Consider the following 103,968-nt stretch of genomic DNA (forward strand, 5'->3'; position numbering starts at 1 on the left):
GATAAAACACCCCTTTATTTTTCACGGCTTTACGTCATTCACAACAGACTGTTATATCAAGATGATATCCAAGTACAGTATAGATGTGTAATTTTGCGGGGCTTATATTTTGCGGTTGTCCCAGGCGGAGTAAGTTCGCAAGTATTAAATTTCGCGGGACTGCCCCTTGTTTACATTCCGCAGTAAATAAGCTCTCCTATATATTTATGTGTATGTATAATATAATTCATATTTTTTTTTATTTTCGCGCTATATTTATTATATATTTTGAATATAGCAAAATTAAATTACCCACGAATATTACAAACTATTCAGTACAATGGGGCATTCAAGTGTATCGCATTCAAGGCGTAAGGATTGCTCTTGTTCTTCCCATTTATATTTGAACGTATGGCGTGGGCAAACATATTATGAATCTTGTCATCCTATGGCATTAACAAAAACAATGATTCTAGAAGGTTTTATATCATTTTATATCTAAGCAGCCATATAAATTGCATCTAAAATGACAAGCCTTGGTAACAATCCTTGGTCATCGGACATTTATTACCCTGCTCTTCGTGGAATGAAGGAAGTGAAATGTGGGGTTTCCAGAAATGTTAATTTCCCGCAGGGGTCGGTAGAGAATACCCTTAGAGACCATTGCTTGTTTCCTTGGTTGTTCATATAACCCAAATTAATCGATAATGCACTTGCCTAATTAATTAATTACGTAACTAAATTACTAAACTAAGATTGCAGATTGTCACAAAACAGCTAAAAATGATTATTTATTTTAACGAAAAAGGAAAGTTTTAACCATGAACTAAATATAAAAATATTTAAACAGTTAGTATACCGCCAAAAAGTTATTTTTTTGGTGGAAAAAAAAACTTTTTTTGAACAAGTGACATTCTGAATGTCTTCCATATTCAGTCCATTTAGCGTTAAGACAGCTTTATTACTTACCCTTACCCTGCCAAAAGATCAAAACTTTACCATTTGTGCATAGTGTTTGGTTTTGGCTTTGATGTGTGCCACCCCAGTGGCTTATTGAAGGATAGTAAACATTTAACTTCCTATTAACAGCCAGGGTCATTTGAGGACGTGCCAGGTTTCAGAGGTGGAGGTGGAGGAGGAAAGCCGTAGTACCTGGAGAAAAACCACCGGCCTACGGTCAGTACCAGCCAAGTGCCCTACGTGGGTTTTGAACTCAGAAGTGGAGAGCTAGTGATAAAGTGTCGGGACAAATTAACTACTCAGGCCAAGGAAGTCCCTTGGACATAACAAACCTTCTATTACACTCCAAACCTAAATGTAAATATGTGCATTTTTAAAAATGGTATAACAACCCACAGCATATATACAAGTAATGCCGACATGTGTAGGCCATATCCTTAAATGACCATCGCTGTTTGGTATAATTAGGACGTTTAATACGATATAGCGGTAGTCTATAACCGATAATGACTAAGCAAATATTTCACCAGTATACCCCACCTACTCCAATCTAATTATTCTTCGAGTAAATAGCTTTCCTGACCATGCTTTGAAATATTATATCAAAGCGCTCCGTCCTATTTATAAAATTGCGTTTGACGGAGACTTTAAACACCTAATGCAGTACCGTTCTCACAGTGAGAGATAGGGGTGTAGGTGCGGGTTGTTAAGTTGTCTTTAGGAGAGATATTAAAACCAAGAAATCTGCTAAAAACAAAACTTCCCCAGCACAATTGGTTGCTTGATGTTTTGAAAGCAGATGTCAATAACTTCACCAATGATCCTTGAGATTGGCATGTGTATTTCAAGAATGATCAGAAACGAAAGAAGCCGCAACCTGATAATCAAAACGTTTGTGTTGATGACGATTCGTGGTGGAACAATTCATTATTATCCATAGAAGATATATCTTATTACCAGTATTTCCACGCCAAATACACAGTATTATGGAAGTTTCAATCAAAACTCGATCTTTTCGCCCAGGTGCACAAAACGCCAACGCATCTTTTGCTTTCACGACAATCTGTGATGTCCTTGTTCCTCACGTCACGACAATCTGTGATGTCCTTGTTCCTCACGTCACGACAATCTGTGATGTCCTTGTTCCTCACGTCACGACAATCTGTGATGTCCTTGTTCCTCACGTCACGACAATCTGCGATGTCCTTGTTCCACACGTATTTGCTCACATTATCTCCTCAGGAAAGATTTTGCCCATAACGTTGAACTTCGCACTGATGAAATAGAAATGTCGAATGCCCAGCTACCTTCGACTTCAAAGGAAATCATATGCTATCAAAGCAGGAGTCTTACTTTACTTTGAATTTCTTCTCTCTGGATAATGCGGATTGTAAACCCTGGACAGGCTGGAGAAGAACACAGTTTCTAGAAATGATTTCACATTGTTCGTCCTCTATTGACACTTGTATTTACACTCCGAACCACGAGGATGCACTACTGTTGTTCTGGATAAAGTGAAAACATTTCATTCCAGAAAAAAACTCTGGAGCACAACAGTGTTCGAAACATTTTTGAGCAAGCGTGCGGCTGTCATACTGAACGGTATATATATTTATTCCTTAGAGCTCCAGAAAATATCTTACTGCAGCCAAAAGAAGCTGAACTATTTGAGGTTCATGACCATAGTCCTGTCTGCATATTCTGGACAAAGTACTCAGGCAATATGTCTTCACGTGAAAAGCGGTAAAAAAGTGAATTTCACGTGAAAAATTTCCTGGATGCGATAATGATGTGCAGATTACAAACGCCATCATTGATAGTCTCCCTGGCAGGAGAAAGGTGACAATGTCGTTGTTAATCGAGGGTTTAGGGATCTTTTGGTAGATTTGGAATCACTTTGACAGCAAAGATGTCGTCTTTTCCTAAAACCTGGGCAGACTCAACATGACGTCCTACAAGCTAACCTTGATAGATCCTTAACTAAATTCAGATTAACAGGTGAGGAAAATCACGGACGATTCAGGCAATGGCTGTATTTCAAAACACAACTGCCTCCAACTATTTCATTGATGTCTTCGAGACACTCGTTAGAATAGAAACAGTCTGTGTCGATGGAATCCGATGGCCTGATGTGATTATGTTATAACAGACAGAGACGCAAAGGATGGGGCGCTGGCTGACAAAATGAAAGCGCGCCTTAGTGCTGAGTCTTATTCTTACCAGAAGGGTCAAGTCACTATTTGTCGAACTAGATGTGACTGCGGATAATTGTTCCTTTCCAGATTAGTAGGTTTAATGTAAAACCAACATCAATTTATAAGTTAGCATTCTTGTCAGAAATTTGATTCATTAGTTGCAAGAACATTCAATATTTTATGGTTATCGGGGAACATGACGGCCATTTTGAAAGTGGAAATATTAAATCACCAAAGCTTCATCAATTGAATTAATTCTAAACATCAATATGCTCAAATATCAACATTTTATTTCAGTTCACTTCACAATATTTCAATGAATAACAGATTTCCTATGCACTTTTTGTTTGTTTTAAAATTTACCTAGCCATAATCAATTTTCCTCCCAAGTTCTTATTACTATTTATTGGTTATTTATTCAATACTGTTTGGAGATGATTTTTAGCAAATAATTACGAATGGACTGCAATAGGAAGTTGAATTTTTGACCTTCAGGACATTTCTCTATATGTAAAAAGAGCATGTTCTTATTCAAAATCGATCACATTTGTATCTCCTGTTCCTTATGTATTCAAAATTGTAACTTCTTGCTTTACATATAACAACAGAACAAAAGATGATAATGTAGCATTTCCCCTAAAAACTACCTACCTATTTTTTTTCTTTTTTTTTTTTGGCACAAAAAGGACGCTGTATTCATTCATATCAGACCATGTTCTCCGAAGTTTCGCTGCATATAAAAACCAAACATATCATGTTGCTTTTCAATTACACTTTAATTCCCTTGGCGCTTTAGATCAAATATTCGGTTTGGGTTATTTTTCTTCTACAGCTTCGAAGCTAGACACCAATTAATGAAAAAACTAATTGGGAGAGTTTTATAAGCCAATTAAAAGCCAATGCAACAAGAATTATTTCCAAATAAACCCAAGTAATAATAATCATAGTTTTCAGCTCGCACACCGGAAATCAATAAACATATAACCACAACTCAAATCAGATTAAGCTTTTATTTGTCAGCTTTTTCTAACTCAAAATCAAACGGTTGTTTTATCTAAATGCGTTTCATCTGAAAGGAAGCATTGGTAAATTAAATTATATTCAGATTGTTCGTGACATTTATGATATTTTCATATTCCTATTCAATTATACTTTTCTCCACAAAAGTCACTTCCCAAAAATATCGATATATAGGATGTTAAAGCTATAAAAAGATATAAATATTTTTGTTTTTAACGAAATTGATAGAAACGAAATTTGAAAATCTCAAGCTGAGAATTCACACATTCACCAGCCGAAAATAAATGGTACATACATTTAAACATCAAATAACATTACAAATTTTAAGGTGATACATTAACTTACTATGCTCTATAAACAACAAATTAATATATTAGAAACTCTTATATCGTTAAAAGATAGTAAAGGACAAAAATGATATAAAACCGATATACTTGGTACAATGTGCAGTACAAAGCTGAACTGGCCTTCCAGTGTATTGCACAATAGAAATTGCGATTAATAATAGTATACATAGTGTAGAGTAAATAGTGAGTACACATTAATAAGTGGTATCATACAATTTCAGGAGCATCAGTAACAAAAGTATCTTGAATCCCGAAAACAAAACAATACTAACATAGAACATCACTAAACAAGTCACCAAAACCACCTAAGATTCGTCCTCATTCTACTAACTACAGGCTATGACAGAAAAAAATGAGAATACTGCCACTCAGAAACCTCGTGTAGTACAAAACAATATGCAATGCCCTTTATAAAATATTGCGACAGGCTACCAGGAAATGGTAACTGGTAAGCATGGCGTTGTCTTAACCTGAATGTTGACATATTGACGTAATTGGAACTTGACTGAATCTACAGAAAAGCTGAGTATTTGATCTGGTCATGACGTGGCAAGACACGGTTGTCCTTAAATTGACCGAGTAAGACAGCATACGACATGGACAAACGTAAGGAAAAATTTTCGTTTTTTTTTAGTTACTAGGTACGTACACGTATTGGCAAGTGGTATTGGAATAAGCTTTAATATGAATCAAACCTATAAAGATGGGGGCATTAAGGGAGACTAATTAAGTGTAATAATTTGATGTATCAACTAGGAATTGGTAAATGTCTAATCGATACGGCACGGTTTCATAATGGATTGTTGGCATATAATGTTGGTTTGGTAGTCGTTTGTATATAGTTCAATAAAATTTTGTAATCATTATTTATCAAATACTTAATTAACCGGCCGGTTTTGATTTATTATATTGATTTTCACTTCGGATGTCGCTTAATACAGCAGTTCCCGCTATATCACATGTTACAGAAAACTTCTCTTGGTGTACTGAATACCAGAATTGGACTGTCGAGCAATCAAGACTAACATTTTATCATTATATACAATGAAATAACGTGCAGTTTACCATTGCACTTTTCGTCATTCCTTTACATGGCAATATATTGAACATATCTAACTACAGTAGAGTATGGCAAAGTTAGAACATTTTGCATGATCTTAAATCTCTGGCAGTAAAATTATAAAAACAACAGCTGAAATGCAAAAATATTTTGTCCTTATTTATTGAAACAACATTAACATTGAATATGATGTCACGAACCCTTTCGGTACCAGCACCCAACTAGACATATCCCTTATAACTATCACAACAACATCCTTTCTTCGATGTCTTATATCAGAATTTAACAAATATCCACCCATTCAGAGAGGCCATTAGCCAGTTTTAATGATATAAACAATGAGATTTTCAAAATTTGCTAACATCGTTATACTAATCTCATATCTATGAAGAACATGTGTTCAAACCCGTTCATGTGACATCTTATTGTTCTAATGAAAATTTTAAAAACTAAATATTTCTTAACGAGTACTAATTGTAACGGACATCGTTATATATGTCCCACAAACGGCCCCGCATTCGTAAATAACGAAGTTGATATCGCAAGTGTATTAAGTGTCAAACTACACCTATATATCATTTCATCAAATCGCTCAATATCTAAACTTCGACCAATGGCCTTTAAGTTGTTTTTTTTGAAAAACATGTCGGAAACCTCGTAAGCGGAGGAAGAAGAAACTGAGCAAAAACAATATGTTGGGGACTTAATTATAGGAAATCAGGCACGTTCTAAATATCTCTCTTAAACAAGACGTTTAAGTCCTTCTATGTACAACTAGAATGTGGTGAGCATTTGTCATGTAGTATAAAAGTTGTTACTGCCTTATAAAGTACGGAAGAGTATGTATACAAGAGGTACCCTATCAACCTTAAACGAGCTGCTCAAATATATAACAAGGAAAGGTTCAATATACTTACCCATTAGTCATAATAAAAATAATTTCATCAAACTAAATGCTTTAATGTTTGGTATGGTTGCTTAAAAGCCATTTCTTCATTTTTAGAGACAAAATTTAACGGACATAGAAGGCACATTTGTCATATCATTCTCCACTACTATGTTTAGAGACAGATTAAGATTTGATGGAACATATTTCCATTAATTACATCATATCGGACATAACCGAAATATTCCTCGTATTACTTGTTCCATTATTTTGTATCACAACGTAGCTAACAGCTTAAAATGTTGAATAATTACAAACAAACAACATCATATTTGCCATTTCTGATACATAAATTGTATCGATCACCAAAGCTTCATCAATTGAATTAATTCTAAACATCGATATGCTCAAACCTCAAATACTTTCAAATAAGCATCTGTAGAAAAAGTACTTAAATGCTCTGTTATAGTGAGTAATGGCGGGAACTCTTGGGATGAAAAACTGTCCTTGAGAAAAATGAAAAAATTACTGCCTTCATGGAAAATACTGATGAGAGAAGAAATGTCTTAGAGGAAAACTGTAATAAGTGAAAATCTTAAAGAGTTTACGAAGTCTTTGAGGACAGAGTTTATCAGTTTGTCCTTAAAATAATTTTGATAATTGTATAGGAACACACAAAATTTCTTTATGTTGTTTCTTTAACAATATATAAAATAATAAAGCAAGAAAATTCATTATTACCATGATAGTCAGTACATGTATATAATTGTATAATGTGATAAAAATAAATGAAAACTACAACAAAATCATTAAATCAAATAAGGTAAAAAGCTAAGCAACCAACAGATCATATCGCTGAAAGACAACTTTTCCATAATTATGCGACGAAACATCATTCCGTCCTTTGTTAAAGAAACGACATGCTTTATCTTTGATCAGCATAGCGACACTATTTCCTAAAACTATAAATCAATCTAAATATTTCACATTTGATCAATAAAATACAAAAAGACACATTCTTATTGTCAATTTGAAAATAAAAGACAACGAATCTAAAGAAAACAAAGGAAAAAAAAATATAAAAAAAAGACTTTTGAAACAATTAATAACAAAGAATAAATGATATGTCGTTTCTCTTATCTGTTTTTATTACTTTTTGTATAGAACAATTTTAGTTGCTACCAAAAACGTTAAAACTTTTTTTTGTAAATATATATAATACATTTGTATATTAATATTTCATATACAATGTATTCAAAAACGGGGTTAAATAAAGCTTTGTTCAACATATGGTTAACATACTGCTATAATATTCCTAGAAGACAAGAAGAACACTTTTAGCAGTAGTAACATTTAACAATAACATATAAACCCTAAGGGCAGTAAGGAAGTGGCTTAAACACTTAAATGGACGTCTCTCTGGTTTCTAGTTTGAGCAAATCTCCCAGCTTCTTCTGTTGGCTTGATGAGGCAGCAATTCTCTGAAGAGGAAAAAAAATCAAATAAATAAATAGAATACTTTCAATGTTTGATGTTATTCATTCAAGATGGGGTTAATTTAAACAGAAATGCAATATTGCTGATGTAGTCAATTTGATGCAATTATTTGAGATTTTATACGATTTCAATTTCTGATCCTCTAGAGATTCTCCAGATCATGGCCCTTCAGCTTGTTTGTCTGTCAACAGGAGAGAGTAAAAAAATCTTAAAGTGATTTGTTCATACAGAAATGTCAAAGTTACTATGGATTATATGAAACAAAATGCTTCCTCTTAACACAATGTTGTACTGAATTACTGGAATTCTACGACTTTATTGTATCTGAAATTTAACCATGCTTATATTTTTGTTATGATTCTTCAATATTCGCCTTGGTTAATGGAGCGTTTTGTTGTATCGAATATCTGTTATACTGAAAATGAATGGTAATTTCTAGGATCAAGGTGGATAATGTATGTACATCTTAACCTATATACTAATAATATTATCGAACCAATATTGGAATGCTTTGACACCTGCACACACTGTATCCACATGCAAATTCAGAAGTGGTTGCACAGGATCACAAGAAAAGAGTACCTACAATGCCATAAGTATGACAGACTATACCAGCTATATATCACTGCAATAAAAAAGGATGCCCTTGCAGATTTTTTCTTTTTGTCTTTAAAACAGTTTAGTTACAACATAACAAAATCTGAGCAACCATAAATTCATCAATATCAAAAGGTCAATTTTATATGGTGGCTTATAATTATGATCAAGTGTTTTATACATCTGCTATACAAACACGCCACAAATAGTCTGTAAATCGTCAAATAATAATAAAAAAATAAAACATGGGTGAAACAAAGGTCATTGAAAATAGGATATACACAGGATGTAAAGCTGATCAACATCACATTTGGAATCTCTACAGGAGGTGTGTTTTATGGGTAAAGAACAGTGACAGGAAGTGTCATATACCGGTAGAGAACTGTGACAGGAATTGACATTTACAGGTAGAGAACTGTGACAGGAAGTGGCATGTACAGGTAGAAAACAGTAACAGGAAGTGACATGTACAGGTAATGAACTGTGACAGGAAGTGACATGTACAGGTACAAACAGTGACAGGAAGTGACATGTACAGGTAATGAACTGTGACAGGATGTGACATATACTGGTAGAAAACAGTATCAGGAAGTGACAAGTACAGGTAGAAATCAGTATCAGGAAGTGACAAGTACAGGTAGAGAATTGTGACAGGAAGTGACATATACAGGTACAAACAGTGACAGGAAGTGACATGTACAGGTAGAGAACAGTAACAGGAAGTGACATGTACAGGTAATGAACTGTGACAGGATGTGACATATACCGGTAGAGAACTGTGACAGAATGTGACATGTACAGGTAGAGAACTGTGACAGGAAGTGACATGTACAGGTAAAGAACTGTGACAGGAAGTGACATGTACAGGTAGAGAACTGTGACAGGAAGTGACATGTACAGGTAGAGAACCAAGAATTTGATCAAATGATGGGAGATGAGGGATAACAACTGCAGTGATAGGCAGAAAATATCAGTCTCTAAAAAAATCTTTTTCGATTATATCGTAAAGGAATAATATGAAGAAGTTTGAAAACATTTCCTGATGTTCTGTACCTTTGAAGAACCCTTTCTAATGCCTTTTGAACTATTGTTAGTTTTAAATTAGACCTCATAAATATAGTGAATTGGGGAATCTGGAATCTGTTCACTTAAAACTTTTTACTGGGATCACAATTCATGCTTCAATAGGATTATTTCTTGTCAATTTTAAGATATTTACAAATATATATACATGTTGGAATGATAAAAGGCAAACCAGTTGTGACACAATCAGACATGCGAAGATGTGTGTAAACAATCGAGCTTGAAATTGATTCATACAGTTTCCTTCAGAACATTAAACATGAGGCCCAAAGAGCCTGCATTGCAAACCTAGATAGTTCAGTAATCATGAAAAAACATTTAAATTATATAACAATTGATTTCCTACTTTTTTTGTGGTGTTTCTCCAAACAATGGTTTAAACCAAATTAGATTTAATCCTGTCATTCTCCAGGATCTTATTTTTTTATATTTATTTATTTATTTCAATATTTCCCCTAATGGGCCCCTTCTCTCTGTCCTCAAACATTTGATCATCTTTGCCCAATAATGATCCAGGCCAAATTTCATCAAAATCCATTCAGTTGTTCAGAACTGTTGGCAATTTAAATGATTAATCTTAAATTCCTCTATTGGGTCTGCCTCTGCAGACCAAAGGAGACCCATCCTCGTATGGACAAAGATCAAGTTATTTCGGTCTAACAACCTGATTCCAGTACATATAAAAAGCATACATGTGAACTCCTAACTTGTGTGGATTAGCCCTCTGATTAGTTGCAGAAACATGAGAAGTCAAAAACATATTTTTGCTTGATTCAGACAATATAGAAAACTTTTCATGTTACGAAAAAAACTCTTTTCTGTAGAAACTTAAGATACTCCATATATACACGTTGAATGAACATTTACTGAGAGCACTGATCTCTGCTTCATTTAATCAACTGCTGCTTGATAATTTGAAACTTGATCATTTTTCTTAGTTTATGAACCTCATTAGGCCTAACATCTGTGGCTTCGTCCTTCTCAGCCTGTGTTTCAGAAAATCGTTTAACGGCAATATCCGCCAGGTAGTTTTTAAGGCACTCCCAATCAAACTCTTAAACATCAATTAGCATGACAGTGAATACTATTTTTAATAAAGAGATCATTTTTAATTAGAGACTGGATTTTTTGCCTCAGAGTGTGTATGATGCTGATGGTACATGGACATGATGAACAGTTGGAGACTAGCAATGATTGTCATACAGGTTTTCCAATCACCTTACCTGACTGTCAACACAAATACTATGAGCATTGTGTCATGACCGTGATCTCTAGAAAATTAAAAGTTGATGTAAAATTGTGTTTTTCATAGAATGATAAAAGCAGAAAGAAACATATTTTTTTGATAATTAAGACAAGTCTGTTGCATCCTTCAAACTCTTCGGTATATCTTATGGAAAACACAAACGAAGATGAAATTTCAAGAAATAAAAAGGCAGAACAAAAAATAGTGTTTGTTTCCTGTTACTCTGACAACCTCATATTTGTGCCTACCCTTCACAACCTTATACATGTGCCTACCCTTCACAACCTTAAATATGTGAATACCCAAAATGACCTTATATTAGTGTATACACTAAATGATATTTTATGTGTGCCTACCCTAAATGACCTTATCATTGTGCCTACCCAAAATGACCTTATATTTGTGTCTACCCTAAATGACCTTATCATTGTGCCTACCCTAAATGACCTTATATTTGTGCCTACCCAATATGACCTTTTACTTATAAAATATAAAACCCTTGAAGTAATATACAAAATATACAAAATACTCACAAGAGGCAAATGGGCCTGATCAGTCACCTGAGTTCTGAAGTACATGTATACCGACACATAATGCTTTGCTTTTAAACACATTTGACCCTTGTGACCTTGAAAGTAGATAAAGGTCATTTCATTTGTTTTTTACCCATATTTGTGCCTACCCTAAATGACCTTATATTTGTGCCTACCCAAAATGACCTTATATTTGTGCCTACCCTAAATGACCTTATATTTGTGCCTACCATAAATGACCTTATACTTATAACAAGTGCAATCAATTATTGCGAAAGCTCACACTATGCACTCATTTTTTATGTTTGTATAAGCATGTCATTTTGAAATTGTACGTCACATGATATCCCTCCAAGACCTCAAATGGATGTATAAACCAAAGTAGAAGGGTGTGGACTTGCGAGCTTTCCAAAAAGTTACCCCAAGATCTTCTTAAAGTGAGTTTTGGTGCCAAAAAAATTAAGTCCACAAAGTCCACAACATCACTTCTAAACCAAATTAGAAATGGGTGAGGTGTACACTTTTGGACTTACAAGCTTTCCAAAAACTTATACCAAAAACTTAAAAGTGGGGTGGGACGACGACGCCGATGCGGATGCCGGGGGTACAGCATTAGCTCACGGTTACTTGTAACAGGTGAGCTAAAAAATAAACCCTTGAAGGAGTATAGAAGAATATTCAAAATATATTCACAAGAGGCCAATGGGCCTGATCAGTTACCCGAGTTCTGAAGTATACCGTCACATGATGTTTTGCTTTTTAACACATTTGACTCCTGTGACCTTGAAAGTAGATAAAGGTTTATTCATTTTGAACATACAGCCAAACCTGTCATATGTGACCTTCCAAGGGAGTCAATAAAAATGGTCACATATGACAGGTGGTCTCTTAATCCAGGTTCAAAGAAAATGACCCGAAAAGGAAAGTTCATTATTATTCTGCCACATACAAATGTATATAAAACATATCAACTACAAGTATCAGTACAAATATGAAAAGGAATTTCTTCATTCTTCAATTAAGATCGTGAATATAATCAAATCTGTAAGAGACCTCTCGAGGAAAATAAAAAAAAAAAAAAAAAATCACTATTAACTTCATAAAATAAAATGCCTCTACTAATGAACAATATATGTACCTTGTTGCCATTCATCCCAGCATGCTACTGGCCCAATATCGTTGCCCTAGGCCTCGTGGTTATTGAGAATAAATTGAAAATGTAAATCGTTTATGGACACTAACATACTACAACTGACAAAAGACCATAAGAATAGGTCAATTTAGACTTAGAAACCTACCAACTCTGAATTTTAACATATGTAACAGGAAACAACCAATTTCTTTGTTTGGCCTTTGGCCTTATAAAATAATGAATGTAAATGAATTAAGAAAATCAGTCAGTAAGGCAGAGTTGTAAATTAAAATAAAAAGAAGAAAAGTAAAGATGAAATAGTAATAGAAATTACAGTTATATATGGGTTGGGTATGAAGTTGATTGCAAAATGTGTCAAGGTCGCAAATGAAGTTCCAGTTCTTATTTTCCCCAACACAGATGAAATGTTCTCTCGATTAATTAATGTGATCAAAAGTGTGTAAGGCAGTGGGGTCACCTCATTCCTGGTGACATTTCAAAAATTACTTCTTATAGATTATATCTCTGGGGAAATTGAGTCTCTAGAAAAACTTTTTAATATGACAATAAATGAAATGGTTATGAGCTGTATGTACTCATAACTGTCAAGTCACTTTGGCAAAACACCTTCACAACATTTATATCTAAGCTAAGATTTTTTTTATTGAAATCTATTGTATCAGCTTATCTATTGTTTTTCTTTTTTTTTAACATAAAATTCCTCATACCACAGTTTCATCAATGTCCCTTAGGATAATATTTTCGATGGGAAAGCACTGAAGTATTTAAGGAAAGATCTTTAACTATTCTTGTTTTTCTTAAAATAAAGTAATGTTTCCTAATGGAAAATCATAAGAAAATGAATTTCCAAAAGTTGAGTAATGTTGTTGAAACTGAGGCCTAATTAATGTAATAAGATGTTTATAAAAGTACTGTGAAAATGAATAATTTAGTTTTTGGTTTTATACTTGTATAACGTCCTATTAACAGCCAGGGACATTTAAGGACGTGCCAGGTTTTCGGAGGTGGAGGAAAGCCGGAGTACCCAGAGAAAAAAACACCGGCCTATGGTCATTACCAAGAAACTACACTGGCACATAGGTTTCGAACTCACAACCCAGAGGTGGAGGGCTAGCGATATAGTGTTGGGACACCTTAACCACTCAGCCACCAAGGCCCCCGGAAATGAAAATGAATGAAGTATCAAAATAAAAGGTTTCCAATGAGTACAGGTTTTCTAAACTGGAGATGTTTAGTTTCCAAGCTATGACGCCTGGACATGTATGTGTACTGTACAATGCTACTGTTATTAATGAAAGCAAGGTTAGAGCTTTGATGAGTTAAAAGATACCATTCAAAACATAAAAAAAATTATAACATATTGAAACAGAATAAACAAAAAACAAAAACACACAAAAAGGAAATGAATTGAATAGAATCAACAAACAAGACCAAAATATCAAAGCTCCTAAAAGGAACTAAACAAAAATATTAATTGTTCAAAATAAACAAACACATCTTAACACACTTGAAATATAACACGTAACTAAATTCAAACAGATTAACCTCCGAATGATAAATTATCATTACCCAAGATACCAGCTGAGAAAGCAATATACAGAAACTATAATTAGCACAACCAAAATTTAGCAGAAAGCTTTCAGTACAAAAATACTAATTAGAAAATAAAATTAGAACTTATCTTAATTAATTTGTTCCTTAGCTTATTACTTTGCACCTACTCCTCCACCTACTCCGCTAAGGTTTTGTCTCGTTTTATTCTATGATAATGAGAACGTCCTTGATAACTTATTGATGATGTCATAACTGATTGTTTAGCATAATCACATGACCTTCACTGTCATTCCTGACTTCATCAAGTAACATGTGCCCTAATGTCAGCCAGAAAAGCCGGTTGAAACCAGTTGGCAACCACATGTAGGTGGTAGTGTAATAGATACACCACTTGGAATCCTGGCTTCTTCAGTGAAACCGAGGAACTACAGGTTTCATTTCCATCCATCTTGTACATATGTACATAAACATAAAAGTTTATCAGCGCTCTAGGGGCTTCATTCCTTGAGGGATTTTGATCTAACTTAACATGATAAAGGACCATAATATCTAAAAAAAAAGTTCGAGATTCAGGGTTTTTGGGGTCAAAGTCACTGTTACTATTTTTAGTGGGCCTGTATGTTTGTTCATTTCATTTATTTATATCGTGAGGTCACCGTATGCCAATGATACCCGCCTCAAACCTAGTAGATGAGTAACATAATATGAACTTTTTGGACATTGGTTCTAGGGGATTTTTGTTCCAGTACAAAAATCAAAAGTATCTGAGCAAAATTTAATGGGTTATGAGCAAAATTTAATGTTTTCCTTTCTGACCCAGGGTTGGCAATGATTATTTTTTTTCTTACCCGAGACAGGGATATCCGCAGTTTTACCGGGGTGAGATTTATATAATCTTTCACCCCTTTTGGGGTGAGATAGGGGGATCTCAACCCGAGGGGAGAGATTGTTAAATTCCCAAACACGAGGCTGGCCGAGTGTTTGGGAACTTAACAATCTCCCCCCGAGGGTTGAGATCCCCCTATCTCACCCCAATAAGGGATGAATGATTATTTTTCTCTTACCCTGTTTTCCAATCGTAGTGTGAACCAAATCCAAACGTATGTAAACAAAAACACGTGGACGGCGGAGGACTGTTGTAATAAGGCTGCAGTAGACGCTTTACACCTTATGATGTTGATTTCATACAAAATATAGTTCCGATTAACTTGTCAAAAAGAACATCAAACACTCAGTTAAGTGCGTTAGTTAATAATTATTTCATTTTTTTTGTGAATAATACTGATATTTATCATTCAAACGTTCCTGGTCAGGTCATAGTGACGTCACCCTATCGAGAACAAGAGCATGTTCAATGAGCATGTGTAGCTTGGTTGAAAAAGAAAATCTCACCCCGGTAAAACTGCGGATATCCCTGTCCAGGGTGAGAGAATTTCTTATCTCACCCTGGGAAAAGACAAGCTACACATGCTCTTCTCAAGTTCTCAACAATTGTATTTCCTCATGTCAACAATACCATGATGTCACCCTTGACCTCGGGGGTAAGATAATTAAGCTGCCGAACACTCAGCAAGCCTCATGTTTGGCAACTTAAGAATCTTCCCCTCGGGTTGAGATGCCCCTGTCTCACTTCCATGGGGGTGAATGATTATTTTTCTCTTACCCTGGTTACTGAAATTAAATTGTGACCCTTGAACATTCCAGAATCGTCTTAGACAGGAACTCTGACCCCTGTGGAATGTGTTTTCTGACTAGGACATGTATGTATGTAACACATGAATGCTTCAGCTATAGAACAATGTGTCACATGTAGAAGGAGGTCAAAATCAACCTTTGACCCTAGAACCATAATCAAAGACCATAGGAATGTGACCAGGTGTAGAACTTGTTAGGCTATGATACTATGGCGTAACTATGAATTGTTCATTCATTCATTTAGATTGGCAGGGGATGCGACAGGACTCTTTTTCTTGACAGAACACAATGGATAGAATGGACCATGATTAGTAACATGTATATGCTCCCCAATAAAATTTCAGGGGCACAAAAATATGATGCCAACACAGATTTTTAGGTTACTAGGGACCAAACTCATCTGAGCAATTAAATCTAGTTTTACTTCATCCTTTCTTTTGTAGGCTGTTTGTGATCTAGTTTTAATATTAAGAAGGTTAGCAGAAAAACAGTCACTTACATCAGCATGAAGGGCTTGTTTGGTCTGGAACGACATTTTCTCCAGTTCAATTTCCACCCACTTTGGTGTGTCTGGGATACAGTAAGCCACTGCTCCCTTCAGGGCTAGGATGACATGCTACAAAAAAATAAATAAATAATCAAAACCGATTCTTGACCGCTAGGGACTGAATCCCAAGAGCCTGGTTAACTAATTTCTATGTACCTTAAACAAGAAAATAACTGACAACAAATACCACTAAAATACCAGCTTGAATATTGTATAGATATTGAATTTACTATTAGTTCACATTCATTCAATATAGAGCAAAAAAAAAATCTATTTTGGGTTAGATGACCTCACAGCTGTACTGTATTCACCTACCAGAGTACAGTCAGTAAGCTTAAGATATGTATTTACATCCAAATCCAGAGGCCAAGTTTATAAACTTTGATCTTGCCTGAATATTTTTTAGCACTGAACTGCAATAAATATGAGTGGGCCTGTTACCAGTTATGGGCATACATATTGCTGAAGATATACTGGTAAGTGGAGATATTGGTGCAAATTTTGCTCACCTCCACAGCGACGAAGATGATGACGATGTTTACAGCGCTGATGTCAGATGGAAGAAGCTTCTTCACCTCGGGATCCATTCCTATCAGGGCACAGTTGGTGATGACAGCGATGATACTGATGATCTCAAAGGCTACCTGTCACAAAGAATATTCAAAACAGTGAGAGTTACAAACCCAGAAACAGTTGTACGGAATATTTGGTATTATGTCATAATTCAATGTTCTTGGTCAAATGTGACCTTTGACTCTTTAATCTAAATCCTTTAACCATGACCACCAACTTATAGCCAAGCGAAGAAATTGTTGTCATAATATATCTTGAAACATTTTGTGACATTTACAGTTTAAGTCATGCTTATTGCTTTACCAATGAAGCAGAACTAAAGTTAGACTGGTGAATGACATCCTGATATTCCAACATCAGAAAAGCCCCTATGTCTGTACAAACCTGCCAAGCTCCGATATTTGATGCTGACTCGGCAAACGGTCTCTGGAATACTCGACACATCTTGAAAGCATCGGACCTGATCTCGGTCACGTTGTTGAGTAGTGCCCAGAAAGCAGCCAGAGGAAACGCAGAGGAAAACAAGAAGACATAGCCGAACTGGAGGAACATTTCCAGGTAATCGTCCATTGTACCCTAAAATAGATAAACGCCCCTGGTTTATAAGATTCTGTAGCATTGTAGGCTATTATTAACATCATATAGTCAGGTTATTTGTGATAACCATAAATTACTGTGAACATGCTTATTTTGTGTGTGCTAAAATCTTAGTGCATAACCAAACTAAAACAGATTAGCGCAATGATGAATAAATGCATCTGCAATACAACAGAGAACAATGCACAGAAACTATATTTAGCTCAATAATAATTTAGGGGAATACATTTTTATGAATGGTAGAATCTAGGCTGTTTTGTTTGACTTCTGACCTTTTAATCTTATGCTGTACACATCCATTTGTTCTATATGACCTCTGACCTTCCACTTTGCCTTGTCCACATTCATGGCAGATTTTGAATTGTTCTTTATGACCTCTGACCTTTCCACTTAATCTCATACTCATTCGATAGTAGATTTTGAATTGTTCTTTATGACCTCTGACCTTTCCACTTAATCTCATACTCATTCGATAGTAGATTTTGAATTGTTCTTTATGACCTCTGACCTTTCCACTTAATCTCATACTCATTCGATAGTAGATTTTGAATTGTTCTTCATGACCTCTGACCTTTCCACTTCACTTCATACTCATTCAATAGTAGATTTTGAATTGTTCTTTATGACCTCTGACCTTTCCACTTTACCTCGTACTCATTCAATAGTAGATTCTAGATTATTCTTTATCACCTCTGACCTTTCCACTTTACCTCATACACATTCAATGGTAGATTCTAGATTATTCTTTATGACCTCTTGACCTTTCCACTTTACCTCATTCTCATTCAATGGTAGATTTTGAATTGTTCTTTATGACCTCTGACCTTTCCACTTAATCTCATACTCATTTTATAGTAGATTTTGAATTGTTCTTTATGACCTCTGACCTTTCCACTTTACTTCATACTCATTCAATAGTAGATTTTGAATTGTTCTTTATGACCTCTGACCTTTCCACCTTACCTCATACTCATCCATGGTAGATTCCAGGTTGACCTGTTTCTGTACGATCTGGTCCAGCTCCCCGTTGAAATATTCCACCTTCTGTATGGCGGCTTCCTTTTTCATCACTTTGTCTACCTGCTGTTTCCTGCGTCGGACAAAGATGAACGGGACCATGGCTTCTCTCACCTGGCCTATAACCTGCTGGGTCACCAGCAAAGCTGCTAGATGCTAAAAAATAATATACAATTATTATAAAGTTGTTAATTCTGAAAACAATTAATGTATTGAATACAAAAATTGTTAAAGTTAAAAATATCATATCAAAAATTTGATTACATTAATTTTGAACTTGCATGCAGTAAATTACCAAAGAGCCATCCTATCTGAGGTTGAATGTGTCCTACAGTAATCATAAATGTACATGTATATATATATATTATATCTCCTTAAGTTACTACAGAGGGGGAGGAGCCAATGTTAGATGGAAATCAGTGGGTCTCTTAGTGTGGAACTTCACGTTGAGTATGGATACCTTACAGGTATGCCGGGCAGTTTAAGAAAATAAACTAGTTATAAACAACGGATAATAACCGCAACATACTCAATATAGTCTGATTCTCATGATATACAACGTTAATTCCATGAAATGTTGGTTTAACCCAACAGTATTTTTCAGAGCAAAAGTCATTTCAACATTTTTCTCTCTGACCAATAATCCCCTAGATCTAATTCTACCAACAGATTCTTTGGCTTCTACCGGTGGCATTTGATATTTTAAAGAAAAAAGTTTTTAGATATCAAAAAGTCTGAAATATTTTTTTTTAATATAAGATTAATGCTCTCTACATGTGCTTTTACTCAGAAAATGTCAGTCTGATTTTGAGGATATATTTTGGTTATCATCAGTAAGATAGAGCTGACATTGTAGGTATATATATATTTGTAGTTTGAATCTCTAAAGTAAAAAGATGTACTTAACATTGCTAAATGACATTTTGAACTAGAGAATGAGATTTTGTGACAGCACATTAAGATGAATGATAACTTACGCTTCGGAGAAGAGTCATGTCTTGAAGATAGAATGCCACATAAAACAGCGACATGAAACAGTTGACAAAATCAAACTAAAAAAGAAAATAATACTGTACCAATTAAACAATTATCTCTATTCTTATTTATTTAATTAGAATGTAACAATTAAAATGTTAACATAACTCTACATAACAATTAAAATGTTAACATAAACTCTACATAACAATTAAAATGTTAACATAAACTCTACATAACAATTAAAATGTTCACATAAACTCTACATAACAATTAAAATGTTCACATAAACTCTACATAACAATTAAAATGTTCACATAAACTCTACATAACAATCAAAATGTTTACATAACTCTACATATCAATTAAAATGGTTACCTAAACTCTACATCCCTTCCTTCTTTTAATATTCATTCATTCTACTTACTTAACTTTCCATCTATTAATTTCTCATTAATTCAAATTCCTTCTATTCAATTTTCATTCCTTTCTATTTCCCTTCCCTTCTTTGCATTTCTCCTTATTTCTTATTCATCCATCAATTTATTTCTCCTTTCATATTTTCCTTCGTTCTTTTCGTTCCTTAAATTCTTCCTATTTGATTCTCAATCTTTCTACTTAAATTTCATTCCTATTTATTTCCCTTCCTTTCTTTTCATTTCTCCTTATTTCTTTTTCCATTTATTTATTTCTCCTGAGTCCTCTTTGTATTTTCCTTCTCTTTTAATCCAATTCCTTCTATAATATTTTCACTATTTATTTCTCCTTCCTTCTATTTCATTCTTGCTATCTACAATTCTTTTTGATCTTATTTCTTCATCAATTTCTCCATCTATTTATTCCTCCTTTGTTCAATTCACTTTTCCTCCATTCTCTCCTTCCTTCTATATATCCCCCTTTGTTCATTTTACTTTTCCTCTATTCTCTCCTTCCTTCTATATATTCCCCTTTGTTCATTTTACTTTTCCTCTATTCTCTCCTTCCTTCTATTTATTCCCCTTTGTTCAATTCACTTTTCCTCCATTCTCTCCTTCCTTCTATATATTCCTTCTTTGTTCAATTCACTTTTCCTCTATTCTCTCCTTCCTTAAGTTCTATATATTCCCCTTTGTTCATTTTACTTTTCCTCTATTCTCTCCTTTCTTCTATATATTCTTCTTTGTTCAATTCACTTTCCTTCATTTTCTCCTTCCTTCTATATATTCACCTTTATTCAATTTTCTTTTCCTCCATTCTCTCCTTCCTTCTATTTATTCCTCTTCATACAATTTACTTTTCCTCCACTCTCTCCTTCCTTCTATTTATTCCCCCTACATTCAATTTACTTTTCCTTCATTCTCTCCTTCCTTCTATTCATTCCCCTACATTCAATTTACTTTTCCTTCATTCTCTCCTTCCTTCTATTTATTCCCCCTACATTCAATTTACTTTTCCTTCATTCTCTCCTTCCTTCTATTCATTCCTCCTTTGCTCAATTTACTTTTCCTTCATTCTCTCCCTCCTATTTATTCCCCTTCATTCAACTTACATTTCCTTCATTCTAGCTTAAATCATTTTTTCTCTTTATTTCTCTTTTCATTTCTCTTTCCTTCTTAATAATTTTCATTTCTCTCTTTCCTTTCATATATTGTATGACCTATTCCTCCTGTTCAATTTTCATTCCTTCATTTCTAAATGCTGTTAACAAAAACGATCAATATGTACACTGTGACGACAGTGTATTTATACATTTTCAGCTCAGTTTTTTTTTTATCTCATTATCTTTATTTTGTTATGCCAACAACATGATAGCTATCTGAATCATGTATACTGATACCGTTGATCTTACCAGAATGAGTTTGACGATCAAATGATTGTCATATGAAGACTGGAGTCGATGGTTTTCTGAAGAGAAAAAACATATTGATTTAGTGTTCAGCTGCTGTGGGACTATAAAAAACAATTAAACATTATAGTGATGATGAAGGTCTGGAACAGAATGTCTTTCTCTTGTTACAAAATTACCCAAATAACTGAGGAAATAAAATCATTTCAAAGATAGCTAATTGACACTGATTTATGTATACAACGTCATGTATCTCATACAGATTGATGCCATATTTGCCATGCCCAAGGGGCAACCACAACTCACAACTCCGACTCAAAAGCAGGGGTGGGTTTTTTCTGGGAAAATGAAATAGAATTTAGTTATCAATGAGCTACAATTGACATAGATGGGTTAACATTATTAACAGGAATGGGCTTATTTCGAGATAAATATGGTAATGAAGTATATGAATTTATTTTATAAATTTTATCGTATGACCAGTACAATACTGTATAACGTGAAACTTTATTGTGTATAAAATTTCTTTGTTTTCATGCATATGGTTGCTATGGAACCACATACAAGAGGCCCAATGGGCCTATATCGCTCACCTAGTTCTACAGCAACTTTGAAGGTGATTTAGGTCATTTCTGCAGATACTATGCTGATAACCACTTTATTCAAATATCAGAATAAGCTATGTTTATTCATGTCATTAAATTTCCTAGCCCTTCATTGCAGCATACTATTGGCCTAATATCAGGTCTTGGAGACTCTTGGCTATCAAGAAACCACTGTTCAAAGATTTTAGCCTATTTGACCACAGTGACCTTGTATGTAGGTCAAGGTCATTCATTTCAACAAACATGGTAGCAATTCATATTCAATTATGATACAGGACAAATATCAAGTCTCTGGGTCTCATGTTTATTGAGAAGAAGACAATTCAAGATTTTAGCCTATTTGACCCCTTTAACCTTGAATGTAGGTCAAGGTATCAAGGTAATTCATTTGAACAAACTTGCATTGGTAGCCCTTCACCCCAGCATGCTACAGACCATATATCAGCTCCATGGGTCTATTGGTTATTGAAAAGAAATCATTTAAAGACTTGCCTGTTTCATCCCTGACCTTAAATGTAGGTTAAGGTCATTCCTTTGAACAAACTTGGTAGCCCTTCACCCCAGCATGCTACAGGCCAAATATCACGACCCTGGGCCTATTATTGCTGCATTCACTCACCACAATGTTTGTGCCCATGTACACATGAACATTTCATGTTATATAGTCCTATTTAAGCAGGTACAAAAACATGATATTCTATGAGAAACAGTATTGATCAGGCATTATAAGCCATAAGCCCATGCCTGGTGAAAAGCACAAACATATCTACTGAAGTTAAGTAATTAGTTACCAGACATTTCTCATCTTTTCTATCCTCCTCTAAAATATTTTGAAGCAAGGGGAACCTACATCAGGAATCTGAGATCAATCAAGCTCTGAGAAATAAGGATAATAAACTTCAACTAATATCCAAGATGGCTTCCTATCAGCCATTTTGTTCTCCAGGTCAGTCTCAAGGTTAACCATGCATAATAAGGAATCAAAGAATATGCATCAGGTGTGAGATCATTCCAATACTTCTTCCGAAACAGTGACAGATTGTCTCAAAATTGCACTGGTACAACTTCAATAACCAAGGGGAACTTATACATTCAAATTAGGAAATACCATTCTAGTACAGTACATTCCAGTTAATCGGGTAACGCTCAATAGGGAATTTCATTATCGGGGTAAAAATTCAAAAACCAAAACCATTTTCTCTTGAATCATGTTTAAAAAAATTATTTAATTGGGTTGGATAAGTCGTATTTTTCGGTTATTCGACTACGATAATTTGACAAAAAAAATTGAAATCCTCAAATTTTCACGAAAGTCATCACATATTTCTTTAAGTTTTAGACATTTATCAACAAATTAAATAGGGTAATTTAGATGGTTATAATGTCAAAAAAACAGTAAAATGTTACCTTAAACGATAATGTGATGTCGGGGTTTTGTCATGTCTCAAGAGAGTGATATATAACAAGAGATATTAATGCCCACAATTGAATGATCATTTTTTTTGTTCTATGTAAGACTGATCTTTTCTCTTTTTATTCTTTCCTCTTTTCTCCTCAATAATTTGATTACAAAAAATTCTTCATATGAAATCTCAGAGGATCTTTCTGAGAAATAGCATTAACAAAGTTAAACTGTCAAAATCCAAGATGGCAGCCTGACAGCCATTTTGTTTTTCCAATCAAACTTAAAATAAAATGGGCAAAACTAGGGACCAAGGGAAATGTACATGTGGGTTTGACAAATATCCTTCCAGTACTTTTCAAGAAATAGAGTTACAAAGGATGGAGATAGTGGGCTAACAATTAAAGCTGACTGCTGTCAAAATCAAAAATGGCTGCTTATGCACCATTTTGTTTTCCCAATCATTTCCAAAATTCAATGAGTAAAACCAGGGACCAATGGAGGCCTACATATCATGCTTCAGAAATAACTTTCCAGTACTTCTCCAGAAATAACAATAACAAATTTCAACGGGTAAAATACAAGATGGCGACCTGTTGGCCATTTTGTTTTCTCAATCAGACTAACAATTGAATGGGCACATCTATTATGTTACCAAGGGAATCCTATATATCAAGTTTCAGAAATATCCTTCCATTACATCTCAAGAAATAGGTAGCAAATTTCAACTGTCAAATACAAGATGGCTACCTGTTGGCCATTTTGTTTTCCCAAGGGAAACCTATATATCAAGTTTCAGAAATATCCTTCCATTACATCTCAAGAAATAGGTAGCAAATTTCAACTGTCAAATACAAGATGGCTACCTGTTGGCCATTTTGTTTTCCCAATCAGACTAATAATTGAATAGGCACAACTAGTTACCAAGGGAAACCTATATATCAAGTTTCAGAAATATCCTTCCATTACATCTCAAGAAATAGGTAACACATTTCAACAGTCAAAATGAAATGGCCAACAGGTAGCCATCTTCAAAATGAAGATGGCTTCCAATGTTGGCCATTTCATATTGACTTGAGTTGTGCTGGCCCCCTGGGCTTAGTTCCTCAATACTCAATTTATATATGCCAATGAAAAAACATGAATTATACACAAGAGGCATAGAGGGCCAGTATCATCCAACATTATATTTCAGCAATCGTAGCAAACTATTTCCATTAAAAAACATTTTGTTTTTAAAGAGTAATATTTTTATATATAAACTGTAGTATTGTTTGTTTGATTTTATTTGCTGTTTTTTTTTTATATATTTGCAAGAACCAAAGTCAAAGTGTTCACAAATGATACAATCACCAAAGACACAAATATACTGAACACAGCATATAGAGGTTTAAAATTCTGGGCGGTAATGAAATTATTGCGATTTAAAAACCCCTGGCCTTGATATTTATATAACATTAAGTGTTGTGACCCATGCCACAGGACCATACATTTGGATATTTTGGTGTCAGCAATTGTTTTCATCAAAACAGGGTTGTTTCAATTTGTGTTTAAATTTGGCATTTTCACCAACCCTGTGTCAAATTTTGGCATGTTATGATGTTCATGTTCAACACTGACTTCTTCCATCTGACTTCGAGATAAAATGTATCTTTTCCTGGGCACCATTGAAGTTTTATCATGCGGTAATTGATTTGAAGTCATGGTGGTTTACAGATTGCGAGATCTACAATGACTCATACCATTGACCAACCCATTTTGTTTAAAATAAAATTATTAATAAGAAATTAATTCTCACATATAGCCAGCTAGTGCAAATATCAGCAAACTTTTATACTGGCTCATTTCAGCTGATCAGCTAAACAAAAATCAATCAAAACCATGTGAACCCCAGCCACAATATGAGTAGTACTAGTGCATATGTTTACATTACACAAACGACATTCAAAACCAAAAATTTACAAGTACAAACATTATCAACACAGACTTTAGGACCACATACAGTACCTTTATTGAAGAATGAAAAACTGACACATCCTATGCAAACACACCAATAAAAGAAATTATCTTGTCTTCCTACGTTTAAATTAAACCCATTATCTAAGTACCAAACTGGAAAACAGTGCATCCGCAATATTCAGCATTTTAATACTGAAGATGTTATAAGTTGATGTATTAAATTTTGGCCTTTCCTGCGAGGCACAAAATAAACCAAAATATAACCAGACAAAATACCCCAGTTTACGGTAGTCCTTTCAAAAGTAGAAGTCCCCAGGGATCGAGTCAGACCCTCAAGTGTTAGTTCTGGTAGAATGATTGGTGTAAATTTCTCATGCCCATCGAGTATTTATATGGCTACATATTAAGATCAGAGAGTGCATCCAAAACCATGAGTTTTGAATGCTGTACAGCATGGATCATGTTTAGTTATTCTCTCAAAAGCATTATTTACCAATCTAAGGGAGATAACACCAAATAAATTGTACTCTTAGTCAGTAGTACATTGGCAAGAACTTTACAGACATACAGTTATATAGCATATTCTCCTCTATTATCCAATATCAATCTGAAAATTTATTTCATATACTACCATATTTATGCACAAATACGCCCCCTTCTTCATTTTTACATAATCATCAAATTTATAATTAATAAGCTAATTAAGAGTGGTTCACAAATAAGCCATTCCCAAATGTAAACACTATTTTTTTACACTAGGGGAGGAGGCTTATTGGAAGATCAGTATGGTATGTACACAAAAATATACATAAAATATTTTAAATTTTTATCAGTATTAATGAATTACATTTTGTAAGTTTGGACTCTTAGGAGTGGTATCACTTTTATGTAGGGATTTTCGTAACACAATCAATGAATGTTTATACGCGACGTTTCGATGACTAGTACGGTATGTACACTGTCACCTTCATCAGACAACTACCGCTAGTAGTACGGTATGTACACCGTCACCTTCATCAGACAACTAGTACGGTATGTACACCGTCACCTTCATCAGACAACTAGTACGGTATGTACACCGTCACCTTCATCAGACAACTAGTACGGTATGTACACCGTCACCTTCATCAGACAACTAGTACGGTATGTACACCGTCACCTTCATCAGGCCAATGACTAGTACGGTATGTACACTGTCACCTTCATCAGACAACTAGTACAGTATGTACACCGTCACCTTCATCAGACAACTAGTACGGTATGTACACCGTCACCTTCATCAGACAACTAGTACGGTATGTACACCGTCACCTTCATCAGACAACTAGTACGGTATGTACACCGTCACCTTCATCAGACAACTAGTACGGTATGTACACTGTCACCTTCATCAGACCACTAGTACGGTATGTACACCGTCACCTTCATCAGACAACTAGTATGGTATGTACACTGTCACCTTCATCAGACAACTAGTACGGTATGTACACCGTCACCTTCATATGACAACTAGTACGGTATGTACACTGTCACCTTCATCAGACAACTAGTACGGTATGTACACCGTCACCTTCATCAGACAACTAGTACGGTATGTACATTGTCACCTTCATCAGACAAGTAGTACGGTATGTACACCGTCACCTTCATCAGACAACTAGTACGGTATGTACATTGTCACCTTCATCAGACAACTAGTACGGTGTACACCGTCACCTTCATCAGACAACTAGTATGGTATGTACACCGTCACCTTCATCAGACAACAAGTACTGTATGTACACTGTCACCTTCATCAGACAACTAGTACGGTATGTACACCGTCACCTTCATCAGACAACTAGTACGGTATGTACACCGTCACCTTCATCAGACAACGAGTACTGTATGTACACCGTCATCTTCATCAGACAACTAGTACGGTATGTACACAGTCACCTTCATCAGACAACGAGTACGGTATGTACACCGTCACCTTCATCAGACAACTAGTATGGTATGTACACTGTCACATTCATCAGACAACCAGTACGGTATGTACACCATCACCTTCATCAGACAACTAGTACGGTATGTACATTGTCACCTTCATCAGACCAATGACTAGTACGGTATGTACACCGTCACCTTCATCAGACAACTAGTACGGTATGTACACCGTCACCTTCATCAGACAACTAGTACGGTATGTACACCGTCACCTTCATCAGACAACTAGTACGGTATGTACACTGTCACCTTCGTCAGACAACTAGTACGGTATGTACACTGTCACCTTCATCAGACAACTAGTACGGTATGTACACCGTCATCTTCATCAGACAACTAGTACGGTATGTACACCGTCACCTTCATCAGACAACTAGTACGGTATGTACACTGTCACCTTCGTCAGACAACTAGTACGGTGTGTACACCATCACCTTCATCAGACAACTAGTACGGTATGTACACTGTCACCTCCATCAGACAACTAGTACGGTATGTACACCGTCACCTTCATCAGACAACTAGTACAGTATGTACACCGTCACCTTCATCAGACAACTAGTACGGTATGTACACTATCACCTTCATCAGACAACTAGTACGGTGTGTACACCGTCACCTTCATCAGACAACTAGTACGGTATGTACACCGTCACCTTCATCAGACAACTAGTACGGTATGTACACCATCACCACCGTCACCTTCATCAGACAACTAGTACGGTATGTACACCGTCACCTTCATATGACAACTAGTACGGTATGTACACCGCCACCTTCATCAGACAACTAGTACGGTATGTACACTTTCACCTTCATCAGACAACTAGTACAGTATGTACACTGTCACCTTCATCAGACAACTAGTACGGTATGTACACTGTCACCTTCATCAGACAACTAGTACGGTATGTACACCGTCACCTTCATATGACAACTAGTACAGTATGTACACCGTCACCTTCATCAGACAACTAGTACGGTATGTACACTGTCACCTTCATCAGACAACTAGTACGGTATGTACACAGTCACCTTCATCAGACAACGAGTACTGTATGTACACCGTCATCTTCATCAGACAACTAGTACGGTATGTACACAGTCACCTTCATCAGACAACTAGTACGGTATGTACACCGTCACCTTCATCAGACAACTAGTACGGTATGTACACCGTCACCTTCATCAGACAACTAGTACGGTGTACACCGTCATCTTCATCAGACAACTAGTACGGTATGTACACCGTCACCTTCATCAGACAACTAGTACGGTATGTACACCGTCACCTTCATCAGACAACTATTACGGTATGTACACCGTCACCTTCATCAGACAACTAGTACGGTATGTACACCGTCACCTTCATCAGACAACTAGTACGGTATGTACACCGTCACCTTCATCAGACAACTAGTACGGTATGTACACCGTCACCTTCATCAGACAACTAGTACGGTATGTACATTGTCACCTTCATCAGACAACTAGTACGGTATGTACAACGTCACCTTCATCAGACAACTAGTACGGTATGTACACTGTCACCTTCATCAAACAACTAGTACTGTATGTACACTGTCACCTTCATCAGACAACTAGTACTGTATGTACACTGTCACCTTCATCAGACAACTAGTACGGTATGTACACTGTCACCTTCATCAAACAACTAGTACAGTATGTACACTGTCACCTTCATCAAACAACTAGTACTGTATGTACACTGTCACCTCCATCAGACAACTAGTACAGTATGTACACCGTCACCTTCATATGACAACTAGTACGGTATGTATAACCATCACCTTCATCAGACAACTAGTGCGGTATGTACACCGTCACCTTCATCAGACAACTAGTGCGGTATGTACACCGTCACCTCCATCAGACAACTAGTACGGTATGTACACCGTCACCTTCATCAGACAACTAGTACGGTATGTACACTGTCACCTTCATCAGACAACTAGTACGGTATGTACACTGTCACCTTCATCAGACAACTAGTACGGTATGTACACCGTCACCTTCATCAGACAACTAGTACGGTATGTACACCGTCACCTTCATCAGACAACTAGTACGGTATGTACACCGTCACCTTCATCAGACAACTAGTACGGTATGTACACTGTCACCTTCATCAGACAACTAGTACGGTATGTACACCGTCACCTACATCAGACAACTAGTATGGTATGTACACCGTCACCTTCATCAGACAACTAGTACGGTGTGTACACCGTCACCTTCATCAGACAACTAGTACGGTATGTACACTGTCACCTTCATCAGACAACTAGTACGGTATGTACACCGTCACCTTCATCAGACAACTAGTACGGTATGTACACTGTCACCTTCATCAGACAACTAGTACGGTATGTACACTGTCACCTTCATCAGACAACTAGTACGGTGTGTACACTGTCACCTTCATCAGACAACTAGTACAGTATGTACACCGTCACCTTCATCAGACAACTAGTACGGTATGTACATTGTCACCTTCATCAGACAACTAGTACGGTATGTACACCGTCACCTTCATCAGACAACTAGTACGGTATGTACACCGTCACCTTCATCAGACAACTAGTACGGTGTGTACACTGTCACCTTCATCAGACAACTAGTACAGTATGTACACCGTCACCTTCATCAGACAACTAGTGCGGTATGTACACCGTCACCTTCATCAGACAACTAGTACGGTATGTATAACCATCACCTTCATCAGACAACTAGTGCGGTATGTACACCGTCACCTTCATCAGACAACTAGTGCGGTATGTACACCGTCACCTCCATCAGACAACTAGTACGGTATGTACACCGTCACCTTCATCAGACAACTAGTACGGTATGTACACTGTCACCTTCATCAGACAACTAGTACGGTATGTACACTGTCACCTTCATCAGACAACTAGTACGGTATGTACACCGTCACCTTCATCAGACAACTAGTACGGTATGTACACCGTCACCTTCATCAGACAACTAGTACGGTATGTACACCGTCACCTTCATCAGACAACTAGTACGGTATGTACACTGTCACCTTCATCAGACAACTAGTACGGTATGTACACCGTCACCTTCATCAGACAACTAGTATGGTATGTACACCGTCACCTTCATCAGACAACTAGTACGGTATGTACACCGTCACCTTCATCAGACAACTAGTACGGTATGTACACTGTCACCTCCATCAGACAACTAGTACGGTATGTACACCGTCACCTTCATCAGACAACTAGTACGGTATGTACACTGTCACCTTCATCAGACAACTAGTACGGTATGTACACTGTCACCTTCATCAGACAACTAGTACGGTATGTACACTGTCACCTTCATCAGACAACTAGTACAGTATGTACACCGTCACCTTCATCAGACAACTAGTACGGTATGTACATTGTCACCTTCATCAGACAACTAGTACGGTATGTACACCGTCACCTTCATCAGACAACTAGTACGGTATGTACACCGTCACCTTCATCAGACAACTAGTACGGTGTGTACACTGTCACCTTCATCAGACAACTAGTACAGTATGTACACCGTCACCTTCATCAGACAACTAGTACGGTATGTACACCGTCACCTTCATCAGACAACTAGTACGGTATGTACACCGTCACCTTCATCAGACAACTAGTACGGTATGTACATTGTCACCTTCATCAGACAACTAGTACGGTATGTACACCGTCACCTTCATCAGACAACTAGTACGGTATGTACACCGTCACCTTCATCAGACAACTAGTACGGTATGTACATTGTCACCTTCATCAGACAACTACTACGGTATGTACACTGTCACCTTCATCAGACAACTAGTACGGTATGTACACCGTCACCTTCATCAGACAACTAGTACGGTATGTACACCGTCACCTTCATCAGACAACTAGTACGGTATGTACACCGTCACCTTCATCAGACAACTAGTACGGTATGTACACTGTCACCTTCATCAGACAACTAGTACGGTATGTACACCGTCACCTACATCAGACAACTAGTATGGTATGTACACCGTCACCTTCATCAGACAACTAGTACGGTGTGTACACCGTCACCTTCATCAGACAACTAGTACGGTATGTACACTGTCACCTCCATCAGACAACTAGTACGGTATGTACACCGTCACCTTCATCAGACAACTAGTACGGTATGTACACTGTCACCTTCATCAGACAACTAGTACGGTATGTACACTGTCACCTTCATCAGACAACTAGTACGGTGTGTACACTGTCACCTTCATCAGACAACTAGTACAGTATGTACACCGTCACCTTCATCAGACAACTAGTACGGTATGTACATTGTCACCTTCATCAGACAACTAGTACGGTATGTACACCGTCACCTTCATCAGACAACTAGTACGGTATGTACACTGTCACCTTCATCAGACAACTAGTACGGTATGTACACCGTCACCTTCATCAGACAACTAGTACGGTATGTACATTGTCACCTTCATCAGACAACTAGTACGGTATGTACACTGTCACCTTCATCAGACAACTAGTACGGTATGTACACCGTCACCTTTATCAGACAACTAGTACGGTATGTACACTGTCACCTTCATCAGACAACTAGTACGGTGTACACCGTCATCTTCATCAGACAACTAGTACGGTATGTACACTGTCACCTTCATCAGACAACTAGTACGGTATGTACACCGTCATCTTCATCAGACAACTAGTACGGTATGTACATTGTCACCTTCATCAGACAACTAGTACGGTATGTACACTGTCACCTCCATCAGACAACTAGTACGGTATGTACACCGTCACCTTCATCAGACAACTAGTACGGTATGTACACTGTCACCTTCATCAGACAACTAGTACGGTATGTACACCGTCATCTTCATCAGACAACTAGTACGGTATGTACATTGTCACCTTCATCAGACAACTAGTACGGTGTACACCGTCACCTTCATTAGACGACTAGTACGGTATGTACACTGTCACCTTCATCAGACAACTAGTACGGTATGTACACTGTCACCTTCATCAGACAACTAGTATGGTATGTACACCATCACCTTCATCAGACAACTAGTACGGTATGTACACCGTCACCTTCATCAGACAACTAGTACGGTATGTACACCATCACCTTCATCAGACAACTAGTACGGTATGTACACCGTCACCTTCATCAGACAACTAGTACGGTATGTACACCGTCACCTTCATCAGACAACTAGTACGGTATGTACACCGTCACCTTCATCAGACAACTAGTACGGTGTACACCGTCACCTTCATCAGACAAATGACCGGGGCAGTATGTGTACACAAAGGTGTAAAACATGTACGAGTTGACTTCAAAATTCAAAAATCAATGTCGATTTCTGCTGTTCTATTATGTTACAATACTATGCTGTAGTATTGTAATATGGACTGAAATAACTGGAGTCTGTTAATACTGGTATTAATTTTGTTGAGCCACTCATGTATATTTTATACCCGTGTTTTATGAACAAAGAACTCAAACACAGACTGAAGTTATACGACTATTTATTATACTAATACATTGGGCTAAAGGGCTATAACAGCTGTGGTGCTTAACTCTCTCTTGTAGATGACCTGGCCAATATAATTATAATAGATACATTTACACTAAAACTGAATTTAAGCTAGCGTAGACTGTATATGTAGCTATATATATAGAAAAGCTGTTCCTGTTGGCCAGGCCATGTAACTGAGTCGAGTGAACTTATTAGTAGATATAAACGAATTCTTGGGGGACTTACGAATTACAAATGATGTAAAATGCCCCACTCGGTAATCATTAATTGCTGCAGAGCGGGGTGCCATAAACCCTAACTCCCTTAATAAGGAAGGGGGAAAAACGGTACGATTTGTCCATGCTCGGAAACAGCTGGCAAGTGTTTACTCACTTAGACTGCCTTATGAATTTCGAATAGAAAAACAGCTGCTATAACCCCAGGCATCACCTGAAATGGTCGTGTGGTGGGGAGGTGGCGGTAATAATTTTTTCGCAAAACTTCTATCTTCACCGAAAAAACTGCTGAAGAGAATGACCAATCACGTGACTGGACTGACCAATCACGTACTTGCTATCAAGCTGACCAATCACTATGTATCCTCTGCTATTACTACTAACTATCTTACTACTATACATACATGATACAAGGATCGTAGATATTAGCAACAGATCGTCTTAGTTCATAAACAGCATTTATGTATAACACATAAATTTATATTTATGAACAAAGAACTCAAACACAGACTGAAGTTATACGACTATTTATTATACTAATACATTGGGCTAAAGGGCTATAACAGCTGTGGTGCTTAACTCTCTCTTGTAGATGACCTGGCCAATATAATTATAATAGATACATTTACACTAAAACTGAATTTAAGCTAGCGTAGACTGTATATGTAGCTATATATATAGAAAAGCTGTTCCTGTTGGCCAGGCCATGTAACTGAGTCGAGTGAACTTATTAGTAGATATAAACGAATTCTTGGGGGACTTACGAATTACAAATGATGTAAAATGCCCAAATTGAAGATGGACCACAGCTGAAATACCCCCAAGAATAGAATAATGCTATAAAGTATCAAACAAAGTACCTAATTGAACATACAATAATTATAACAGACGACCAAGTCAGGTGATACAATAATACTAGAGGGTTAATAATGTACATGTTATTATTAAAACCAAAAGTTCAACATGCCATTGAACTGCAGAGGAATCGTACAAGCATACATACTTACTACATATATATATATATATATATATTACTTATAATGTATACTGTAGTTCCAACCAAACAGAAATACACAATCTAATATAATAAAGGATTGGCAACTGCGGTTAACACCATATGAAACTATCAATAAGGACTGGTAACTGTGGTCACCACAACACCATCAATCCATAAGGGCTGAGGACTGCGGTCAACTCTAGTACGGATAAGGAATGGCAACTGCGGTCACCACTAAACTATCAAAGGTCTGGCAACTGCGGTCACCACTAAACTATCAATAAGGTCTGGTCTGGCAACTGCGGTCACCACTAAACTATTAATAAGGTCTGGTAACTGCGGTCACCACTTACTATCTACAAGGGCTGGTAACTGCGGTCACCACTAAACTAAGAGTAAGGGCTGGTAACTGCGGTCACCACTAAACTAAGAGTAAGGGATGGCAACTGCGGTCACCACTAAACTAAGAGTAAGGGCTGGCAACTGCGGTCACCACTAAACTAAGAGTAAGGGCTGGTAACTGCGGTCACCACTAAACCATCAATAGGACTGGCAACTGCGGTCACCACTAAATATAAACCAGGACTGGCAACTGCGGTCACCACTAAAATATAAACCAGGAGTGGCAACTGCGGTCACCACTAAATATAACCAGGACTGGCAACTGCGGTCACCACTAAAATATAAACCAGGAGTGGCAACTGCGGTCACCACTAAAATATAACCAGGACTGGCAACTGCGGTCACCGCTAAACTATAAACAAGGACTGGCAACTGAGGTCACCACTAAAATATAACCAGGACTGGCAACTGCGGTCCCCACTATGAACAAGGACTGGCAACTGAGGTCACCACTATACACAAGGACTGGCAACTGCGGTCACAATTAGAATAAGGACTGGCAACTGTGGTCACCACTAAAATAAGGACTGGCGACTGCGGTCACCACTAAACTATGAAGAAGGACTGGCAACTGCGGTCACCACTATAAACGAAGACTGGCAACTGCGGTCACCACTATATCAAGGACTGGCAACTGCGGTCACCACTATATCAAGGACTGGCAACTGCGGTCACCCTATAAACAAGGACTGGCAACTGCGGTCACCACTAAAATATAACAAGGACTGGCAACTGCGGTCACCACTATATCAAGGACTGGCAACTGCGGTCACCACTATAAACAAGGACTGGCAACTGCGGTCACCACTAAAATATGAACAAGGACCGGCAACTGCGGTCACCACTATAAACAAGGGCTGGCAACTGCGGTCACCATATATCAAGGACTGGCAACTGCGGTCACCACTATAAACAAGGACTGGCAACTGCGGTCACCACTAAAATATGAACAAGGACCGGCAACTGCGGTCACCACTATATCAAGAACTGGCAACAGCGCATGCGGTCACTATCAAAATATGAACAAGGACTGGCAACTGCGGTCACCCTATAAACAAAGAATGGCAACTGCGGTCACCACTATAAATAAGGACTGGCAACTGCGGTCACCCTATGCATTATAACAACAACTAAATCAAATTAAACGAAAACTGGCAACTGCGGTCACCACTAACTATATCATAAGGGCTGGCAACTGCGGTCACCACTAACTAATACTAAGGGATGGCAACTGCGGTCACCACTAAAACAAATTATGTAACGCCTGTTTGCTATCATAACTTCACTGGACTGTATTGTTGAGATACAGCAATCAATGTATAGTCTTGGCCATGGCATGTTGTGCATTTTTTAAGGTGTGTCTAGGGGTACGAATGTATCTACAGTATGTATCACTCGACCAACGTCCTAAAGTCTTAATTAAGTGGTCCTGTACATTACTAGAGGCTGCTGATGTGGCTGCCCCGATGCGGAACGAATGTCCGTTGTAGAGTTCAGGGTCTAACCCTATAGCTGTCAGTGTGTCTTTCAAATAACCTATAAATATAGTTCGTGTTAAAGCTGCATTGTCCTTAAGCTTGTTGGTAACAAAAAATGGTTGATCACGTGGATGAGCAGTTGAAACATTTCGCACACTGAGGTACCTAGATATACTGTCAAATGGACATATACTTTTCTTTGTTTTGAATAAACACACATTTACCCCTTTACGGAAAGGGTCTGTTTTTGACGATTTCAAGTGCACTTCAATATGATCATCCTTAATACACACATCACCTAAACATAAATTTACCCTGGGATCAAACTTCTGTGTACACGTGAATTCACCGCACCTAAGGAATCCGAAAAAGGCTACTGTACATACTGTTTCCATAAGAAGATCGGTGAACTCTCCAAGAAAACCTTGTTTCCATTTAGCACAAAGCTGTGCTAGAATGTCAGCTGTAATAGGAAGTCTTGTTTTTGTTGTACATCCCTGTGCTTTCTTAACACCATTGAGGACTACTGTAAGTCGAGGGGAAACTTGAGATTTGTTGAAAAACTCTGGACAGTTACTGAACTGCATGCACATGTATTTGATGCCACACATGTATAATTTAATTGTGGTATAACTCAGTTTTAACACCTGGTAACAATAGGCAACAAACAAGACTAGTAGTTGTTCTGTGACTGGAGGGGCTTGCTGTGGTAAAATAACAGCAACGATTCCCTGCATTAACAGGAAATTGAGATATGTTCTAAATCCTGTTTCATATGCTGCCTTTGTGCGTTGTGCCACTGAACTGCTCCACAAAGACTGTACTACTGCTTCGAGCTCCATAACACCTCCTCCATAGGTGGGACTCTGTATGGAAACTGATCTGCACCAGGGGCGAGTTTCTTGAAACGGGTCATCTGCAAACGAGACAAGGCGTCAGCAATGTCATTATGTACACCCGGTATATGCCTAGCTAATACAGTAAAATTGTTCTGAGCAGCACATAAAGTCAATTTCCTCATAAGCGGCATCATATTCAGGGCTTTAGATCTACCTTTGTTTATAATATCTACCGTAGCTATATTGTCACACCAGAATAACACTTGTTTCCTCTCCCAATAACGGCCCCACAGAATGCAAGCTACTACTATAGGATAAAGCTCTCTGTATGCTATAGACACTGAGCTAGCCTTTTTAGACTGTTTGCCGTGCAGTTGTAGGTTAACTGGCCATTCCGAAGAAAACCATTTCCCCTGGAAGTATCCTCCAAAACCTAAAGTGGCCGAAGCGTCCGTATACAGTTCCATGTCTGCTGCCTGTGATATATTGGAATCACGAAAAAGAGAGATCCCGTTCCAATGTGTCAGAAAGTAGATCCACATATGGATATCTTCTCGACAATCAAAATTCAGTCTGACATGATGTCTCATAGAAGTTACTGTTGTCGAAAGTGTGATCAGGTAAGAGATGAAAGACTTCCCCACAGGAACCACACGCGAAGCAAAATTTAAATGCCCAAGTAACTGCAACAACTCTAACTTTGTCAGTGATTTTCTTCCGTCGAATTCTTTCAACATCTGAAGTAACCTCTCAAGTTTAACAACAGGCAATCTAGCTTCCATCTTTACTGAATCTAACACAATTCCTAAATATTCCACCTCACAGCAAGGACCTTCAGTTTTGTGAGACGCCAGAGGAATTTCTAAAGTCTCAAATATGTGCAATAAAGTATCCATGGTGAGCTTGCCATCTACCTTTGGTGAATTGATAGTTATAAAGTCATCTAGAAGATGCAAGATATTCCGCACCTTGTAATTTTCACTTGCTATCCAACAAATAGCTAGTGATAGATTGTCAAATATTTTAGGGCTGGACCTACATCCGAAGGCTAAGCGCTTGTAGTAATAATACTGATTGTCCCACTTAACACAGAAAAGATGCCATTGTGATGGCTGTATAGGTATCAATTTAAATGCATCGGATATGTCTGTTTTGCACATCACTGCACCAGGTCCTATTTTCTTTATGATATCGATAGCATCCTCGATACGTACATAAGAAAGAGAACACTCCTCTTTATTGATAAGTTCATTAACACTGGGGTTGTTCTCATCTTCATGCGGGGCAGACAAATCCACAATTAACCTCTTTTTGCCAGAATATTTACCGGTCGCAAGCCCGATAGGACTAACACGATACTGTTTAAATGGTGGTATTTGAAATGGTCCTGATAGAAAGCCTTTTTTAATTTCTTGTTGAATTAAGTCTGTCACTGTTGATTCTTCCATTAAGGCTGATTTCAAATTTTTACATTCCTTATTTTGAAGTTCTACACACGGTCTTATCTTTGTATCGAAACCTTGTTCTAGTCCAGAGCACAGATATTTGACCCAATCTTGATCAGGGTGATTAGAAAGTTCTGCTCTCAAATTGACCACGTTGATAGGTGTGGTTACTGTAATTGGAATTTCTGAACTCTCCAGTCACCTCTTCTTTAGTGGGCAGGCCACAGCTGGATGTGCTCCATTCTTACAATTTTTACAGGCATGACTGTACCGACACACAGCTCTGACACATTTGCCATTGTTAAAATTATTACACAGTTCTAATCCTTCCACAACCACTCTTGTTCTCCCATATCTATCCTGGTCCCCTTTAGCTGATTGACTGTGTATATTGTTGGATACGGGTAGTTTGGATTGCTGGTTTCCTTGTAGCCCTGGACAAAATGGCTGTGTGTGTGCACTAGAGCCACAGGAACAAGCCAAAGTTTTGGCCCCTGCCATTAACATAGAGAGGAGTTGATTGTCTTTCAAGGACCAGTCCACTTTGAGATTTAGATGATGCAGGGCATATGCACTTCTGGCCGAAAAAAACTTATGATATTCATAAAATTTTGAGCCATATAAGTTGTGGATTTCTATGATATTCTCCTCATATCGATCCAATTCTATGCGCCGGTTTGGATGTCTGTCACACATAACACGCTTATATTTATTAAAAGCGGTGATGAATTCACTAATTGTTAAAGTTTTGCAGAGACGTGGGTCTGTTGGGGCTTTGATATTCAGCTGGACCCCCTCAGTATGTACTACCCTGTCTCGAGCCACATCGAAATCCGGGATGAGTAATGAAGCTAAATTAACATCCCTACCTTCCAATATCTGCTTTCTAACATTGTCTGACATAATATCCATGGGAGGCAGGGAGTCGGGGGGTATGCCATACGACGCATGTGAGTACGCACCTGTGGTTAAGATTTCTCGTCTCCCCAGTTGGTCTGTCGCCGTATTGTTTCCCTGTAATAGGTTCATCGCCGCGTCTAGCTTGTTGGAGTTGTCTGCATTATCTTTGCTTGTCGTATTACGCTCCAAATCTCGCTGCAGTAACAGGTTTACCGTGGCCTGTAGTTGCTCAAGTGAATTTGTAATGGGCGCCGCCATATTGGATGCGCGCGCAACGCTGTCACTACCATCTGCTACACGCACTTCCGCCCGAGTTACAGTATAGTCTCTAGAATTTTCGTACACAGATCTAGAATTATCGTCATTTGCCCCAACATTGTTCGTATCTGGTTGTGTAACATTGTTCGTATCAGGTTGTGTTATTCCTGTTCGTGCAACCGGTACATTACCACTTGGCCGATTATTTGTCGAAACCGATGCGTTTGACGACTGCGAGTCCTCCCTTTGTTTAGAATTTTCGATGAACAATATTTTGAGATTTGCTTTAGACATGGATGAAGGTGTCCAAATACCCATGTCTTGCAGTTTTTGTCGTAGAACACCCACGGTCCAATTGTTTGGATTTTCCATATCATACAACTGCTCCGTACTGAGTCTTTTGTTAGCGCGTCGCGATCGTCCGGCCATTGTTTATGCACTTCTGCAAACTGGTGTAATTACGTTAATTTCCATTATGCACAAATTAGCATCGTAACTCCTCTAGGCACTCGTCGAAGACACTACAAACACTTCAGTGTAACTAGTGTAACTCGTGATGTGAAATACGTTCATAAACACAAGAAAAGTGGCAATAATAATTTTTTCGCAAAACTTCTATCTTCACCGAAAAAACTGCTGAAGAGAATGACCAATCACGTGACTGGACTGACCAATCACGTACTTGCTATCAAGCTGACCAATCACTATGTATCCTCTGCTATTACTACTAACTATCTTACTACTATACATACATGATACAAGGATCGTAGATATTAGCAACAGATCGTCTTAGTTCATAAACAGCATTTATGTATAACACATAAATTTATAATATCAAGTACAGTCAAACCTCGATGATTCGAACTTCGTTGATTCGAATTTCTCGCTGTATCGAACTTTTTGCTTGGTCCCGAATTTTCTCACTATATAACACTACTAACGAAACTATGTATGATTCGAATTTTTATAAATCGAAGTTTTCGATGTATCGAACTTTTTTCATGGCCCGTTAGCTATGATATTATAGGTAATTGACATCTCATGATTCGAACAAAAAATTTACCTGTACTGACCACTGGACAGGTGTTTGTCGTGACCCCTGCGGCAAGATTTCACACCTCTCCCCCAAATGCCCTGACTGACAATAGGGATAACGATAGCGTGTGTTGTCACTCCCGGTCATGGGGTTTATTAATAATCAGACCAAATTGATAGATAAAAAAGTGTATTTAGAAGCCATGACATTTAATCACTCCGGTAAAACATTTCGGTAGTCGTCTCTGATAATCTCCGCCGCCATTGAAATCAGCGTTCAGTGAGTAAATTTTACGGAACTGTTAAACAACCGGACCAATTTTAAACACAAACAATTAGCGATGGCTCCACTCATATTCAAAGTGTCACGTTTCAAACTTATACATAAATGTCCAAGTAAATCGATTATTTGTCATTCAATCATGCATTCTCCAACCGATCGGCATTCCGTATTTTATATGCACATAACGTAAACGCACGTGTCTTTAGCAGAAAAGCCTAACGACTTACGTAAGTGTGCATTGTACTTCTTTTGTTTTATCTGTTAAACGCGATATAAGTGTTCTGTAACCGATGCATATTTTGTTTAATTAATAAAATGCTTAGGTATAATTAATGAAAGAATTTTTTAATTTTGTTGTGTTTGAGGTATAAATTAACTAAACTTTTCGATGTGAGCCTGACAGGCGACGATCAACACGAAGACACTGAGGACATGTAACGTTAAAAGATATGGTCATTATCGATCTATTGTCAACCATGAATAATTCGAAGTCCCGCTGTATCGAAGTTTTTCTGTTAGTCCCTTGAACTTCGAAACATCGAAGTTTGACTGTATATTAATTTTGCATATACTCTAGAATGTCATGTTGTAGTAATAAGAAGATAAATTACGCATACCGAAATCGTTGAGTATTTTGGCGATCTTTCTGTAGAAATTGTTGACAACACCAATGATAACAGCATAGATAGCAGTAGGCATATGTAGTAGTGACATATTCAGCCATGTCTTGTCCTTGGCGTACACCTCATCAGCCCACGCCTGAATAAATGTATGAAGTAAACAAAATATAGATTTAAATAGAACAAAATAATATAGATTTTATACAGAACAAAATAATATAGATTTATATAGAACAAAATAATATGGATTTATATAGAACAAAATAATATGGATTTATATAGAAAATAATATAGATTTATATAGAACAAAATAATATGGATTTATATAGAAAATAATATAGATTTATAAAGAACAAAATAAGATATATTTATATAGAACAAAATAATATAGATTTATATAAAACAAAATAATATAGATTTATATAGAACAAAATAATATAGATTTATATAGAACAAAATAATATAGATTTATATAGAACAAAATAATATAGATTTATATAAAACAAAATAATATAGATTTATATAGAACAAAATAATATAGATTTATATAGAACAAAATAATACAGATTTATATAAAACAAAATAATATACATTTATATAGAACAAAATAATATACATTTATATAGAACAAAATAATATGGATTTATAAAGAACAAAATAAGATATATTTATATAGAACAAAATAATATAGATTTATATAAAACAAAATAATATAGATTTATATAAAACAAAATAATATAGATTTATATAGAACAAAATAATATAGATTATACAGAACAAAATAATATAGATTTATATAGAACAAAATTATATAGATTTATATAAAACAAAATAATAGATTGATATAGAACAAAATGATATAGATTTATATAAAACAAAATAATATAGATTTATATAGAACAAAATAATATAGATTTATTTAGAACAAAATAATATAGATTCTTTCACATTGTATTCCCAGACCACGATTGCTTTTTGTTTTCCATTCTGAATTCCGAAGTTTGTTTGTATCCCCCGACCCATCCTCCCATTCTAACTACATGTAATATCAAAAGTAATTATCTGATTGTAATGTTATCAAAAAACATTCAAGATTTTAAATTGCACAATTATACAGATACATCATTTAAGCAAAACAAAATTTCTAAAACAGACAAAATGAATGTTTTAAGATAAGATAGATATTGCTAAAGTCATTTAAGAACGTCCTCCCCTGCGTGCAAGATGCATGTGTATGGTGAATGTGTATGTTTTGGAAGGCTGCGGTATATTCGTGTTTGTCGCCTTGTGATAGCGTGGAACTGATGCTGACTTTAGGGCTACCTCACTGAAGTATACTACCGAAGACACCCAGCAGGACACCCCATCCAGTCACATTATACTGACAACGGGCAAACCATTCGTCCCACTCTCACTCCCACTGAACGCCTTCCTCACGTAAATACTGGACTATAAATTTGTCAACACTGACTCAACAACAAACCTTACCTGTAAATAAAAGTACCCCAACATGATATAGAATGCCACCAAGAGACAGAATCCAATGACAGGGACCGTAACTCCGTAAAACCTCAGAGAACGTTTGTACTTTGGATAGTGTGGCTCCGGCTTTCCAGTCACAGGGTTTTTATCCATGGTTCCATGGTACATCGCTCGTGGCTCTTGCGAACGATTAAGTTCCACGTCCTGAGCCTGTCCCCACTTAAACGACAACTCCGAGCAGTAGCGTTTCCATGCCTCCAGGAATATTGTAGCCCAGATGAGATTGAAGACAGCAAAGATGGCCTCCCGGTACATGCTTTTCCATGATGTGATAAGATAAAGTATTCCTATGAAGGCGGGCGGGATGAGAGCAATGGTATAGAAACCAAGGAAAGCGAAGTACATGCCAATTTTCTCTCCAAAGTATTCGCGAATATGGTCTGAAAGAAAAGGCAGTCAAAATACAAATTCTGAATTACTCAATATTTGTTGTATTTCAACTTTGATATGTTATGTTATTTCAAATGTATCAAGTACAAAATCTGAAATATTCAATATATTTTTGAAACATTTAATATTTTTTGTATTTCAGCTCAAAGATACTAAATTTTAATTTTGATAAAGAGATCACAGAGGGATCTCGATCCATGAGAAATAGTATTAACAAACTTTAACTGTTAAAATCCAACATCGCTACCTGTCTACCATTCTGTTTCCCTAATCAATTTCATAATGTCATCTTTTATATGAAATTTCGGAAAAATTGTGGATTTCAGAAAGATTCTTAGAGAACTTTTCAAGAAAAAGTGAATACAAGAACAGCTTCAGGACGTAGGACATATGACGGACCAGAGACCACTGATGAAGGGCAATCTAAATAGCACACCATCTTATATGATGGCAGAATAGGCACCACATTATAAACTGAGTTCTAACAACTGGTCTAATCTGGCCAAAACTCATCTTCCACAGTCAGATGATAGTTCTCTTTACCAAATTTAACTTTGGTTTATGGTTTATTTTTGTTTAACGTCCTATTTACAGCCAGGGTCATTTAAGGACGTGCCTGGATTTGTAGGTGGAGGAAAGCCGGAATATCCAGAAAAAAAACCACTGACCACGGTCAGTACCAGGCAACTGCCCCATGTAGGTTTCGAACTCGCAACCCAGTGGTGGAGGGCTAGTGATAAAGTGTCAGGACACCTTAACCACTCGTCCACCGCGGCCCCTCCCAAATTTAACTAACATTTATTTAATAGAAACTGATTAATAACCATTTTTTTTACATACTTTCACTGATGTCACCCGTGGGAGACAAACAGATGAGCTGGCATTGATCGTAATAAAACCAAAGTTCACTTACGAATGGGTTGTTCTTTGGCAAACTGTTTGAGCTGGTACCACTCGGCCCCCAGACGCTTGATCTCTTCTTCATCGTGAAGTGGGTACATCTTGGCAATGATTCCATTACTCACATACTTCTTTACTGCAATCATTAAAAAAAAGTCCTAGATCAGCATTGTGCAAGACGATAGATCCATAATAATGTAGAAAAGCAAAGGGCAATAACTACCATTTTTTTAAGGTATCTCACAACTAATTCAGCCAAACAGCTGGTGTTTCACCTGAGCCAAGTCCCTGAAGAAAATGTATTTCTTATATGCGAGAATAAAGAGTAGGGTCTTGAGATTATAGAAATCAAAAATATACACTCCTGGTATAAATAGAAAGATGTAGGATTCCAGGTGTAACAAGTGCAATATCAATGATTGCGAAAGCTCACTGGCGGCAACAATCACACTATGCATTCATTTTTTATGTATGTATAAGCATGTCATTGTGAAATTGTATGTCACATAATATTGCTCTTAGACCTCTGATGGATGTATAAACCAAATAAGAAGGGTGTGGACTTACAAGCTTTCCAAAACTAACCCCTAAAATCTTTAAAGTGGGTTTTTGTGTCAAAAAAAGTAAGTCCACTAAATGGTAAAATGCCAAAAAAAATCACAAATTTTTTCTGCATGATTGTGCCATAACATCACTCCTGGATCTCTAATGAATGTATACACCAAATTAGAAGGTGACAGGTGTATACTTTTGGACTTACCCCCAAATCTTTAAAGTGAGTTTTGGTGACAAAAAAGTAAGTCCACAAAATGGTAAAATGCGAAAAAATCCCAAGAGGTGTATACTTTTGGACTTACAAGCTTTCCAAAACCTTACCCCAAAAAAAGTTTTGGGGTGGGATGCCGATGACAACACCGGGGTGACAGCATTAGCTCTCGGTTACTCGTAACCGGTGAGCTAAAAAGGCGATTCCCCAGGTGGGGGTTCCCCTGTCCACTGTAAATATCAGGGTTACTGTCTTCCAAGAACTGGTGTGCTCTTATATGCTATTTGACCTATCCAATAACATCATTTTTCTGGTAGGGAAATCTTCAAACTTTAATTTGATATCAATTTCACAACATTTGAACTTCAAATGAGCGGCTGAGGTGATGGAGTCATTGGTAATAGCATATAGTGTAATAATTAGTTGTGTGAGACCTAAACCAGTTGGCGCTTACCTTAAACAATTATACACGATACATGAAACAATGCCTCACCTAGGTAACCCAATACCCCAAGTATAAAGTTCCATGTGACAAGTTATAGTGTAGGAGATAGAGCGCGGACTAGATATACAGGATGGACAGACACAGTGTAAAGCTACAGTCCATCATCTGGTTCCAGTTGGGGACTAATAAGACACATTTTCTCCAGTACCCGTAGGGGTGGATGTTTTTAATATCTGTATTTCTCCTGTGGGATAGATCTATGTCTGCTGGTATTGGCCCGGAGTCCTACTTACGGACACTGTTTCCAGAATACAGTCGGACTCTGTCGTAGCCTGGTATAGCTGAGTCATCATCGGTGGCCTTGATCACTTCTAGTTCATGGAGTATGATTTTCTGCTTTTCGCTCATTGTCAAGAAATTGTCCAAGTCCTCTGTAAAAATATTTCATAATGAGTTACCTTCAATGCTTCCTCTGTACACAGCTAGCCTAATCTCTGAGGTCAGATTTTAATATTAGTTATTTTCATTATTGCAGCGATGTAATCTGCCAAGTCTTGAACGCCAAGAGATGTGAGCAGGTCCCATAGGAAAAGCATGAGTTCAGACTTCAGAATAATGAAATAGTCTTACATTTTTTGGATGATAGTATAAAAATTGGAGGAATAATCTATTCAGCCACAAAACAAACACAAGCTGACAAGAAAATATGTCTACTTGGAAAAATCTGTAAACATAGCGAGAAAAAAATATCTCAAGGGCTTACCTAAAGACTCAACATTGTACTATTTTCATTGATATCAAAACAACTTACTGGATCCTCTGAAGTTTGAAACATCATCGACAGAAAACTCCCGATAGTAGCCATCACAATATTCCTTCTTTATATCCATCATGTCTGCTGCCCAAAGCAACCGCTCAGTGCTGCCCCCTACATACAAAACGGTTTCCTGTGAATGATAAAATCAGTATTAATATAAACCCCTTGGTAGTACAAATATGAATAAATAATTAAAGTACATTTCTATTCCTATTTTTTTTTTTTTTTTTTCGTTTGATGGGTTGATGGGGATGTGGTAGAGGGTTCAGAGAAGGACATATCAGTAATATTATGAAATTAGTCATACAGAAAATTATGTTCTAGCACTCCCCTTCTGGTGATAAACAAGATGCCCATATGGCCTGTAGTGATGTAGTGATGCTCATGGAATTTTTGTTTTTTCTGCTTTAGAAAAAAATGTTCATCAAACCATCACAGAAGGACAGTCTTACATTCATTATTAAAAATACAGAAAAAAAATAACACAATTCCTGTTAAGAAAATACTGAAAAAGAACAGTATATATCTGTAATGGTGAAAATAAAAATTCATTGAAATGGCTTATCCAATCAGAGTTCATACAATACATCAACATTGTCTAACCACTTCATGAATTGCTTCCAAAAATATCACAGTCAACTCCATAATTAGAATATTGAAGTTTTTCTGAAGAAAAAAGAATTTAAGGAGCAGATCATGTCTTTTCCACAATATTTTATCACTTTTTTATAGCCCAGTATTAATGTTTCAGATAAAATTTGATCACAAATGGACTACAGACTGGATAGTATATACCTGGTATACAAAATGTATTCACAAATATCATAAACATTTGCTTAAAAAACATACCTAAGGTACATAAAAGTTCTACAGAGAATTTTCATTACATGCAATATGCAATATTTTAATTATCAAGGACATGTTAGTTTCCATGGTAACATAGGCTGGGTAGATGGGATGGAATGTACTGCAGCAAGATTAAGGTTATTGTAAATACAGTGCTTTTATGGTAAGTACTATACTAACACTGATTTGATATGTCATAGCTATAGTTAGCTTGATAGCAATGACGCTTGAAGGAATTCTTACTGCACACAAATTTCATTTGATGATAAATTTGTTTATAAATGTACTATCTATTATCATATAGTGGACTCAGAGCTACAACCTACTGGCACATGCCTACAGGATGATATATGATGCATTTTTGAATTCGAAGAAGTGCTGCACTCTAGGGGACAAACGTAACATGATGTTTAACCTAGATGAAAAATAACAAAATGGCGTATTAACGTACATGCTAGCCGCTACCTAATGGACATGTTAATTTTACAAAGTATCAATGACATAAAGTGATGCCATCTAGTGGGCAAACATTTTACAAGGTATTAATGATATAAAGTGCCCAACCTAGTGGACAAACATTGTATAAGGTATATTATTGTCAACATAAAAAGGTGCCACCTGGTGGATAATCATTATACATGTAAAAGGTATTATCAACATGAAAGTGCTGCCACCTAGTGGGCAAATGTTGTACAAGGTAGTATCAACATAAAAAAATTGCTGCCACCTAGTGGGCAAACATTACACAAGGTTAGATACCAATAAAAAGTGCTGCCACCTAGCAGGCAAATGTTGTAAAAGGTAGTATCAACATAAAAGTGCTGCCACCTAGCAGGCAAACATTGTACAAGGTATTACCAATATAAAGTGGTGCTACCTAGTGGGCGAAAGTTATTATCAACATAAAGAGCTGCCACTTAGTGGAAAAATACCTCGTAAATATCTTTACCACAGAAATATTTAAATAGAGCACTGTCACCACAAGGAATCTGAGTTCGGTACAGACAAACAGAATTGACAGACAGCATTCATACAGTTTTTCTGCCACCTCATGAACAGTTAATAGTGTGCTCCGCAAGACAATCAGTGCCACCTAGTGGGAAAATGTTATAGCACAGGCATATTAATATAATTACCATATACTGTCTTAAATGCATGGTAAAGTTTTACATCAAATAACAATATTTCCTGATCATCACAATAACATTGCACTTGGATTATTTTGGGGTTTTTTTTTATGAAAAATATTTCACATGATCACACGAGTAAATTTTTCCGATAACTGAATGTTCTAGCTTTCAATATAAATCTTGACCATTGCCCATGAAAATTAAAATCATATTTCATGTTTATTAATGTTTTTCAGTACAGGTCCTTCCATTTTAAACCCCCTCTTCAACAGCACCTTATACTGGAAATTCCATAAACGATACACTAACGAGTCTCCATTCACAAACCCTTTCTGGATCTGTTTGATTTTCACTTATACAGACTTACATCATAAACTACAAAAATATTAAGGCTTAAAAACTATCACTAAAGACTATGAAAGTGGTCAGTTAACACCACAACAGGCATCATAAATAACAGTTAAAGATTACCAAAACACAGCAACTTCAGACACTTGTTTTTAGCTTATATAAATTATATAATGATTGTCTCAATGTATAAAAGCACGTTACTTGATTAGTTATTAAAAAATTTAAAGCTTGGCACAAATTGCAGCAAATATGGTATATATATAATCCCACCATGAACCTTTCAAATCACATTGGTAGTGTGGAACAGAAACTTCAAGCCTTGATTGCCAAAAACTTATAATACACATGATTACAATTCAGTGTATTACGATATAAACTTTGGGTTTGAGAATTTGTACCAAGATCCCCATCATCTCAATTGTGTATACATGACTTTTAACACGTACATAGCATACTGATTCCATAACGGTCTTATTAGGAAACACAGGGGCTTGGAATGTTCCTAACATCTCTTCCAAAACTAAATTCAGCTGTGATCAGAAATATTGCATTTGTATCTATAAAGATTATACAGTTACACTATTCAAAGATTTAGGTTTATAAATGTTGAAGGTTAAAACTTCCTTCCGGAATACATACCCCTTTCCCGCTGGGATCGACCTGTGTAAATTAGGGGTTTGTTAAGCATTAGGTAAATCATGGTTAGCTAAACTCTTAGAGGTACATTAGTACCATTGCATGCAGGACAAACATGAATCATGCATGACTTTATTTGTTTTCTTTAATCCAGATGTTCAAGTCATAAAGTCTTATTTATAATACAATTGAAATTTATTTGCAAAAACATATTAAATAAATCCTGTACAACAATTTGAAAGTACATGTACAAAATTCTTTTATACAAGGTATATGATATGGATCGTGATATATCGAAAGAATGGCAAAAAAAACAAATAAGAGTAAATTTTCAGACTTGTATTTCTTCTAATGGAAGTAGCTAGGACACATATTTGTCACTTAACAGGTATCTTTACTAACATGGCAATAAGAGGTATGATGTATATTACCCAGCAAATATTTAAACCGCTGGATCATGGTAATTCATCAAGTGATTTTTACAGATAAAGTGTATCAAAATCAATGATGAAGATGAAATCAGAATAATGAATTTAGTCCATGCTGTTCACATTTAGTGTACATAAACCTACACCCACAAACACATCCAAATTATTGCTGGTATTAAAGAACATCATCAAGACCACAAACTCTAATGAGATGTCTTTTGAAACCCAGGCAGATTTCCTATTTAAACCACATCACACACTTCAAAATCAACTAAAACATGATATTTTACTTACATAATGATTGAACTTAAAGCAAAATGACAAAAGGGGGGAAAAATCAGTTAATATGTAGCACCGAGTTCAGATAAATTAACATTTTGATGCAGTTATTGTATAACAATTATATATAGGGGTATTGAGGAAAAAACGTTAATATACATGGATATTATACAAATGAACCTTTAAGGCAGGCAGGTACACAACGATCTACATAGGTAGATATATGTGCAGATTAAAGTTCAGCAGGCTGTCGGTGCAACCAACAACCAGGCGTGGCTTCCGACGTAACTATGACAACAAGGCGTGTCATGCAGACGCTATACTTACAGTGATACCCTGTAAAAACGAACAAAATTTCTATAGGATCGACAAAATACTTGGCTTATTTCATTTATCCTGTACCATAAATATTGAATTACCCTGTAATAAGCCCACAGGGACTACACATAATTGTTTGTTTGATTGCTGGTTAAAAATCGCCCCATGAACAGTCAGGGTCATTTTGAGATGGGAGTCTCCTTGTAGTAGTTGGTGACTACCTCACTGAACAACATATGGAAGGCCGATCATATGCCATTCAGAGCAATCAGGGTAAAGTGTCTTGCCCAAGAAAATAACCACAACAGCACAAACCGGCCCATTTCTCAGCTTCCTGAGAAACACAGACTGATACAGGTAGGGAGCATTGATCCACACACCTCGGTTCTTCTATTGAGCTTACGTGGCCGACGCTCTAACCACCTGTGTTATCGTGGCCACTTAAAAAAAAAAACATCTAGAAAAAGCACTAACAGGTTACGTGGCCAGTGCCCTTACTGACTGAGCTATCATGGCCCCTTATATAAATAGGGAGTAACACATAAAAGACAAATAGTAGGAGATGAGCTTATCTAGCTTATTACAAGAAATGATCAAAATAGTATCTGTCAGTTTTTTTCACTAAAGTACATTTGAAACGGGTTAGCTTATACGAGACATGATTTTTCATATTTTACATGTTGCCAAATAAAAATCTTAATCAACATATCAAAAACGAACAAATACAGTATGTTGAGCTCCAATGGCAAACATATGCTACTTCAATTATAAATCAACATGTATTTGTATTATTACACAATATACAGATAGGTTTAAATATCAGCTAAACACGAACCTAGTAATCAGATAAAACATTTAGTTTAAGAATGTTCCACAGCTGTTGCATTGAATGACAAGGCAAGGTTGTATCTATAGATATATTTTCTAGCTGTAGAGAGTATATCTTTCAAACCATACCCGTCATCCTTTCTCTATTAATGGAGTCTATACCCACACAAGTTTTGAAGACAATGCTATTTTCAGCACAAATTAATCAAACATCACAGAAATTTGATATTTTTCTCACCTTGATTGATAATTATCTCCCTTGTTATTTTTAATTGCATACATAAAAAATTGTGGTGTTTATTTTATATTATCACCGAAATTACAATTTTTTTTATTTTATTTTTAATTTCATCCTGTCTGCAAAATAATAAATTTCATTAAGAGTCCATGACAATCTGAGAAAAAACCAGTTTAAAACATCAACGTAGATATTGACAAAACATGCTGTGTCTGTGGTGATGCGTTCTATATGCTTGATGTAAGTTTTCGATTATCAAAATATCTTTAGCTGTTAGTTATATGCCTTGAAAAGGACTATTTTAGAACGACAAAAACAAAAATCAAAATAATTTGTTTCTCTTAATCCGAAGGAGTAGACATAATTACGTATATCAGTAACCAAAATTCATTGGTTTCCTAAATAGAACTAAACAAGAAATTCTAAGCTCTAGACAATTCTGTAGAAAGCAGCTGCATGTATTGTGCTAGGGTGATGCAAATCATTCAAATGAAAGATCTGTTCGATTGTTTAAAATGTGTTACTTCAGAGGCACCTATTGACATAATAAACATTTTAAAATGATATTGTAAAGAGGTTCTACATGCAAATGCAATAAAATTCAGACAAAAATTATTAAAATATTTTGTGGAAATTATAAAACACTGTAGTAGTCATTTTAAGAATTTTTTTCTTTTTTTTTTCTCCCTCAAAAATGAGTGAAAAATATTATTATAAATCCAGTCATTGAAAATTACATCTATAGTAAACCAATAACATCAAGAGCCTGCTTTACATTCGTATAAAAATAAAACATATTCAGTGTAATTAAAATATAACATGGACATTTGTGTTAAAAAATTTGTATATCAATCAGTGATCAGATAAAAATAAAACATATCCCCACCTGTTTGTGGTGCATTACCACAGCATTGACGTCCAAATCGGCACCTCCTGCAGCCTTGGACTTCTGAATTTTACCAACAATCCATTCAATGGCTGCCTGTTTTGTGCCTACTGTGAACTCGATGATTACAAGTGGGGTGAAAGGACGTTCAGATTTCTGCATGACTTCCACATAACCGGATCCTCCGTTTTCCGTTTCCATGGTTATAACTTTTAAAAATGAAGAAAAAAAACAAAATTTAATATGTCCTCTATATATATCAAACGGTTCAATCATAATGACTCTAATTAATTATACATGTTTTTTACCATGGTGCTGCGATGAAATAGCATTAACCTGTATAATTTCTTTTTTTAGACTTGAGCAAGACTATATAAGTGTATTTGGCCCCTGCAGCTTTAGTTGCAATGAAGCATTGATGTTAGTTTCTGCTTCAGGCAAATCTTTTTTGTTGTCTTTCGAATGAAGAACAAACATTTTTGAAATTGCAAACAAAACATTAATAACTTATCAAATTAATATCCGTGATGATAATACAGATAAAAAAAAATATGTATCTAAGCAATTAATATTTACTGCAAACTTTTAGAAATTGGAACTCATCCATACCTTTTAATTATCAATTAGGACCACAAAGAGTTTAATTAACTGATTCCTTTATAAAAACATCACCTACTTTCTGAAAAAAAACACCTCTCCAACTAATTAAATTATTATTCAATATTTGATAAAAAAAAACCCATTTTTTTTCAATTAATTTTCAACTTCGGTATATGTGTTATTTATGCTATATATTGCTATTTAAGTATTCAGCATTCTTAAATGGATTTATATGTAACAAATAATTATGTTATTGATGACACGTATACCGAACGTAAAAAGTGTCTTGTAAATAATGAATTTATCATGAATAAAATTCTTGACATTCCACTGAATGTAAAGTTCTGTTAAAAATAACTTCTAACAACGTGCCATGCTGCATGTGTGCACACAAGTCGCAGTTACAATATTAAAACGATTGCTTGCTGCACATACAAAAAGGATTTTTACGGCAAATACACGGTGTCACTTGGGCCCCCTCTTCCGTCTTCTGTAGGCTATGTCCTCCCGTCGAAAGAGAGGTGTCATTATTTTCATTGCAATAGACTCGTCCAAAACGAGGGGTGGTCAGGATATCTGACGGTAATAATTACTTTGATTCGTCTATATAGTCTGCTATTCTGAATAAAGTTTGATTAATGAAATTTACCTATATACTTTTAAAATTTAAGTCATCATTTTATTACTTAAAAATAAAAACAACTGATGTTCATAAAATTCCGACAGGTGAATCTGACGCCCCTTGCCGATGAGTAACCTTCAAACGTCGCGATTAACACAGGTAAAGCCCTACAGGACAGGTGTGCCCAAATAAAGATGGCCGACTGTTCGTGAGCGTCGTCTGTTGCAAAATATAGTAAAAAGTATGGATTGGATCCTTCTATCGTCCTTGATCTCCACCAAAACTCAATGTTAACGATAACTTAATACAGGTAAGATATGCGACAGAAAACGAAGCAGTGCCCTTAATCAATTAGCTGGGCAACAGCCGTGATTCATTTTGTAAACAAGGCTCGGAGAACCGATACGGAAACGAAAAATCAGTTGTGGGATATTAGGTACTTATATGATAAAGCCGATTAATTAGCATAGATGAGCAGAGAAGAAATCTCTGTTGAATACAGGTGGAAAAGACAGGTATGCAATTTTATCGGTAGCTGTAACTTATATATATGTACTGTATACATGTATATATATGCAAAATAACAGACCTCCAGACTTACCGGTATTTACTTTTTAAATATATCTAAAATTTGTATTAATTTTCCTTCATGGTCAGAATTTTATACATTATTCATTAATATACCAGTTTATAGTTAAAACATTACACATATAAAGAGTTTCTTCATAGGGGCTTGACAATTTCCTATATGACCCAGAATGAAATTATAATTAACAGGGTCTGACCCCCAGATCATAAAATTTTATCAGTTATGTGGTTGGAGGGTTGGAGCCTGCATGGGGTTATAAGATGATTTCGAGTCAGTATAAATATGCCAGGGACATATAATAATATACTTGCGAACTTTCCTTATTTAGTCAGGAGTTGCCCAATTTCAGACTCCCTGCCCCGTCTCCTGATTGTATTGATCTGGACACATAAAGTTTGATATGATACCTTGTACATCCCTGATTAACGAGAACACCTTGAGTCCATCATTGAATATATATGATAGAAATCTTCAATAACTTAATTAGGCCTAATGTATTATAGTGATATAATGCAACATTAAATTAACAGGATACTGATCAGATGTACAAGTATTTTACAAGAAAATTAAAAATATTCTTTTTTAATAATCCACAGATGAAGATGTGTACATGCATGAAAATTAAATTGCAAGGTGCCGTGTAATGTATATAGTCTTCAATGCTGTAATTGTAATATTGGTGGTTGGGTGGTACAATATGGTAACACCTTTCAACTTGGAGGACATATGGTTCAATTCCCCAATCACATGTGAAAAGGTATATGGGGACATCTGCCAGACCATGTGGGTTTTCCCCAGGTATTCCGGCTTCCTCCCACAGCAAGATCCCTTGCCCATTTTCCAATAAGAGTGATGAATATTATAAGTTGATGTTCTTTATATGACACATTTCAAAGAAGGCTAATATAGAGAATTATATATATATATTTTGTAATATTTTCTTTTTTTCATGGATAAATGTTTTATGAACATTTAATTGATATATCAAAAATCCTATTCTCCTCCTTATCATCAAATCATCTCCTCCTCATCATCATCATTAAATCTCCTCCTCCTCCTCCTTCTCCTCCTCATCATCATCTCATCATCATCATCAAATCATCTCCTCCTCCTCCTCAAATCATCATATCATCATCAAATAATCTCCTTCTCATCAAATCATCTCCTCCTCCTCCTCATCATCATCAAATCTCCTCCTCCTCATCTTCATCGATCATTAATTATAACTTTATAGGTAACAGCACCCTTAGACTTTGAAGGTATCTTGCCATATGACAGCAAATACACTTTTTGTCTTGGTGTTGTACATGTATCCAAAACCAGGATTACTGAATAATAACGATCAAAATCGGTTAAAAAGTGTTTGCATTTGCCTATATTAAACTCATATTCACTTCAGGTGAAATATCTGTTTTGACCAAATGATAATTAACAAGTTTACAGATATTGATTCAATTGTGGTGCACTAACTTTAATTTCTGCATATTCACATAAATGGATCATGACCAAATACATTTTGTAATTAAATATTCAGATAAATTTATATGAAAGGGATATGTATGACATGTACAGCTCTCTGTAATATTCAATCGATGGTGATGGCCCCCCCAGCCGAGTAAATTTTCAAATAACTCTATGCATGGGGACCTGCTCATGTGAATATGAAGAACTGTGCAATTCAGATTTTTATTGTTTTATTTTCAGTTTCCTCAATCCCTTGCCAGGATGGCACTGGGAATCCTAAGAAGTTCTCTGCTGGTTGCGGTGGTGATTTCAGTATGCTGGACAGGCATTGCTCTTTCGTGTCCAGTGTCTTGTAATTGTTTCCAGAATAACTATGGGACAACTGTTCGCTGTCGAAATAAAGCTATCAGTTCCGTGATCTCAGGCCTTCCAGAAAACACAAAACGTTTGGAGATTCTTTCAGCTCAAGGTGCATCAAGTTTGTCGCAGACCACCTTCGACGGAGGCAACATAAAGAGTGTCACCAGTCTTCTTATACAGGACAGCAGAATACAGAGTATCAACGATAATACATTTTCAAAGTTCACCAACCTGAACAACCTTAACCTCACCCAAAATAGTATCAGGTCCATTACTAAGAATGCTTTTGCTGGACTCAACCAACTAGCAACACTGGATCTTTCTTCCAATGATTTGCAACAAATTGAGGATGAGTTCACTCCCTTGATCCAGCTTCAGCACTTGGACTTGAGCTTCAATTCAATAACTAGTATCCAGAACGGTGCCTTCAATGCTCAGGTGATACTTAACTTTCTTAAACTGGATTCAAACAAATTACAAACAGTTCATGGTCACACATTTCAGGGCCTAAGAAATCTCCGCACACTCAAGATACGAAGCTGTGGTTTACATTCATTGGCATCTGACCTGTTCAATATCATTCGCATCTTACAGACCTTAGATATTGGTGACAATCTCATATATCAGTTGCCTTCCACTGATACCTTTCAGCATATCCCATCAACACTGCAGCACTTCATCGCCGACGGCAACCAAATATCTGTCCTTGTCAGGCATCAGTTCTCACGATTGAACCTAAATACTCTAGATTTATCTCGTAATAGAATCAGTCTGCTATCTCATGCATCGTTTTCCGAGTGTAATATACGTAATTTGTACTTATCATCCAACTCAGTAACTTCCATTGAAGAAAATGCATTGGCCTCTCTGGCACCTCAGTTGGAGAGGTTGGTTCTGTCAAAGAATCCATTACAATCCATACCACTTCATGTATTCGACGGTCTATATAGACTGATATATCTGAACCTTAGTACATGTTCACTAACAAAGCTCGAAGACTTACAGTTCCAGTCTTTACAGAGTTTGCGAAGTTTAGATCTATCCATGAATTCTTTACAGTATATACCTAATGCAGCGGTAAGTAAATTTGAAAACCTTCAAGAGCTCGGTCTCTATGGCAACCAGTGGCATTGTGACTGTCACATCAGACCTTTATGGAACTGGTTACAGGGTTTTGTTCATGGAATTCTAGTGTGTCCCACTGGACAAAATATAGCTATGCTTAGCAACTGTAAGACTCCAATGTGTGAATCACCTTCCGGTGTCAGAAACTTACAAATATCCACCCTGTCTGAGGAGGATATCCAGGTATGTCAGGAGTCAGGAGACCAAGAAAACATGTCCGTGGGAACTATCATTGGCCTCGCTCTTGGAAGTATGGTCGTGGTCATTTTATTCGGAATTCTGGTTGTGTGTATTTGCCGTCATCGTCATGGCCGTCCTTTGCCTGTCATATGCACAACAAATTCGAATGCTAGCAGCCACAAGGAAGATCGCGAAAAGTCTACCACTCCATTCAAGGATGTGGACATGGGCTCTTTGAATGAATCGGACAAAGATTTCGTAGTGAAGCGCTATTTCCGGTCAATGGAGAACCAGCCAACTAGTGTTGCATCCTACCGCGGGACTCCATCGCTGTCACACAAGGAGTTTGATTTTAACGAATCCTGTCCCTCTATTCATAGTGTAAATAGTGTGTTTAATGGCCCTATAGGATATGAGTCGACTGTATGACACCAAAACTTCTTGAATGCAATATTTACACATTTACATAAACCAGCATCTGGCACAATCACTGTTCACTCTGTGAATTTTATTTTTATTTTACATTTTGTGTAACATTTTCTCAGCAGATTCATTTCTTTCCGATGCTAGATTTAAAATGTAAAAATATATCTTAACATAAAATCAAAAATGTAATTTATACACAATTGCTGCTATCTACAATACTGTTTTCGTTAAAAGTTAGCTATAGCTGCTCACAAAAGAGAGCTAGAGTCCATTTACATTATTTCGTTAAAATTTAATTGAGTATATATTTTTCATTACATTTGTAACATGTTGAGCTGAATTCAGCTGACATGAATTTCTTAAAATTTCTGAAATATTTTTAAAAATTAAGTAAGAACATTAAAATTGTCACATTGATAAGTTTACTTTTTATATTTACACATGATTAGTACTATGCACATGTGTCGTACACACATATACCTGTACTCTTGCCATTTGATGCAAATGTGTTTCACTGTAGGGCTTGTGAAGGCCACAATGTAAACAAGACTTAATTCCACATGTCCTACTTACACTAACAAAAGTTATTTACTTTAAATTCCCAAGTTGATCTTTTGAATAAACATTTCCTTCCAATACTGACAAGAAGTTAAAAGTCAGTAAATGTTTTCAAATCCCCCCCCCCCCCCCCCCCAAAAAAAAAAAAATCCCCCATGTAGGAATAAAGATTTTTATGATGTAACATAACTAATCACATAAAGGGTGTACTAACCTAGCTAGAAGAATCGAAAATATAATTACCACATGGCCCAAGAGCTAGCTGCTATCAGGGAAAGTGGTCACTAAACTCACTATATATATGTATATTTATAAATTTTTGTACATCAAAGTTGTATAGATATTATTGCCAGTAACTAAAATTTTGTGCATATTATATTATGACTGCAGGGATACAATTATATAATATAAGGAAGCAAAAAACATTGCTGAAGTAGGTTATATATGTTTACCGTATTTATCAAATAAAACACCCAGCCTTGATAATAAGCCACCGGCATTTGAAGTTTAGACATGAAGTTGAGATATATATATATAAAATAAAAGAGTTATTACTTTAATTTTTTTTTTGCAAATCTTAAAAGTATTTAAGTATCGGAATTTATTGTCAGAATTTCAAGTTCCAAAGAATAAGCTTAAGCCATTGCAGTTTAGAAGAATGCAACAATTATATATTCAATTTTGTGATTTCATTATACATTGTATATCTTGCAAAAAGCCTATAAATCCTCTCATTTAATAGTTGTTAATCTCCTGGGTTTATTGTAGGATAAATATGGTATTAATATTTTTCATATGACTGAATACACCTTTGTCATAATTTTGCATTGTTACTATATATATAGTGATAACATGGAGCGTTATCAATGGCTGTGCCAGTCAGAAATCAATTAGACTAATATAATTGGACAATGACGTTACGTCATCAATAGAAAATGGCGCAAAATGGCTCCCTCAGTTTGGTTTGATTTGTCCTCTACGTTTTAACTTTAAAACCTGTTAAAATGTAAGTGTTCAGTGTTAAGTGATAAAAATTGTATCAAATTAGTTTGTGTTTTACAAATGTTCAAAAATATCTTTAATAAGGTAATCATGCAAAACAATTCTTAGACACTTTTCATATTATCTTGAAACAGTTAAGTGGAAATTGATGATATATTGGGACATAAGTAATAAAATTGTCTATAATAGACAATGCTATAGCACACTGGTCTGCACTACAAAATATTTATATTATATAATTAGTACTTTTGTAGATATGTTGTTCCAAGTCCCTAATATATAGCCTTACTGAAATCAGTGCCTTGATAAACATACTGTAGTGTCCATATCTCAGGACATAACACCTGGTAAGATATTTTGTAACATAAATGTGAAAATGAAAATTTGCGTTCAGAAATTCAGATCAGACAGGTTTCTAAAATTCTTGTGTTTTCTGCTAATTATACTAGTTGTCCTCGATCTGGTTTCAACATTCCTTAGCTTAAAATTTTCCATTGGAAATATATAAAGCAATTAATTTAGTTTAAGGGACTTTCCTTAAATTCTGTATGCCATTGTCATTTATAAGCTTGCCATGGAATATCTGATACATATATATTTTTATATTAATTCATTTCCCTAATCTAGCAAGAAATATTGATGAATCTGGGTATGTTCTATGCAGGATTTTGAAAATCTAAAAAAAAATAATAAGTGTCCATAACAATTAGGTTTTGAGCAATATACTTACATAAATGTACATGTATCTTAACAGGAAGATATATTTCTTATTAAAGTCAATTATATAACAGGGCTCATATATGTGCAAGGCCAGTGCAGGTCATAAGGGTACTTGTAAGAAAAAACCCACAATGTATATATGTATACCTGTCAGGTTTTTATAAGAAAAAAAATCATGAACTTTCTAATAAATAAGTCATTTTATCTGAAATTATTTTAAATATTCCTTTCAACTTTGATTTTTTCATGTACATATATATTCCATGATAATATTTGGTTAGCAGATATATAGAATGTACATGATGTATTTTTGCTGCACAGTACTGTTCCTCAAGAATGCATTGTTTTGGTTTCATTTTTTGCAATTTTTGTAATCCTCTTTCATTCACAGAGCACAGGGACTTTGCTTAAAACTCCACTATCTATATCAATATATATGTGTATTATAAGCATCACAATACACATACACTGACCATGTCATATCTTTGCAATTGTGAATCTTTGGGAATTAGGTTTATACAAGTCCCTGTGCTGAAATGCTTGTTGGTCGATAAACATTGCTCTAAAAACAACTGCTTCAAGCTTCTAGATTAAGATTATTGATATCAAATTTGATTTTGAAAAATAACAATTTGAATCGTTTTCATAAATAGGTTGATTAATATATGAAAATTGTTTCATTTCAAGCACCATTTCATTTTGGGTATAGACACTAACATTATCAAGTATTAATGAACCGATACGTATACCTGGCAATAATATAAAAGAGCCCACAAATCTTCATCATGTCTGCAATTCACACAATAAGTTCACTATTTTACATTTAGATATATTTTATAGATTGGCTCCCTAGACCTATTGCTAGATAATTATGGTATGCAAACTTGAATTGTATTGGCAGCTATATATATATAGCATTAAACTTACTTGATTTCAATATTCGGTTGCAAAATATGGATATGAAGTTTCAATTCCATTATATTACAAAGATTTCATTCACATAGATATCAAATGCTATACCGGTATATATGGTTGTTATTGATTTAAGAGAGGAATCAGTAAAAGCTATACATGTATATATATATATACTTCAAAATGAAATTTCTTGTGCCTTGTTTCATATCTATCATGCATTTCATATCTATTCATAAAAAAAATATTTTCCTTTTGAAGGTTGAAAGGTGGAACTTTAATTTCAGTGACGATTTTACAGCTGAAAATCATTTCTTCCATCTTAATTAGTATCATAACTAAAGTAATTTGTATGATTTATTTAGAGTGTCACAATTTAACATTTCTGCATCACATTGATTCCATTTTCGTAAATTTTAACCTTTTTTTCTCAGAATGACCAAAGACAAAACACATAGCCTAAGCAAATTTTGAAAATTTCCAATTAAATTTTAAAACAAATATCATACACCAAACTTTATTTCATTAACTTTTACTCTTACCTTGAAATGGTTTTGCTAAAAATATCTTCATGACTATTTCTATATAAATCACTTTTAATTTTCTATAAAAAAAAATTCATATATGTCAAAAACGAAATTTTGTATGAAATAATTTTCATGTTGATTAGTGTAACTTATAGCTTAACCTTTATTTAATAGCATTATATAGATTTAGTAAGAATTTTAATACAAACATGTGGTTGGGTTGAAACTTAATTTTATTTTCTTCTGACATAATAATTTATCAACCACTATGAGATGGCTATACGGTATATGTTGCTGTGATATAGTGATATTAATCTAATCTCGGTATCATCTAAGAATAGAGGCTGAGATATAAGATATGGTAATATAAGTAGAAAATAAAACCATTTCCAATTTGTTACAGCTTCAAAATAAAAAAAAAATTAAAACTAAATTCATAGATTCTGATTTTGAGATGGGACATTCGTAGATTAATAGATGCTTGGATTTTTTTATTTTTTTTTCTAATTATTTAATGGTGCATTGCTAGCTGAAGTCGTTTAGGGCCATGATTTAATCATAAGAAAATTGGATGCTTGAATCAGAAAGGGTATAAGGGAAGTAGCGTAAAGTGTGATGGGTTGCTTATATATAATTATATTGTGTCAGATATGTCGCTCCTTGTAAAAATCACTCTACTATATTTTAACATAGATTATATTGATGTAACATGAAAACAAAGATATATAACTAAATATCTAAAATTGATAATTGGAATTCACTTATTTTAGATGATCTTACATTGTAAAAATATTAAACTTTATGTTTAATTCTTTAAAAAAAATACCAAATTATTCATGATGTAAAAAGGGGTCTTTTTCTTTTGTTTCTTGTCCAGTTTATTTTCAAAAGATACAGTTTGTATCTAACAAGGACTTGGAGATTATGAACAACTGTTCTTGAAGATATTTTGATAAATACATGTACTTTTTTTTAGATTACTGATCATAATAATTAAATTGTAAAGTGGTGGGTTTTTTTTCATCCAATACCTAATCTGGAAACGGAACTAATATTTAGTTATACATGTATATAGAAGATTATCATGATAAAAATAGATTTAAATATTTATAGAACATTTGAATGAAATGCTTTTGTATACATGTGTAATACCTGATTTAAAATACAATTATCTCCCTTACATTTTTAGTGGAAAAACAAAATTTTTCGACTGTTTTCTTTTTTTATCAATTCAATCAAATAAATTTATGGTGTAAATTAATTAAAATGGGTATTCCGATCACAAAATTTAAATACAATTTACATGTATATTTATAAGAAATTTGTAATTACAATGTATGTTGTATTTTGGTGCAGTTGCACATATTTCCCTTTCACCCCATGCCAGCTGTTAAATATATAGGAGCCTGATGATGGGCTTCTACCATTTCTTCAGACATTTCTATGACTTGCTATTAAAAACCATTCATGTAAAAGTTCTACTGTTCATCTTCCTTTGATGAGGACAGAAAAAAAATTCAAAAAGAGTTACTTTGGAAACATGATTAAGGGAGAAATTTGCAAAAAAAATAACAATGAAAAACTGAATGTATTTAAACTGCAACCATTTTTTTTTTTTTTTAATACCTAGTGTTCTGAAATAAAAACTTTTAAGATGGGATGCCTGCCGATTGTCCTGCATTTGTTGACGTAGACTTTGTATGTTTTTGTTGTAAGCCTGCTGTTATAATACTCAAGAGAATGTGTGTTGTCCTCTACTTTACATGTGCATCAATTCAAGTATTATCAATTTATGCCATTTTAGTTTTTTCAGTGTATTTAATTTGTAGCTATCAAATTGCATAAAAAACTCAATGAGGTTTGGTGCATCAAGATATTTTTCATTATTCTAGATTATGTTATATACAATTGTTAAAGATGTGCTCATTGACAACATGCCTATTGTTTGTTAAATGTCTCGTATCTTGATTAAAACATTCAGCAGACCATGATCAGAAATATGCAAATTTATTTTTAAATTTGTTAATGCATACGCATATATAATAATGATACATACATGGCGATAAATAGATGATATCAGCCGGGTTTGATGTAAAACAACTAAAAGTTGTGGGAAGTTCAATGGGTTATCATGTAAAACGGGTACATGCATATATAATAATGTGGTTTGTTTTTTATTGATGTAAATCATAAATAATTTGATATAAACTGGAAACAATACATCTATGCATACCTTAAGATCGGAAAACAATAAGTGTTATAAACTCACAATGATATATATATATATATATAAATAGCCTTGAAAATGTACTGTACTGTTGGTATATCTACATAATTTATTATCGCGATCGTTTGTTTATACATATGTAGTTATGAGTCTAAAGTGTATTAATCCAGCAGTAATTAATTATATAAGTCCAAGCCTAGTAACATGTCCATCCAGATCTATTCAGTTCAGCAGAAATGCTTCCAGATGTTATCTATTGTACAATTAATAGGCAGGCTAAATACAGTAAAAATACACCCCAGACATACCGTAGATACTAGCTATCTAACCATAATACTGTTTTTGAAGCTGTCAGTACATTAACAAGTCTATTTGGACTGGACAGACATATTGAATATTATTAAGATACATTTCAAAGGTCAAAAAATATATATGTATAGGTCATAAGTCAAAGGTCTTGCTGATTTTAGCATACATAAATCTGGGGAAAACATGATTTTCTCCTGGAAAATGATAACCAGGTATTAAGGTAATGATATGCACAGTTTTAAAATGTCAGTATTTTCATGAAGATATTTATTTAAGAGCGTGTAGTCAATAGCAATACATCGCATGAAATATAATCAGGTACATGTACATCTATATGAATCATGTTACTGCCCATTGAAATTTACATACAAGTGTATTTCGTAGAATTTGCACACATACAGTTGTTTGATATATATATATATATATATCATACCATTGATCTGTCATATCATTATGTTCACCATGTATTGGTGAAATAAAAGTTATAGATTTGTATATGCATTTTGTATGGGAAAATAAAGAAGTTTTACTAAAAAAGCTTTCAATTTTTCATTAAACCTGAATTCTCAAGAATGACTTGCAGTACTTCACATTATATCACAATTGAAATGCAAAGGCATCAGAAAATTGTCTTCTAACTGGTTACAAAACATATTATACATCTCTGTGACCCTGTCTCCTGGTTCTTCTGATAATAGTAAGTTCTCTATATGAGAGCCCTCAACTCTTTTTGATTAGTTACTGGTTTACCACCTACATGACTCTGCCTGTTGCTAGGTTTTGTCCATCTTTGCTAGCCAAGGCTTCTGATTACGTTACACTCCACGAACCCTTGGCAGATATAGGCGTCAGTTCTGGCCCTCTAGCGGTGATTCGAAATTACCACCCTTCACGCATGAAATTTTCGACCAATCAAAACAAGCGTTACCGATTTACTTCATCGGTGATGTTTACAAACACACATGGAGGCTTGGCGTCATTTCGATGAGATATGTGATCAATGACTTATATGAATTGATCAAATACTGCGAATGTTCCCCCAAAGACTGTGATTTTTGTATTTAGGTAAAATGCCATGACATAGTCGGCAATGTAGCTCTGTACTGGGTGCCGCATTTTTTGTTTACTGCAAAAACCAAGCCAGAATGTAAAACGCGATTTGATTGGGTGCCCTGGGATTCCAGGGCGCGACGGTTTGAACACGACTATATCCGCCAAGGGTTCGTGGAGTGTAACGTAATCAGAAGCCTTGGCTAGCGAAGATGGGTTTTGTCAGTGTTCTGTTGACCTTAGTTAGTTACTGGTTTACCACCTACATGACTCCGCCTATTACTAGGTTTTGTCTGACTGACTATAGTCAGTGTTCTGTTGACCTTAGTTAGTTACTGGTTTACCACCTACATGACTACGCCTATTACTAGGTTTTGTTTGACTGACTATAGTCAGTGTTCTGTTGACCTTAGTTACTGGTTTATCACCTACATGACTCTGCCTATTACTAGGTTTTGTTTGACTGACTATAGTCAGTGTTCTGTTAGCCTTAGTTAGTTACTGGTTTACCACCTACATGACTCTGCCTATTACTAGGTTTTGTCTCGCCGACTATAGTCAGTGTTCTGTCGGCTTTAGTTAGTTACTGGTTTACCACCAACATGACTCCACCTATTGCTAGGGTTTGTCTCACCGACTATAGTCAGTGTCCTGCAGCTTCAGTTAGTTACTGGTTTACCACCTACATGACTCCGCCTATTGCTATAGGTTTCGTCCCATTGTCTAGCCAGTGTCTATTGAATTTGGTTAGATATATATTGATGACATCTGTCTAAATTTTACTAATAAATGCTTCCTAATTATTTTGTGACCTATCCCTAACATCTGGAACGGCGTTATTATCAATGCCCGCTCTTCATCAAATAACCTCTTTTGAGACCATTTGGATACCACTGAAAACTGTCTACCAGAGGGTATACATATATTCATTTAAATTAAGTCGCATATACCCACGGTACTGTATATACATACCTGTTTGATCCACGCTGCAGTACAGAAATCACACCAACTGAAAAATAAAATATCAACAAGGTATAAGTCACTCCTGGAACTTATGCAGAGATCTAGAGTCCTACAAAGATTCAAGTCTGGTCTTTAAGTCACCACTGGTAGGAATAGCTATTGACATTATCCGTCCCTGACCAAGTTTTGTAGAGGTTAACATAGACCGATTTTAATCCCGAAATTAGGTAGTATTACCCACTGATGGTGTTTTCCCCTTCAAATAAAAAAAAATTCCATCATCAAGAAAAATCTCATAAAACAGCGGGAAAATTCTCCAAAACAGCTAGGGGAAATATGTTAGAATTATAGCAAAGAATAGCTGTAAAATGTTGAAGTTTAAAAAATAATTCAAGACACTGCAGCCCTTCATTTCCCCTAAACTTCATAATGGGTAGTATTCCCCAAATCCTAGATTAACCCCTATTTTGGTTACTGTCAAGGTGCTCAAATAAGACATTTAATTTGTTATAATGCAACAAGATAGCGACTAAATCCCAGAACCTCCAAACCTAAAAAAATTGAGCTATCTGTCCTAGAACATGTATATGGTAGCTAGCATATCATCTTAGTTCAATTCTCACTGTCATGTACCTGTTAGGAAATAAATGGTTTTTCCAAGCTGATGACATAACATAGCTACCAGGCTGATCACTTATTTATGTACCCGCGGGTATTTAGCAGTTTTCGAAAGTAAAGGTGGTCCGATGGCCCGATGCTATAGAAAACCTAGTCGGTCTATGTAAACTATTAACATGTTGACCCGGTTGGCTATGAAAAGTTTGAGTCCTGACCACATACATTATGATTCATGTAAACAACATTACTATGTTTTCTGACAAACCATCATATGAAATCAGAGCTAACAATCAAGGTGTTTTTTACCGAAAATAGTGCATTATTGGCTTCAAACATTTGAGCGAGTATGAACTGAAAGATGCAAGCATTTTCGTGACATAGTTATGCTACTTTCAACAAGATGTTTACAAAATGAGTCTATTGAAAAATGACTTGGGCTATGGGATTTCAATTTTCTGTAGACCAATTGTCTAAAGAATTTTCATATATACATGTACTTTCGTACACTGATTTAGTAAACTCTAGCCCAGACAAGTACAAAGTTTAACTCAGTAATTTTTATTTATATATAATCTGTTTAACTCATAAACAACTGTACTTATGTGAATCCTTCACAAAAGTTGGGAGAACTGTAAACCTCGGCATCAAGGAATGATTCACTGTAGGTTTTTGCTTATATTGAATGATCAACAGCTTTATGTTTATCTTCATTGTCAGAAAGACTCGCCAAAGAACATCTGCTTTTAAGCAATCAAATGTTTATGCTCACAGCCCTTTGATATATACAATTAAACACAAGGAAAACAATTCTACTTCCAGTCATCTCTCAATGAACAAAGTATTTGGCCCTGAAGAGATACATAAGACCCTATACAACATACCTGTTATATATCTTATTTCAGTTGGGTGCCAAATGTTAGCTAAAGTGTAGGAAAGGGAAAATAGACTCGAACCAGAGACCTCAAAACTTTTAGCAGAACATACATGTATATATCATCTGTGCTAACTTTCAAACTACCACTGACATTAGTTGGCCCACAACAGATTTTTTTTAAAGGCTGATAAAACATTCGGAGTACAGCATTATTAGTCCAGTCCTGTTTGATCCCCTATTACATCATGACCTCCTCAAAATCACGTTTTAAGATTTCTTTTGTTCAAATTTTACTTTTAAGTTCATTGTGAAATTAAATGGTAGTTCATTTCAATATAACTTAACTACCATTTCAATATAACTTGACACAATGACATGTATTGATGAATAAAAAAACTGGGTTACACTTTAGTTTGATTATGTCGGGGACTTAAAATTCCCTGATTATGTCTGCTTTAGATCTCTCCAAAATAGTCATGATATTTTCATTATATATAGTTTAAATGGTTATATTGGGTGTTTTTTTTTTAAAAGGTACACATGCAGATTATACAGTACTCCAACAACGTTGGAGGCTCAACGGCGAATGACAATTATGTTCGCCTTTTCACTAGAAGTAATATCACTGTACATTCTTATTAATTTGATTGCAAACATGTATATATGCACTCTGTATAAGCTAAAAAGTTTAATAAAATATATCAACGTAAAATTAATACCTTCTAAATTGATCACGTCACACTCTTTGAACAAAATGTGTTGCACTCAAGTCAAAACAATAAGAAAGTTTGACATTTATCAACAAATGTGCCACGCCCATTTGTTAATAAAACAAAGTTTTGATTTCTTATAACAGGCGTCCTTTCCGCACTTCATATATGTATGTGCCAAGTAAAGTATATGTCGTTTGAATTATGTTGAAATTTCGATAGAGTGGCCCATTAACTTTCAGTAGTACACTTCTCCTTACCTGTCAAATGGCAAACTGGATTTTACATGGGCGCTGCCATGTTGTATTCCGCACAGAATCAACACTTAAATATTCATTAAAACATCGTCATTAAATACATTGAATGCAAAAAAACTTTAAAGAAGTAGTAAATAATACTAAAACAACTAGTCTTCTCTAAAAAGATTTAGCAAGATACTTGAAAAGAAACTTTTCTTTCTCTTTCATTCGGAACTCTCCTAAATTCGATGCGTTCCGAACACCAAACCCCTCAACACCACAACAACGCTATGATGTACATGTAATGTCGATATCTTCTTCGACAACAAATGCACAGTTTCCAATATGATGAAGCACGCTGCAAAGAGGCTCATTCGGTAATGAAGCATTATGATTTTGTATACAGCACATTTTCCTTGCATTCGAACAATCAATGATATTTACCTGAAGTGTTGGTGTAGCTGTGCAGTGTGCAGTAGGCCTGCTGTAAATGTACATAATTTTATGATGTATGCATGCGTTCTGCTAGGCCTAGTACATGCTACTGGAATGCTCGGTCATTTTTAGCTGACTTAACTACCTCATTTCTTGTTTTACCATCTTTCCAAATGTCCTACTGGTTAAAATCTTATTATTGGAATCTTGCAACCAATGTTTTTATATGGTTTGGTTCTAAATATGGGCAAGTGGTCATATTGCACAGGTTAATCTTTCAAAGAAGGGACATATAATAATGTTATATATGCCCCTGGTTAAAGTCATTTTCAATTTTAACCCCAAAGAAAGTTGAATGCTGGACTTGCACAATTATTGGCATATAGCTTGAAATAAGTTATTTTTCCTTTTTTTTTTTTATTTAAGTGAGGCAGAGACGTCATATCCTATCTCTGGTGAGGGAGGGAAGTGTTCATGCAGGGAAGTTATTTTCCAATAGCCATAGTTTTTTTTTGCTAAATGTGTTGTGCATGAAATGTCTTGTCTGGTCAAAAATGTTGCTCACGCACTTTCTCCCCATGAGAATTAAAAAAAGTTGGCAAGTATGTCAATATCCTGTGTAGGCAAGCTGTTCCTATATATATAGACTGGACTGTTTGAGGCATCAGTGAATACCAAGTCACTACATCACCACAATACTGCAGCAGGTTTATCATACAATACAGCATTCCAATTAAAAGCAAATGATATTCCTGTTTGGCCCTTGCAGTACTCAAGAATTATTTGTGTCTCAATTTTTACAGATCCTATCCGTCTCTCAACCTGAAGATCAATGTGACCAATAATGGCAAGAACATGTTAGTTGTGTTACCTGGACTCCGATTTGATGATATTGATCACACAGGTAAATCTGTTCAAGGCCAACACAAACAAGACATGTTTCATGTCATCCAAATGACCCAGGCAATGCATGTTTGCATTTGCCTTTTAGAAATACCTTTATACATTCTTAAATGAAAATCACTATCACAATTTCCAAGTAGAATAAGGCTGACATTTTTCGAGGTTATTAATATAAAGATTTTTCAGATTAATATTATATATTTGGGAGATGAAAATATTCAGGGAAGTCATACACCCAGAAAACTTTTAATTTGGGGGGGAAAAAACTCAATCGGTATCTGACTACAATACTCTTTCCTTCCTCGAAGATTGAAAATGATAATCATCAGAAATAGTAATTACATTGATGTCATTTTTGTGTACAGGACAACCCGACATTTGGCGAGTGTTTGAAATGATCAACAGAGTAGAACATGCCGGGTTCTACAACGGGGCACCATTCCTGGACTATACAAGTCTAAACAAACAGAACTTCAGTTCTATTGTAAAAGCATGTTCACTTGAAGTTAAAAAAGACTTCTACGAGACATTAACTCCAAAAGCACCACTCGACGTTACAGTCAGTTTAGCTCACATCGGGAAAACTACTTTTACTACAGTGTGCGAGATGTCATGTGGCGGGAAAATGAAGCCATCTGTTAGGATTAAAAACATGCACACACTCATGAACGTGGCCCGTGATGAAGTGGAGGAGATTCCTGATTGGTGGCGAAACCGATTCGGCTCAGATGAAATAGAAAATATTCAACAACATATTCTCAATATAACTCCCTTACCGAAACCAGAAACTGCCTTCCTCCACCCGTTCGCTGTACCTCTTAGTGACACTGATATCTCACAACGTACCAGATGTTCATCCTACGTTCGCTACTTCTTCGAGGTAGCGAGTATTGCTTCAAACCGTGAACACTTCAAAAGCATCAAGAACTTCCATGAGTTTCACATCAAAAGTATGCAAATGTTGTACTTTGGCTCCACATGTTGGGGTGATGCTTTGACCTCGGCATGCTGGGAAGATAAAGACCCACTCCTTCTACACTGCAACGTAAACAAGGGTGGTAAACCTGTGTGGTACGCTAATGTTGATCTCTACTCAGAAGTTTTTGGCCATTTATAGTCACCCTGTTGACAACATACACTTGTTTTCAAATCTGTTTGACAATTTCATAAAATGATGAAGAAAGAAATTTTATTGGTTGTCACATCTTTTATTATGATGATTATGTAAATATTTTTGACGCATTTCATTCATATTGCAAAAAATGTATTTTTTGAGTTGAATTTACAGAAGTGATGTAATATGTCTGCTATTGAAAATTTATATTCATTTTCTAGGATTTCAATATCAATTGTTTTAAATACACAGATAATTATGTAATCAATTGCTTCGGAAAGCCTTTAAATTTCCAATTAATTGGTACCAATTTCACCATAGGTGTCCCATCACTATTAACAATACACACTGTTTGATGCAATCAAAAATATCTTCAACCTTGATGTGTGCATCAGGCACATCATTTGTTGTTGAAAATCAAATTTTTATAGAAAGGAAATTATTTTGACTTTTGATGTGTTGGTTGGAGAATAAGAAAAATGTTAATTTTGGTGCTTAAAATTTGATGTAATGACATATTGGTATTATATACATTGTATATTGATATACATTGTATATATGAACAAAATAGATTCAACATGACCAACAATTGCAATCAATAACGCAAGCACATTCGGGCCTTCCTGGTCATCTTGAGGCGTTATCCTGCAGTTGTTATCCATTATGACATCATAACACATTACGATGTCATCCTGTTACTAAGTAATAAATCAAACACCTGAAGATGTTTGCCATGTTGAATCTTTTTTGTTTAGATATCTAAACGATACACAATGTTTTTATCATTTTGAACTAATATACAAAAAGAATGTATATATATATGGTATATGTATGTATGAGTGAACTATTTGTGTGACCTTTTTAACAACACAGAATAATCTGGAAACCTTTTTAAGCCAGATAATTATGGGTTATATGTTTTGTATTTGTAAAGCATTTTTAAACAAACTCAAACTGGTCACGGTCGAATACCAAACGGTCTAATCTGGTGCATCATTTGTTCTGCCATCCATCTATCTTCATACAAATCTTCTTATCACTACTCCCCATGAATGAATGATCACATAAAGACCAGATTATCGCTGGTGAGTTGAAAGGCTTGGTCTGTATTTGATTATGAACCTGATTCAGACTTGTGCAACATGTAAACAGTATGGCAAACAAAAGATTATCAATATTCGAAAGAGTTATTCCCCTTGATTTCTTTCTTCATTTATAATTTATCATCCCTAAATATATTTACATTCTTAAGAAAATAACTTGAACTTAAATTATACTAATCGGATTGTAAGGTTCCCTCTTGGAGTAGTTCAGCATTAAATTGCCTTCTTTAAGATAGAATTCTCACAGGAGTGCAGACAAATTGAATAATATGCATTAGGCAGGGTATTTGTATTTATAATTAATCTTTCCAATTTCATCACAAATACTACTCCTGTATACCTGGATATTGTAGGTATTTGCATTACGGGTTTGATATTCTAATGATATTAATTAAATTCATTCATATCACAACATTAGATATTGCACTGCTATCCATATTTTCCTATATACAGTGTATTGTACATGTGAAAAGGAGAGTATTGTATTGGCTAGCAAAGTTGATATACATTTTTTAAGACAAAAGTTTTGAAATTCGGTAGATATCACCATTGTCTTAACTTCTTGTGGCAATCAATAGTCGATACGGTTATTAGTGATAAACTCTCAAAATGCAACATTTTTGCAGTATTATGTCTTTTAGAAATTTTGTCAAATTGAGAGTACATGTACAGTGTATATATATCTTGTACTTTCACAGAATAACAATTTTTTGAGTTGATAATTCAAAGAGTGTAATGTTATGGTATATCTTTCTAAAAACAAGTTTTTAATGCATTTATGGAATAATTTGAAAAATGTGTCCCTTGATCACCCAGAAATTTAATCAAAATTTGATTTTTATTTACAACATAGTGTATGTAGTTCAGCTCAAAAAGTTCTACACCAAATTACATTCTAGTCGTCATTGATAATGGTTAAAGGGTCAAAGGTCACATTTGTACACATCGTTGAATATTTTCAGTTCATCATGTCAAACTTGAAGCGAGCTTATGCTGTGGTGCAGCATCAGTCATCAACTTTTTTCCTTTAAACCACTTTTCTCTGTTAAGAAAAGTTCAAGAATCAAGGTATTGGGCTGGTATGTTTAATACTGGAATAACGCCTGATAAAGTTTGTGAAAAGAAATGATTTTGACCAAGATTACAAGTGGTCATAATACTAGAAAATCTTGTTTTTACCGAAAGACCAAGAAACAAAGGTGAGCAATACAGGCCCATTGGGCTCTTGATATAGTATCAGTTATTAATATAATGTATATCTACAAAATAGAATGCTTTATATCCAAACAGCTCAGGGAACATTTGATTTGTAGTGTATTCAGTTTTGCAGATATATTCATGTCAAGTTCGGATTTCATTTAAGCGCGCTTCATTAAATTTGCCTTTGTCCAGTTGGCATTCATCAGCCCATAACTTCCAAATGAAAGCAGTTCAATGCTTATATTTACATTTGACAACGAATTTGAAAGACTAAATCCAGTAATTTTACTCTGATAATGAATAAACAAATTATTACTGTCAAAGACGGAACAGCCTTTTCAACAGCCATCTTTCGTTATCGCCGACGTGACAATTATGACGTCACTATATTAATGATGTCATTATAATAAAGATTTGGAAGTTATGGACTCATAACTTCCAAGTGAGCTTGGTAAAGTTATATAGTGGGGCTGCAATGTAAATGTAAATATAATGATATGTAGACTAACCATATGTGGAATAAAGCAGGAGTTTGAATATTAAGTCAAAGTTTTGATATTTGGCATGCTTATGTACTTTTAATTAATAACAAAGTTTGTTTTGTTTTAAACCCAAATGTTTTTGCCCTGATGTCAGATGATAAATTGTTTTATTTTACTTTATACTGTCCCTACCTATAGCCAGGTAGGACAGGTGATTTTAGATGAACCAAGTACCATATATAAATGGTAAAATATTGCCGTCAAGTCATATTGAGGTCACTTATTCTCCACTAGTCACAACATTCATGACAGATATATTTTCTATCATGTTTTATATATATGGAGAGAATTTTATAGGGAATGTATTTTGTAATATACAGTATCGGATACATCCCCTTAACTGGGGAAATTGTGCTGTGTTGTTCTCTCATTAATCACATGGTATATATGTTGATTTAAGAAAGAAATTATTTCTTTTCTGTGTCTAAATAAAGATGACTGCCCTGATATGTGTTACCTACTCAGTAATAATATTAGTACTGGGTAGACATATGTATTTCACCTTTTAGAAGAATGACATTTGGGTAGTCCTGATCGAGTCAGCTTGTTGAAACTGAATCAAACTGATTCTTTATCTTTTTTGCCACAATCTATAGGTAAATTCATTTTCCAATTCATTCATTTTAACTTTCAATTATTATGTAACATATCCAACGTTTGGGGATACATGGGATGGCTTCAGTATGTTACAGATTATGTATGTTTACATAGCATTGTGTATTAAAGATTTCAGGAACTGGGATCTCAGAAGACTATGTAACAATTACATAGACCTGATATTACATATATTAATATTCAATAATATGAATGGCTGTTACGTTCTTGTTCAAAATGAATGTTAATGCAAATAAATTTGGTTTTTAAACTGAAAATGAGGTCTTTTATTTGTATACATCGCATTATTGCTATGGGATGATAATCATATCAGTTATTAAATAGTGCAGGATTTTATTCCATATTTTCTATAGGAGGACTGATGACAGACCACAAATGTCGGTTCCTGTGAACAGCATTAATAATCTAAATATTCCAAACTCTGTTTCACTAGGTTATGGTCGCAAAACCAAATATGAACAAAGTAAAAAAATGGTGAAATGAACATTTATTCATGAAAATGAAATTCCAATACACATTGAAAATTATTTTAAGTCATTATTCAATATGCATAGAAATTACCAGCACTTAACATGTAGAGAAGTGGAAAGCACTTGGGAGTGCTAGCACTATCACAAGATCTGTACGCTACACGATAATTTAGATGACGTGATGCCGATGACCAGCCGTTTCTTGAGTTTCATATCAAAGTCACTCTGTCATGTTCCCATGCATGGATATTTGCAGTCACTCGATGTATGGTGCCAGTTGCATGGATGTTCAGCAATATTGCCTTAAAAAATCCTGCTCTCTCCTAGTCATCATCAAGTCTAATATATACACAACTATGAGTCATCAATTTGTTCCTTTCTTTTGTTTCTTCTTATCTGCCTCTTCCTCTTTTTCACGTTCTATTTCTGTGATGAACTTTTCAACTTCTTCAAGTTCTAACATCTGAAAAATATGAAAAAAAAAAAAGTTTAGGGATCTTTAAACCGAATTTTATGGAATTTGATGTGTTATCCGTATGTCTATCAGTAGAAATGAATTGATTATGTAAGTTCTTTTTAAAGTGACCTTGACTTATTATTATTAATTATGACTTTTTGACCTGAAATGCATTCCCATGCAAACATTTCCAGTAAGGAAGCTCTAGATGACTAAAGTTTTTGCATAGCAACTAATGCTTTTTTTTGAAGTACCAAAGAAAACAAGACCAATCACACATTGTCAATGATAAAGTTTGAGATTGATTCTTATTTTATTGCTCAGAAGCCATTGTTCAGATGACCAACAGATGTACATTGATACTTATGTATTGTTCCTATGTGGCAAATGTTTATTGAGTTGATCGCCATGTAGCAGCCAGTGTAATTTTGAGGTGGGATCTCCTTTTAGTAGTTGGCGACTACCTCGCTGAACAACATACAGGAGGCCCGTCACATGCCATCCAGAGCAATTTGGGTTAAGTGTCTTGCCCATGGACACAACGAAGACAGCACAGACTGGCCTGTTTCTCAGTTTCCCGAGAGGCACAATCTTACACAGGTAGGGAGCGTCAAACAACATACCTTGGATCTTCACTTCAGGATACGTGGCCAAGACTTTAACACAACTGAGCTAACACAGATATTTGGTTTGTTTTTGTTTAACGTCCTATTAACAGCCAGAGTCATTTAAGGACGTGCCAGGTTTTGAAGGTGGAGGAAAGCCGGAGTACCCGGAGAAAAACCACCGGCCTACGGTCAGTACCTGGCAACTGCCCCACGTAGGTTTCGAACTCGCAACCCAGTGGTGGAGGGCTAGTGACAAAGTGTCGGTACACCTTAACCACTCGGCCATCGCGGCCCCTTAACACAGCTATATGGCATTATAGCAGAATAATTATTATCTACTGGAACTGAAGTTAACTGCTTTCAGATGGAACCTATCAGCAAAATATTAAAATCCAAAATACAGGATATTCACAAACATTTCATACAATACAATTGTGTCTTCATCATTGACCACCAATCTTCCTCTGATCTTCTAAATTCTCTAGAAACTTTAATTCATATACATATGGTTTCAGATATCTTCTGAATATCCTCTATATTAAAGTCAACTACAGTCAAACCTGCTCTAACGACCCCCTGTATATAACGACTGCCTGTCTATAACGACCGGTTTTAAGATTCCCCGTGATATTTTACTATTTAACGACCCTCTGTATAGCGACTACCTGTCTAATGTGACTAACGACCGGTGATTTCGGAACGGCGGTCGTTAATTTGTTTTCTATAGCGACCGATTTCTGTCAGCCATCTTCTGCTCTCGGCAGTCATCCCTCGTAAAATCCCTGGAAAATTCAGACACATCGACTCTGGCTTGATTATACAAACAAAGGACCACCACTACCGTGGCCTGAGTATATAAACAAAAGACCCCTACCACCTGTTAGCCCCTAATTACTGTAGCTGCCCTTGCCTGGGGCTCGGTAAGAGAGGAGTCAGGCCACCATGCGTGTCGGTATTACACCACAACTGTGCACAGGTGGCTTCATTTGACACGGTCAGTTAATTTTGTGATTACAACTAGGATACATCACTTCAATAACAAACACTGGTCATATCTGTCAACAAGATTTACTCACATGAAAGCCAATAATGCCTTTCTTAATCGTAGCTGTCGGTACTGCCGCCATCTTTAATTAGTCAATACTAATAAAAAGTCGTAAACTGACACAAATATCCGGATTTCAATTTGGGTCAGAAAAAAAAATGTTTTGGTTTTAAGAAGTAAGACTATAACACAAAATAATTAGTATTAACACAAATATAATTAATTAATTAATTATTGTGTATTCTTTTTCTTTCTTTATGAAAGAAAGGGAGATAATTTGATAGATACATATAGCATTATTTCAGAACAAAATATTTAAAAAAATATCCATAAGACCATTTTGTGTTTGGGTCCACAAAATCATTAAATATTAAATCCTTCAGATTTATAGTGTTTATGCATTTATCTAACTTCTGACTGGTCTTCTGAATGCCCTATTCAATGACAATTTATTTATGGCTGTTTTAAGTAAATTGGTTGGTGCAATAATTTTGACCTGTCTATAAAGGCAACCTGTCTATAGTGACCGTTTTTCTGCCTCCCCTTGGGCGGTCGCTATAGACAGGTTTGACTGTATTACCTTAATTGTAACCAATAGAACAAAAGGTCTGCACCAACAGCCTTACCTTGAGGGGTTCATTTTCTTTCATAATAGCCAGTTCTACATTTTTGGCACCAGACTGAACAACTTCCAGCAGGGCCTTGAGGGCTAGTTTGATACATTCTTCCTGGCTCCCAGCCACTTCCTCTGTGTAGTGTTTCTCAAGGAATTCACGTACAGGCTTAGCACTACGACCAATGGCATTTCGCCTACAACAAATTCAACAGTATTAACAAACATAAATATATAAAGATTATACAATGTTTTTTAGTTTACATAAGCCAGGTTTATAACACACTGATCAAGTTGATATTATGATGATTATAATTTACATATATGCGTGTATTTGATGTCAAATAAAACTGAGGCAAATATCTAGTTATAAATTGAAGACACTGATAAGTTTTCAAACTAGTAATATATTACTCCCGTTGAACCCTATCTGTAGATGATGGAAGTAGAACACTATTTCGAACAGTATCAATAGTACATTATCCAATACAAAGAAATGATTCCTCATTAGACAGGTAACTTAGATTTCGGTGGGCTTCAAGATCTGTCAAGGACACAGAGTACATGTCAAGCTGTGTACTTCCATGTAGTTCAGACTTCCAGTATATGCATAGATTACAATATCTGTATGATTGAATGCAAAATAAAACAATTGTTTATACTGATGGTTGATTAGCTACTAGGAAGCTTCATTCTGGCTAGAAAAAAACATATCATTGCTCATTTGAAACTAGCAATGCTAGATGTGATCATGGGGAATTTGTGCCACGGATGTGATTATTAATTGAAATTTCGTATGAATTTTTAACAACCCTGGTCGCAAGATAAACTGCAACTTCAGTTAAACAACGACACTGATGTTGATAAAGATCATAGATTTAGTTGCAAAATGCAACAGTACAGTGGGCCTGATCATGGCGATACACAAACACGTTGGGAGTAGTTCTACATGCAATCTGAACTAGATCGGCTGAATGACAAACAGGATACACTGTTGATATTATTGATCTACTGGACATTCCAAATCCCTATTTCTATCTTTATTTTGATTTATGTGGTTAAGTCTGAATACAAAATCAAATGCCAAAATTATATTTCATTTTCTGGTGTTGTCAACATTTTAATTTTGACTGTTTGTGTCCGTACATTCGTCAAGGTAGTGAATTCCTCCTTTGTGTCCACAGACAGCGTTCAATGGCAGTAAGAAGTTACTCAACATGGTCAAAACCAACTGATCCAGGTTTGCTGTTTCAGATCAGATTCTTATACCACAATTTACAATTAATATCAGTCTTTTTGAATTAAATTCTGTGGTTTTTTAAGGCATTTTTAAGATCTATACAGCACTGTCTACACGTAGTTGTTGAATTTCATGTGGCTATAATATTTCACAGTTGTCAGATTCGGACTTATAAAATTTTGCGCACGAACATCTTGTTAATATTTTAGCAGTAAACACTTCTATATTTGTTTGTTTATATAATGGTGTATATTTCCATGCTATATTTAATTATCACAAATATAGCGAAATAAAATCCCCTGTTAATATTACCAACTATACAGGAGCACTGTACCTTCCATTCGTGATAGGTTCCAGACGGGTCGGTCTGATACAGATGAGGAGTTCCATCATAGTCAAAACCAATAATCAGCGCTGACAGTCCAAATGGTCGTCGACCATTACTCTGGGTATATTTCTATAAACATAATGCGAAGAGTGTTTTTTTAACATGATTAAACAGAAAGATAGCATAAGGCAAGAAGACCTCTCTGAGAGGTCTTAGTCTAAAAATAATCCTGGATTTCATTACAAGTCTGAATTAAAATTTTGTTAAGTTAAGTTTGGAGCTAAGCAGATTAATAAAGGTGTTTTTTGCGATGTAAAGATAAACAACATTTGTGTATTGTGAAAAGTTGGATGTTTTGTGATATGACGAAATTTAGGCCACTTGAAAGCATTTGGTTGAAACCCGATTGGTTTATCAAGTGGACTAGACTTTACAATGAAACTGAAGGATCGACACTGCACTAAAGCAATAGCTTCACCTGAAAAAATAAAATGTGCTTATACAGTAGTCAACAGAATGCTTAAATATAGAATAAGCTTCATCACAAAAAGTGTATATCTTGTAATTATAGAGCTTCAGAAATATGGTAAATAACAGTCTGTCTAAATAAACCTATGTTTTTGTAGATGATTTGTAGCTGAAATATGATATTGAATATTTAACAAGTGATCAGTATTTTCAGTGTTACATTACCTCACCTTGTTGGGTATTGTTTTATGTTCTATCAACTCAATGTGTTCATATAAGAATAAGAGAATATCGTGTTGTGTTTTATTACCTGTTTTAGCTGAGCAATGTGTCGTGTGATGTACTCAAGTGTGACTGGATCTTCCACTATAAGTTTATGACTCTGACACTCTGTACGTGCCCTGTTGATCAGAATCCTGGCATCTGCAGTTAATCCTTCAAAATAAAATTAATATATATATACGACAAGTCAATAGAAAGTTATAGTTCATAGTCAATAACAACTGTTTTGACATTCCCTCAATCACTAGCGAAGTTATCACAAAAAAAATATTGCAGGAATATATTTCTCAACAATATTTGTAATGGGAATCATGTGATTAAAGTCTCACATTCAGCATAAGAATTACCCTGTGTCACAAGAGATTTCTCTACATCACATGAACATGGACAATACAAATATGGCTACGAAATTTTTTTTAAACTCAGAGTTGTATTATATAATAAGTGGAATGACCTGTTAATGTATGGTCAGATATGTCCCTAAATTTTCAATGTTTCTATGTTTCAATGTTTTCTATCCACACATTTATTTTCACAAGCACAGACACTTCAGGACTCAAAATGACTGCATTTATTATATACACATATATATACTCACCTGCAAAGGCAAGGGCTACATGGTCGTCAATGAGAGCAATTTTACGCACAGTCCTGTCCTCCTGAAGTTTTGCAACAGCTTTCTTTTCTACACCTAAAACAACTATACTTTTGCCCCTGACACCAACCTGCAAAAAATACTGACTGCATTAAATGACTTAACAATGCAAATAAGATTTAGACTTGTCTTTTTGATTAAGGGCTGTTCCAGGAAAACAAATATGGGACGGGGTGAATGGACCTTGAAATTAGGGGACCCACCTATAGAAGTGATTTAGAATTTTGCTGACCCTCCCAGATATCCTCTTTTTGGTGAATGATACCCTGGTATAGAAGTGGCCGCTAGTCGGCCCTTTTTCTATTGGATATGATTTTGCCGACTGTGACCTCTTATTTCCGAAGCATTAATTCTTTGATGCAGCTTAATTGTGCTTGAAATCCAGGCACAACGAAATATGCTTGAAAATATTAAACCACTAAAGTGGTGGACAGGTCATGATCATTACAACGATGTCTACGCACCATTTATGCAATATATATCCCATATGATATGTATGTCACAGACACAAATATATAGTATAATCCGGTATAGAACACACAACATACATGTCCATGTTGTTGTAACACTTTTCTATCCGGTTTTAAAAATGGCTGCCTAAAGGTTGATACAAAATAGTCTGGGGTATTTCAACCGGAATGAAATGATATTGATTTTGTTGTATTCCGTTAGTAGGACATAGCTTGTGTAATCCATTTTTGTATTAACCGGAGGGGCAGCGGTGGCCGAGCTCGAGTGGTTAAGGTGTCCCAACACTTTATCACTAGCTCTCCACCTCTGGGTTTCGAGTTCGAAACCTATGTGGGGCAGTTGCCAGGTACTGACCGTAGGCCAGTGGTTTTTCTCCGGGTGCACCGGCTTTCCTCCACCTCCAAAACCTGGCACCTCCTTAAATGACCCTGGCTGTTAATAGGACTTTAAACAAAAACAAACAAGTATTAACCGGCAAATCATGTGGTATTTCTACTTTCACTACCAGCTGCGGCAGTATTGTCTGCTTGAGCTCTGCTTCGCTTCGGAAGAAGAAAAACTTCAATAATTTGTGTGTTTGCTGCGACATTCTCCGCATTTATTCATGGGATTATGTAAAGGAATATATATTGAACCCTGTTGATCATTTAAATGTAAGTTGACACGCTATATTTTTTCAAAATACTAACTTTCATTGTCAGCATCGGGAAAATCAGCTTTGGGCAGTTAGAGGTTACACGGCGCCTGTCAAAAGTATATCGCCGTGTAAAACCTCTTTCATGCAGAACGTCTATTAGGAAAGAATCATAAATAATTCTTTCCTCGGACTATCAAAGAACGGAACCTCCTCCCTTACAAAATTATCTCTTCGGACTTCTTCATTTAAATCAGCTATTGCATACCACCAATATCAAACACCATTCCTTTCATTCCATGCCACACATATACACGACATGAAGGTCGTTAAATGGTAGAAGTCGAAATTGCCCTCCCCCCGTCCTATATATGTTTTCCTGGAACAGCCCTTACTTGAATGCAGTTGAAGCCATATTCTATTTAAAATACTTTTTTATCTACATTACCAACAGGCGAAGGAAGTTATAAGCTAATATCGTTATTTTATTTTCATCACAATATAAAAAAAATTAAGTATACATTTGGCGGGTGTTTTTGTAAATAGATACAAAGACCACTTGCGATCAGATGACAATGCAAATTATGAACAGTTATATGGGGGATGGTCGTTATGGCCATGTTCCTGACAAGTTTTTAAATTCAACATTAACCGAAGGGCCATGTTTTGCTTCTGATTCGGTAGTTATAAACATACGGCTGTTGATCCCTTCTTTACGGCCTCCTGAGCATATTCAACTTGGAATAAATGACCGTCAGGCGAGAAAACAGTAATAGCACGGTCGTATCTGGAACTCATGTTGAAAACTTTTACGGTCCGCAGAAACCGGTCTTTCTCGGTCTCAAAAACGCTCACTTATAGACACCGTTAATCACAAACATAGCTCCAACCTAATATTACCAGCAAAATTAAGATATATTTTTCTTCCAAAACTATTTTGTGATTGATACATTAATTATTTTGAATTCAAAACAGTATTCTTATGATTTCATTTTATACCATTCCATGCATTAGTAATTCATAAATAAAAATAATAAATTAGGGGCAACTGTACAAAAAGAGTCGGATCCCGGACAAAAATTATCCGAAAGACAATAAATATAACATGTTTCAGCCCTGTGTGTCTCAGTCAAATTGCTCTATGGTGTATCTTACTGATAAACAATTTCGTATTTTTCATTTCTTATTAGATAATATAAAAATTGATATGGATCATGTTCATGTCGGATGAATTCGTTAATAATTAATATGACACTTATTTCCGGACACAAAAATACGTCTATTTTACAATTAGAAAACTACTAATATTTGCTGCCGGTCCAATTTCTTTGTGTGGCCGACGCGCTCATTTTCCGTCGGGTTGTGTGGACTCACGCACAGCCGGCATAATGTCATTAACATTTGTGCAACCACAACAAAAAAAGGGGCCTGCTCCCAACCAGGCGACCATTCAAAAGGTTTGTATTCGTTATTTTTTTTAGCCTTTTGAAAGACCAACTCGGATACACTGTGTGTGACGCTATCGCCAGTGTCGGTATCGCTCGCGGCCATTTGCGTTATTCATAAATTTAGGACCGACTTACTGTAATCGATAACCTCAGACTTAGGTGATAACAAGTTCCTTTTTCAGTCGGTATCGGACATTGGCGTATTTTGAATGTTCCATGAACCAAATGTCGTTTTAACAAGCAATATATAACATTAGCTTTTCTCGGTGGACAGATGGGACCAGAATGCACCGATAACCGATCGCGACTATTTTTTTTTTACAAATACATTCAAGTATAGTTCAGTCATCATTATATATCACCATTTACTTTTCACTTCACCAACAACATTTTTTCTCTGTCTTCATCACTAACAACATCATCGTCGTCATCTATATTGATCCTAATCCTAATCATATTCCCTACTCTGTAATAATGACCATAATTTAATTTGTTCTCAATTACCTTTACTCAATCCACATCAAAATATAGTATATCAATGATAAGTTTCCCTATGATGTAACAGTGTATTTGTACACAGCAACAAAAAATCATACAGGTATAGTAGTTATTATGCACTTGAGTTTAGTTGTGTTCAGCTGTTATTTGGTTGTTTTTTTTTATCTGCCTATTTTTAATAGCAGTTATGCCTCATTTCCTATGATTATAAACCAAATTCTATTCCGGACAAGCCCTACAGTTTTTATTTCAACTTTTTAAACTTAAAGGATCAGTCATCTTTAAATAAACAGTCCAATCTGCTATTTTCCCTTTATTTCGTTAATTGTTTGAGGCAGCTAGAGTGGGAAACAGGGTGGATTGGGGAGCAGGGGTATTAGTCATGAAGCCTCATATTTTTGGTCAAATTTCTCCAATAGAAAAAAGGGGAAAAAAAATAATCAGAATATGATTAGTTGTGGCACCAAGACAAAGATTCCTGAATACAGCAACTATTGTTATAGTTATGCCTAATAACACTTTTATATTTCAGATGCTGGATGAGAACAATCAGTTGATACAAGCTATTGTTGACTACCAAAATAAGGGGAAATCTTCAGAATGTTTACAGTAGGTGTAAAATCTTGGTGGAAATTATAAGTTTTTTTATTACTGATCTCGGTCAAAGTTTGCAAGTAGATATGGTGACAATATTGTTTGAAATTGGGATCTTGTTTTTAGTAAAATTTATAAAATCATTTAAATGATTAAGATCATTTGTCAGTTTAACTTAAAAGATCCTAGAGTTGTATAGTTTGTTAAACTTTCACCAGTTTGACTCTTGATCAATATACCTTATTGAAAGGTCTAGTATCCACCATAATCTGCTGTTATTGCTTGACAATGGATATTTTTGAAAGCTTAAGTTTTCAAATGGTCCTTTTTATCAAAATTAAGATCTTTACCAAAACGATTTGTAATTTTGTGTTCCAGATTCCAACAGATGTTACACAGGAATCTGGTGTACCTAGCCACTCTGGCCGACTCCAGCCAAAACATACAAGCACTTCTGCCGGTCAGTTGATACTTTATAAAAAGTCAAACAAAAATATTGAATCAACATCAATTGAGTTTAGGAAGGTGAACCCGCTTTGCAAATTGCATATTTTCAAAAAAGTGTTCCCCTGTCAAGAAAAAATCCCATGAAACGGGATAATTCTCCAAAGAAGAAAATCCACAAATTTTTGAGGAAATATGTAAAAAAAAAAAATCAGCAAAGAATAGCTGTGAAATGTTAAAAGTTTAAAGAATAATTTAAGAAACTAGCCCTTCATTTCCCCTAAATTTCGTAATGGGTAGTATTCCCCAAATCCTTGTTTGAATGTTCAGCCATTTTCCAGTCCTTGAAATTTGAATTAATTAAAATGACTTGTCTGCATATATATATTCATGTATTTATCTCTGACCAATTCAACAAGTAAATTACTGTGCAAACAAACACCTTCAAATAATTTGAATGCTTTACGAATTTTTTTAATAAACCTGGTCTTCATATTGAATTGTCGGATTAGAATTAATTTATTTGAACTCTGCAAACCAGATAGGCATACGATACATAAATACTATATTACAGAGCATTTACAGATGTCTTTTAAGTTTTGTTTGGTTGTTATTCATAAGTCATTGGTCATAATGATAATTCAGTGAAAGAACTGATCTTTTTAATAACCTGGTAAATAATTTTTTGTTTACAGCCTCCGGGTCAGTTAAACCCTGGAATGAATCAGCAGCCGCAACAACAGCCTCCAAACTCACAGATGAACCAGATGCGACCCCCAGGTCCAATGCAGAACCAGATGAATTCTGCGGGTATGTGTACATTTCACAAATTTAAAAAAATCTTGTTTTATGGTGTTTTTACATGTCCACCAAACTTTGTTCATGAAATTGGTAACTATTTTAGCTGTAGCTATATTTTACCAAATTCTAGAGTTGTTTATCTGTTATACCAACTATAGCCAACCTTGTTTATAAACTCTGTTGCTTTGTTTAATTATGCTTTCATTTTGAAACTTTATCTCACCATTCATCGTTCTTATTGTGATTTCTTCACACTTTAACACTAACCCTCCACCTCTGGGTTGTGAGTTCGAAACCTATGTGGGGCAGTTGCCAGGTACTGACTGTAGGCCGGTCGTTTTTCTCCGGGTACTCCGGCTTTCCTCCACCTCCAAAACCTGACACATCCTTAAATGACCCTGGCTATAATAGGACTTTAAACAAAAAAAAACAAAAACAAAAAAAACAAAATCTTCATTGAAAGGCCATTCAGAGAGAATATAATGTTCTAAAAAATTATTGATTTAGAATACAATACTATTTGTATATATAATGCTTCATACCTGAATAAGGAAGAAAATAATGCCCAAAAGAGGTTCCAATTTGTGGTACTCTACATAAATAATGATAGGAGTTGTATATCATTTACAGGTGGGCCAGGCAGTGGTAACCAAATGATGACACCAAGCAGTGGAGGAAACATGACCCCTCCCACAAGTCAGGGCATGTACCCCCAGGGATCTGGCGGGTCAGGCCCACCGCAGCAGGCAATGTCGGGGTCTGGTGGTTACCCACGCCCCCAGCAACAGATGGGCCAACAGCCCATGGTGTCCCAGTCTGGTTCTTACAGTAAGTGTCGATTTTTTGATCGGGGTAATAGTTGTGTTGGATTTGATCCGATGACACTTTCAATCTATTTTATTGTGGAATGATACTTTTCGTGAGCATAATTAATTTTGACAGAAATCAATTCTTTATATTAATAATGAGGTATTTTATGTAAATTTTCTTAGGTAAGAAACCATTGTATTTTATAAACATTTTTCTATTTGGGCCAAAGATTGATTACTTGGTTTTTTGTTTCTGCCCAAAAGAGTGCTGTTCTCTGTGCAATCTTCTTCCATTAACATGAAGTTAATAAATCATAATCATTTAAATGCTTGCCATTATTTGTCCTACATTTAAACGTTTTTGTGACTTTGGTGACTAACCAGTAAAATTGACACGCAGGCTGATTTTTCCATATATTTTTTTTAAGACAACAGCTGACACATTCCCATTTTTGTGTCACCTTCTAAATGCAGGCAACATAGATATTTATCATGAGAGCGGCGTCCATACAGATATTTCAGTGCTATAACTCAAGTTCCCTTTGGCTGATCCAGAAGTGCATGCTTGGGATTGCTTTACAGGTCCAAAGGTCAAGGTCACTGTTACTGGAAATTGAAAATTTGTTTCCTTGTGATAATTCTTGTAATCACCCAACTTTCTGAGCAGGCGACATATCCACTTATGTGGAGTTTTTGTTTTTTATCATTTTCACAATAAAATCAGCAAAATGAGATGCACACTGGGCCTGGTAACCAAGTAATTATGTTTTTTGGCCTTAAAGATAGATTGATAGCAAACTTGAAAACTTACGTATTTATTTTCATTAACTTCAAGCTCGCCTGTTTAAAGAATGGTGAAAGTTTATAAAGGTGCCTCTATCTATGTAAGCATTAATTAAAATTTCGCATAAATGAAAGCAATCCATATTAAAGCAACTATTTCAGTCTGTAATTATTTTTCGTAACATGTGTCAATACATAATTTTCAGTGAAAGTGTCAACATTTGTGATAATTTTCTGTGGCATTTGGAATACAGTTTCATTCCCATATATGAGGTACTCATTCGCTTTAATGTAATCAGAGTTCGAAATTTGTGTTGAAGTGTTGAAATTCATTGTCAATATTAGTTGATATGGATAGAAGTATTTTGTGTTTAATGTTATATATAACAGAATTCTTCAAATAGGCGAGCTTTATAGTTCTGTTCTCTAGCTGATCTCGCACCAACTGACTCTCGTTTCCACATTGATTCTCTATTCATGCTTTCTTAGAGTTGACACAATGTTGAACGTTCTTAATCCATGGGATACTGAAAAAATAGTTTTGAGTCCTGGATTTTAGTCTAAGATTGGATTATTCTGTAGTTCTATATCATTTCGGGCTAGAGGAATAGTTGCTTTGGACTCTCTGGGAAGGTCAGAGCTTTGTATTAATGTAATTGCATGACTGCCGTTTTCTTTCTTCTCTCTCCTATTGTTGGATTATAACATAGATGTTTTACTAACCATCACTTTAGTAAATAAATAAAAAAAAGTTTATTTTGGGTTTATCCATGTACAATTGTAAAGTGGCGTTTCAACAAAATGTACCTGTAATTATCATGATTTCGGGTATTTTTTTTAATTTTTTTTTTAATTCAAATCTACTGCGGGATATAATAATGCCACAATCGTTAGTCAGAGACCGTATGGTTTATACTCCGAACATGGACTAAAGAGTGAAGCGGTAATATATGGGCCAATGGGTTTGAAAATATGATCTCTACATCTGTAACTGATGTTGGGAGGTTTCCTGTAGGAGATTTAAACAAGGATATTACAAGATACGTCACTTTACTAGACAATGATATCACCAAAAATAGCTTGCTAAACATGGGTGAATTTCAGGCATGTCGGAGAACTTGCCAACAAATATCATGGCCATTATGGAATTATTCATGTTTTTCTCTCTGAAGATAATTTAGAAAATTTGAGGGGAAAAATGTTCTTTTTCCTGCTTTTGTATCCTTTCACCCATGTTTATCATGTCCCCATCTTAAATGTTAATGTTCTGGTGATGTGTTTCCTTTAGGACATTCAGACAAGAAAATTGTCCCACTCGACAAGCCACATCGTCACTCGACTCAAAAAGACACCCACAGTGACGTCAACAAACATGGCTTGCCCAAAATAGGTGAACTTTTAGCATGCAGCACTTATGTTATATATTTTGGCAACAGTTGACCAGTGTTTTCTCCAGAGAGGAAGGGCAGCCTGGTGTTAGTTTGCAATTAACTAACAATATAGTGACAACATGTTTAGAAGATTCTATAAAAGGAGTTACCTCCCTTCATTTTCCTTATAGCTAGACTATTTTGTTTGAAGTCTCCTTTCTGCTCTGTTAATGAGAGCCATATACATGGTGTGATGCTGCAGAAAACACTGTGTACAGCAAACATGTACAGGGTTCGTACAGATTTTCAAACATTATGGTAACTGTGATTTAAGTATTTTTCTCTTCGATGCTGATGCAAAATGCTGTTATTCATTGAAAAAAGGAAGAAAAGTTTAATTGAAAACTTTTGCAGACTAACTTGATTTACATTTGCAGTAATAACGTTAAAATGAGCTTCATTTAAAAAAAAAATACATTTTGAAATCATACATTTCATGAATCATACATTTCATGAATCATAGATGAGGTATTATGTTTATTAATAAGTAATGGAAGCTTAATTTCTGTACAAACCCTGACAGACTTTGATGATCTCTTTACTGATATTTAACTGGACTAGAAGTATGCTTTTATTCATACATTGCATTAGACTAAAAACTACTGAAAATTCATTCTAAATTTTTACATTTGAAAACATTACTTGAAAAATTCAGGTTTTAGACCTTATTTTAGTGGGGAGAAGTTTGTTAGGATAATGAAGCAGATATCTGTTGTTGTTTTTTTTTTCAAATATTACTAACATTATCAGATGCTAATGGAAATGCTTCAATAGTGAATACAGAATTCATTTCATTATTCTTAGGGGATAAAAGTAACAATATCACATTTCGTACATTCACATGTAATGTTATATGTAACCACGAGGGATGTCAATAGCGTGCAGAATTCCTGGTACTGATCCAAGGCAATTCACAGACAAAATATCCTAACATGAACATGGACTAGAGCTTAAATGCTTAAAGTTGATGAACTTCCTTTGGTTCAGTATCTCCCTGGCCTGGTTACCACCAAGTATGTCAAAACCAGAAAGATTATTCCTTTTGTGTCCATCATACAATATTACAATATTTGTGAAATGATAAGGAAATGATGATGTCACAAAGGAGACAGTAAAAATAGAGCTAAAAGGAAAGGTGATTTTGGATAAGAAAATTTAAAAAAATTATACCAGATTGATGAAGTTTATCTGCAATTTCTTACTGTATCTCATGGGAAATTTCTTTTTTCATGAATTTTTAAATGAAACAAAAATGTTAAGAGATTTTGTCTGTGGATATCTGGTCCTTCACACTCAAATCATCAAACCTGGATTTGCTTTATTGATTATTTCATTGACAGATCAAATGCCATCTGGTATGTCCAACACTCAAAACTACAACATGCAGCAACAGGGTGGATATCCCAACCAACAACAGCCGATGATGTCCCAGAATCAGCCCATGATGCCTCAGCAACAGTCCATGATGTCACAGCAACAGCCTATGATGTCGCAGCAACAACCAATGATGTCACAAAATCAGCCCATGATGTCACAACAGCAGTCAATGATATCAGGCCAGTCCACTGGTCAAAGTGGCTCGATGATGAATCCTCGACAAATGCAGGGAGGCTACAGACGCCCTGGTTCAGGTATTTCCAGTCACATTTTCTATTGCTGAAAATTAGAGAAAACTTTTACTGTCTTAATGACCAACAGTAACATCTCGTTTGTGTGTTGAATAAACCTTTCTATTCCACTTTTAAACCTGAGAATGTAATGTATGGATCACCGTCTTTCCATCCATCTGTGGATCCAGATTTTTATTCTGCTGTATAAACTTTTTTAAGATTGTCATTTCTTCAAATTAGGCTGCAGTCATTACCTGGCTTCAGGTTAACACTGAATAGAGAAATTCAACTGCAGCTGTTTGTCCCATCTCATAACTAGAAATTTATTTAGTGTTTTATCATTTCCAGGCCAGTATGGACAACAACAGAACTTTTCTGGACAACAACAGTATCCAAATCAAAACTCTTACAACCAGGGAAGTCAAGGACAACAGAATATGCCCCAGCAAGGTCAGGCTTACAACCAGAACTCCAACATGCCACAGTCACAGTATCCGGGTTTCCAGGGACAAAACCCCCAGCAAAGATTCAACCCGTACATGCGTAACCAGGGCAACATTCCTGGAAACCAAATGTCTGGAGGACCAATGGTGAGTCAAGGTCAAAGTTCAGGACCGATGCCAGCCACCATGCAAGGTCAGAATCACATGGGTGGAGGACAGATGCATGGTCAGTCCAACTTGGCAGGTCAGATGCCTCAAGGTCAAGGACAAACTCCAAACCAAATGCCAAATCAGATTTCTGGACAGAACACAATGCCAAGCAGTGGACCAATGGGAGGACAGATGCAGAATCAAGGGCCGATGCCATCACAGGGATCCATGGGTAACCAAATGCAGGGTCCAAGTCCAATGAGCGGCTCAATGCCCTCCCAGGGCCAGATAAGTGGGCCCATTCAGGGCCCTGGGCCAGCTGGAGGTCAGATGCAAAGTCAAGGCTCATTTGGATACAATTCGCCCCAGTACTGAAAAAAAGACTTGCCTCCTTAAAAAGTCATATAGATCTGAAACAGAAGTGGACATTGTTGACTGGGTCATCCTGTAAAATCTTGAAGACTTTTATTCAATGATTATTTCACTATCATGTTTGATAGGTTGTATTTCTATAGCCAAATTTACCAGCATTTATTGTATCTTATATAATCTTTATATACTCATATTGTATTGTTTGTACAGGAATATAATTGAAATGTGTCAAGTAAGCTAGTAGTGAGTTTGGGTTTGGGTACAAATGTAAGCATACCTATAAGTATATAAGTATCATATGTAATGTCTCAAGACTCCACAGTAATCAGGCAATATTTATCAAATTCCCTGGCCCTGGTCGGTCTAGTCAGAATTGTTGAGACGCTTTTACAGGTATGAAGGAGAGACAAGAGAATCTCATATTTTGTACAGAATCTTGAAAAAATTATAAATATAGACCAGTGTGACCTGACTGAACAACAATACTCTGTTGTAGTGGTTGGTTCTAACTGGTTGATATATTACTGAAAATCACTTAGATTTTACAAATACATGATTTCATGAATACTGATTTAGAAATGACTGTAAAATTCGCAAATGATGTGCTATTTGAATCGTGGACTCTACTTGAATCTATATCGGTAACCGAAAGCTTGGCCACCATCCAAAGGTGTGATTTTCATACAGATAATTGATTTTAATTCGTCTCGCGTATAAAGGCGAAAATAAATCTGACATGAATTATAAATGATTTACAGTAAATCAAGACTTGTAAATAGAAAATTGGGTTTCCAAAGAATAATCAAAGAGTGCTTCTTTACCAAATTTACTTTTCTGTAAACTACATTTCAAGCTCGAAGTATACATCTCAAATTAAAAAGTGCATATCTCTGGGGACAGGCTGCAAAACATCTACTGTTGAGGAATACTTGTCCAAGTTTAGATCTGAGCTGTTTGCCACTTCTTTCATTACAAATTCTTTGATAGCTTTCATCCTGAACATCAGGTGTCTATGGAGATCTTATTTTCAAGAATTTTTAGGTCAAAAATATTTTTTGTTGAGGAAAACCTTAAAAAGATATTTGTTACAAAAAAAAATGACCTTGAAATGAATTTTGATCGAACTGACCCTGTAACTTCTGAGTTGTCCTTGTATATATTTTGTTAAGTATTTGTAATCGTTGTATCCAGTATATGTTGGGTTATGTATAAATAAGGTCTATAAGCCGAGGCTTAATGACATTAAAAACCTTATTAAGGTGAGGCTTATTGGCATTAAGAACATGATAAGTATTTTTAGATGTTACAACACACATATGTGTCAAATATTGAAAAAAGATCAAATGAAATTCATTTTAGCAGTAATTATGCTCAAATTATAAAGAAAGGAGAAAAAATTGATATTTTAACTAAAACCACCTAGTATTTGTATGTTTGACTTTGAGTTGCAAGCTGAATTAATGAAATATTCTGGGATGTGTTCAATGGCCAATGGTTATAAAGTTTATATATTCAATAGACAAAAATAATTGCAAAGGCTTTCGAATCTGAATTAAATGTCAAAAATATGTTTCTTTTATAATTCACCGTTTTGTTACATTATTTTTGGTGCTTTTAGAACAGCATTTCTGGGTGTTAGCAAAATATTTAATTAAAAGCTTTTCTTTTCGGACATTATCATCGGAATGATGAATTTGATGACAGCGATGGAAGTGTACATGTATATGTCTGTAAACCCTGTTAGTCTTGTATGGTTAACATATACCCCAGTATGTATGCCTCGTGTAGTAGAGATCATATTGGTCTCCTACATGGATTTTGGATTAAATGGTGTTGAGAAAATAACTGTTATATTGTTATTATGGAGAGAGACCATTATGCATAATGGCACATTAGTGTGTTATGTTACAGTTGAACTGTCCATCTCAATCTGACCTTCTCTAGTGCATGGGCGATTGTTAGCTCACCTGGTCTGAAGGACTAAGGTGTGAGCTTATGCCATACTGTGGCGTCCATCATCAATCGACTTCTTCATAACTACTGATCGTAATTGAACATAATTTGATTGGTAGCATCATTATGGGGTGGGGATCAGAAGTTGTACAAATGGCAGGGCCAAAACGGGTCAATTTGGCTAAATTGATATAAACGACTTCTCTGAAACTAAGCAATGGATATCGCTCATATATGACTAGTAGCATCCTTATGGGATAGGGATTCAAAATTGTACAAATGGTTGGGGTCGAAAGGGGTCAATTTGGCTGAATTGATATAGATGGCCTCTTCTCTGAAACTAAGCAATATATATTGCTCAGATTTGACTGGTTGCATCCTTATCGGGTAGGGATTCAAAATTTTAGAATGGTGGAGCCGACTCACTCAGGGCCAAAAGTGGTCAATTTGGATTAATTGATATAAACAACTTCCTCTCTGGAACTAATTAAGCAATGAATATCACTCATATTTGTCCGATAGCATCGTTATGGGGCGTGGATTCAAAATTGTACAAATGGTGGGGCTGAACCCCCGGGCACCCGAGGGGCAGGGCCAAAAGGAGTTCATTTGGCTAAAATACTTTAGACATTTAGTTGTCTAGAAGTAAGCAATGAATATCGGCCATATTTGACTGGTAGTGACCCTATGGGGTGGGGATTCAAAAAATTTTAAATGGTCCAGCTGACCCCTAGGGGGGTTGAGGGGTGAGTCTAAATAATGTATTGGCGAATATGTCTGAAGAGGTAAAGTTCGTGAAATAAAGTATTCGCAAAATCCAAGTGGTTTACAGTATACTGCACTTTACAATTAATTTGTCCTTCTAGGACTCATCGGTGAATGTTCGACCTCGACGGAAAGGCATGATTAACTACAAACACAATGTCACTTGTATCAATTGTGAAATTTAATCAGGTATAAAGACGAAGATGGTGAATTGAATAACACAAAGTATGTAGTATATACCCAGTTACGCACACAGGCAATAAAAAGTAACCAAAAAGATTTGTCTCGTGCAGTATGTTTTTATTTGGACATATGCCATACTTCGCCATACCTACAATATAAACAAGATCAATTTCGGTCCAGTATACTTAACAAACATGCGGCTCCAAGCCTACTGGATTTAAATAAGTGATGCATATATTGTATAGCCCGCAACAAAATACTAACATACATGTTATTAGCTGGGATGGATTTACAACTCACCTAAACCAAAATTGTTAAGGGTTAGTTCAGCACAAAACCTAGACAAAAAGGTCCATCAGCAGAAATATAATAGCAATATTTTATCATATACATACTATATTCCTGGTTATTTTTTCTTTCTTTTTTCTTTCCTTCCTTTTTTTCATATATGTGTAAAAACAAGGAACACTATCCACACATTAGAATTCAACACAATGGAAATTTTGTATTTTTTCATATATATAATGAAAATGCTATTATTAAATGCTACAATTATTGTATTACTGCACAAAATGAATTATTTGAAAACAAAGCAAAGGATTTTGAAAACACATATGGTGTAAAGAATTATATTTTTGTCAGTTTACTTCTATCAAGATTCGAAGAAATAGATCAACTGAAACTTCCACTATGGAAGAGTAGATATTAAAAGTGTATATTTTACATCAACTCACTGCAATAAAAGAATCCAAAGAAGTTCAAATAAAGATGACATCAGAAGAGATGGTTTTGTCACAATAAAGCAACATACACTGAAGTATTACCTATCAAACTGCTGAATATAAAACATTTTTGTCAACAAACCTTTACTTAATAATAGCAGATGGTTGAATATGGCAATTAGTAGCCAATTCAAAATGGAAGCCTTGTCAAGGATGACAAATACAATAATAATGCCAAATTTTCAACTTTTCCTTTCCCAACTTTTTTAACATTTCAGGACTTCAAAAATTCAATCAACAGAAATAAATTGTAAAATGGTTTCCCATTGAATACAAGAAATATGATTATTACACTTCATTTAAACAACAGTGTATTTGATCGAATTAACATTGTGGCGCCCACTTATAATCTAGTTTCCTCTATTCGGAGTCTCTCTTGTCCATAGGAGTAATTGATCTTTGCCTACTAGTTCCGACTTCAACCAGATGACAAAAAATAGCAGCCTGCAGATTTTACATTTCAAACGAGAATTCGATAGAAAACATTCTCTCAAAAAGACGTTTTCTACATGAAGAAAGTCACAGCGGCAGCTACGAAATCATTTAAAGCATTCTTGAAGAAAAATGGACGGAAATGAAATTTGAATTTTAAACAATTTGAACCAAATGATTGGACAGTGGCCTGTGGGAACTTTGCTTAAAATTTGATGTCATAATTTGTTGGTACAGTGTACAATTTGTTGCCCTTGGTTTGGTATGAAATGAATATTAGTTCATCCAAGGTGTAGCTTGTTCCCCAAGGCCCAGGCCAGGGGTAAACACATATTTATGTCTCCCAAAACCAAAGACAATAAATATTTAACTTTATTCACCTTTGAAAAATATTAATATTTTGTCATCATTAAACTATATTTGCTATTCAACAGGAAACCATGAAATATTCTCATCGTATTTTTGATTTTGTCTTTAATATTTAGTACAAGGGTTGGACATTTTACATCAAACAGAAGAATGAGGGACTGCTCAACAGAAGTGGAGAAATGGCGTTAAACATGAGGTTCCAATGTACACACTCGCACAAAACATAAAAATACCTGGTAGGTTATTAAAACGTATACAAAAAATAGCTTCAACATCAATCAAGACTACATGTAAATGTGACCTATGCAATCTATAGTATTAAGCTACAAGGTAATTATATTGACAAACAGGATGACAAGTATCAATATATTGGTATAATATATATTGAAAGAATAACATCAATTTCAAAAACATTTTTTAACACTTAAATTCCCTCTCTAACTTTATTATTTCATTCGATTCTAGTTTAATTTCTTTCTGGTGAAAAGTATCCTTGATCAACTTATTATCATGCTGGTCTGGATATTTGTTCTGGCTAATATCCTCCTTGTTACTGTGCATCATTCAATGTACCATTAAAATTGTTGTGCTGCATATTTTCCCCGGCACATAGAACAAGACCAACACCTGGCGGCAAGCTTGTGAACTAATCCAATTTAAATTTCAAACCAATTATTTTCAAGATTTTTTTTTTTTTAAATGCTGGTCACAAAATTCCACTTCAATCCATTATTGTTACTATGCCATGGTGACTTTTTCTGCCTGAAGGGTTGTTCACATCTAGACCATTTCACAAAATAAGATCATACAGTTTTTAGGCATTGTTAAACAGTGCAAGTCGGAAAAAGTCATTTAGTATCGTAAATCTTCCTTCCATTCCCATCACAAAGAACGTCTGTGTAAATCCAAGAGCATGTTCCTGGTCTTCAGTCTGAAATACATTTGAGAAATAATGACTTTAGGGTCACATTTGAGAAATAATGACTTTAAGGGTCACATTTGAGAAATAATGACTTTAAGGGTACTACATCCCTGACAAAAAGTAGATATGATCAATTTCAAACAAGAATAGGCTGTTCTATGTATACTTTACACTATTACCACCCTCCAAAGGTTTGAGCTTCATTTAATCTTCTACCTTTTACGTAAATAAAAGGATAAATCCGAAGAAATTCTATTGTATTCCACCCCTATATTTGGCATAGAACTTTTGGTCCTAAAGTGCATGAGATATCATTTTTAAGATGCTGTAATTGACATTAATATTTCATTGGTGTTAATTAGATAATTACCTTTTTAATTTCCAGGGTGGTAGTGGTACTTATACATTTTTTGTAACAAGCAATATAGATATATACTGTGTGTGGTGTAGTATACAAATGTAGGTACAGTGTATAACATATGATATGGCCTCTCTTTATATTCATAGTTGAAACTTTTCCAAGTTGGATTAGTCTCTGTTTCAACTATACAATTAGACATCTTCATACTGAATCAAATTGACGTCTATATATAGTAATTTAATAGTTTTTTGTTTTCTTTTTTTTTAATTTGCAAATGATAACCAGACGTACTTAACAAGGCAATGCAATGTTACAGGTCAATAATAATTAACAGCCTGCAATTCACACTTTTCATGATTTAGCAATATGGCTGACAAAACATGTCACTTCAAATGAACAAAAGGATCTTGGCACCCAACACTTAAAGATCTTTACCATCCCTGTGAAAGATTGATCTTTACACTAATTTCCCCTTCCTTCTCTCAATCATTTGATAACATAGGAAACCTACATTTGAAATTCATGTATAAGAAAGAATCAGTAACAAATTGGTTATTTCAACTGTCAAAATACAAGATGGCTGCCTGTAAGCCATTCTGTTACCTCATCAGACACAGAATTGAATGGGCACAACCAAGGACCAAAGAAAACCTACATATGAAATATGAGAAATATCCCTACAATACTTTTCAAGAAATAGCATTAACAAATGTCTACTGTCAAAATACAAGATGGCTGCCTGTCGACCATTTTATTTTCCCCAACCAGGCTCAATGTTGCGTGGACACAAATAGGTCCCAAGCCAAACCTGCAAGTGAAATTTGTGAAATTGCCCTCTCGTTCTTTACAAGAAATAGCGTTAACAAATCTTCTGTCAAAATCCAAGATGGCCAAGATGTTTTTTTCTGATCAGTCAACAGTGCCAAGATGTTTTTTCTGATCAGTCTCAAAATTGAATGAGCACCACTAGGGTATTAAACCTGCAGGTGAAGTTTGAAAAATATCTCTCCAGTATTTCTCAAGCAACATGATAAAAACAATTGTTCACAGACAGACCACAAACCAAGGATGAAGGGCAATTTGAATTTTACGAATAATACCCCTACCACATAGTATATCAGTCAGTTCCTTTTTAAATAATGTCTGGTGATTTTGAATTTAGCTTTACATTACTGGTGAGTAGGAGTCTGGCCCCAGTGATTCCTGTCCCGCAGAATCATTTGTGAATCACATCTAGTGCCAATGACCTCCTTACACAGTCAGAAATACCCCCGGTACACAGAACGATGAGCACAACATGCAAAACATATGTTCACTGTTACATGTCATAAGTATGAAGTCTTTTCTGGTTTGTGAAAATTATCTGTTGTGGATTTCATGGTCAAGAACTAAGAAGATCTTTAGGTGTAAAATGATATAAATTACCTTAAACTGACCCAGCACTGTCATGATAATAGCATTGTTCACTCACTAACTGTACATCAAATGATGAAATATCATGCACCATTGACATTATACTGCTTAGACTCTGAAACACAAAAATTCAAATTCGTATAAAATACAGACGATAACTACTAAAAAAATTTTTTTTTTAACAATTACAAAAGATGTGTCATTAACAAAGCAAAACAAAATCTGATCTGGCTTTTACAAATTGATATATTTATATGCTGTTTATAAAGTTAACACTGAATGAAATTTGTTGTTTATCTAGATACACACAACCAGATCTGTTGTTTTATCTACCAATATAAGTGCCAAAAAATGAAAATCTGTTATTTACTAAACCAACAGTGTCCAACACACATAATGTTTCTAAGTGACACACAAAGATTGTTTTTTATAAAGTGAAACACAATTACAAAGAGGTATGTCGTTTACCAAGTTATACCCAAGAGATCAACAGAAGAAACCACTTACAGCAAATTTTGCTTCGACAGCAGCTTTCCCTGCAAACTTGTCACCTTCATATGTCATCTGACAGTTTTCCTTAAATTGTAACAACAAAATTTAGTGCAAGACTCAAAACAAGTTTCTTAAGATGGCTGATCAGAATTGTGTGGCCAGAGTACACAACATTATTTTGTATGTTATGAATAATTACTGTATGTAAAATTGTAAATGCAATACAACTGATAAAACTCGAAATTCTTCGAATCAAATAAATATTGAATAACTAGTTGTACTAAGATAACTTTCTAGATACATAATCATCATGTTAGATTAGCACAAAAATGTATTGATACTTATATTGTAAAGCGTTAAGAAGCAATTTAGACTAACACTAAGAATGCTTCATTTTTGTCAAATTTAAGAACTTCTCTCAACCCTCAGGTAGAGATTCCCCTGTCTGATCCCCAAGGAATGAAAGATTCTATTATTCTCTTACGCTGGACAGGGATATCCAGAGTTTTACCTGGGGAAAAGACAAGCTACACATGCTCTTTTCGCATTCTCAACAATTGTATTTCGTCACGTCAACAATACCATGACGTCACATCGACAATTCAATCACATATTCACATCACGCCATCATCTAATATTAGATACATAAGAGGGTAAACAGGGTAAGAGAAAAATAATCATTCACCCCCATGGAAGTGAGACAGGGGAATCTCAACCCTCAGGGTAAGATAATTAAGCTGCCAAACACTCGGCAAGCCTCATGTTTGGTAACTTTAGAATCTTCCCCTCAGGTCGAGATTCCCCCGTCTCACCCCCAAGGGGGTGGAAGATTCTATCAATCTACCTATTTTATATGAACTCTGCATTTATATGAGATCTGACTGCATTACTAAGGTAATTTGATTGCACTGTATGTTTTGGTAAATGATTTACTTGGATTCCTTAGATCCAACACAGTACAGGTACCACTGACTTGTAACAAAGTTACATACTTTACACAAGAATGTATTGCAAGAGCAAAGCGAGTAGTGCATCTCAACTGGGGATCAAACATGTGACCCTTGTTCGTCGCTCTACTTATAACTATTGTCTTATTTGAGCTAAAATCCCCCCTAGCATGAACAGAGCTTTTTCCAAGGGCTTTCTGGAGCCGTTACTGGGCCCCATTTCCAATTGAAACTATTTCATTTTTAAGTCAAATTCCCAAAATTGGCTGTTTATTCCTGCAAAAGTCTTTCTCAATTCATCGATTTTCTTCTCAAAATGAGACAAAAAGATCCCATCCCAAACCAGTGAGAAAAAGCCCTGACGCAGCTTGGGGGCACGGTATCACTTTGTACACTATAATAGTTTAAAACCTGACATTTTTTATTTTTTACTGCCCCCCCCCCCCCCTTTCTCAATGTGTTTGCCCCCAAACATCAACTCATTTTCTGTGTTTGCCCCAAACATTAACCCATTTTCTATCTTCAAAAAAGCCTGTCAATTTCCTATGTACATGTATATACGTAACTTGCACTTGGAGTGCTCAACGAAACCAAATGTAACAGGAAAGCGAGAAGTGCACCTCAACCAGGAATAAAACCTGTAATCCTCAATTTCCCCAGTCTCCTTCATATACCAACCACTGGAGATTTACATTCTATCAACAATAAATAATAATCCATATAGAAATCACCAGGATTGAAATGGATTGCTGATAAATGATTTCACCAGCTTGGACACAAATTCAGTAAAATTTGTTCCACTCTGTCTCCTTAGACTCCTGTCATGTCTATAGTAAACAATAATAAACTATGTATCAACACAAACCATGTCTTCCAAGTCTGTCGTAAAAAGAAGTAAACTCTCAAATTAACTCAAGGGTTATACATAATTGGATGCAATTTCTGCGGGTTTATGTCAACACATGGAAAATAGGACTTAGTATCCACAGATAAGTGGAAAAAGGCCGAAACCAATTTTAGATTTTTTTTTTTTACCGAAGCAGGTGAAATTTTTGGTCAATCGTCTATGTCACATCTGGTGACTTTTATAGGCCTATTAAAACATCTTATATGGATTATTATATTCGCAAACATCAATTTAACTAGGCCTTTTAAAACATCTTATATGGATTATTATATTCGCAAACATCAATTTAACTGGTGTTTTCAACCGACCAAAACAATGCGTCTCTCGTTAAGGCTATTATCGCAGCTACTTTTCCAATAACCTGAAACTAGAAGGCAATCGCATCGCTTTTGCCACACAATTATGGAACTATACATAGATCTTTGAGAAAATTATAACCCAAATCATCTTTTAATTTGCATTTAACATGGCCCTGTGCTTGTGAGTTGATATATCCTATCGGTGGCATGTCACAAAGTGAAATGGGGTAACTTAAGTAACTATCATATATATGAAGAGGAAATGATGTGCCTGTTGAAGCCATGTTTTTAAGAATCAGACTAATTCACAGAAAGGGAACCACCAACTCGAGAAAACCATGCCGCGGAGTTTTTACGTCATGGTCCCACAACAACCTCCGGCATGACAATACGCAGGCTTACATTATAAAGTATGGCAATTCCTGCCCTGTTTGCTGCAGGTCCATCTAGAAAACTATAATATGCTTTTAGAAACTCTTGTGCGAATCCTTGCAACTGCTCGTGGCCATACCCGGCAAAGTTGGCCGCCATTTCGCCAGTAAAAGTAATATCCAAAACTAAAGCAGGGACGTATTTCCGCTTCGATCATGAAGTGAATATATACTCTGATCGGTAATAAATGAAGATAGATAGCAATAATCAATTAATTAGTATGTAAATATTATTTTCATAAAATATATTTTATTTTTATAACTTAGGAATATGTTAAACATTAATAAAAGCCTCAGTCTAGTGGCAGGCGAATATAAATACGTCTTCGACTCAATTGACTTACTCGTGTGAAGTAGTATACCCTCAAAACCGGAAATAGTATTTAAGCGGCAAATTTAGAAATTATCTCATTTCCTGAATTGTGCAATCGAAACAATGTGCGTTTTACCACCAGGAAGGGTCATTGTAGGAGAGTCTTATTAATATGGGGCACTGTTTTATTTTTATTCTCATTTATTGAAATCACTTAATGACTAAGTGATAAACATAGTTGATAAAGTAACACTTGAAGTTTGAATATAGGTTACTGCACTGTAGTCGTTTTTAAGTGATGGACTAAGTGATATATAACTAAAATAGCTATATTACATAGCTAAGACATATATAAGGCTAGCCCTGTACCTGTGGTTACACATTCCTAATAGAGGGTCGACTTGATATCCGGCCATATTAAACCCGTGGATTGGAAATTTGCGACAAGTCTCTGCGGTACATGTTCTTGATAATAAATCAATCTTAAAACATATATTGTCCTAAGCTATGAAAATCTTATCAAAATTACAATATCTTTACGAGATGTGCTGGGATCCATTCGGGAATTTAGGATTTAGACTGAACACGCGGCAGGAGCGGAAACACAATTGCGAAGGAGCGAATTAATCGCCAGTGACAGGTAACAATCACATTATTTAAGCATTGGACTGTTTTTGTATGGTATTTATGATCTATTTGAATGCCAGAGCATTCGAATGTTCAACGCTTATATTTACATTCCTTTAACTTTTTTTATATATATATTCTTTTATAAATGCTATAATTCCTATTTAAAATTCGTAATTCCCGCCTTACCGACAGTCAGCAGATTTTTTATCAGTCGTTGGAACAGCCGGAACATGGTCGCATACTTTTTGGCAAACAAAATAGTACAAGGACATTTTTTTTTAAAAATTCAATTTTGTTTATCATTTTATTATCAACATAATGCGCAAATGGCATATTTTTTTTATAACAAATACTGTCGACAAAATTTGTCGTTAAATTTAATTATCCTTGATATTGTAGTTCCGGTTTTAGTGTTGTATTTAAAATACGTAGACAGGATTACCTGCCTTAGTACCATTTCTCTCCGCTAGGGTGCGCTCATGAATACGTATTTGTATTTTCGAAGCGAAGCCTAGAGGAGACTAGAAAAACTACGGCAGGTAATCCAGTCTATTTTAATACGCTGATAAGTGTAGCGCGTGATGGATGGCATTTATACGCACATCAATGCCAGAGCTCTCAAACAGACTATATAGTGACAATGCCAGACAAATGTAAATATATGTATATAACAGACAAATTAAATTACATATATTTATTGCATAAATACATACATAAATACAAGCATAATTATTTGCATATTAGATGTCCTAAACCTGCATTAAATTTGCTTTCCTCTCGATTGAGTTTGATCAGGTAAGATTCTAATACCCTCCTAATTTTTAAAAATTGAACAAGTGTCTCCACCTGAGGAGATATCTTTGTCATTGTACCATTTTTAATGAATTGATTGATTAGTCTTTGTTTGACACTAGACTTTTAACACATTTCTACTGGCAGTATATATATTTTGTGTATCACATATACCATGTATACTGTTATTCTAACAGCCACCATTCGTGTTTTAATGTCTAAAGGACAACAACCAAGCTCGCCACATATCATAAAGTTTTGGGTATCACTTCTCAGGTTATAATTATTTCGCAAAATTGTAGGTGATTTTTTTTTCAACACTAGTCACATTCTGAAAACCCAATACATCACGGCCATACAGTAAAATAGTGAATCAAACAGTTTAAGTTGAATATCAATTTCTAATTTTCTTATAAAGACCATATTATGCCTTTCTAGCTTGAATACCATACATATAATGTCTTGTAAGCTTGTTAAGATAATTGGCTCATGGCTTTAGTGCACGTACCGTTATGATAAAACAACGGACCAGGGTAAAGTTAAGGGTCTAAAATCATCATTGTTGTAAGTAAATGAATAGAGCATTCTGTAGACTAGTTTTTGTTTTAGTTATCAACACAGAATCGTCAGCATGCAATGTAATGAACAGTTTCAAATATAAACCAATATGTGTTGAGCATGCTGTTTCAATCTCTTGCAAAGTGTTATCATTACTTCCAATAAAACCCCTTCTAGATCATATTCGAAACAAAAAATGGTAACATATTTTCACCTTGTTTCAATCCAATTTTTCATGTAAAAAAAAAAACCGGATGATTCTCTTCCGTTTTAACACATGATTTGGTATTTAGATATACAATGTAAATTATAAACAACTTTTAAAACTTTTCCACGAATATTATTGGCAGTTAGTTTCTTCCGGAGTCCAACTCTCCACACGGTATTATTTTTTGAATCTATGAATGAGCAGTGCAGTTTTTATCTTTGTGCGAAATATAAAGAAGTCCTTCCCATTCCATGTTTTCCTTCATAATTTAGCGTGTTTACATTGCGAATATATTTTCATGCCATTCATTGCAGTAGTCTAGTGACAAATCTCTCTCCTGCTCAATTTTCTGAATCCTGTTCTCCAAACTCAGAATTGCAACAACTCGTCTACCTTTGTAATCTAAACCTTGTTC

General features: G+C 35.4%; 6 protein-coding genes and 1 long non-coding RNA gene across 15 annotated transcripts; 3 read left to right on the forward strand and 4 right to left on the reverse strand.

Moving 5' to 3' along the window:
• Positions 1–4,125: 4,125 nt before the first annotated feature.
• LOC117337600 (anoctamin-10-like) lies at positions 4,126–68,393 on the reverse strand. 8 transcript variants are annotated; one of them, XM_033898655.1, is made up of 18 exons: positions 68,253–68,393; positions 65,800–65,836; positions 52,157–52,365; positions 50,214–50,222; positions 49,183–49,203; positions 46,211–46,346; positions 45,693–45,830; positions 44,202–44,324; positions 42,845–43,278; positions 41,354–41,495; positions 21,343–21,398; positions 19,517–19,591; positions 18,486–18,695; positions 17,310–17,501; positions 16,862–16,996; positions 16,305–16,421; positions 10,848–10,895; positions 4,126–7,928 (listed from the first exon to the last, which is right to left on the reverse strand). In XM_033898655.1, the coding sequence occupies exons 3-17, from the start codon at positions 52,355–52,357 to the stop codon at positions 10,881–10,883; spliced, it is 2,004 nt and encodes a 667-aa protein (XP_033754546.1). In that variant the 5' UTR covers positions 52,358–52,365; positions 65,800–65,836; positions 68,253–68,393; the 3' UTR covers positions 4,126–7,928; positions 10,848–10,880. The 8 variants fall into 8 exon arrangements, with proteins under 8 accessions (XP_033754546.1, XP_033754539.1, XP_033754543.1 ...); XM_033898648.1 differs by lacking the exon at positions 10,848–10,895; XM_033898652.1 differs by lacking the exons at positions 10,848–10,895; positions 50,214–50,222.
• LOC117337602 lies at positions 35,481–39,969 on the reverse strand. Its single transcript, XM_033898658.1, has 2 exons — positions 39,223–39,969; positions 35,481–36,892 (listed from the first exon to the last, which is right to left on the reverse strand). The coding sequence occupies exons 1-2, from the start codon at positions 39,845–39,847 to the stop codon at positions 35,811–35,813; spliced, it is 1,707 nt and encodes a 568-aa protein (XP_033754549.1). The 5' UTR covers positions 39,848–39,969; the 3' UTR covers positions 35,481–35,810.
• LOC117337601 (carboxypeptidase N subunit 2-like) lies at positions 53,541–58,191 on the forward strand. The gene is made up of 2 exons (XM_033898657.1): positions 53,541–53,688; positions 55,672–58,191. The coding sequence occupies exon 2, from the start codon at positions 55,693–55,695 to the stop codon at positions 57,523–57,525; it is 1,833 nt and encodes a 610-aa protein (XP_033754548.1). The 5' UTR covers positions 53,541–53,688; positions 55,672–55,692; the 3' UTR covers positions 57,526–58,191.
• Positions 68,394–68,478: 85 nt separating the features above from the next.
• On the forward strand, positions 68,479–73,246 carry LOC117337603. Its single transcript, XM_033898659.1, has 3 exons — positions 68,479–68,608; positions 69,470–69,570; positions 69,935–73,246. Exons 1-3 carry the CDS (start codon positions 68,577–68,579, stop codon positions 70,684–70,686), a joined length of 885 nt encoding a protein of 294 aa, XP_033754550.1. The 5' UTR covers positions 68,479–68,576; the 3' UTR covers positions 70,687–73,246.
• Positions 73,247–74,613: 1,367 nt separating this feature from the next.
• Positions 74,614–82,264, reverse strand: LOC117337604 (proteasome subunit alpha type-7-like). The gene is made up of 6 exons (XM_033898660.1): positions 82,111–82,264; positions 80,253–80,379; positions 79,683–79,807; positions 78,906–79,033; positions 77,350–77,533; positions 74,614–75,076 (listed from the first exon to the last, which is right to left on the reverse strand). Exons 1-6 carry the CDS (start codon positions 82,210–82,212, stop codon positions 74,978–74,980), a joined length of 765 nt encoding a protein of 254 aa, XP_033754551.1. The 5' UTR covers positions 82,213–82,264; the 3' UTR covers positions 74,614–74,977.
• A 457-nt stretch (positions 82,265–82,721) lies between these two features.
• Positions 82,722–92,641, forward strand: LOC117337605 (protein SSXT-like). Of its 2 annotated transcripts, XM_033898661.1 has the most exons (8): positions 82,722–82,871; positions 83,893–83,969; positions 84,333–84,414; positions 85,094–85,208; positions 85,830–86,027; positions 88,080–88,181; positions 89,562–89,852; positions 90,180–92,641. In XM_033898661.1, exons 1-8 carry the CDS (start codon positions 82,803–82,805, stop codon positions 90,797–90,799), a joined length of 1,554 nt encoding a protein of 517 aa, XP_033754552.1. In that variant the 5' UTR covers positions 82,722–82,802; the 3' UTR covers positions 90,800–92,641. The 2 variants fall into 2 exon arrangements, with proteins under 2 accessions (XP_033754552.1, XP_033754553.1); XM_033898662.1 differs by lacking the exon at positions 88,080–88,181.
• A 1,034-nt stretch (positions 92,642–93,675) lies between these two features.
• On the reverse strand, positions 93,676–101,164 carry LOC117337606. Its single transcript, XR_004534869.1, has 4 exons — positions 101,024–101,164; positions 98,484–98,552; positions 97,989–98,091; positions 93,676–96,211 (listed from the first exon to the last, which is right to left on the reverse strand). It is a non-coding gene; the product is annotated as an uncharacterized LOC117337606 (long non-coding RNA).
• Positions 101,165–103,968: the final 2,804 nt, after the last annotated feature.

This window comes from Pecten maximus, chromosome 11 (assembly GCF_902652985.1).
Source record: "Pecten maximus chromosome 11, xPecMax1.1, whole genome shotgun sequence".
Lineage (NCBI taxonomy): Eukaryota > Metazoa > Mollusca > Bivalvia > Pectinida > Pectinidae > Pecten > Pecten maximus.

Coding starts and splice junctions, on each gene's coding strand:
- LOC117337605 (XM_033898661.1), top strand. CDS start 82,803: ATGTCATTAACATTTGTGCAACCACAACAAAAAAAGGGGCCTGCTCCC. Junction 84,415..85,093: donor ACATACAAGCACTTCTGCCG/GTCAGTTGATAC, acceptor TTTTGTTTACAG/CCTCCGGGTCAGTTAAACCC. Junction 89,853..90,179: donor CTACAGACGCCCTGGTTCAG/GTATTTCCAGTC, acceptor TATCATTTCCAG/GCCAGTATGGACAACAACAG.
- LOC117337604 (XM_033898660.1), bottom strand. CDS start 82,212: ATGAGTTCCAGATACGACCGTGCTATTACTGTTTTCTCGCCTGACGGT. Junction 77,534..78,905: donor TATCACGAATGGAAGGTACA/GTGCTCCTGTAT, acceptor AATTTGTTGTAG/GCGAAATGCCATTGGTCGTA. Junction 75,077..77,349: donor AAGAAAATGAACCCCTCAAG/GTAAGGCTGTTG, acceptor CATATTTTTCAG/ATGTTAGAACTTGAAGAAGT.
- LOC117337603 (XM_033898659.1), top strand. CDS start 68,577: ATGATGAAGCACGCTGCAAAGAGGCTCATTCG. Junction 68,609..69,469: donor GCTGCAAAGAGGCTCATTCG/GTAATGAAGCAT, acceptor CAATTTTTACAG/ATCCTATCCGTCTCTCAACC. Junction 69,571..69,934: donor TGATGATATTGATCACACAG/GTAAATCTGTTC, acceptor TTTTGTGTACAG/GACAACCCGACATTTGGCGA.
- LOC117337600 (XM_033898648.1), bottom strand. CDS start 52,357: ATGGAAACGGAAAACGGAGGATCCGGTTATGTGGAAGTCATGCAGAAA. Junction 44,325..45,692: donor GTATTCTGGAAACAGTGTCC/GTAAGTAGGACT, acceptor TAATGATTGCAG/TAAAGAAGTATGTGAGTAAT. Junction 16,997..17,309: donor CAAATATCGGAGCTTGGCAG/GTTTGTACAGAC, acceptor TCTTTGTGACAG/GTAGCCTTTGAGATCATCAG.
- LOC117337601 (XM_033898657.1), top strand. CDS start 55,693: ATGGCACTGGGAATCCTAAGAAGTTCTCTGCTGGTTGCGGTGGTGATT.
- LOC117337602 (XM_033898658.1), bottom strand. CDS start 39,847: ATGGCCGGACGATCGCGACGCGCTAACAAAAGACTCAGTACGGAGCAG. Junction 36,893..39,222: donor ACGAGAAATCTTAACCACAG/GTGCGTACTCAC, acceptor TCTCGTTTGCAG/ATGACCCGTTTCAAGAAACT.